General features: G+C 43.0%; 7 protein-coding genes across 7 annotated transcripts in view; 2 read left to right on the forward strand and 5 right to left on the reverse strand.

The window, feature by feature from the left end:
• Positions 1-847, forward strand: part of mcrs1 (microspherule protein 1) — an 11092-nt gene extending 10245 nt beyond the window's left edge. The window contains exon 15 of the mRNA XM_035778014.2: positions 1-847. This exon is cut by the window's left edge and continues 390 nt beyond it. The gene's annotated coding sequence lies outside the window, so the exon portion shown is untranslated.
• A 21736-nt stretch (positions 848-22583) lies between these two features.
• Positions 22584-28147, forward strand: mmp19 (matrix metallopeptidase 19). Its single transcript, XM_035778016.2, has 9 exons — positions 22584-23395; positions 23678-23766; positions 24084-24214; positions 24375-24587; positions 24952-25197; positions 25346-25465; positions 25730-25894; positions 26105-26232; positions 26466-28147. Exons 1-9 carry the CDS (start codon positions 23300-23302, stop codon positions 26694-26696), a joined length of 1419 nt encoding a protein of 472 aa, XP_035633909.1. The 5' UTR covers positions 22584-23299; the 3' UTR covers positions 26697-28147.
• A 679-nt stretch (positions 28148-28826) lies between these two features.
• Positions 28827-55093, reverse strand: LOC118388180 (transmembrane protein 198-like). Its single transcript, XM_052526998.1, has 5 exons — positions 54543-55093; positions 33944-34199; positions 31923-32498; positions 30878-31026; positions 28827-30364 (listed from the first exon to the last, which is right to left on the reverse strand). Exons 2-5 carry the CDS (start codon positions 34083-34085, stop codon positions 30215-30217), a joined length of 1017 nt encoding a protein of 338 aa, XP_052382958.1. The 5' UTR covers positions 34086-34199; positions 54543-55093; the 3' UTR covers positions 28827-30214.
• Positions 55094-59037: 3944 nt separating this feature from the next.
• timeless (timeless circadian clock) lies at positions 59038-82665 on the reverse strand. The gene is made up of 31 exons (XM_035778017.2): positions 82490-82665; positions 76750-76825; positions 76496-76584; positions 76092-76245; positions 75349-75463; positions 72876-72938; positions 72634-72735; positions 72150-72305; positions 71771-71904; positions 71334-71421; positions 70955-71131; positions 68422-68639; positions 68137-68240; positions 67851-68020; positions 67451-67579; positions 66883-67034; positions 66523-66620; positions 65934-66054; positions 65513-65714; positions 64937-65082; positions 64740-64825; positions 62966-63107; positions 62697-62779; positions 62300-62460; positions 61943-62159; positions 61675-61743; positions 61386-61504; positions 60904-61150; positions 60500-60539; positions 60347-60411; positions 59038-60140 (listed from the first exon to the last, which is right to left on the reverse strand). Exons 3-31 carry the CDS (start codon positions 76575-76577, stop codon positions 60016-60018), a joined length of 3765 nt encoding a protein of 1254 aa, XP_035633910.1. The 5' UTR covers positions 76578-76584; positions 76750-76825; positions 82490-82665; the 3' UTR covers positions 59038-60015.
• A 10935-nt stretch (positions 82666-93600) lies between these two features.
• On the reverse strand, positions 93601-100302 carry LOC118388673 (plasticin). The gene is made up of 9 exons (XM_035778018.2): positions 99605-100302; positions 97106-97166; positions 96198-96293; positions 95893-96057; positions 95641-95766; positions 95086-95306; positions 94949-94998; positions 94701-94774; positions 93601-94544 (listed from the first exon to the last, which is right to left on the reverse strand). The coding sequence occupies exons 1-9, from the start codon at positions 100168-100170 to the stop codon at positions 94446-94448; spliced, it is 1458 nt and encodes a 485-aa protein (XP_035633911.1). The 5' UTR covers positions 100171-100302; the 3' UTR covers positions 93601-94445.
• A 7931-nt stretch (positions 100303-108233) lies between these two features.
• LOC118388675 (tubulin alpha-1C chain) lies at positions 108234-111633 on the reverse strand. Its single transcript, XM_035778020.2, has 4 exons — positions 111468-111633; positions 109684-109906; positions 109448-109596; positions 108234-109342 (listed from the first exon to the last, which is right to left on the reverse strand). The coding sequence occupies exons 1-4, from the start codon at positions 111468-111470 to the stop codon at positions 108368-108370; spliced, it is 1350 nt and encodes a 449-aa protein (XP_035633913.2). The 5' UTR covers positions 111471-111633; the 3' UTR covers positions 108234-108367.
• Positions 111634-117796: 6163 nt separating this feature from the next.
• Positions 117797-121202, reverse strand: LOC118388674 (tubulin alpha chain-like). The gene is made up of 4 exons (XM_035778019.2): positions 121085-121202; positions 119738-119960; positions 119318-119466; positions 117797-119215 (listed from the first exon to the last, which is right to left on the reverse strand). The coding sequence occupies exons 1-4, from the start codon at positions 121085-121087 to the stop codon at positions 118235-118237; spliced, it is 1356 nt and encodes a 451-aa protein (XP_035633912.2). The 5' UTR covers positions 121088-121202; the 3' UTR covers positions 117797-118234.
• Between the last annotated feature and the right edge of the window lie 694 nt (positions 121203-121896).

Here is a 121896-nt window from a genome sequence, read left to right on the forward strand (position 1 = left end):
TTGCTCTATTGCGGAAAGACTGAGACATGTTTGATAGTGTCTTGTTGCTGTATTGTTTGTCCTTCATGTTCTAATACTTCAGTTACCCCTTCCTTGTGTTTTTTTGTAATAATACAAATAAAAAAATGTCTTGCCCCCCTCCCCCCCGCCTGTTCTGTTTTTTAGCAACCCAATTCCCAGCAATGCTCATGTGTCAGTGCACCAGCATTGCTAAAAGCAGTTAAGGGTAAGACCCATGCCTGTGTCCACTGCCCAGCCAGCTCCTTCATACAGAGCAACGTACGGTGGCCAATGGACACGACCAGGAGCCTAATGGACACCCCCAGGAGCCTAGTAGACGAGGACCACATGAAGGACCACAGATTTGAAGGAAAGTAACCAGGAACCCCTTTAGTCATGGTTATACAGTGGAGTAAGAGCACGACACACACACACTCTGAGAATGATTGTGGTCTTTGGCTACATCACATATCTTTCCGCTGCTGAACATTTTAGGGTGAATCTCATCTCAAAGAACCTAAATGATACTTTCCTTGTAACTACAGGACCGTAACACCAGTTTAGTCTTGTTTTAAAGTTTAAATTGGGATTCATATCAGGAGGTTCCACAGTGCCTTTTAAGACAATGGATTTGTTTTAAAACTGTGTTTCCTTTTAATTCATACAGATTTAGGTTGAATTGGTACATGCAAAGATACATTTAGGACCAGGATAGGGAATCAGTCATAAAAAGTGATATTGTGTATGTATGTATTAGTGCTACTTAAGCCAAAGCCATGTAAAAGTCAATGTGACAGTTTGTTTGATTTTTGTATGAACGCTTGGATTAAAATGTGTCATTAGTTGAGCCATTTCCTGAGTGTCATAATAATTGCTTGTAGCTGTAGTTTCTTTTTCTACCACAAGGTGGAGCTGTTGGATAAGTAATGTTTTTTTTTTTTTTCAACTCTTCATTCTTACTCTGTAAATGGGTGCTACAGTATTATCTTTGATATGATTCATATCTGAAAGTTGTCAGCAGTCAATGAAAAAAATAACTATTCCACTCCATAATTTGGCCTATAATAAGTGTTGACTTGTGGCATCAACTCCACTTGCTGGAGTCGTGCTTTAGGGATTACATAGAGTACATCACAGCAGCGATATTTTCTTGCAACATTGTAAGAAAGTTGGTTATTAATTGCCAGTATCAGAGACACCAACGTTTCGGTTTAATATGCTGCAAAATCAAAGAAGATCAGATATGCAGATTTTCGGCTCTGTCGTAACCGGCCGCGCCCGGGAGGTCCGTGTGGCGACGCACAATTGGCCAAGCGTCGTCCGGGTTAGTGAGGATGTAGGGATGTCCTTGTCTCATCGCGCACCAGCGACTCCTGTGGTGGGCCGGGCGCACAGTGTTTCCTCTGACACATTGGTGCGGCTGGCTTCGGGGTTGGATGCGCGCTGTGTTAAGAAGCAGTGCGGCTTGGTTGGGTTGTGTATCGGAGGACGCATGACTTTCAACCTTCCTCTCTCCCGAGCCCTACGGGAGTTGTAGCTATGAGACAAGACAGTAACTACTAAAACAATTGGATACCACGAAATTGGGGAGAAAAAGGGGTACAACTAAATATATATATATATATATATATGCAGATTTTCTGGAAGTGTGAAATATGGTCTATTGAATATACTAATCTGTTAAAATGCTCATAACGTCTGAGTTGAATCACTTGTTGCAGTTCATATATCGTTTTATGACTTCCATAAACCCTCTTATCTTATCTCCTTAATGTGGAACTTTCTGTTAAACTTCAATCAAACATGTTCTGTGTTAGCCTGGGTGCCAGTCTGTTTCTGCCTTGACAATTTCTTGTGGAATTTTCATGCCAAACTAAAATTGTTTGCCAATGAGGGAGTTTGATTATGTGCACCTGGCTATGGCCCGTGAAGTGAACGGGCAAAATCGGTGAGGAAGAAGTGCCTATCTCAAATCGAACAGTAATCTGTGCAGCTCGGTCATGTTTTCAACAAGGCGTCATGATGCATCGTTTAGAAACATACATCATCTCGCCCTTAAAATATGTTTGAATGTTCAACCCAGTTTTCATTGTGAAGGCAGATAAAGCATTTTTATCAAAATCAATCATTTTTGCATGTGAAAACACAGAATCCTACGCATTACTCCATGCGCTTAACCAACGTCACATTTGTTTTGAGCCGATTTCGCCGTCGGCCAGAACAGGTCACCCGGTTCCAAATCGAATTAAATCAACGCTAACCCTGTACACTCGGGGCATTCGTCGAATTCCCGGTTATAACAGTAATGGATTAGGCGAAAGCTCAAACCGTTCTGGGACCAGGCTAGTTCTGTGTCTTTTGAGAAAATAATTGGCAGTGTTTTGTATACTTTTATGCCTGTAGGGAAGTGGGCCCCAATTCCTACCCCTATGACATGTTACAAACAAGAATAACATCTAGGCTTTTGTCATTATTTTGCTCATTAGGTTGGTTATTATTGAAACCGAAAGATACCAATTTTACATTTATATGATGATATCTGATCAAATTTAGATATTTGGATATTCACAAGTTGATCAGCATCACAGGATTTGTATTAACAAAATGCATTCAGATTGTTAGGTGTATTTACTGCTTGCTTTGCTTTACCATTTAACCAAGGTATTTCTGGGGATGAGGTACTTGTGCTGAGGTAGTTGACCCTATGTAGCCAATATCTGGAGATGCTGCCAGCCCTGCAGCAGCCTGTGACTAATATTAGCCTGTCACTAAAACCAATGCTATCGCCATCTACTTTCTAAATTAAAAGCTGAAATGTTTTGAGTCAGAATATTCCACCCCTTTGTTATTGCAAGCCTAAATAAGTTCAGGAGTAAACATTTGCTTAACATATCACATAAGTTATATGGACTCACTGTGTGAAATAATAGAGGTTGACATGTTTAAATGACTACCCCCTTCCTCTGTCCCCCCTACATACAACCTCTCTAAGGTCCCTCAGCCAAGTATTGAATTTCACAAAGATTCAACTACAAAGACCAGGGAGCTTTTTGAAAGCCTCAAAGAAAAGCAGTGATTAGTAGATGGGTAACAACAACACATCAGACATTGAACATATCTTTAAGCATGGTCAAATGAGTAATTATGATGTGGATGATGTATTAAACCACACAGACACATCAAAGATGCAGTCACCCTGAACTGAGCTGCAGGACAGGAAGTAAGCTTCTTATGGATGTCAACATGGGGCCATTGGTGAATTTAAAACAGCCACAAAGTGGCTGTGAGAGGAGAAAATGGAGGATGGATCAACAACATTGTAGTGACTCTACAATGACCTAAATGACTACAATGACCTAAGTGAAAAGAATTTTAAAAAATACAGGAAATGCATATGTATGCAACAAGGCACTAAAGTAAGACTGTAAAGGAATATATTTTTGGCCTGGATACAAAGCCTTATGTTTGGGGCAAATCCAACACAACGCGTCACTAAGTAACTGCCTCCTTATTTTCAAGCATAGTGGTGGCTGCATCATGGTACTGTATGGGTGACATCAAACAAAGACGGCAGGTTTTAGGATAAAAAAATCAAACGGGAGGGAGCTAAGCACAGGCAAAATCCTAGAGGAAAACCTGGTTCAGTCTGCTTTACACCAGACACTGGGAGGGGAAATCACCTTTCAGCAGGATAATAACCTACAACACAAAGCCAAATCTACACCGGAGTTGCTGCCAAAAAATGTATTTAAAATATACAAAATCTTCCTCTTTCACAGAGTACTTTGTGTAGATTGTTGACAAAAATGACAAATCAATTTTAATCCCAATTTGTAACAATAAAATGTGAAGAAATCAACAGGGGTGTAGACTTTCTATAGCCACTGTATATTATAGGTTACAGTAGGCTACTAAATCAAGAAAAGATTAGTCTCCTCTTTTCAGCAGTAGGCTGTCTCAAAACTAAGTTTTTCTTGCGGTTGTATTTTGAAGTCAGTGCCATTGTAAAGTTTATTTAGTAGCCAACTATGCACACACACACACACACACACACACACACACACACACACACACACACACACACACACACACACACACACACACACACACACACACACACAAACAATTCAGAAAGTATTCAGACCTCTTGACTTTTGCCACATTTAGTTACATTACAGGCTTATTCTAAAATGGATTAAATTGTTGTTATTCCTCAATCTACACACAATACCCCATAATGACAAAGGAAAAAAAGTAACATTTTTTGCAAATGTATTACAAATATAAAACTGAAATCACCTTAGTATCACAAGTATTCAGACCCTTTACTCAGTACTTTGTTGAAGCACGTTTTGCAGCGATTACAGCCTCAAGTCTTCTTGGGTATGACGCTACAAGCTTGGCACACCTGGGCTCCCGTGTGACGCAGCATCTCAGTGCTTGAGTATCTCACTGTGTTCTTGGGGTCCTTCAATGTGGCTGAATTTTTTTTTGTACCCTTCCCCATATCTGTGCCTCGACACAAATCCTGTCTCAGAGCTCTAAAGACAATTCATTCAACCTCATGGCTTGATTTTTGCTCTGACATGCACTGTCAACTGTGGAACCTTATATAGACAGGTGTGTGCCTTTCCAAATCCAATCAATTGAATTTACCACAGGTACACTCCAATCAACTTGAAGAAACATCAAGGATGATCAATGGGTCATTGTCCTTTTGAAATACAAATGATAGTCCCACTAAGCGCCAACCAGATGGGATGGTGTATCGCTGCAGAATGCTGTGGCAGCCATGCTGGTTAAGTGTGCCTTGAATTAATAAATCACTGACAGTGTCACCAGAAAATCACTGTCAGACCTCCTCCTCCATGCTTCATGGTGGGAAATACACATGCGGAGACCATCCGTTCACCTACTCTGCGTCTTACAAAGACACAGTGGTTGGAACCAAAAATCTCAAATTCAGACCAAAGGACCGATTTACACCAGTCTAATGTTCATTGCTCGTGTTTCTTGGCACAAGCAAGTCTCTTCTTATTATTGGTGTCCTTTAGAAGTGGTTTCTTTGGAGTGATTCGACCATGAAGGCCTGACTCACGCTGTCTCATCTGAACAGTTGAGGTTGAGATGTCTGCTACTGGAACTGTGTGAAGCATTTATTTGGGATGCAATTTCTAAGGCTGGTAACTCTAATGAACATATCATCTGCAGCAGAACTAACTCTCGGTCTTCCTGTGGCGATCCTCATGAGAGCCAGTTTCATCATAGGGCTTGATAGTTTTTGAGACTGCACTTGAAGAAACTTTCAAAGTCCTTGACATGTTCAGGATTGACTGACCTTAGTGTCTTAAAGTAATGATGGACTGTCATTTGTCTTTACTTATTTGAGCTGTTCTTGCCATAATATGGACCTGGTCTTTTACCAAATAGGGCAAAATTCTGTATTCCACCCCTACCTTGTCACAACACAACTGATTGCCACAAATTCATTAAGAAGGACAGAAATTCCACAAATGAACTTTTAACAAGGCCCACCTGTTAATTGAAACGCATTCCAGGTGACTACCTCATGAAGCTGGTTGAGAGAATGCCAAGCTTGTGCAATGCTGTCATCAAGGCAAAGGGTGGCTACTTTTGAAGAATCTCAAATATAAAATATATCTTGATTTGGTTACTACATGATTCCATGGGGTGGCAGGGTAGCTAGTGGTTAGAGCGTTGGACTAGTAACCGGAAGGTAGCAAGTTCAAACCCCCGAGCTGACAACGTACACATCTGTCGTCCTGCCCCTGAACAGGCACTGTTACTAGGCCGTCATTGAAAATAAGAATTTGTTATTAACTTACTTGCCTAGTTAAATAAAGGTGATTTCTTCACTATTATTCTACAATGTAGAAAATAGTAAAATAAAGAAAAATCCTGGAATGAGTAGGTGTGTTCAAACCTTTGACTGGTACTATATATATATTTTTTTTTACAGGGCACATTTGTAAAAGAGACCTAGGTTTCAATATGCCTTCCCTGTTAATATAAAGGTTAAATAAAATCAAATTATTTTTTCTTATGTGGATTGAACAAAACAATTGATAAATGTCCCATGATGGGGGCGACTGCCCGTTACTGCTTATCACTTATTAACCATCATTTATCCACATTACTTTAATAAAATATTTCAGTTGTGTATATTACATTTGTTTTAGACAAATTTGATGACTTATTTCATTCCAAGTCATCAACTCATCTCTATAGAACTGCTGCCTTATACTGTCGGACAAAATCACTATTTTAGTAGTTCTTTAAAGTAAATAAGGCATACTTTTATGACAACTGAATACCAATTACCAATCTTAGATCATGTCTTTTCAGGAAGAGATACCACACGAAGCAATTGTTCTCTATCCCTCTCGATCGCACATTCTTCTGTCTCTTCTCTCCGACATGTCGGTTAATTACTCAGCAATACTTGCCATTGACTATAATGCAATATGCAAATATGCCTGAAGCATAATATAAAACACACCACACCAAATCATATTACATCAGAATCCCATTCTGAATCACACGGAGTATACCAAACATTAGGTACACCTTAGTAATGCTGAATTGCATCCCCCCTTTTGCCTTCAGAACAGCCTCAATTTGTCCACACACAATCTGTCGAAAGCGTTCAACAGGAATATTGGCCCATGTTGACTCCAATGCTTCCCAAAGTTGTGTCAAGTTGGCTGGATGTGGTGGAATATTCTTGATACCCACACACCCAGCATTGTTGCAGTTCTTGACACAAGCCGGAGCGCCTGGCACCTACTACCATATCCCGTTCAAAGACCAAAAAAATTGTTTTGCCCATTCACCCTCTGAATGGCACACATACACAACATACACAATCCATGTCTCAAAATCCTTCTTTAACCCATCTCCTCCCTTTAACCTGCACAAATGAAAGTGGATTTAACAAGTGACATCAATAAGGGATCATAGCTTTCATCTGATTCAAAACCAAATGCACGCTGCACATACAGTCTGAGGAGTCTCCGAAGAGCAGGTGTTCTTAATGTTTTGCACACTCAGTGTATGTCTCTGCGCTCCTTTAATTTTTACGGGACAGAGGCATCATTCAGAATGGGATTCTGATGTAATATTATTTGGTTTGGAGTGTTTTGGAGCATTTTCTAACATGTGTTAGACACATTCATAATGCGTTGTAATCTATGGCAAGTGATGACTCAGCAAAATGTGTCTACCAATTTTTTTCTGTAATGAAACAAAATATATAAAAAATAAACCTGTTTTGGGGATCAACTACAATCACAGATAGAGTGAAAGTAAGTCTACAAAGAAAATTGGTGAACTTACTTTTTCCGTTAAAGGGAGGCAGGTAGCCTAGTGGTTGGGCAAGTAACCAAAAGGTTGCTGGATCGAATCCCTGAGCTGACAATGTCAAAATATGTCGTTCTGCCCCTGAACAAGGCAGTTAACCCACTGTTCCCCAGTAGGCCATCATTGTAAGTAAGAATTTGTTCTTAACTGACTTGCCTAGTTAAAAAAAGTTAAAATTTTTAAAAAGCTGCCATTTCATCCCTAGGCCTTTTGCTGGTTTGTGTATTATTTTTCTGTCGGAAGTCTACATACACTTAAACTCAGTTTTTCACAATTCCTGACATTTAATCGTAGTAAAAATTCCCTGTCTTAGGTCAGTTACGATCACCACTTTATTTTAAGAATGTGAAATGTCAGAATAAGAGAAGAGAGAATGATTTATTTCAGCTTTTATTGCTTTCATCACATTCCCAGTGAGTCAGAAGTTTACATAAACTCAATTAGTATTGGGTAGCGTTGCCTTTAAATTGTTTAACTTGGGTCAAACATTTTGGATAGCCTTCCACAAGCTTCCCACAATAAGTTGGGTGAATTTTGGCCCATTCCTCCTGGAAAAGCTGGTGTAACTGAATCAGGTTTGAAGGCCTCTTTGCTCGCACATGCTTTTCAGTTCTGCCCACACATTTTCTATAGGAGTGAAGTCAGGGCTTTGTGATGGCCACTCCAATACCTCGACTTTGTTGTCCGTAAGCCATATTGCCACAACTTTGGAAGTATGCTTGGGGTCATTGTCCATTTGGAAGAGCCATTTGCGACCAAGCTTTAACTTCTGACTGAGATGTTGAGATGTTGCTTCAATATATCCACATAATTGCCCTCCCTCATGATGCCATCTATTTTGTGAAGTGCACCAGTCCCTCCTGCAGCAAAGCACCCCCACAACATGATGCTGCCACCCCCGTGCTTCACGGTTGGGATGGTGTTCTTCGGCTTGCAAGTATCCCCCTTTTTCCTCCAAACATAACGATGGTCATTATGGACAAACAGTTCTATTTTTGTTTCATCAGACCTGAGGACATTTCTCCAAAAAGTACGATCTTTGTGCCGATGTGAAGTTGGAAATGAGAGTCTGTCTTTTTTATGGCAGTTTTGGAGCAGTGGATTCTTCCTTGTTGAGTGGCCTTTCAGGTTATGTTGATATAGGGCTCGTTTTACTGTGGATATAGATACTTTTGTACCTGTTTCCTCCAGCACTTCACAAGGTCCTTTGCTGTTGTTCTGAGATTGATTTGCACTTTTTGCACCAAAGTACGTTCATCTCTAGGAGACAGAACACGTCTCCTTCCTGAGCAGTATAACGGCTGCGTGGTCCCATGGTGTTTATACTTGCGTACTATTGTTTGTACAGATGAACGTGGTACCTTCAGGCATTTGGAAATTGCTCCCAAGAATGAACCAGACTTGTGGAGGTCTACAATTGTTTTTCTGAGGACTTGGCTGATTTCTTTTGATTTTCCCATGATATCAAGCAAAGAGGCACAGAGTTTGAAGGATGGCCTTGAAATACATCCACAGGTACACCTCCAATTGACTCAATGATGTCAATTAGCCTATCAGAAGCTTCTAAAGCCATGACATCATTTTCTGGAATTTTCCAAGCTGTTTAAGTGCACAGTCAACTTAGTGTATGTAAACTTCTGACCTACTGAAGTTGTGATACAGTGAATTATAAGTGAAATAATCTGACTCTAAACAATTGTTGGAAAAATGACTTGTGTCATGCACAAAGTAGATGTCCTAACAGACTTGCCAAAACTATAGTTTGTTAACAAGAAATTTGTGGAGTGGTTGAAAAACAAGTTGTAATGACTCCAACCTAAGTGTATGTATACTTCCGACTTCATCTGTACTGGTTCATTGACCTTAATGGCATTCACGTCCAGTAAATCCACATGCGGTCACCCTTTGACTGCTCCAATCCTAGTTAAGCCATGTGTCCAACCACACAGGCCTCCGCTCATACTGCCATGACCAGGCAGGCGTTTGATGACTAACAACAATATATAGGTCAAGTCTAAGATCTCAAGTAGACCACTGTCTCGCCAACACTGAGATACAAACACACAAGTGACTAATAGTTAGTAAGTTGGTGATATGCACATCCCAAACTTTAACAACAGTGCTTTGCCAAAAACGCAGTACAGATTTGTGGTGCAGCTTGAATCAAACAACAGCATATGCTGCGGGTGAGCTTCCTTTCATTATGCAAAATGACTAATAGGAAGAAAACAATGCGACAGAATGAATTATGACTTCCTGTATATGTGCGCTAACAGGGATGACCAAAGCACAGTCAGAGGGAGGATGGAGACTGTTGCAAGTTTATACGATGAACAAGAACTTATTAAACCACACTCCCACACTTACTGGTCACAGAGTGCAGGAGGAAACCAAACTTGAACGTCAACAAGTGACGTTTTGTTTGTTTTACAGGTCACTGACTTTTGTAAACTCACCATATTATCAATTTGTAATAACTAGGGTTGCAAAATACCAGGAACCTTCAATAAATTCCCATCATTTATAATCAGGAGGGAATAAGCATGACATTCGGTAGCTTCCATCCAGGATTTCTGAAAAACGACAGAAATGATTGAAAGTTCCCGGGATCTTGCAACCCTACTCTTAACATAATGAGACATATTGTAAGGCTAGTCACTGGCCTCTCACAACAAGCAGTAATGTATCCACATGTTGTGAAACTATTGAATTGATTAGGGACTATTTGAGCAGTTTGGTTTCAATAGCCTCCTCAAGTATAGAATGAACTCAGCATCATCTATTAACAATTGTTTTGACTTGTTTGGTTTAATTTGTGATGTAAAGAGACACCCCAGACGTTTGTTCTGCACGCTGAACTCAATGATGCACAGATGTGGTGACGTTGGTTTTTACAAGGATGTAAATTGGCCTAGACAGTTTCCTGGAAACAAATAGGTTATTCCAGCTGGAAAAGGAGAGAGGGAGGAAGAAGGAGGCCGAGAGAGAAACAGGGTGGAGAGAGCGAAATAGAGAGAGAAAGACACACGTTGTGAGGAATCGAACAAGAATGAAGAAAGATAAACGAAGAGATGAAAAGAAAAACGGAGTGAGAGAGGAGGCAGACAGCAGAGGGAAATAAAGTAGGTTTATGATGTTCAAGACAACAAACTCAGCGTGTGACCAGACCATAAAACCAGGTACTCATTCCAACATAAATGAACATTGGAGAACATCACCTGGGGAATCTGTAGATAATCTCTGAGTCTGCTCTTCTGTTATGAAGTCAGAGCCAAAGTCAACCTCTGTGATAATAAATGGAAACAAAGGATACATCTAGGGAGAGTTGGCTGAGAGGAGAGAGATAGGGCACCCAGTCAGACAGAACCATGCATGTGTCTGAGTGACATGGCGAGATGCCAGACTGACATTTTCTGACAGAGCACATTCTTCCCACCCACCCGACACAAATAAGAGGGTCTTCACACTTACTAGACTTTTCGCAAAATTACCCTCGACTGCACATATACTGCACATGTAAACAGAATTGTTTCGTTGAGCCAACACTCGTACAATAAAATAATGTAATAGCAAAGCAATGTGTTTGAAACAGCAGAAATTTACAAACACTTACCTTATTTTTTAGACTAGTTTTGTTGAGTTTTTACAGCCTGTTACAAAAAAAATGATTGCTGTAGCTTTAAATCTCAAGAGTTTTTTTGCTTGACTGCAATGAGCCACCACTGAGGTACAGGCAAGAAGCAACGTTTTCAGTGGCAATTTGTTTAAACCTCATATAATAACTTTCATGATATAGATCAAATGAAGCCTGGTTTGTTCTAAGTTAACTTTTATACAGTAGCTTGTGTAACTTTAATACCTTTGCTAATCAAGGGCGTAACTTTGTGTCGCATATTGGGCGGTTCCGGGTCAATGGGTTCTGGGGTTGTTTCTGGTCAATTTTTAAGGGAAAATACATCCAAAACTTTCCTGATAATCTGGTCAATGACAGGAGGTTGGTGGCACCTTAATTGGGGAGGACGGGCTTGTGGTAATGGCTGGAGCAGAATAGGTGGAATGGTATCAAATACATCAAACCCGTGGTTTCCATGTATTTGATGACATTCCATTGTCCTCCCCTCACCAGCCTCCACTGTGGTCAAAATATCCCAACCCCAACTGAAATACAATAATTTCAGTATTACTTGAAACTGTCGGTCTAACTCTTTGACTTCAGAAAGTAGCCATGCTTGGTTAGTCAGTTCTGGGGTGCGTTCAGTTCAATTGCACGTTTGCTACGATGCATAATGGGTTGTACAGTGTGCACATATTCACTGTCTTTATCATTGGATCAGTACTACTGGGATTATTGGGGGGAGGAAATAGTTTCCTCCTCCAGGCTCGATAGAGGTTATATTGTACAAATTGTGTCTCCCCTTTTCATAGGCCTAGATTAGATGGTTGTATGCAAGACAAGGTAATTTGTACTGATCTGTTTGTCAGTGTCAGCAGAGTAGGCTACTAATTTGTGTTGTATTAAAAAATATGTTGCTTATGTCTCCAGTCATATAAAGTTTCTTAGAATTGCATGAAATGTGTTTACAAAAGGCCACATTTTTCCCATGCAAAGAAAGGAGAAGAAACATCTCTGATTAGGCCTACTCTATCTCGCTACACACGCAGGCAAGAATTGTTCAGAACTCTCTTTTTTTGCTAACAGTGATTATATTAGTGTTATATTATTACCCTAAATTATGACTATGTGATTTACTCATCACATTAGCCTATCTTACATTAGTCTGTAAATGCCATGATAAATGCATGCAATTTTATGGTGAAAAAATTGCTTCCCCAAACGAATGCACCGCCTATGGATGTCAGCATTTAAAGTCAGCCTTGTTGTGACTTGATAGTGGCTATTATGCATCTTTTTCACGTTTCTCTGTATGCGCCATTCCACATTTAAATGAGTTAATTTACCATATGGTGTGGTTGAGTAGTGGTTGACATAGTATATGCCATTCTACAGACCTTCAAACCTAATATTGTGGCGATAATTAAGGGCTGGGGTCATTTTTGTTTGTTTTTGCTGTTCTCCAAATAGCTTTTTACAGTTTTTTAATTGTGTAGAAATGCAGTAAATGAGCTTCAACTTCCAAAGAATTCCTTGAAGGAACACACCCCACTTTGCCAGGCAGGCAGGCAGGCAGGCAGGCAGGCAGGCAGGCAGGCAGGCAGGCAGGCAGGCAGGCAGGCAGGCAGCCAGGCAGGCAGGCAGGCAGGCAGGCAGGCAGGCAGGCAGGCAGGCAGGCAGGCAGGCAGGCAGGCCAGGCAGGCTTAGGCTGAGGCAGGCAGGCAGGCAGGCAGGCAGGCAGGCAGGCAGGCAGGCAGGCAGGCAGGCAGGCAGGCAGGCAGACAGGCACAGGCACAGACAGAGGCAGAGGCAGGCAGGCAGACAGAGGCAGGCAGGCAGACAGGCACAGGCAGGCAGGCACAGACAGGCAGGCAGAGGCAGGCACAGGCACAGAGGCAGACAGAGGCAGACAGGCACAGACAGACAGGCAGGCAGGCACAGACAGGCACAGAGGCAGGCACAGACAGACAGACAGGCAGGCAGAGGCAGAGGCAGGCAGGCAGGCACAGAGAGACAGGTTATTGGCCAGTCAATCATGTTACAACCTGATCCACATTCCATCTCACCCTCTGCTTCACAAACTGCTTATCATCAGTTAGTAACACTGTTTTGCATGTACTCTATATCAAATAGAGGTCCAACATTTTTTCTGGTTCACTTGGATTTTCATTTGGTAAGTAAGTATCTGTCCTTCTGGAATTCCTTAGAGACTCAAGGAGTATGTTTTGCTGGAAAATCCCATTGGCAGACATCCATATTCCCTTCAAACTGCTATAATATAGGGAAGGGAAGAGAAAGGAGATACCTAGCCAGTTGCACAACTGAATGCATTCAACCAAAATGTGTCTTCCCAACCCCTCTGAATTCTGTTCAATGCAAAATCTGTAGCTGTGACCCTGTGCTCAATCGTTCTCTTCCCCAAAGCTTACTAGACCTGGGATGAGTCAGAGAGAGCAGGCGAATACTACAAACATTGCCTTACTAATCCTTAATTTACAAGCACTGTAAGTAAACAGAACCTTAAGGTTCTGAGAAAAAGTCATTCGATGTAGTTTCTTTTCTCAGGGAGTGTACAGGGATTTCCAGGCTGTGGACGTTTAGGCACACGGCATGATACACTTACATTACCACTGGTATGAATCAGTGAGAGAGAACTTATACTTATAAAGATACAGGACTGGAAGGATCAAACTGAGGACAATATAGCAAAAGAGAGTCTAAGGCACCTGAGGAATACCACTGTGACAATATTGCATCTAATTCAAAGTCAAATATTTACTTCATCCAGTGTCTTAGGCTGAGCCCCAGAAATAATATCTGGAAATTGTCCGTCGCCCATGAACAATAAACACTAGCTCAGGCATATGACAGTACAGACTTAAGAAGGAAACCTTTGCAGTATGTGGTTTGAGGTTTTGGCAGAGTCTGTGGTACAGTCTGTGAAGCACTACCCAGAAATTGTGCTGGCAGAACAAAATCATTATTTTACATTTGATTTATTTCACCTTTATTTAACCAGGTAGGCTAGTTGAGAACAAGTTCTCATTTGCAACTGCGACCTGGCCAAGATAAAGCGTAGCAATTCGACACATACAACAACACAGAGTTACACATGGAATAAACAAAACATACAGTCAATAATACAGTAGAACATAAGAAAACAAAAAGTCTATATACAGTGAGTGCAAATGAGGTAAGTTAAGGAAATAAATAGACCATGGTGGCGAAGTAATTACAATATAGCAATTAAACACTGGAATGGTAGATCGGCAGAAGATGAATGTACAGGTAGAGATACTGGGGTGCAAAGGAGCAAAATAAATAAATAAATACTAGTATGGGGATGAGGTAGGTAGATAGATGGGCTGTTTACAGGTAGGCTGAGAACACGTGCAGTGATCTGTGAGCTGCTCTGACAGCTGGTGCTTAAAGCTAGTGAGGGAGATGTGAGTCTCCAGCTTCAGAGATTTTTGCAATTCGTTCCAGTCATTTATCAGATACAGAACACTTGAACAGAAATCTGCAAATTTTTGCTCATGCTATTTTTTTACATTTTTTATACCTGCATAATTTGGGGCAATCTGGTTGTGGCCCCATTCCTCTAACTCTTACACTTCAATGGCTGTTGCAAACTAAGCTCCAGACAAAACATTCACCATCAAACACCTTCACCATGAATCTAACCTCGTTGTCAGGCTCAATTGCTAGGGAGAGCCAGATGGTGGATGAGATTACTCAAAGTTTTTATGGGAAGGAGTAGCTGTGCTGCTTGCATGACACCACGTATTCACATCACACAAAAACAATTCCCAGTGAAAACTGGACCATGCCAAAACCACACAAAGCCTCCTCTCTGCCCCCAGAGTGTCTATGCTGTCTGCACCTTGTAAAGCTGATGACAGTGATTTAGAAGAGGTATGTGTTAGAGTGGACCTTAATGATGGCTGACAACTGCACAATCCCAGCCAGACCCATTATACCTGTGCCACCCCATAAATCCACTGGCACCATTGGTCTTCTATTACAGCACGGCACATGACAATAAGGCAGACTGGCATGCCACTTCCCATCCCCACAAGCATTGTTTTCACACCTCTGTCTTGTCCTGAGGTTGCATTTATTGTAGCTAGGGATTTTATCAAGGCTAATCTGAAAACAAGAATCCCTACATTTTATCAGCATATCGAATGCGTGACCCGGGCTGGCAAAATTCTGGATCATTGCTACTCTAACTTCCGCAACGCATACAAAGCCCCCCCTCTCCCTCCTTTCGGGAAATCTGACCACAACTACATTTTGTTGCTCCCAGCCTATTGACAGAGCTAAAACAGGAAACGCCCGTGCTCAGGTCCGTTCAACGCTGGTCCGACCAATTTCAAGATTGCTTTGATCACGTGGACTGGGATATGTTCCGGATCGCATCGGACAACAACATTGATGTATGTGCTGATTCGGTGAGCGAGTTTATGAGCAAGTGCATCGGTGATGTTGTACCCATGGTGACTATTAAAATCTTCCCCAACCAGAAACCGTGGATCGATGGCAGCATTCGCGCAAAACTGAAAGTGCCAACCACTGCTTTTAATCATGCAAAGGCAACCCGGAAACATGGCTAAAGGGGGTGGCAGGGTAGCCTAGTGGTTAGAGCGTTGGACTAGTTAACCGGAAGGTTGCAAGTTCAAACCCCTGAGCTGACAAGGCACAAATCTGTCGTTCGGCCCCTGAACAAGGCAGTTAACCTGCTGTTTCTAGGCCGTCATTGAAAATAAGAATTTGTTCTTAATTACCTAGTTAAATAAAGCAGTGTAGCTATTCCCTCCGCAAGGCAATCAAACAAGCTAAGCGTTAGTAAAGAGACAAAGTAGAGTTGCAATTCAATGGCTCAGACACGAGACATATGTGGCAGAGTCTACAAACAATCACGACTACAAAAAGAAAACCAGCCACGTTGAGGACACTGATGTTGTGCTCCCAGACAAACTAAACAACTTCATTGCTCGCTTTGAGGACATTACAGTGCCACTGACACGACACCTCTAACAAACCCTGCGGGCTCTCCTTCACTGCAGCCAATGTGAGTAAAACATTTAAATGTTAACCCTCACAAGGCTGCGGTCCAAGACGGCATCTCTAGCCACCCCCAGGTGGTGAGGGTAGGAAACAACATCTCCACCCCGCTGATCCCCAACACTGGGTGCATTCTCAGCCCGCTCCTGTACTCCCTATTCACCTATGACTGCGTGGCCATGCACACCTCCAACTCAATAATCAAGTTTGCAGACGACACTACAGTGGTAGGCTTGATTACCAACAACAAGGCCTACAGGTGAGGGCCCTCAGAGTGTGGTGGCACGAAAATAACCTCACACTCGACGTCAACAAAACAAAGGAGATGATCGTGGACTTCACGAAACAGCAGAGGGACAGCAGTGGAGAAGGTGGAAAATTTAAACTTCCTCGGCGTACGGGCAAACTGAAATGGTCCACCCACACAGACAGCATGGTGAAGAAGGTGCAACAGCAACAGTGCCTCTTCAACCTCAGAAGGCTGAAGAAATGTTGCTTGTCACCAAAAACACTCACAAACCTTTACAGATGCACAATTGAGAGCATCCTGTCGGGCTGTATTGCCACCTGGTACTGCAACTGCTCTGCCCACAACCGTAAGGCTCTCCAGAGGGTAGTGAGGTCTGCACAACACATCACTGGGGGCAAACTATCTGCCCTCCAGGACACCTATACCCCCCGATGTCACAGGTAGGACAAAAAGATCATCAAGGACAACAACCACACGAGCCACTGCTTGTTCACCCTGTTATCATCCAGAAGGCGAGGTCAGTACAGGTGCATCAAAGCTGGGACCAAGAGACTGAAAAACAGCTTCTATCTCAAGGCCATCAGACTGTTAAACAGCCATCACTAACATTGAGTGGCTGCTGCCAACATACTGACTCAAATCTCTAGCCACTTTAATAATAAAAAATTGGATGTAATAAATGTATCACTAGTCACTTTAAACAATGCAACTTGATACAATGCTTACATACCCTACATTACTAATTTCATATGTATATACTGTACTCTATACCATCGACTGCATCTTACCATCGCTCATCCATATATTTATATGTACATATTCTCATTAATTCCTTTACACTTGTGTGTATAAGGTAGTTGTTGTGAAATTGTTAGATTACTTGTTAGATATTACTGCAAGGTTGGAACTAGAAGCACAAGCGTTTCGCTACACTCGCATTAACAACTGCTAACCATGTCTATGTGACCAATCAAATTGGATTAGATTTGATTAGGCTATTGTCCAACTGCTTGAGATTGTCTTGAGTAAATAGATGTGGGAGTCAGCTACCACTACTCAAACTACCCTACGGCGCTTGGCTGAGGGAACCTGCTGCCAACACCAGCTGCACTATCCAGAAAATGGCTTCTCTTTGTCTTTATCTTCCACACCCTCTCGCTGCCCTGGACTGTGAAAGGACAGAGAACAGCTGTTGTACTATCAGACCCAGTGTGTGCCAGCTCTGACAAACCCTTGTGTTGACATAATAATCACAATATCGCTATAACTACCACACATACACAAGGGGAAGAGAAGCAAGAAGATGCATTTCAGGTACCAAGCCTAGATACATTGTGTGAGTTTCGATGTTGTTTCAACCATTGTGGGGTCGAAGGAAAATAAATGAAATATGTTTATGTCACGTTTATGTCACGTGACCATAGTTCCTTTGTTTTGTCTTTGTTTTAGTATGGTCAGGACGTGAGTTGGGGTGGGCAGTCTATGTTATTTTTTCTATGATTTGGGATTTCTGTGTTTGGCCTGGTATGGTTCTCAATCAGAGGCAGCTGTCCCAGATTGAGAACCATACTTAGGTAGTCTGTTTTCACCCTTGAGTTGTGGGTGATTATTTTCTGTTGTGTGTCTTCACCAGACAGGACTGTTTTGTTGTCGTTTCGTCCTTTCACTTTGTTGTTTTGTATTTCAGTGTTCCGTTTGATTCATGAAATATTTACATCATGAACACTTACCACGCTGCGCTTTGGTCCTCCTCTTCTTCCAACAACGGCCGTTACAGTTTATTTGGTTCCTGAGAAAGCAAACCTTCTTATTCAATCATATTCAAGTCCTGGTTAATAATATGATGGATGGACATCCACACAGAACCCCCAGAAACATCAAACAGATACAATTCTGCAGCATGTGGCTGCGTTCGTTCAAAAGATGAAAGAGTCTTTCAAAAATCACAACCCCAAGACCTCTGGAGGTTATTAAGATATGGGTGAATATTTCTGATGGTACGATTTCATCAGTGACTGGATGATGTTACGGTGTAAAGGAAGGGAGAGGGCTATCGACGGGTTTGCTGACAATGTCACGAAAGCGGTGCGCACGTTTCAATGGGGCAGAAGTTCCTGCGTTGTTGTGATTCTGGATAAGTGCCAACAATGACAAGAAGCTGCCATGTGGGGAATCGTAGATGGCTCATTTCAGCAAGTTCTAGCTTGTTCTTGATACCATGTCTTGTTTTGAGGTGTTTTGACTGTTGTCACTTCTATGCTAATAAGGCAAAACATTTGCTAGCTAGCAAACCAACAACTGTAACAATGTTTTTGAGAGACAACAATTGCTCATTGTGCAAATGCTTTTATGGTTTCAATAAACATTGGAGACTAAATATAGTATATGTTTTCAACAATTGATTCTAAGCCAACCCCGTCTGTTTTTCCCCATAGTTGCGCACAAGTCGGTTTTGTTGCTAAACAACCATATAATCAGAAAATAGGAAGCAAAGACGAAGATATAAACCACTGAGGTTTTCCCAACAAACAGCTGTGGAATGTTATCATGATTTGGTTGCTGAAATTGTACTTACTGTACATGCACACAGCACATACTCAAGAAGAATGAGTTCAAGTTCAAGTTCAGACTCTTTTTCTTGGAAAGCCCGCAGGCGGACCAAACGAATACATTGTGAATGAAACTCTTTGTTAAGCTGCAGAACTGATTTCTGAAATGCCAACCTGAGTACGTCCTTGAAAGGTGTGTGAGGTTTTGAACATTATTGTAGCATGCCCTCATAATGTTGACAAGTTGGAGGAGGATGTAAAGCTACACAACAAAAAAAAGATATCAAAAGCTGTCAATTCAGAATGATAAACTAACGAAGACTACGGTTTTTGCTTTTCCACTTATTGTATATCAGCAGCACGTTAATGGTATTCTCACACTCTGGCTTCAAACCAGGGGCACTGCATTTCTGTCCCTGAGACAGTTCTGTGGTTTGGTCATTAGTATCTATTGGCACCTTGTTGCATGCTGAGGAATCTACAGCTGTGCAGTGAAACTATGGTGTGTACTTCACTTCAGCATTTCTCCAGTGTCTCTTTAAGCCACCAGGACCCCAGGACTGTGTAAAAATCAATGCAGGAAAACATTGACCATGACCATACAAACAAATGTATATATGTAATGCATATACTGTATTTTATACCATCTACTGCATCTTGCATATGCCACTCTGTCATTGCTCATACATTTATATGTATATATTCTTATTCCAATCCTTTACTTAGATGTGTGTGTATTATGAAGTTGTTGAGGAATTGTTAGATTACATGTTAGATATTGCTGCACTGTCAGAACTAGAAGCACAACCATTTCGCTACACTGGCAATAACATCTGCTAACCATGTGTATGTGACCAATACAATTTGATTTGACAAATGTATCAAACCTTAACACAAAATATAAGCAGTTATGATGGCTGATGGAAAACGTACTAACCTTGCAGAGGTCAAATTATTAGACTTGAATACGGTCTTGCTTGCACAGCCACTTGAAAGGAGCACTTAAATGTGGTCTAAAAAGGCCATATTATATTATCCCATATAGGCTACTTCTCTTCAAGACATAATATGACATTGAGCCAAAATAACATTGAGGGTGAATTCGTAATAAGTGGGCACTTTTCGCATTTTCGTCTTCTGTAACCTCTTTCGACATCTATTCAACATACAGTGCATTCGGAACGTATTCAGACCCTTTGACTTTTTCCACATTTTCATTAAAAAAATAATAATAATAATCCCTCACGAATCTACACACAATACTCCATAATGACAAAGCAAAAACAGGTTTTGAGACATTTTTGCAAATGTATTAAAAATAAAAACTTGAAATCACCATTACATAAGTATTCAGACCCTTTACTCAGTACTTTGTTGAAGCACCTTTGGCAGCGATTACAGCCTTGAGTCTTTTTGGCTATGATGCTACAAGCTTGTCACATCTGTATTTGGGGAGTTTCTCCCATTCTTCTCTGCAGATCCTCTCAAGCTCTGTCAGGTTAGATGGGGAGTGTTGCTGCACAGCTATTTTCAGGCCTCTCCAGAGATGTTCGAGCGGGTTCATGTCCGGGCTCTGGCTGGGCCACTCAAGGACATTCAGAGACTTGTCCCGAAGCCATACCTGCATTGTCTTGGCTGTGTGCTTAGGCTCGTTGTCCTGTTGGAAGGTGAAAGGTCCTGAGCACTCTGGACCAGGTTTTCATCAAAGGCCTCTCTGAACTTTGCTCCGTTCATCCTTCCCTCAATCCTGACTCCTCTCCCAGTCCCTGCCACTGAAAAACATCCCCACAGCATGATGCTTCCACCACCATGATTCACCGTAGGGATGGTATTGGCCCGGTGATGAGCGGTGCCTGGTTTCCTCCAGACATGATGCTTGGCATTCAGGCCAAAGAGTGCTTGGTTTAATCAGACAAGAGAATCTTGTTTTCATGATCTGAGAGACAAGATAGTCTCTATAGACCCGATAGGTGTCTTTTGGCAAACTCCAAGAGATTACTCAACTATTACTGCAGATATATAGACGTTAATATATCTGCCATGTGGAGATGGGAGAACAATGTAAAAATTCAACAACAACAAACTGAATGTGTAGCACCTTTAAGTGTTGTAATTGTCTTCTTTTTTGTTGTTGCTTTACCAACCATTTTACCCCTTTTTCTCCCCAATTTCATACTGTCCAATTGTTGTAGTAGCTACTATCTTGTCTCATCGCTACAACTCCCGTACGGGCTCAGGAGAGACGAAGGTTGAAAGTCATGCGTCCTCCGATACACAACCCAACCCAACCTAGCCGCACTGCTTCTTAACACAGCGCGCATCCAACCCGGAAGCCAGCCGCACCAATGTGTCGGAGGAAACACCGTGCACCTGGCAACCTTGGTTAGCGCGCACTGCGCACGGCCCGCCACAGGAGTCGCTGGTGTGCAATGAGACATCCTTACCGACCAAGCCCTCCCTAACCCGAACGACGCTAGGCCAATTGTGCGTCGCCCAACGGACATCCCGGTTACGACAGAGCCTGGGCGCGAACCCAGGGTCTCTGATGGCACCACCCGGGAGGCCGTGTTTCACAGTACTACTTACCCGCCTGTGTTGTGATTGGCTGTGATATTCGCCTATTAATTTCACCCACTGGGCCGGCTTCTTTTGTCAAAATAGGAAAGCTATTTGGCCGTATTATCTAGTGGAAACCAGGGATGTAGAAATCGCTCTTTCATTTCCCGTTGCTAAAATTCTACACTGTTCGATCAATCTCATTTTATGTGAGAAAACAATCACTGTATAGTGTGTAGGGAATCATTGTACGATCTAAATCACTGTGAAATATATTTTTAATAACTAAAAATATAGTTCTTACAGCTGCTTGAAGCTGCTGGACCAAAACTGAAAGTAAAAGGCTCAAGTGTATTTGTTTTGAATGTAGCCTATTGCTGTTGCAATTCACTGAGCTTCCACATAGTGGAGAAATTCTATTTGTACCACCTTTAAACATAATATTACATCACAATTTGGCACAGTGCATTATTTATGACAATTTTATAACCTTTAAATCAAAACAGAAAAAAAGCTATGTCACTGATCTTACTGTGTGCTTTGCGGGGTGAGTTACCTGTTTGAAGCTTGCTTTGCCCCCCTCTATGATGAAGCTTGCTTTGCCCCCTCTATGATGAAGAGTTTTCCCCCTGTTGATGAAGCTTGCTTTGCCCCCCTCTATGATGAAGCTTGCTTTGCCCCCCTCTATGATGAAGATTGCTTTTCCCCCCTCTATGATGAAGCTTGCTTTGCCCCCCTCTATGATGAAGCTTGCTCTGCCCTCCTCTATGATGAAGCTTGCTCTGCCCTCCTCTATGATGAAGCTTGCTCTGCCCTCCTCTATGATGTCACACCAATAAAGTGATGGGATTTTGATCATGTGGTTTCTCTGCACGGGGTAATAATAGGTTAGATGTTCTCTTGTCAGACCAATAAATAAACACGTCAGGATTAAGCTGTCACAGTTTATATAATGTCCCACTCTTTCCCGAATTCACCCTATTCATTATTGTATATTCAAAGTCTTGGATTGTGCTTGATAGGCCTAGGCCACCACCATCACATACGGCAAGGTTATATTTTAACCACCACACACTGACACCTGGCTGACACAGTTGGTTGGGCTTGGGAAACAGTATTATGGAAAAGCTTTGCTTAGCGACCAATTGTGCAGTGTTACAACTTCTTTATGCCAATGACGTGGTAAAATGTGTCTACTTGTGAGCACTGTTGGGAAAAGGTCCAGTGCTAACAGGAACCCTTGCGATTCCCTTACCCCATTTAAGTAGACATTTAAAATGGCTACGGCAAGGGTTAAGGATAGGGTAAGAGTAGGGGTTAAGGTTGGGGTTGTCGGTAGGTACATCCCAATGATTCCGGGTAGCACTGACTGTGTCAGGAATCCATGTGCAACGTTGCGTTTTTCTCTCGCGCATTGACGTTTGAAGCGCGTAGTTACCGTGGGAAATAGCCCAATAGGCTGAAGTCTCCCGCCAATGTGTGTTATTCATGAGACGCAGGAGGCACGTGGTGTGTGGGAGTTGGAGAGCTTCGGAAAATGGTCGACCACTGAATTTTACTGTTTCAAAGTGAAACCATTTCGCCCGTTGCTCCAGGCTCATTCCTCAGAGATGGATCATCACAGTGGGTCAGGGCTGACTCACTCAGCACTTGAGTTATAAGCCTCCAGAACACACGGAAGAAAACCAGTAGAGTAAAGTTTTGGGAGAGTAACAGATAACGATGAACGACAAAAACATTTTTTCCTAACTAATGTTTAATAAGTATATATTTTTTTACAAGTAATTAAGACAAGAGCGTCCTGCAAAGTGTGTTACGGACTTCATATTTGCTTGCTTTTCGTAACGGTTACAGCAGTTTTTCCATCATAGAAGTTTTTGCGAGATGGGTTACCTTCTGCAGCTGACGGTGCTCACGGTGCTGGTGCTGTGCGTAATGACCGGAGTGATGGACAGGAGGATGGAGGCGACTGAAGCAACGGTAGGAATGTTCCAGCTTTTTGAAGTATTATCTATCTTCATTCTTTGAATTACATTGCAACTTCTGAATACTCAGCATTATTGTGGATGTTCACACTCATAAATACAATCTTGATCAGGAAATGCCTATGAACTGGACCATCCCTATAGGCATATGTGTCACCTATCATATTATCATATGGCTTTCGTGTGGCTGTTGTCCTGCACAGTGTAAGAGGTGAATAGGATCACTTTGAAACGTCTAAAGTAACCCTTGTATCCCCACTGCTTATTGTGTTACCAGGCATACCTGAAGAGGTATGGTTATCTGCACACTTCACTGGATCCTCAGAACAAGGGCATCCAGACAGAAGATATCATTGAGGCGCTCAGGTAAAGTAGATCCTCAGCAACACAACCTACAGTCTATGAACACAACAACAATGTACATGTGTGATTCCTCTTCCCCAACAAACCAGAACAAGCAAAACATCTGAACATACTTACTCTAAATGTCCCTTTGTGAATACAGATCCAAACACAGCTCTGTTCTATAGTTTTTTGCAAGTCACATTGACACATGCACCACAATCAATGCAGTTCTTTATAGCATAACATTTCCCATTGGCAGGAAATGTTTCCTTGCCTTACATTTACAGTATGCACATGCTGCATCTGCTATTGGAGATTTCAGTCCTTCCTTTCCACAGGGTCTTCCAGAGAGTGACAGGCCTGCCTGTCAATGGAGTAATTGACAAGGCCACCCTAGAGATGATGAGACAGCCTCGCTGTGGCATAGAGGACACCTTCAACCAGAAAACCCTAAAATACAGAGTGCTGGGTGAGTGTGGAGAGGATATTGTATGTGGGGGTGGGATGAACCAGTGTTTCCCAGATGGTGGGTTGGGACATAAAACTTAATAAGAATAATCTTCACCTACACAATGTGGTTTCTCGTCTAGACCTGTGTTTATGGTAAATGCATGTTTTTTCTTCTTTAGGTTACTGGCGCAAGAGAAACCTGACCTGGCGAATCTACAACTACACTCCAGACATGCCAAAGAGTGAGACAAAGAGGGCGATCCGCTCTGCCTTTAAGTACTGGAGCGACGTGGCTCCCCTGAGCTTCCGCGAGGTTGAGTATGGACGAGCCGACATCAGGATCTCATTCCATGCGAAAGATGCCACTTGTGCCGTGCCTTTTGATGGACGGGGTGAGTGTGCCTATGGGTCGGATACAGTTGGGTTGGAGTTACTGTAGTTTTAGGACCGGGATTAATGCGGATCTTCGCTAGATCCACATTATAGCATGCTTGACATTTTAAAGGTGAATTCTAATTGAGCTGACATCTGCAGTGTTTACCTTAAATGCAATCTCCACGAACGCTGTCACATTGTTGCCTTTAAAAGCTGGGTTGTCTACAAGCGCGATCGGCTTGAATCTCAGCCTAACACACGCACACACACACACACACCAAACATACAGTAGTTAAGTACCCCATGTTTCACTGCTGATACTTATTAATTGCCATTGAAATATAGCGTAATTCAAATAAAAAAAAAACATTTATTTCGTAGGTCACGTGCTGGCCCATGCTGAACCCCCAGAGTCAGGCATTGTTCATTTTGACGAGGATGAGTTTTGGACAGAGGGCAAGTTCTATGGCATTAACCTGCGTATCATCGCTGCCCATGAGATAGGCCACGCCTTGGGCTTGGGCCACTCCCAGTACAGAAGTGCTCTCATGGCCCCTCTCTACACCGGTTACCGTAACAACTTCCGTCTGCATTTTGATGACGTGAAAGGCATCCAGGCTATGTATGGTGAGTAGAGCCTGGGTTGGTCTGGTACCAATGTTTTTGGACTTTTTCACTTGAAAAACAGTACACCCTTCTCAGAAAGCTATATATTACACATCACCGGTAATGCTCTCATCCTCTCTCAAATCCTTTGTCCAATAATCTGTTTTAGGTAAACGTGATACAAGTGTTACAATTGAGCCCACGGTGGCACTCCCCACATACAGCCCCCCTGGTGCTAAGGGAGACATCCCAGACCCCTGCACTGCCAAGCTGGATGCCATCATGCTGGGTAAGATGTCTGCACACAATACTGACCAGCGATATACAGTCAAAAGTGGTGATGCTCACTGTAGTGTACATATCTCCCTTGGAAGCTGTTATTTCTGCCTCACAAATTGTAGCGTTACACTATTCAAGATTGTAGCAATATTTTTTACTCTGATAGATTTAACTAACCACATTTTTGCTCTCTGCAATGGAATTGAGACGACAATGGAATTTGACAGGTTGAGATTGGACCTTCAGTGTTCTATTTCATGCTCCTCCTTATTAGGTCCATGGAGGAAGACATTTGCCTTCAGTGGTGATTATGTGTGGACGGTGTCTGACATGGGACACAATGCACCCATGAAGATCGACCGGCTGTGGACGGGACTGCCTGGGAACCTGAACGCAGCCGTTTACTCTCAGAGAACAAACAAGACATACTTTTTTAAAGGTGTAATATTTTCTCTAACTTTAAAATGTATTGTGTTTTTGACAAACAAATGAGGTAAAGTGAGAGGATTTTAAAGATAGACCGATAGTAAGAACTGTGTAATACTTGACAAGTGATTGATTGACAGTGATCCGGCCCAGAATGTGTGAATGTGTTACTGTTTATCTCTCCTCATTTCAGCCGACTCACCAAAACTGTTTCTGACCACAGGTGATAAAGTGTGGAGATACACCAGTTTTCTCCTGGACTACGGGTACCCCAAAGAGCTCAAACGCATCCCACCTAATATTGATGCCGCTTTGTACTTAGAGAAGAATAAGAAGCTGGTCTTTTTCAAGGTAACCCAACACAAGACAACACAATTCTATCAATACTTTTTAACCAGTAAACTCAAAATTGTTACAAATGACAACTGAGCATTGTGGATTCAGTAAGTTGTTATAGTAGATTAATAACAAAAATTGAAACAGTAGCATTTTTACCCACTTGAATATGATGAATATGCCAAATACCCAGCATGAAATACTCTTTTTTACTAATCATCTTTGTCCTCTGTTGTTCCTCTCCTCAGGGTACAGGGTACTGGCAGTGGGATGAGCTGCGCCACAGTAACCTCAACGTGTACCCTAAACCCCTCTCTAAACTCTTCACTGGGGTGCCCTCCAACCCTGATGCTGCCTTTACCTGGACCAACGGAAACATCTTCTTCTTCAAGGGAGACAAGTACTGGCGTGTGAACGGTCTACTGAGTGTAGACAAAGGCTACCCGCTCAGCATGAGTGAACGCTGGATGCGCTGCTAGGAGCAAGACACTAGAGGGCAGCAGACACCATAAACCTCAATACGTTGCTGGTGAGATGTGTTCACAATTAACGGTTCAGGGAACCACACAACAACAACAACCACAACCACTCTGTGATAACATTGTGTTCACACTGTGAAACCAATATAATAACATATTTCCATGTACCAGTAGATGTCAAGGTACATAAAACTGAAATGTTTACGTCAAACGAATTCTTCGAAACGTGAGATAGAATCTTTATCAACGTAAGTAGTGGGAAAGCCATTTGAAGTAAGACATATGTGCTTATATAAGGTTGAGTATTGAGTGTCATATCGTTATGGCCTACTAGTTCTCTGTCTCCATGTAACGCAGGCAGGACCTCAACCCAAACATGTTAGACTAAGTTCTGAGGGAGTGTGTGGAAAGGCTGTTTGTTATGCTCTCTGGGTGCCTTCCAGGGGGGCCCTTCCTATCCCTCACAACAGATGTGCATGGGATTATTCAGTTGTTGTTTGCCCTCTTTTCAGTATGTGTACTGATTTCAATGGTGTTCACCCAGCACTTTGAAACTTCATTTTCTTTTGACGTTTGGCTTGTGGACGGGTCTGAAAAAGTATTTGTGAGTTTTTTGTCGCCATGTTATGCATTTATAGGGCCTTCCCACATTTTAATTTTTACATTTTTTTATTTTACCTTTATTTTTTTATTTTACTAGGCAAGTCAGTTAAGAACAAATTCTTATTTTCAATGACGTCCTAGGAACAGTGGGTTAACTGCCTGTTCAGTGGCAGAACGACAGATTTTTACCTTGTCAGCTCAGGGATTTGAACTTGCAACCTTCCGGTTACTAGTCCAACGCTCTAACCACTAGGCTACCCTGCCGCCACATAAAGAGAAGCCTAATTATTATTATATGCCATTTAGCAGACGCTTTTATCCAAAGCGACTTACAGTCATGTGTGCATACATTCTACGTATGGGTGGTCCCGGGGATTGAACCCACTACCCTGGCGTTACAAGCGCCATGCTCTACCAACTGAGCTACAGAAGGACCATTGAGTAACAAATAGAGTACTGACTTTTCAGGTACAGCTGCCTTTTCTACTGCCACTTCTGCAGGTGTCTCACTGATTTCCTCCTCTTTAGGATTGTCCTCCAACTCTAATATCATTGGTGTTGCGTCAGACTTCCAAGGTCAACACCAGCTTTCACATCACGATGTCTACATTTTATAACTGGCTTATAATTGTGTACTGATGTTTCTGTTGAACCTCATCATGTTTATTGATGTTTTTATAGTCATGTGACTCCTACAAGCTAAAGGGAATTCACAGTGTGTAGGCCTACAGTACCATTTGGAAATGTTTATATATGTGTGCAGTGATTTTTATTTAGCTGTTAATTCATCCAAGATGTAGTTGTACAAATGAGTAATGACAGTCAACAATAAAACCATTTCAACAGTCCTTGTTTCCTTTATGATGTACACGGAGTATAAAAAGCATTAGGAACACCTGCTCATTCCATGACATAGACTTACCAGGTGAAAGCTATGATCCCTTGATGTCACTTGTTAAATGCCAGACAGCTAAAAGAAGGATTTTTTAGCCTTGAGACAAATGAGACATGGATTTTGTATGTGTGCCATTTAAAGGGTGAATGGGCAAGACGAATGATTAAAGTACCTTTAGAAGGGGTACGGTAGTAGGTGCCAGGCGCACCGGTTTGTGTCAAGAACTGCAACGCTCCTGGATTTCCCGTGTGAATCAAGAATGGTCCACCACCCAAAGGACATCCAGCCAACTTGACACAACTGTGGGAATCATTGGGAGTTAACATGGGCCAGCATCCCTTTGGTACGCTTTCTTGACACCTTGTTGAGTCCATGCCCCGACGAATTGAGGCTGTTCTGAGGGCAAGGGGGGCAGCTTTCATGCATGACACTTGGAGGGTTGATAAAGTTTTGAAGCTGCCACAGCAACACCACTGCTTAAACCACCAGGGAGCAGGACCCCCCTGTTGTTGCCTTTGAGACCCTCTGTGTTTCTGATTCTAAGGGTGAATTTGGCAGCGGATGTTGCTAGGTGACCATGAGGAAAATATACAGAGCCATTTATTATCCTCAGAGGAATCACTCAAACAGCATTTGATTTTAAACTAATTTAATGGTTTATCTTTTACATTTCCTATTGACAATTCTGTACAGATTCAGAATAGTCAGAGTACTATCCCTCTAAAATTCTAAAACAACAGTAAATTACCATTTTCAAAAAACACATCATTCTTTAGTAACCTAGAATTTGGCAAATGTGTACTCTAATTTTACCATAGCATAGTCCTTCAACGTTATTAATCATATAAATTACTGAATACAGGTACTGCACAGGTAAAACTGCCCATAAGTTGTCATGAAACAAGCTACTGCTCCAAAATAAATGACATAACGAGTGTGGTTTGAAACATTGTATATATAGTATTGCAGTATTGCTACCTCTAAAAAAGGCACTGTAATTCCTATGAAGAAAAAAAATGTACATTTCACTTGTAACAGTTGCCCATGTAATAATCTTCAATGTATTGAGGCACAAAATGGCTGCCGTGTATCTCTCTGGACCTGAATCTTCTACACCCAACTATACAGGCATTTACCTACAAAAAGGGACAAGTAAACATCAACACACACCATAACATTACAAACGCACGCACACTCGCACAGACAACAAACACAGATCAGAGAAATGTGTCTTGACTTGTCCTCGTCTTTGTCCAGTCACAGTGCATCCTCAACAACAGCTGCTCTCCTATTCTTTGAGGAAGTCAGGTGACCAGAAGTTACATGCCACTGGTTAATTTCAAGTCATTAAAGCACAGATAACTCCAATTGTAAAAGTTGATATTACTCGAGGAGGTAGCTCTCGTGCTATTCATAGCCATTTCCATCCCCATTATTGATCCCGAACAGCAAAAAGAGTCTGTTTTCATCAGTCAAGTGATTTTTCCCATATATAATCAATCATAATGGCACCAAAAATAGTATATGACCTAAGAAGTCAGATGAGATTATTTCTGCTCTTTCTCCCTCCCTCTTCAGTGGCCTTCCGACTTTTCACATGGACCTCCCACACTCAGAGCAGACAACACAGGGAGAGGCCACACAGGCACAGTCTATTGACACAGAGTGGTTACAGCACACATCAAACAAGAGGCCAAACGTCCCTCCCAACAACTCTTAGGGAACAGCTCACAGACAGAGGAACCATTCCATCACTCTCAAGTCGGCCATTCCAAACGTCCAACAATGATAGGCTGAGAGTTACACTGGAGTTGTGCTAGGAACTATTGGTGTAATGATCTTCACTTGGACAGCATTCAAGGCCCTATTCCAGCTCAATGGAGGGTAGATTCACTATTCAATAGACTCGAACATTGCCTAAATAAGAGCTGAGGCCCTAAAATAACAGTCTGTTGGGGAGGAGGACTGTGGAGGAGGGACAAGAAACAAGTGGTTGGTCTCCTGCTTGTCCCTCGGTGCGTCAGACCCTGATGACTGGTGTAGTGGCGGTGAGGGGCACGGTGGAGCCAGTCTCGTAGTCAAAGTCAATCATGGTGTGGTTGGCAGTGCCCAGGCTGCTGAGGGAGTTGCCTGTGCCCATCTGTCTGTCCCTCAGACTCTGCAGGTAACTCTGAGAGAAGGAATACAGGAGAGAGGGGGAGAGAGAGGAGAGAGGGAACATGATCAGAATCAACCTAGAAATAGATTCTACACATTGGTATTAAAATACAATAGAGAGTGTGTGTGTGTGTGTGTGTGTGTGTTTTACTATCCCACAAGCATAGTAAATCAAGGAACATTCTCCCTCGTGGGGACATTTCCCAGGTCCCCACGAAGACAAAGGCTATTTTAGGCTTAGGAGTTAGGGCTAGAATTAGGGTTAGAATAAGGTTTAGAGTAAGGGTGTGGGGTTAAGGTTAGGGTTAGGCAAAAAAAGGATTTTGAATGGAAATACATTTTAGGTCCCCACAAGGATAGTAAAACATATGATGTGTGTTTCTATGTGTGTGTGTGTGTGTGTGTGTGTGTGTGTGTGTGTGTGTGTGTGTGTGTGTGTGTGTGTGTGTGTGTGTGTGTGTGTGTGTGTGTGTGTGTGTGTGTGTGTGTGTGTGTGTGTGTGTGTGTGTGTGTGAGAGAGACTGACCGGTGCTAGCAGGTCTCCTGCGTAGCGTTTGACGGGGGTAGGCTTGCGACGGTAAGTGCCCTCTTGTCCACCGCTCTGCTGCCGCTTCTTGGCATCTTTCTGCCTGATCCGCATCAACTGGACCCGCTTCTGCCTCCTGCTGATGATGACTGAGAGGAGAAAGAGAGAGGGAAAGGGAGAGGTAGAGAGAGAGAGATAGGAGAGAGAGGTAGAGAGGGAGAAAGAGAGAGGGAAAGGGAGAGGTAGAGAGAGAGATAGGAGAGAGAGGTAGAGAGGGAGAAAGAGAGAGGGAAAGGGAGAGGTAGAGAGAGAGATAGGAGAGAGAGGTAGAGAGGGACAAAGAGAGAGGGAAAGGGAGAGGTAGAGAGAGAGAGATAGGAGAGAGAGGTAGAGAGGGAGAAAGAGAGAGGGAAAGGGAGAGGTAGAGAGAGAGATAGGAGAGAGAGGTAGAGAGGGAGAAAGAGAGAGGGAGAGGGAGAGGTAGAGAGAGAGATAGGAGAGAGAGGTAGAGAGGGAGAAAGAGAGAGGGAAAGGGAGAGGTAGAGAGAGAGATAGGAGAGAGAGGTAGAGAGGGAGAAAGAGAGAGGGAAAGGGAGAGGTAGAGAGAGAGATAGGTGAGAGAGGTAGAGAGGGAGAAAGAGAGAGGGAAAGGGAGAGGTAGAGAGAGAGATAGGAGAGAGAGGTAGAGAGGGAGAAAGAGAGAGGGAAAGGGAGAGGTAGAGAGAGAGATAGGAGAGAGAGGTAGAGTGGGAGAAAGAGAGGGACGTGTTAACTCACTGAGTCATTTCTTAGTAATTCGGCAGAGCACACGATAAATTCTTAATCACTCAAAATCTAATATGAACCCTGTTTAAAAAAAAAATGTCATAAGAATGTTCTCTAAAACCATGAAACCCTTGTAGCAGTTAATAGAACATAATTAGAATCCATACTCCATATTGAGATATACAGATGCATCATACTCTACAAAAGGTGTCCTCTACCTCTCATTCTTTCCACAGAGATCCTATAAATCAGCTTCTATATGGAATTCTATGATGCTTACCCTCAGTGTGTGAGAAGCCTTCAGCCGTCAGCTTCCACTGAACCAGCACCCCCATAAAGCTGAGTGTCGGCCAGATACCCAGGATCACCCAGCTGTACCAGCAGAGCGGCGGCGGCGGCGAAAGTCTGAGGCACTCGTACACGTGGCTGGCAAGCGCCAGCATCTCCACAAAGTAGTCGGCGCACACCGTCATGATGGCTGCCCCGAACACGGACGTAGACAATACGGTGAAGAGCTTCTGCCACTGCAGGGTGAGCACGGCGAACAGCATGCCTGTACCCAGCAGTGCCCCCAGGGGCACCCAGACGGTGGTGGGGGTATAGAACTGGTGGGTGACCAGAAGGGCGGCGAGGGCGAGCAGCAGGCCCAGAAGGAGGCCTGTCATGAAGAGGCCCACTGAGCGCACCAGCATGGTGACCAAGCCACACAGCAGGCCGATGCCCAGGCCAATACCAGCCGAGGCCTCCACGCTCAGCTGGGTGTCCAGCACCCGCTCCTTGTGGCACAGCAGAAAGATGATGACCGAGCCAAACATCAGGCCCGACAGGAACATGACAGCTTTGAAGCAGCGGTAGCCTGTGAGAGGAAAGGAGAGAGTGGAGAGAGGATGGTGAGGGAGATAGGAGAAGGGTAGAGAGGTGAATAGAGGGGGAAGAAAAGAAAATAATACATATGTAGCCATTTCATAATTAATAAACATTATGTAAATAAAAACACTGAAAAACCAGTGTTTCTATGTCAAACAGTTTTCTTTATATTTCAGTCTTCTGTGATGTATATAAAGTGTAATATTGGGATGTAAACTTAAAATTGAATACACTTCAGCTCTATATCTGACATGGTACAGGTTTCTTCTTTTTTTAAGCCCATTTTTTTAACTAGGCATGTCAGTTAAGAACAAATTCTTATTTACAATGACGGCCTACCGGGGAACAGTAGGTTAACTGCCTTGTTCAGGAGCAGAACGACAGATTTTTACCTTATCAGCTCGAGGATTCGAGCCAGCAACCTTTCGGTTTCAAAGTAGATTTGTTTAAGACTACCAAGAAACACTCTGTGTGACCAAGAATTAGCCCACTGCAGTTAAAGGTTTTAATTCACTTCAATGGGGAAGATTAAACAGCTTGAGGAATATAACTAACGGTAAGGAAATATGCAGGTGATAAATTAGGGCATTAGGTTCAAGTTAAATTGCTGAGGCTAGGACACAGCAACTACTACCCAACTGTATAAATGACAGAATATCAACTGTAAGCAATGTAATTCCGTATAAATTACCCTACAATTAAAACTAATAAGAGAGGTGGTGGTGTTGAGGCTAATTGGGGTGATGATGGGGGATTTGGTGAGAAAAATGACGCCCACCCATAGATTGTGGCGGCTGCTTGGCTGAGGGTGGAGCCCTCTCTCTCTGGGTAATGGTTATCATCTGGGTGTGAGGGATTGCTCAGTGTGATTAACACACACTACACCATCACATTAGTCTGGGAAATGCTGTCATTAGGTACCAAATAGCCAGATGTCTTTCATTTCTCTCTAATCAGTTACGTAACAATTTGAAAGACTAAATGGGAGGTTTTGCCTTGAGGAATGATGACATGTCAGTGCGGGACTGTATGAAAGACTTTAGCGAAGCATACAGAACAATAGACACATGACAAAGTATGTCTGGATAGAAAGTACATGTTCCCTGTATCAGGTAGCCCGCATCATGTCATTTTCTAGTGTACCTTGGGGAACATTGGTATAAGGTAACCTGGTTGTACATTTTCTATATAACACATTAACAGACATATGATACGTCTGAATACACATTCCCATGCTCTGTCATTTTGGTTCTGTCCCATATGGCACCCTATTCCCTCCATAGTGCACAACTTTTGATCAGAGTCCTTTGTCAAAAGTTGTGCAATATATAGGGAATAGTGTGCCATGTGGGATGCAGCCCGTGTTATTGAAGTGTAAGTGTACTCGTTGACATGACGTTATTGAGGTATGCCTTGACCCCGTGGTGACCTTACCGAAGAAGCAGTAGATGATGCCGAACAGGCAGCACATGGAGCAGATGACGGCAGGGATGACCTCATACTGCCTCTCGATTTCCAGGCTGCAGGCATCCACCTCGGCCAAGCCCTCTCCCACAGACCCATTAGGGTCTGTCATCCTGGGGCTCCAATAGACCAACCAGACAAGGAGGAGGAGGTGGGGGTTAAAGGTTGGGGCTGGAGGATGAGGAGTGGTGCTGTTATCTGGAGTCCATCAGAACAACTTGTGTGCCTGTAAAATGAAAGAAAATTCGGATTAAATCATACACTATATATACAAAAGTATGTGGGCACCCCTTCAAATGAGTGTATTCGGCTATTTCAGCCACACCCGTTGCTGACAGGTGTATAAAATCAAGCACACAGCCACACAATCTCCATAAACATTAGCAGTAGAATGTGCTTACTAAAGAGCTCAGTGACTTTCAACATGGCACCGTCATAGGATGCCACCTTTCCAACAAGTCAGTTCTTCAAATTTGTGCCCTGATAGAGCTGCCCTGGTCAACTGTACGTGCTGTTATTGTGAAGTGGAAACTTCTAGGAGCAACAACAGCTCAGCTGTGAAGTGGTAGGCCACACAAACTTACAGAAAAGGACCGCCTAGTACTGAAGAACGTAGCGCATAAAAATCTTCTGTCCTCGGTTGCAACACTCACTACTGAGTTCCAAATTGCTCCTGGAAGCAACGTCAGCACAAGAACTGTTTGTCGGGAGCTTCATGAAATGGGTTTCCATGGCCAAGCAGCTACACACAAGCCTAAGATCACGATGTGTCGGCTGGAGTGGTGTAAAGCTTGCCGCCGTTGGACTCTGGAGCATAGAAACGTGTTCTCTGGAGTGATGAATCACGCTTCACCATCTTGCAATCCGACAGATGAATCTGGGTTTGATGGATGCCAGGAGAACGCTACCTGTCCCAATGCATAATGCCAACTGTAAAGTATGGTGGAGGAATAATGGTCTGGGATTGTTTTTCATGGTTCGGGATAGGGCCCTTAGTTCCAGTGAAGGGAAATCTTAAAGCTACAGCATACAAGGATATTCAAGATGATTCCGTGCTTCCAAATTTGTGGCAACAGTTTGGAGAAGGCCCTTTCCTGTTTCAGAATGACAATGCCCCTGCGCACAAGGTGATGTCCACACAGATATGGTTTGTCAAGATCAGTGCGGAAGAACACCTGTGCTTTTACACCTGCATTGTTTGCTGTTTGGGGTTTTAGGCTGGGTTTCTGTACAGCACTTTGAGATATCAGCTGATGTACGAAGGGCTATATAAATAAATTTGATTTGATTTGATTTGAACACCTTTGGGATGAAATGGAATGCCGGCTGTAAGCCAGGCCTAATCGTCCAACATCAGTGCCCAACCTCACTAATGCCCTTGTGGCTGAGTGGAAGAAAGCCCCCGCAGCAATGTTCCAATATCTAGTGGAAATCCTTCCCAGAAGAGTGGAGGCTGTTATAGCAGCAAAGGGGGGACCAACTCCATACAAATGGCCATGATTTTGGAATGAGATGTTTGACAAGCAGGTGTCCACATACTTTTGGTTATGTAGTGTAGATCATCACAGAGCATCACAATGCGTTAAAGTGACCGTTACTCTCTGTTAGAACTCGAGAAAGAGAACCGGCAAAGAGAACAGAGCAGACCTCTCAACGTAACTTCAGTTCACAATTGGCTCATTCATCCCCCTCCTCTCCCCTGTAACTATTCCCCAGGTCGTTGCTGCAAATGAGAATGTGTTCTCAGTCAACTTACCTGGTAAAATAACGGATAAATACATTTTTAAAAATAAAAAAAACTTTGTACAAACACTGCCTTAGATGACCTTACCCACAAAACAGAGATTATATAGTGGTTAGTTGCAGCGGGACTCCATTCATGCTGAATGACTCAAAAGTTTAACATGTTACACGTGGAGCACTCCAGAACCCCCCTCCTCCTCATCCCCACCACCCCTGCTTCAGACCGCTGTTCTTCGAGGCTTCAGGAGAAGTGTGAAATCTGCCGGCCAACTGTGACTTCTCCCTGGTGACTATGCATTTGGGGCCTGCCAGACACTCTGCTAGCCTCCCATGATAACACACAGTACTGTATACCACCACACATACACCCTGTTGCCATGACTACAGTCTGGTTGAATCACATAAACATGAACAGCCAAATACTCCAGGGACTTCCTGTAGTACCTTGCTGATTTAAAAAAAACGACCAAAATAAATACATCAGTACTGACTATCGGCACATCTTATAGAATAGCTTTTTGCAGAGTACCGGCATTGCTGTGTGTTTGTCTGATCTACTGCATGTAATTATGACAATTCTAATCTACATAGCAGCAGATGTCCAGTGTCCACTCAAGTTTGGCATCTATTTAACACCATCCAATTTAACATACACTTGACCCATTTTCTGTGAGCATATTCAGCACTGATATCATATCAGCACCAAATACCCACTCAAGTTTAATGGGGTCGACGTTGTTTTCATTGTTTATCTACAACTCTCCTAAATTGGGCTTGAGGTGTCAGAGTCATACATTTAAACTAGGCTATGTAGTAAAAATGTGAAAGTAAATTACTTAATTAAAAGTGGGGCTACGGACATCGAGTGGTGCTAGTGAGGGGTTAATCAGGCAGCCCCAACCCCCCTCTCAGTCTGCCTGTTGCAGGGGATTGGGGAGGAGGTGTAGGGTCTCATGGCTCAGGGTGGGCCGCTCTCTCTGGGGCTGCTGCCTGGCCTTCTTTATGATCTCACCCCAGTTCCGATCCGATTACAGCAAACTCACGTTCTCAGGCTCAGGACAAAAAACAGTCACGCAGCTGGCTGCCTGTTCTCCTCATCTGCTCTCTCTCTCTCTTCTCAGTTTCCCCCCTCTTTCCCCTCATCTATCTTCTGTGTCACTATCTTCCTCCCTCCATTCTCCCAAATGTTCCTTCTACTTTTAAACTCCTCCTTCCTTCTCCCTCTGTCTCCGAGACACATGGCTATACATTATGACCTGGCCATGACTTGACATGGAAAGAATGAGGTCCCAGCTCTCTTGTCCCTTCTCTTTTTCCAGAGCTGGAGGGAGAGTTCTTGCTTGCATTCACGTGTCTGCCTCTCGGTCTCTGCCAGATAGTCCTATCTGTTCTGTCTCACTTGTTTTCTAAAGGCCAGAGGAAAAGGAAAGACAAATGATCTGGCCAGCTGAGAGTTCCACAGTCCTACTGGTCTGCTGTGTCTGTGGCACTCCTGAGAGGGTGTGGACAGTATTGTGAACACTTTAGAGTGAGACAGAAATATGATACAGAGAATATGTTCAGCAAATAATGTGCTGTGCAGTATCGCCCATATTGTGAAGCATGAGGGCATTTCACCTTGAGGTTATTATGGACTTCTCTTTCATCGTGTTCAGTTATGGCGATACGTATAGATTTCGTGGCATTACCTTACACCTGCCCTAGTCAAGGTTTAAATGCTATACCATGAAATGGTACTATTACAATGTCAAATATAAAGCCAAAACAAACAACCACTGATTGTGCACAAGTCAAAAGATAGTTTACAAAAGTTCTATGAAAGATTTTCATCTCCATATCGGAGTATGGTCCAAAATGGTCAAAACACACTCAGAGAGTGGGGTCACGGCAAGTGACCAGCCATTATTGACTGCGACCCTGGAGCAATTAGGGTTAAGTGCCTTGTTCAAGGGCAGATTGACAGATGTTTCACCTAGTCAAGGTCGTGGATTCAAACTAGCAACCTTTAGGTTACCGGCCCAATGCTCTAACCACTAGACTCCACTCAACTCAAATCAAACATTTGGAAAGCTGTTCTCAGCTAGATCAAAACAAGGACTACAGTAAGGAGACGGTTCTAAACACAAGGGGAGACTGAGATAACTGGTCACAAAAAGTGATTGTTGTGGGTAATCCATCAAGACAAACGACTTGTGCATCCGACCATACACACTCACACACACAAATTCCCTCACACGTTTGTATTCACACACACACCAACTCTTTCCCACGTCCGTGTGTCTGTCCCCAAATTGTCCCTGTGTGAGTCACAATGGTGGTCAGTGTGAGAGGCCTGGAGTCCATGCCTCTCAGGGATAATAGAGCCATTATGGGGCGGCACAAAGGCTCTGAGACCCCAGCCGTGACCTCTACTGGCACACACAGCAAAGCATGCTGGGAGAGAGGGGCATACAACATAGAGATGGAGGCAACCAAGGGAAAGGAGGTGGTGTGTGTGTGTGTGTGTGTGTGTGTGTGTGTGTGTGTGTGTGTGTGTGTGTGTGTGTGTGTGTGTGTGTGTGTGTGTGTGTGTGTGTGTGTGTGTGTGTGTGTGTGTGTGTGTGTGTGTGTGTGTGTGTGTGTGTGTGTGTGTTTGCCATTGAGCATGTGGGTGGTTGAAGGATGAAGGGAGTAGATGGGGTCTAGCTGGTAACTGTCCGGAATGCTGATATTATCACCCATTCTCACAAAATAAGGATAAGTGACGTGGCTCCATGTCTAGTCTTGGAGCTTTTGGAGGCCAAGGCGCAGAAGTAGAAGTTGAGAAATATTCTCTTCGATACATTTTGATGAAGTATATATTGAATGACCTCATTATAATTAGAGGTCGACCGATTAATCGGAATTGCCGATTAATTAGGGACGATTTCAAGTTTTCATAACAATCGGAAATCGGTATTTTTGGACACCGATTACATTTTTTTATTTTTTATTATACCTTTATTTAACTAGGCAAGTCAGTTAAGAACACATTCTTATTTTCAATGACGGCCTAGGAACGGTGGGTTAACTGCCTTGTTCAGGGGCAGAACGGGGGGATCCAATCTTGCAACCTTACAGTTAACTAGTCCAACGCATTAACGACCTGCCTCTCTCTCATTGCACTCCACAAGGAGACTGCCTGTTACGCGAATGCAGTAAGCCAAGGTAAGTTGCTAGCTAACATTAAACTTATCTTATAAAAAAACAATCAATCATAAACACTAATCAACACATGGTTGATGATATTACTAGATATTATCTAGCGTGTCCTGCGTTGCATATAATCTGACTGAGCATACAAGTATCTAAGTATCTGACTGAGCAGTGGTGGGCAGAAGCAGGCGCGTAAACATTCATTCAAACAGCACTTTCATGCGTTTTGCCAGCAGCTCTTCGTTGTGCGTCAAGCATTGCACTGTTTATGACTTCAAGCCTATCAACTCCCGAGATGAGGCTGGTGTAACCGAAGTGAAATGGCTAGCTAGTTAGCGTGCGCTAATAGCGTTTCAAATGTCACTCGCTCTGAGCCTTCTAGTAGTTGTTCCACTTGCTCTGCATGGGTAACGCTGCTTCGAGGGTGGCTGTTGTCGTTGTGTTGCTGGTTCGAGCCCAGGGAGGAGCGAGGAGAGGGACGGAAGCTATACTGTTACACTGGCAATACTAAAGTGCCTATAAGAACATTCAATAGTCAAAGGTTAATGAAATACAAATGGTATAGAGGGAAATAGTCCTATAATTCCTATAATAACTACAACCTAAAACTTCTTACCTGGGAATATTGAAGACTCATGTTAAAAGGAACCACTGTGATTTGGAGTCCCATAGGGCGGTGCACAATTGGCCCTGCGTCGTTAGGGGTGGGCCGGGGTAGGCCGTCATTGTAAATAAGAATTTGTTCTTAACTGACTTGCCTAGTTTTTTAAAAAGTATACAGAGATAAACAAAAAGCAAATGTTTTAGTGGTAAACCTCACAGTCACACTTAGATGACTGAGCATGTTGGTATGAAATACTTTAGAATGTTGTCTGACAAACACCAGGGAGGGACAGAGGGTGGGATGGGGTTAGCTCAAGCCACAACAGCTGAGAAACAGACAAGAACATGCCTGGGTTCCCCACATAGCTAATTGGGTGTGTTTAATTAACAACTCAGAGGGTTGCTGGGGTGTGAGAAAGGTCAGGGATTCCAAGGTGCTCTAGCTTTAAGGCAGGTGGCAGCTGAGAATTCAACATTAGAGCCCAGCTGTTTGGAGGCACAGTTTGGCACAGGGGGGTATGTGTGACTGTGCCATGGTCTCCCCCTGACTGGGCATGATGCCCATGGGTCTACAGCTACCCCCCTTTACAGCTGCAGCTATAAACGTAATCCTCCATGACCGCCAAAAACCGTACCCACCATGTCCTGCCCAAAGACTGGCAGTGGAGACTGGAGAACAGTCTGGACATGATGGCAGCAACACACTTCATGGCGTCCATCTTGTACCAACAGTGATTGCCTTAGAGAAACATGCGTGGATTCATGCATACCTGTTGACATGGTTGGAATATTGTCCTGACCATGTCTGCCTCCTAAAGCGAACCATAAGAACAAATAACATAGATACATGCATATGTTTTCCACACTAGATTATTGGGTTTCCTGACCCTCCATCCACAAGGCCGGAAACTTTAACCTCAAACCTCTGACCCCTAACCCCACTCCCCCCTCTGCTCTCTCATTGGCAGGAAGCTGTGGCCCAGAAGAGGAAGTGGAGATCAGTGGCAGGGCTGTTTTGGAGGTGAACCTTCCCTGAGGGCAGGAAGCAGAGCAGGAAGAGCAGAGTTGGATTTGGAGGCTGGAGTGTCAACACCAACACTGATTATCTGACTAGTTAAATCTAGTTTCAAGTTTCAAAGTTTATTCGCCGTAAAACAGTACAGTGAAATAATTACCTTGAGAGCTCTTTGCCAACAATGCAGTGATAATAATGATAATATAGATAACAATAGAAAATAGAATAAAACATTACAATTAAAATAAAAACCACACAAGGACTACAATGTGAGTTAAAGAAACACGAGAATGCAAGTATATACAGGTCAGTGCCAGTACCTTATTCAATGTGCAGGGTTACTGGAGTGGTTGAGGTGGGTTTATACATAAAAAGTGACTGATAGTAGGGCCAAAGACATCCAGTGTCAAGACTTTTAAATGTACAATGTTTTGACTGAAGCGCACTTATTTTAGTCTTACCTCAATTTTTTTTCTAATTTATGGCCAATTACCGATGTATAGAGTACCTAGATTTTTGATAATTTTTTCTCTAAATACATTTTGTTGTACAATTAAAGGTCAAATTCACTGTATTTCAAACAGTCAGCAATAATCTCATGAATTCAGGGCTTGTGAAATTATACATAGGCCACAACCAATAATCCCTGATCTGGCTTTCAAGTCCGTCTATGAAAATGTCCTTTTTGTTACAAATGTAACCAGACCCACGCACAATGCACATCCACTAATAATGACTAACTTCTTGTAGCAGACACTATAGAAAAATAACACAGGTCTCATAAACAATCCCTCAAACACAAGCCCCCTGCTAGTGAGTAGCCAGCTAATCTTTATATTACAATCTTTATGTTTCACCCTTCTGTGTGTCTCCATCTGTTTGAACAGCATGCCTGTCCATTTTCAGATGCTGAAATCAAGTGGCCTACCTTAATTCTCAGAAGGAGAACGAGTTGACAATTACTTAGATAATTGTGTTTTATGCTTATTGCACATGTATAAAACACAGACTAGAAAGCTAGCATAGCAGTCTTTGGCTAAAATGTATATATGTATGTATATATACATACATACACACACACAGTGGGGAGAACAAGTATTTGATACACTGCCGATTTTGCAGGTTTTCCTACTTACAAAGCATGGAGAGGTCTGTAATTTTTATCATAGGTACACTTCAACTGTGAGAGACGGAATCAAAAAAAAAATCCAGAAAATCACATTGTTTGATTTTTAAGTAATTAATTTGCATTTTACTGTATGACATTAGTATTTGATACATCAGAAAAGCAGAACTTAATATTTGGTACAGAAACCTTTGTTTGCAATTACAGTGAGTATACGTTTCCTGTAGTTCTTGACCAGGTTTGCACACACTGCAGCAGGGATTTTGGCCCACTCCTCCATACAGACCATCTCCAGATTCTTCAGGTTTCGGGGCTGTCGCTGGGCAATACGGACTTTCAGCTCCCTCCAAAGATTTTCTATTGGGTTCAGGTCTGGAGACTGGCTAGAACACTCAAGGACCTTGAGATTCTTCTTACGGAGCCACTCATTAGTTGCCCTGGTTGTGTGTTTTGGGTCGTTGTCATGCTGGAAGACCCAGCCACGACCCATCTTCAATGCTCTTACTGAGGGAAGGACGTTGTTGGCCAAGATCTCGCGATACATGGCCCCATCCATCCTCCCCTCAATACGGTGCAGTCCTCCTGTCCCCTTTGCAGAAAAGCATCCCCAAAGAATGATGTTTCCACCTCCATGCTTCACGTTTAGGATGGTGTTCTTGAGGTTGTACTCATCCTTAGTCTTCCTCCAAACACGGCGAGTGGAGTTTAGACCAAAAAGCTCTCTATTTTTGTCTCATCAGACCACATGACCTTCTCCCATTCCTCCTCTGGATCATCCAGATGGTCATTGGCAAACTTTAGACGGGCCTGGACATATGCTGGAGGGCTTCTTAAAGAAAAACTAATAGGTCTGTGAGAGCCGGAATTCTTACTGTTTGTTAGGTGATCAAATACTTATGTCATGTAATAAAATGCAAAATAATTACTTTTTAAAAAATCATACAATGTGATTTTCTGGATTTTTGTTTTAGATTCCGTCTCTCACAGTTGAAGTGTACCTATGATAAAAATTACAGACCTCTCCATGCTTTGTAAGTCGGAAAACCTGCAAAATCGGCAGTGTATCAAATACTTGTTCTCCCCACTGTATATATATATATATATATATATATATATATATATATATATATATATATATATATATATATATATATACACACACACACACACACACACACACACACACACACACACACACACACACACACACACACACACACACACACACACACACACACACACACACACAAAAAAATCTTTTTAAAATGTTGTAAAAAAACAACAACCCCTCTTTCTTCCCATTTTTGTGGTATCCAATTGTTTTTAGTAGCTACTATCTTGTCTCATCGCTACAACTCCTGTACGGGCTCGGGAGAGACGAAGATTGAAAGTCATGTGTCCTCCGATAAACAACCCAACCAAGCCGCACTGCTTCTTAACACAGCGCGCATCCAACCCGGAAGCCAGCCGCACCAATGTGTCGGAGGAAACACCGTGCACCTGGCAACCTTGGTTAGCGCGCACTGCGCCCGGCCCGCCACAGGAGTCGCTGGTGCGCGATGAGACAAGGACATCCCACCAGCCAAGCTCTCCCTAACCCGGACGACACTAGAATGGCTGATTAATTAGGGCTGAGTTTTCATAACAATCGGAAATCTGTATTTTTGGACGCCGATTTGCCCGATTTGTTTTTTTTACAACTTTATTTCATCTTTATTTAACTAGGCAAGTCAGTTAAGAACACATTCTTATTTTCAATGACGACCTAGGAACGGTGGGTTAACAGTCTTGTTCAGGGGCAGAACGACAGACTTTTACCTTGTCAGCTCGGGGGGTTCTAATCTTGCAACCTTACAGTTAACTAGTCCAACGCTCTAACCACCTGCCTCTCATTGCACGCCACGAGGAGACTGCCTGTTACGCGAATGCAGTAAGCCAAGGTAAGTTGCTAGCTAGCATTAAACTTATCTTATAAAAAACAATCAATCAATCATAATCACAAGTTAACTACACATGGTTGATGATATTACTAGTTTATCTAGCATGTCCTGTGTTGCATATAATCGATGCGGTGCCTTTCTTAAAATCAATACACAAAAGTATATATTTTTAAACCTGCATATTTAGCTAAAGGAAATCCAGGTTAGCAGGCAATATTAACCAGGTGAAATTGTGTCACTTCTCTTGCGTTCATTGCACGCAGAGTCAGTGTATATGCAACAGTTTGGGCCGCCTAATTTGCCAGAACTTTACATAATTATGACTTAACATTGAAGGTTGTGCAATGTAACAGGAATATTTAGACTTATGGATGCCACCCATTAGATAAAATATGGAACGGTTCCGTATTTCACTGAAAGAATAAACGTCTTGTATTCGAGATGATAGTTTCCGGATTTGACCATTTTAATGACCTAAGGCTCGTATTTCTGTGTGTTATAACATGATAACTAAGTCTATGATTTGATAGAGCAGTCTGACTGAGCGATGGTAGGCACCAGCAGGCTCGTAAGCATTCATTCAAACAGCACTTTCGTGCATTTGCCAGCAGCTGTTTATGACTTCAAGCCTATCAACTCCCGAGATTAGGCTGGTGTAACCAATGTGAAATGACTAGCTAGTTAGCGGGGTGCGCGCTAATAGCGTTTCAAACGTCACTCGCTCTGAGACTTGGAGTGGTTGTTCCCCTTGCTCTGCATGGGTAACGCTGCTTCGAGGGTGGCTGTTGTCGTTGTGTTCCTGGTTCGAGCCCAGGTAAGAGCGAGGAGAGGGACGGAAGCTATACTGTTACACTGGCTAAACTGTTACACTAAAGTGCCTATAAGAACATCCAATAGCCAAAGGTTAATGAAATACAAATGGTATAGAGAAATTGTCCTATTATTCCTATAATAACTACAACTTAAAACTTCTTACCTGGGAATATTGAAGACTCCTGTTAAAAGGAACCACTAGCTTTCATATGTTCTCATGTTCTGAGCAAGGAACTTAAACGTTAGCTTTCTTACATGGCACATATTGCACTTTTACTTTCTTCTCCAACACTTTGTTTTTGCATTATTTAAACCAAATTGAACATGTTTCATTATTTATTTGAGACTAAATTGATTTTATTGATGTATTATATTACGTTAAAATAAGTGTTCATTCAGTATTGTTGTAATTGTCATTATTACAAATAAATAAAATCAGCTTTTTTGTTCCTCCAATAAGCGGTATCAGTATCGGCGTTGAAAAATCATAATCGGCCGACCTCTATCACTGACCTGTCTGAACCTTTACTTTCATGTTGAAACCTGGTCACTAATTATTTATAATCAAATCAAATCCAGTAATGAAAGACATGTTGATCTATAATGCACCAAGACCTCTTCCATTTTGTTCTTATAAAGTCAAATTGCTGCACAAAATAGACCTTGTCGTTGCTAAATTGATCTTGTCGTTCTTGAGGAATGCTAGAGGCAGTCCTGACAAGTGAATGGCTGTTTTGGGCAGAGAATGAAAACATGAAAATACCGCTTTTTAATCAGGCTGTTCCATTTGGGAGCTCATTTGACAGGAAATTAAGGGACAACTCGTTCATCATTCCATCTCCAAAACAAGAAGAAAATGAGATGCACTCCACATGAGATCAAACAGTGTTTGACAGTGGTCTACTGAGAGACAGCCACAGACTGCTTCGCTTTTATCTCTTATAAGGGAAAGAATGGATACTATGTTGTATTGAGGAGGAACATAAATACCAAAGTTACAAGTTAAGTGAATTTTCTCCCCAAAAAATGTATCATGAGTTGACCCCTATGGTAAACCACAGATCTATGATAACCTTTACTCATCCACGCTGACTAAGGAAGGACATGATTAATCTGAACATGAAACGAGAATGGAATGACCTACGAGTCCTAAAGACCTCCTTTCACATCCTCGCATTCAGACTTTTTTTCCCTGAAGTAAAAGCCAGAGCTCGCCATCGTTCTCTCTCTCAGACTGTCTCTATCTCTCTTCTCCCTAAATCTCTGACCAGTGCCTCTCAAACAACACTTTGTTCCTCAAAAGTAAATGAGGCAGAGGGGGGGGCTTGCAGTGATTTTGGCACCGTGGCAGCCCTTCCTACATGTCTCCAGCCTTCATTCAGCCAGGCTTGGCCGAGAGCTCTCCCCATGAATGTCCCCACTGTTTTCTGGACCCTACAGTGCTCTCCAAAGAGTGAGAGAGAGAGAGAGAGAGAGAGAGAGAGAGAGAGAGAGAGAGAGAGAGAGAGAGAGAGAGAGAGAGAGAGAGAGAGAGAGAGAGAGAGAGAGAGAGTAAGAGAGAGCGAGAGAATGTAGGCTGTAAACCCTTCAGAAAGTAGTAATTACAGAGTGAGAATGTATAGAAAGTGATTTGAGGGGCAGTAAGTTTACAACTAGGCCTAACACTGACATGCACTCTAAGACCATACACACTGACCTTTCAAACATGTGCAGATGTTCCAAAATAACAAACCTCTGTAAAGTCATCATAAAAGATCATACATCACTATACAACCCTCCAAACCATTTGGTATTTTATTAGGATCCCCATTAGCTGTTGTGAAAGCAGCAGCTACTCTTCCTGGGGTCCAAACAAAAACATCAAACATGCCCTAATACAGAACATGAATAAACAAGAACAGAACTACATCAATTAAAATGTATCTACTTTCCAACTCCTATGTAGCCTATACATTTCTTCACTTGCCAGACAAGTCAGTACCTGTGAAAACTGTCTCCGATGGTGTACACATCTTTTATATTATGTCTGAATGAGTTTCCAGGAAACCCACTGTTTAACACATGGTCTAACACAGTCTAACATACTGTATATCCCTTTAAATATTCAAATAGTTTAACAGTCTCAGAGAGAGTTCCTATTCTCCATCAAGCCCTTCCACTCCAAGCTTGTCTTTGAGAAAAGCCCAGACAATGAAGGCCTTTCAACTCTGAGGGTAGAGAGCTCCTTATAAAAAAGGGAAAAATCGTACAGTAAGTGGAGTAACAGAGAAACAATGAGAGGCCTTTTCGAGAGGCAGAGTCACGTGTGTATGACACAAGAGGACACACAAGTAGACACACCCCTACTTCCACGCATGTTCCAACACAACTCCCACTAACACCCAGACAGACTTGGAGATTCAAGGCACAGGCACACACACATACACACACACCCACAAAATATGCATCAACAGACCCACACGTCACGCACCCACACACTCACGCAAATATACAAGCTCCAATCCACACATTCTAATTATCCCCACCCATGCGCATCAAGAATTCCATGTTTATACAAACTGGGAAGCCTTTTTCTACAGACTGGCAATATGAATGTAGTTCAGAGCCAGATATTCCCTCCATCTCCATTATATTTCCAATCAGTCGTTAAATAGCCTACAAGTGAAATAGGCTATAATAACAATATCTGATTATTTGGATAGTAAATGTAGTGTACTTATCATTAAATTGAAAGAGTGATGTGGGGTCTTTGTGAGAGCAAACATCCAACATAAGAATTAGGTCTACACGTCACACAGTTTATAGCTACGAGACTAGAAAGGATTTAAGATATAAATGATATAGAGAGTCATTACAAGGCCATATTAGACGGAGTACGAGGGAGTCACTATGAACACAAAAACCACTGAGTGGATGTCTAGCCACAGCAAGTGGGAAAAAATCCACCTAAGTGTTGAGGTCAGTCAGGTTTGAATGTTTTTACATACCTTTTACATTACATTTTTACCCCTTTTTCATGGTATCCAATTGGTAGTTACAGTCTTGTCTCATCGCTGTAACTCCCGTACGGACTTGGGAGAGGCGAAGGTCGAGAGGCGTTCGTCCTCCAAAACACAACCCAACCAAGTCGCACTGCTTCTTGACACCATGCCTACTTAACCCGGAAGCCAGCCGTACCAATGCGTCGGAGGAAACACGTGCACCTGGCGACCGTGTACTGCTCGGGATACCCAGGTTTGAATGTTCAACTGTAATAGTTTATCTCAAATATTGCATAAATTCGTGGAACTCATCTCTTTAGCTGTCAAGGGTCTGGACAAGTCCACAACATTCTGCTGAGGTAATATTCAAATCTAACGGCACTGTTAGCCTGCTAAGATAGTAGCTTATCTGTAAGTAACAGTTGAATGGTCCTTGTATAAATGTATCTGAGTTGAGAGTTTAATCAAAATGATACTGAGTTGCAACTCCTTTTGCTCTCAGAACAGACTCAATTTGTTGGGGCATGGACACTACAAGGTGTTGAAAGTGTTGACTCCAATACCTCCCACAGTTGTGTCAAATTGGCTGGATGTCTATTGGGTGGGGGACCATTCTTGATTCACATGGGAAACTGTTGCGCATGAAAAAACCAGCAGCGTTGCAGTTCTTGACACACTCAAACCAGTGTGCCTGGCACATACAACCATACCCCACTCAAAGGCACTTAAATATTTTGTCTTGCCCATTCACCCTCTGAATGGCACACATACACAATCCATATCTCAATTGTCTCAAGGCTTAAAAATCCTTCTTTAACCTGTTTCCTCCCCTTCATTTACACTGATTGGAGTGGATTTGACAGGCAACATCAATAACATCATAGTTTTCCCCTTGATTCACATGGACAGTCTATCTCATGAAAAGAGGAGGTGTTCCTTATGTTTTGTACACTCAGTGTACATATTACTTGCGGTAACAGCTAGACTCTATCTACTGTAGCGTGGAGTGGGGGGGAGTGATGGGCCTTGAAGTGTTCACTATCCCACACAGCGTCTCTCTAGCTCTGGTCTCTGCCACTTCCAGGTCAGCTCTGTCATTTACAGCAGCACAGAACTGCTCTTCTATTCCACCCAACGTCTGTTTGTCTGGTGCCAGGGTATAATTGTACCTCCTTATGGTCTCTCCCGTCCTAAAATATCTCCCATAACCCCTCCTTTGTGTACACTACAAAGGTTCTCTGGCATCCTCTTAGCCAAAAGAAAACAACATCACCCAATACTTTGAGTCTATGAATGGGTGTGAGTGGAACTCCAAGACCCCAAAAACCAGCGCTACCCCTCTTTTAGGTACTCGGCTCGGTTAATGAGACAACAGGTCTCTTCCAAACCCAAATACTTCTCCACCGCCCCCCTCCTAGGCTAACGCTACAGGACAAGACTCTGTCCATCTCCTGGCCTAACCCACAACAAGCATCTCCTCCTGCCAACAAGGTTCAACATAGACTCTATTTCCAGGCTTTCTTAACTGTAGAGGCTAATTTGTGGGAGATCCTAGTGTGGTCAGTGTATAAATACACTCTGCCAGTGCAGGACCAACACAGTCCAGTAGAGTATAGGCTACTGTCCAGGGCAGTATATTGCCTAAACCAGGCTTTGGCTTGCCTTGGCTGGGGAGGCAGGTAGCCTAGTGGTTATAGCGTTGGACTAGTAACCAGAAGGTTGCAAGATCAAATCAACGAGCTGACAAGGTAAATATCTGTCATTCTGCCCCTGAACAAGGCAGTTAACCCACTGTTTCTAGGCCATCATTGAAAATAAGAATGTGTTCTTAACTGACTTTCCTAGTTAAATAAAGGTAAAATAAAAAGTTATTGCCTTGGCTTGTAGAGCAATGCTTCACAGCTATGGGATATGATGAAAATCAGGACTGTAACTCATTCACTATTTGATGACTATGTTGTATTAGATGATTATGCTGCTGCTTAAAAACAAATGATTTAGGGCCTCCCGGGTGGCACAGTGGTTAAGGGCGCTGTACTGCAGCGCCAGCTGTGCCATCAGAGTCCCTGGGTTCGCGCCCAGGCTCTGTCGTAACCGGCCGCGACCGGGAGGTCCGTGGGGCGATGCACAATTGGCCTAGCGTCGCCCGGGTTAGGGAGGGCTTGGTCGGTAGGGGTGTCCTTGTCTCATCGTGCACCAGCGACTCCTGTGGCGGGCTGGGCGCAGTGTGCGCCCAGCCCGCCAGTCCTCCGGCGCATTGGTGCGGCTGGCTTCCGGGTTGGATGCGCACTGTGTTAAGAAGCAGTGCGGCTTGGTTGGGTTGTGTATCGGAGGACGCATGACTTTCAACCTTCGTCTCTCCCGAGCCCGTACGGGAGTTGTAGCGATGAGACAAGATAGTAGCTACTACAACAATTGGATACCACGAAATTGGGGAGAAAAAGGGGTAAAATAAATAAAAATAAAAATATTAAAAAATAAAAAATAAAAAATAAAAAAAAACAAATGATTTGGACAAACACATTGTAGGGGAGAGTTGAGCCGCCCTTGTTTCTAGGAAATCAGACACAAAATTCATAATTTGACCAATTTTTAGGAAGAGGTGATCATTTCGTGGAGTCTTTGAAGGGGGGAAAAAAAACATGAAAAAAGTGGAGCAAGTTAGGTCCAAAAAATTATTTTCACCAACTCAAATGAATTTATAGAGGTTTCATGATGCTTGTATCTAAACCAAAGTAAATCATTTAAAGATTGTTCTATACATCTGTTGGGGTCTCGATAAGCTTCAATATGAGATCCTTAACCTAGCATGAAAAGGCATCCTTGTAGCTGTGTGGGCTAATATAGTAAAAATGGTTGACTTGGGGTAAGTTGAGCCAATGGTTGAGCTAATGGCAAGTTGAGCAAACTGAAGTATTTTCTTCCCAGGCATAAGGCAAGTATGGTATGATGTAACAACAGGGCCTGGGCCTACGTTAAAAGTGTTTTAAAAAGTACTAAGTGTTTGTTAGGTGTTAAGCCTGTGTTAAAAGATGCTTTAAATTATTCAAAGATAAAAAAGCAATTGTGATTTTGTTGAATTGTGTTTGGGAAATAAAGATAGACATTGTTTCAAAAAAGGTAGCAGTAATATTTCATTCGGTAAAGAAATGTGTAGGTGGCTTAACTTACCCCGTTCCCGGAGTGAGTTGTGCCAAGAGACAAGCTGTTTTCAAAACTGTTACGTTTACATGAATTGTGATTATTTCCAGGGATACACAACATCCTGTAATATATGTAGATATCTTTGTTAGAAAGAATACTGGTAACACTTAATTTGTCTGTAGAGTATCTACAGATGAACTATCTACTAAGCCTAAACCTAGCCGTAACCTGACCCTAAACTTAACCCTTCCCCTAACCCTCATTCTAAACCTAACCCTAACCATATCCTTAGCAAGCAGTTTCTTATCAACAGAGAGTTTGTTGATAGAATGACCGTCTACAGAAAGACAACCCAGACTCTCCAAATAAAGTGTGACCAGAACACTATATTTCCATTGATTACTATATATTTCCATTTATGTTGAATGTAAAAATTGCTTAAAAAACCCCACTCTCCCCTACTGTGACTGGGAGTCAACACTTCATATACAGTGTGATAGAATACAAGAATACTGTATCACTGCGGCTTTTCTCTATCAGAACCCAAGCCGATAAAGTAGCTGAAATCCACATTAAAGTACTACTGTGTCCCCTCTCTGAATTGCAAGGGGTTAAAGTGAAAGGAATTAGGGGTAATCCCAGACACTTCTGATGTACTGAGGTAGAACAGCAGGAGACAGAGACGTGTGGCCAGCCAGAGTAGGAATGCTAATCTGGGTTTTAGTTAAGGGTTCAGAGGATGGAGACATGGATCAAGTCATTGCACAGTGACAGGATATTACTGTACTATGAAGGCCTGCGCTTTTAAACAGAGCTAGCCTTGTTTTTCTGAGCTCTTGTCCAGTGACCTAGCTACTTGAAGGTCTGTGACACAAAGAAACTAGACAGTGAGACTGATTTATTTTTTTACCTTTATTTTACAAGGCAAGTCAGTTAAGAACAAATTCTTATTTTCAATGACGACCTAGGAACAGTGGGTTAACTGCCTTGTTCAGGGGCAGAACAACAGACTTTGTACCTTGTCAGCTTGGGGATTTGAACTTGCAACCTTTCGGTTACTAGTCCAATGCGCAAAGCACTAGGCTACCCTGCTGCCCCAGGGAGAAGAGAGTGTTGGGATTCTTGAGACACAGTTTAGAATGTTACTTGGCATTATAATCAATTAAATGCATCTGGTGATAAACATTATCACATGAGAGACTGCCCTTGTCTGCATATTCAAGGATGTCTGTTCTGTGCAGTCATTACTTCCAGTTTTACCTTAACCAATTTTACAATGCGGATATAGATATGGCAATAACATTACAGGGGACAAAACACTGGGATATCCAGACCCAGAACACGTCTATGAAGAGAGGTCCCTGTACATGATAAGAAACAAAAAATGTAGAGGATCTATCAATCACAGGCTTGAAATAGCCTGATGCTGAGAACACCAAGCAGGCTTGTCAGACCATGGAAAGTTCAACTTCAACAAACTTTCAGTTCTACATTATCTCAAAACTGCCAACTCAGCAGGTCCTCCTGAGTGGAGTAGTGGATCGCAGTGGCTTCACTACAGACCCGGTTTCGATCCCAGGCTATGTCACAGCCAGCCGTGACCAGGAGAACCATGAGCCGGCACACAATTGGTCCAGCGTCGTCCTGATTAGGGGAGGGTTTAGCAAGCTGACTTTGGTCGCCAGCTGGATGGTGTTTCCTCCGACATATCGGTGTGGCTGGCTTCCTGGTTAAGCGAGCAGTGTGTCAAGACGCAGTGCGGCTTGGTTGGGTTGTGTTTCTGAGGACGCATGGCTCTCGACCTTCGCCTCTCCCGAGTCCGTAGGGGAGTTGCAGTGATAAAACAAGACTGTAACTACCAATTGGATATTGCGGCAAAAAAGGGGTAAAAGTACCATATAAAAACTGCCAACCACGCAAAAAGGGCCAGGATGGCCTCCCAGGTGGTGCAGTGGTTAAGGGAGCTGTACTGCAGCGCCATCAGAGACTCTGGGTTCTCGCCCAGGCTCTGTCGTAACCGGCCACGACCGGGAGGTCCATGGGGCAACGCACAACTGGCCTAGCGTCTTCCGGGTTAGTGCGTGCTAACCAAGGTTGCCAGGTGCACGGTGTTTCCTCTGACACATTGGTGCGGCTGGCTTCCGGGTTGGATGCGCGCTGTGTTAAGAAGCAGTGTGGCTTGGTTGGGTTGTGTATCGGAGGACGCATTGACTTTCAACCTTCGTCTCTCCCGAGCCCGTACGGAAGTTGTAGCGATGAGACAAGATAGTAGCTACTAAAAAACAATTGGATACAATGAAACTGGGGAGAAAAAGGGGTGTAAAAAAAAATATTTAAAAAAGCCAGGATATCCAACTGCGTTACAGATCAACAGGACAGGGAGCGTGCCTCGGATGCTGCACTCTCCACCCCCCTCACTGATGGTATACCACTTTCCCTGGCTTTGCAACAGCGGTCTTATTTAAACATGACCTCTCCCCGCCCCCCTCAATTCTCCTACAGATGAAGAGATGCTAAGCTAACGTTGAGACCTTTCAACTCTCTGACGGTTCATGTTGTTGGCCGGAACAAAACGAGCCTCGGCGGGGTTGACCTTTGCTACCACAGCTGATGGTCTATTATGGGGATGTGGAGTGGACAGTAGAGTAAAGGACTTTTTTACTTCACTTGGACACCACCAGTAGAAGAGTTTCCACAATAAGGCCTGACTGACCAATGACTATTATGAATAACCTAGCCTTCAGAGTCAGGGCTACAATAAGGCCAGACAAGTGTGTCTCTCCTCTTACCTCTCCTTTCCATTCTGACCCTGTTACAAACCTCGTCCTAAAGCAGGGCTGACGCCATGCAGGTTGAAAATATTGTCAACCTGTTCGCCCTGGAAATACCCTGGGATAAAAATGCCAGTGTGAAAATGGCTATTGGAGAAAACCATGGATGGATTTCCAGTCACTATACATCTCACCTATGTACTCTCAAATCAGTGGTGGTGAGTGAAATTAGACAATCACGAAATTAAAGTAGTTTCTAGCCAGACAGAATTAGGACATCCCTGGTGGCTGAGGCTGAGACGGGCCCTTCCTGAGGTCAAGCCCAAGGCTGCTGGTTGGGGGACCCAGAGAGTGATGATGAGTGATTCAGCGCAAATTAAAAGGTAAGAGTGGAAAAACAGCTCATCCACAGTACACTACAGGCCTTCAAGGACTAGGAGTTAAGTAACACACCCCAACATTTGCTCTTTCCTTCTCTCTTTGATCTGCCTCTCTCTCTCCGGAGCTGGGAAGGGCCCCATCTCTGCATTTTCCCAGAGTGGTTGAGGCAAAGCCATCTGGCCCTAGCTAGTCAACTGGATTTTTTTTGTAGATGGCTGGGGGATGTGGGAGAGAGCATTGAGGGGGGTGTAGCTAGAGATGCTGTGTGACTCCTCTGCCACAGAGGGACTCCCCCCCCATCCCCCCAAAAAAGCAAGGTGTAACTATAGCTCACAAGGAGAAAATACATAACAATGCTTATCTGGTCAATAAGATCAGGAGTCATGATAACAGTTGTTAAGATAACAAGCAAGCAATTTCAGGCTTTTCTCCATACAAAGGCTAACTGCCCAAGTTGTTTACATTGTTATCTTGTCTGATAGCCCAATAGGTTCTACTGAAATTATCTTGAGACAGAGCCCAGACATTAATTTACTGGAGAGTGACATCAAAAGAATATGATAAATTACTGAATGAATAAAACAAAAATGCAAGTTTAGCCTATACTTACTCCATGGAATTAATTATTAAAATCATGTTAAGAAGGGTGTACAGTCACTAAAACAAGTTTATGAGCATCTCACAGCAGACTTCTTCAAACAGCAGGGAAAATATACAATGTAACAGAAGAAGCTCTTCTACAGTAGAATTCAGTTACATTGGTCTTCCTCCTGCTGTTTGAAGGAGCCTAAAATGTGATACATTGTATTGTCTGCGGTGGAAGGATAATGGGCTGTAATTTACAATAATTAATTTATGCTGTACAAAAGAACACTTACCTACTGCGAGCGGCTATGTGGGTCTGTTTCCGTGGGAATTGTCAGGCATGAACACAACGGAAAACAACAGAACATCGAAGCAGCGGTGGAAAAACAGGTTCCTGTACACAGAGTGAGCACAAAAAAAAGTCCTTCACTGTTTTTACAACAAAAGTCGGCTATTCAAAAGGAATCAGCCACGTTCTCGTCTTCTTCAAAAACGGTGTCCAAAATTAAATCGGTCGGGCGTTATTTACACTCTCAACGGACGAGCTTGCGTGAACTTGAGCTCTTGGTTGATCATGTTTATTCATAATCCCATGGCATTGTATTAACAGGCTGTTTGTCAGTTGGTGAGCTAGTCACGTCTGTAAAAAGTTGGCTACAGCGAGCCAAATGTCTCTCCCTTTACACACCTCCTCTTTCCCTCTCTCTGACGTGGACTGTATATCGATACCCAAGGGGGTCTAGTTCTCTAGAGCTCTAAACTACTTTATTTTAAAATAGTATTTTTCTCCACGAGAGTCTCTCTCTCCCCTCCAACGTCCAGCCAACGCCAACAGACCATCTGGTATTGCCTGTTGCATTCAAATTTGGGACTCGAAGGGGGAGGTGGAGGCAGGCTAGGCTTAGATGGGATTGAGTTTGTCTTCTACAATAAAAACAATAATAATAATACTAATTGAGAATAGATTATAGAAAATATAGAAACGATTATAGATAATAGATAGGCTATAATATATAATAAATGTGTAATAATTTACAGTAGGCCTACTGCACTTGTGTGTGTGTAAGAGAGACGTTTGCAATAGAGCCGATTTTCTAATTGGGTGATTTGAACACAAACAATGTAAGCGACAAGACAATAAATTAGGAACAGACAGGGGATCCTGCTTGCACATGGGGGGATGGAAGGAGATATTGGCAAAATACCCCACCTCCCAACCATCCAAAATCAACAGATAATGTATCACTTTTCATGACAAACCTCAACCCTGTTGCAAACTATACCACCACCACCCTCCTACTACACCTGGCCATAGCAGCATTATCACCAGTACCTTTATTACATTGAGGACTCTAACCCTTAACCCCTTTCTCGTGACCTGGGGTTAATCTGTCTGAAAACCAACTGATTATAAATCAGTCACCCACTGAAACAAAGCCTTTACAACTTTTTTTGCTTTCCAAAATGTCCTCTGTTTGTATATATGTATCTTGTTTTTAGGGGAGCAGTGTTCAAGGACGCAATCTAATTTAAACTGAATTGTCTTTATACACAACCAATTTTAAGACAAATATAAGTGAACCTAGAACGTCGCATTTCCTTGTGTCATTTCTACATTTTCCTAAATAAAACAAACTCAAGAGGACATCTGCACACAATGACGCACTGTATTGCTCAAGAAGCTGAAGTACAGTATCATTCGGTGAACAGTATTTGATTGTAGTGTAGGTGTGGTCATTATAATATTAAACCCTCATTGCTCTGTTCTGCAAAGTTTATGAAAGATCTGTGGCTGGATTTACTTCACCTGGGTTTGACTTGAAGCAATGTCATTCTGCATTCTTCTCTAAGCTCTGTACAGTCCTGGGGTTCCAGTGCCATTACAGACAGGCAGCATGGCCAGACGTAGAGTCTATAGTGGGTCGACACGTTGGAGCAGTAAGTTGGTGTTCTGTACTGTAGCCTATACACATGGCACACATATGGGTACACAAGAAGAAGGGGGATTTGATGTTCATATTTACAAGGCATTTTGTTTGACTGGAGTTGCAAAGGCTTTGCACGGCCTATAAAACAACAGCTTTTCTGTACTGCACGGGGAGGTGGGAAGTTCAGTCAACTTGAAGAGTAAATGAGTTCATGAGGGAACAGAACACTTCTAGAAAGAAAACAGCTATGGAGTTCTTGAAAATATCCTCTTTTATACCTTTACACATTCTTATAGACACCGGTTGACATTCACACTTTTTAATAAACCTTTATTTAACTAGGCAAGTCAATTAAGAACACATTTTTATTTACAATGACAGCCTGCCAAGAGGCAAAAGGCCTCCTGCGGGGACGGGGGCTGGGATTAAAAATAAAAATGTATGACAAAACACACATCACGACAAGAGAGACACCGCAACACTACATGTAGAGAGACCTAAGACACCACCACCGCATGGGAGCAACACATAACACTACATGGTGGCAGCAACACATGACAACACAGCATGGTAGCAACACAACATGACAACCACACAGTAGAAACAACATGGTAGCAGCACAAACATGGTACAAATATTGTTGTCTGTGCCTAACAACGTGCAAATAGATAGAGACAACACATCACGCAAATCAGCCACAAGTGTAATTAAGAGTGTCCATGATTGAGTCCGAATGTAGAGATGGAGATAAAACTGTTCAGTTTGAGTGGTTTTTTTTGCAGCTCGCCCCAGTCGCTAGCTGTAGCGAACTGAAGAGGAGCGGTCCAGGAATGTATGTGCTTTAGGGATCTTTAACAGAACGTAACTGGCAGAACGGGTGTTGTATGTGGAGGATGAAGGTTGCTTGCAGTAGGTATTTCAGATATTGGGGAGTGAAGCTTAAGACGGTTTTATAAAGAAGTAGTAACTAGAGGGTCTTGCGTCAGGTATAGAGATGGACAGTTTACAGAGATGTGTCCTATAAGGATCATTGGTGGTAAATCTGACGGCCGAATGGTAAAGAACATCTAGCCGCTCGAGAGCACTCTTACCTGCCGATCTATAAATTACGTCTCTGTAATCTAGCATGGTCATCAGAATCAGGGTTAGTTTGGCAGCTAGGGTGAAAGAGCGAGCACATTTTTAAGATGCATTATTTAACTAGGCAAGTCAGTTAAGAATGAATTCTTATTTACCCCGACCAAACCCAGACGACGCTGGGCTAATTGTGTGCCGCTTTATGGGACTCCCAATCACAGCCGGATGTGATACAGCCTGGATTCGAACCAGGGACTGTAGTGACACCTCTTGCACGGAGATGCAGTGCCTTAGACGGCTGCACAACTTGGGAGCGTTAGAGGAAACCAAGTCTAGGTTTAACTTTAGCCTGCAGCTTGGATATGTGCGGAGAGAAGGACAGTGCACCATCTTGCCATGCTCCCAAGTACTTGTATGAGGTGACTACCTCAAGCTCTAAACCCTAAGAGGTAGTTAATCACACTGATGGGAGGGGGGTCATTCTTCTTACTGAACCACATCACCTTTGTTTTGGAGGTGTTCAGAACAAGGTTAAGGGCAGAGAAAGCTTGTTGGACAAAAACAAAGCTTTATTGTAGATTGTTTAACACAAAATCCGGAGAGGGACCAGCTGAGTATAAGACTATCTACATATACATGGATGAGAGAGCTTCCTACTGCCTGAGCTATGTTGTTAATGTAAATTGAGAAGAGTGTGGGGCCTAGGCTCAAGCCTTGGGGTACTCCCTTGGTGACAGGTAGTGGCTGAGAAAGCAGATGTCCTGACTTTACACAATGCACTCAGAGGTAGTTCGCAAACCAGGCCAATGACCCCTCAGACACAAATTCTCCTTAGCTGACCCACAAGAATGGTCTACAGTATCAAACCTTCGGCCAAGTCAATAAAAATAGCGGCACAACATTGTTTAGAATCAAAGGCAATGGTGACATCATTTAGGACCTTTAAGGTCGCAGTGACACATCCATAACCTGAGCAGAAACCCAATTGCATACCAGAGAGAATACTATAGACATCCCTAAAGTGTAACAAAATAAACAATTAATTTGATCTAGTATACTACTCTATTGGTTATTTACATCCCTCATTGCCCCCCAAAAAAGTCAATATTATTTAATATCTGGGTCCTCATTCTTATAACAGGACACACAACCGTAGTGTTTGTACAGGCCCAGACCACTCCTCTGCCTCTCCCATCCCGGCTCTGGATCTGTGGGATAGGGGCTTGACCGGATGCTAGCGACAGGAAGTGGCTAACATGCTCCAGATGTAAGGACCAGAGGGACAACCCCCACCGCAGCTGGGAAAGGTGGGAGACCACAGACCCTGACGGTAAAGACTGGGATCTCTGAACCCACCCACTTTCTTCCCTTCCTAACAGCAACATGGTCTAGGGAAATAGAGATAGGCAAGTACAGGTAGAACCAGTAAAAAGACAGACAAATTAAGCCAACAGTACAGAATAGTTATTTTGCTCATTTAAGATAATGAACAAGGGGGTAGTCAGTAAAGATTAGGGAGGTTGAAATGTTGAAGGATTATGAATAAAAATGCACAAAATCTATTCAGTAGGAGAGAAATATTTTTAACATGGGTTCTTTCATCCACTGAAATATTTCCTGCTTTGCCCGATTAAATCCACCAGGAAATTGAGTTGGTGGTTGACAGAATCTACTCTACGCAGTAAAACAATTAAATGTGCCTCCTAGTGGTGAAAAGGGCACAGTGCTGGTGTGTGAAATCAGCATGAGTGGATGAGCTGACGCAACAAACGTTTCACTCACATTTCATTACTTTTTTTGTTTGTTTAATCATCAACTTATGCAGGTTTTACCCTGAACTCTAACATGAGAAACTACTTTCTGAAAACAGCTTTTTAAAAACAGCAGATATATTTCCCAGGTGTTTAGTAATCTGCTGATTACTGAACACCTGCAGTTGAAACAATCTTGAGTTTATATAATTTGCTTCCCAAATGGAATAGGGTGCCATTTGGGACACATACATGGATAGAACAACCTAGTTTGAGGTAACACATTCTAAAACCTGGGCATTGACCGTACAATCCCTATATTGGCTTGGCAGGTCCTTTGAAATGAATACAAAACATTGAAGGATACTCAAAAAAGAGATTGAAGTGTATAAACGACAAAAACATTTGAAAAAAAACATCCTTGAACGAACATCCTACACTTCCTCATACTGCAAGACATCATTACTGCCAAAAACAAAATAAACACCATGGTGTGTTCTTATAAAGGATGTGAAAACAGTGGATACAATAAGCGACCAGACCACACAACCAACCAGTCGTTTTAACCACCTTAATTATACAATAGCCTTACCATCCGCTCCTTACAACAACGATTAAACAAACAAACAAAACATTTAGAATGAATTAACAGTGAGCTGTCAATCAGGACTAGAATCTTTTCCAAATTGGTTAGTACAGGCAAAGGGGGAGGAGTCATCAACGCACCATGTTACCTAAAAACCTGGGGTTCTCTCCCTCTCTGGTCTTTTGTCTGAGAAGACTTGTATACCACCTTCTCTGAGAAATATTTGGTAAGTGAGGGTCCATGTTCCCCATCCTCCTACACACAACCCCATAGAGGCATGGTGTATGATGATGCTTCAATCAAATTGGGTCCAAATGGATGCCTCACATTGTTGGTGGATGAGGTGAGCTTTTCCCTTTCTGAGTAAAGCACATACGTGGAAAAGCGCTATACAGAATGAATCAAAATCAAACGGAAGACTTCTCTAATCATCTTCATCTTCGTCAATCAGGACCCTCTGTCGTTTGCGCTTGGCAGGGGCGGAGTGCGCCTCCCTGTCTGAGTCAGCGCCCCCGTCTGCCCCCAGGTCCATAGTGAGAGGAGAGTCCTCTGTCAGGAGAGGAGACGGCAGTGTTAGCAATACAGCCCCATGTTTAAATGTCGTAGTAAATAATCTTTAAGCCTGGATGCCAGTCTGTTTCTTCTTTAACAAACAGCAGTCATTGCCTAAACAGACTGGCACCCAGGCTATCATTTCTAGTTTATGGGTAAAAAAACGAATATGACTAGATTATGATTAGACGACAGCACAGTACCTTCATCCTCATCACTGTCCAACACCACTCGGCTTCTCTTGGTGGAGGTCTTCTTCTCTGAAGATCTGTGATGGTAAAGGAGAAGAGAAAAGTCAGAACAGAACATGCAGAGAGAGATATGCTATTACATAATAGAATGGAGAAGTGTCTCACCTATGAGGTGCACTGTCTGAATCCTCAACAGGTGTGAAATCTGGGAAAAGACCAAATGTCATGGTAGATATAAGTGGGTGTTTCCGAATATAAAGTAGTTATTCATTTTCCCATTTTTAGTAAGACAAAATAGCAGCCGTATGAAACTTAGAAATGTGTAAAGAGTTTGATGGAAATATTACCTTGTCTCTTAATAAAGTCACGGTTAACAAAGCAACAACGTCGGATCAATCCTACGAGACCTCCACCGTTAATCAGTTACAAGAGGTATAAACTGAGTAGGAGATAACAGCTAATTTATAGCGCACTTCTTTGAACCAGGGCACATAGGGTTCTGGTCAAAACTAGTGCACTATATAGTGAATAGGGTGCCATTTCAGACAACCAATGTCTAATCTGCTGACCTGTGTGTTCTGCTGAGGCAGAGGGCGGTTTCATCTTGCGGGCCAGTAGCAGGGCTCGGAGGGCCTGGGCTCTCTGCTCGTGAGAGTCTGCCTCCCCCTGCTGCTGTTCCTGGATGGGGCTCCCTGGGGTTGGCTGTTCCGACTCCTCTGCCCCCGCTGCTAGGGCATCCTGACTGGGGCTAAGGACCTCTGCTGCTCCCCTCAGCTGGGATGGTCTCATCTGGGCTGGGATCCTCCAGAATGACTCCTAATCGATCACCAGACACACAGAGGAAATGTATTACCTATACAGTAGTCTATGGGAAAGCATGTTGAAAAACATCACTTCACTGCCTTTTATAAATGCAACTTTCTCAAAGTTTCAGTGCCTCATATCAGCCAAATCTTGCATATAAGTAATTAAATTGAGGATTATTCCTATAATTTTAATCATGTGGGTAGGACAAAAAATATAGAAATAACAGTTCTCTCCTAAAGCCAACCTGTTCATCAGCTGGTGCTCGGACCCCTATTTTCCGTAGTAACCTCTGAAAGCTCTTTTTCTCCATGGCATCCTCGTTCTCCTCAGTCAGAGGGACAATTGGCACGGGCTGAAACAAGCCTGATGGCGAAAATAGAACGTTAACTACCACAATAAATCACACATTTCCTCAACCACACTTCAAGAATGCAACAATTCACATTGATAAAGAAATGCAAAATGCCCAATGCTGCGTTGTTTCCCCTCAATATTTTTTAGGTCACATTTTTTAAAAGTGGATTATCACTCACCTTCTTCCTCGCGGTGATCTGCCGTTCTGTTCAGGCAGTTCTGTAGCCACAACAGGGGTCCTGACATACCTGTTACGAAATACAGCTTTAGGGACCATTTATCAACTGTTGACCAACACCAACTGTTATGTGGTCTTCTTTCCCATATTAAATCTTCTTTGACTAGCTTGTGTGATGTTAAAATGAAAAGAACATACTACTATACTGACACACAGAAGGGGTAGTCTGTATTGAAAACGTACTGTAAACATGAATGCTCTGCTCTCACCTTCCTGCCGTAGAGTGTACACCATGGTCCTCAGACTGGCATTCTTCTCAACCATGCTCTCCCTCTCTGCCATCCAGCTTTTCCTTCCTCTGGCTGCCGGAGCTTGTCTCTCCCTCTCCTCCCCCTCGCTCTCCTCTTCGTCTTCTTCCTCCTCCTCATCGTCCATGGGCTCTTCGGTTAGACCTCCAGGAAGATGAGCCAGGAACTCTTCTTCAGTCTAACAGATTACACACAAATACTTTAATAATAGTGGTGTTAGTTATGACATTTCTAGATCGCCAACCTATTCTAGAATACTGAACACCCAGTAAAACAATGAGACAAAAAAAAAAAAAAGGTTAAATAAATTCATGTCACCATTCCCATCGCGGCGCTCTTCCCCGGAGCGTTAGGGTTGCGCCGTCTCTTCTTGTGGAGTTCCCGTCGGTCGGAGACCAGGCCCATGCTGAGCAACTTATCCACCATGCGGGCCCGGGAACGTTTAGCCGTCACCTTTTTCAGGATGTTCCCCAGCACATCTACGGAAATGTAACAACCACTCAGAACTGGGTTCAAAAGATATCTGAATTCAAAATACTTCAGCTGGGCGTTATTGAGCTTGTCTGGCACAAAGGAATCAATCGAACGGTCATTCTGAAAGCTTTCCAACACAAGTCTGCAACCATTATCACCATGGAGACAAACAAATATGGCAACCTTTATCGCCATGGTAACATGGTATAGCATGGGAATCAAGGGCGCCTTCAGAACGTACCATCGGAGTCTCTGAACTCCTCAAACAGCATCTGTAGCTCTTCTTCCTGCTCCTCTGTCCACAGAACAATACGAGTGCCTTTCCTTCAGGGATGTCAAATCAGAAGCTATAGGTCAGGCTGTGTCCTTTCCATAATCTAACTAGCACTGACAAGTAAACAGTATGTTACATCTACGGACATTAATATGGAATAGGTTCTCTATGGTAAAAGCTATCAGGTGACAGGATGTAGCCTAGACATGAAGTCCCCTTGAATGACACTGACTAACCTCTGTTTCTTCAGTTCTTTTACACTGTCCACCAGTCCCATCGCCACCAACTGGGCCACCACCTGCCGACGCGTACGGGTGGTGTTGCTAAGCAACGGCAGCAGAGTCTCAACAATGTCAGGCACTGTGATTGACTCTCGCTCTAAGGTTCAGAGACAATATGGGACAAGCATTCATGAACATACATTACCAGTCAAAAGTTTAGACACAATCATTCCAGGGTTTTTCTTTATTTTTTTACATCGTAGAATAATAGTGAAAACATCAAAACTATTAAATAACACATGGAATCATGTAGTAAACAAAAATAGTGTTAAAACAAATCAAAATATATAATATATTTGAGATTCTTCAAAGTAGCCACCATTTAACTTGATGACAGCTTTGCACACTCTTGGCATTCTCTCAACCAGCTTCAATTAACAGGTGTGCCTTGTTAACATTTATGGAATTTCTTTTAATGCATTTGAGCCAATCAGTTGGGTTGTGACATGGTAGGGGTGGTATACAGAAGATAGCCCTATTTAGTAAGAGACCAAGTCCATATTATGGCAAGAACAGCTCAAATAAGCAAAGAGAAATGACAGTCCATTACTTTAGGACGTAAAGGTCAGACAAAGTGGAAAATATCAAGAACTTTGAACGTTTCTTCAAGTGCAGTCGCAAAAACCATCAAGCACTATGATGAAACTGGCTCTCATGAGGACCGCCACAGGAAAAGAAGACCCAGAGTTACCTCTGCTGCAGAGGATAAGTTCATTAGAGTTACCAGACTCAGAAATTGCAGCCCAAATAAAATCTTCAGAGTTCAAGTAACAGACATCTCAACATCAACTGTTCAGAGGGGACTGCATGAATCAGGCCTTCATGGTCAAATTGCTGCAAAAAAACACTGCCAGCCATTAATAAGAAGAAGAGACTTGCTTGGGCCAAGAAACATGAGCAATGGACCTTAAACCGGTGGAAATCTGTCCTTTAGTCTGATGAGTCCAAATTTGAGATGTTTGGTTCCAACCGTCATGTCTTTTTGAAAGGCAGAGTAGGTGAACGGATGATCTCCGCATGTGTGGTTCCCACCGTGAAGCATGGAGGAGGTGGTGTGATGGTGCTTTGCTGGTGACACTGATTTATTTAGAATTCAAAAACACACTTAACCAGCATGGCTACCACAGCATTCTGCAGCGATACGACATCTGGTTTGCGCTTAGTGGGACTATCATTTGTTTTTAAACAGGACAATGACCCAACACACCTCCAGGCTGTGTAATGGCTATTTGACCAAGAAGGAGAGGGATGGAGTGCTGCATCAGATGACCTGGCCTCCACAAATCACCCGACCTCAACCCAATTGAGATGGTTTGGGATAAGTTGGTCCACAGAGTGAAGAAAAAGCAGCCAACAAGTGCTCAGTTTAATTGGGAACACCAACACGGTTGAAAAAGCATTCCAGGTGACTACCTCATGAAGCTGGTTGAGAGAATGCAAAGTGTGTTCAAAGCTGTCACAAAGGCAAAGTACTTTGAATCTCAAATACATTTTGGTTTGATTAACTTTTTTGGTGACTACATGATTCCATATGCGTTATTTCATTGTAGAATCAAAACTACGTAGAAAATAGTAAAAAATAAAGAAAAACCCTTGAATGTGTAAGTGTGTCCAAACCTTTGACTGGTACTGTATGTATGGGATGGCTATGCCATAAAACACCAGATAGATGAAAGGATTGGTGATAAAAGTACAGGAAATTCAGAGGGGAGTGATGTCCTTTGTTTACCTTCAGAGTTGCGGTGCTCCTCGTAGAGTGTTCGCAGCTCATCCTCTTCCTCTGGCGTCCATTTTGCTTTCTTATTAGACCCCTCTCTGAGACGAGCATGAGAACAATAAATGACTTAAAAATGGAAACCTTGAAAAGCATTAAGTGTAGGAGAACATAGACACTTATTTAATTGACACCCAGGCGCGCACACACACCCTTCTCCAGGCTTGCTGTAGCCCTCTGTCATCTCGCGGACAGCTCCCACACTCTTCCAGAAGAGCAGCTCTACAAAAGCCTTGTTGTTTTTAGCCGCCAGGGCAAAGAAACGGTTCAGCACAAACTTAGCAAAGGTCACCAGCTCCTGTAGGAGGAAGAGAAAAATATTGAAACATGTAAGTGTATTAGATTCCATATGCCTTGGTTACAGGATTTTAAATCCGAAGGGACTTGATATGTAATTTGAGTTACATGTGAGTATCTCCGGTAAAGATTCAGACCATCATTAGCCTGAAGCTAGTCCGCTCGCTTACAAATGCACTCGTCTTTTCAGTTCATTGGTTCATTAATCAATTTCAAAACGGCATCATTCCTCCCCTACGTGAGATTACACTAGAGAGCTCCCAGGGTAGCACCCATCTAACCCAGTGTTTTGGTGGTTCAGGTTAATTTATCAGGCACAAAATAGACCGAAACAGAGAGGGACTAGCTGAACTTGTCTAATAAACACTATTTTAATTTTCCGTTGCAACATTTTGCTACGGTGTTCCCTAAAGAACGGGACCCTGGTTAACCTTATAGGCAGTGGCAGCAGGGTCTCCTAGGATCTTGTTGAAGAGGCAGAAGACAGAAAGCTGGAAGAGCAGGGCATCCATCTTAAGGTCGACGGCCAGGCGGTGCAGCATGCGTGCGATGCAGTGGTTGGTGTGGGGGGAGTTCTGGGAGTAAGACCGAAGCAGGAGCAGGTAGGGACGTACGATGTTGGGGTTGGCAAACCTGGTATGCAGGGCACATTGGGCAGTGAAGATTTAAAACGGTCAGTGTTATCACAGGGCAAATGGGAGTGTCTGGGGCTTATTCTTTACAGTTTTAACATGTTCTGTTTTATAAATGTTTTTATCACTAGTTCTTCGTATTCAGGAGACTGACACGGAGGCCCCGGTGATGCAAATCTGAGATCACATGTACTGTAGACACTGAATTTGTGTCCCTCACCTCTTGATGAAGTCCAGGAAGTTGAACTCAGTCTCAGACACTCGTACAGACTCCAGCTCTTCCTCCTCCTCCTCCAACTCTCCATCCTCCTCCTCCATCCCAGGTTCAGGGGGAGTTGGCCCTCAAAACAAAACAGTGTTTCTTAATCTACTTTATTTTTGTAGATATTAATGCATCTGCTAATATACACGTCAGATTAAATCATATCGATCCCATATTTGATAAATTACCAGACCAGTGATGTAGTCAAGTCACCAAACCTCGAATCCAAGTCGAGTCCCAAGTATCTAGTGTTTCGAGTCCAAGACCTTTATACTTGAGTCACTTGGTAGTACTAAAAGCTGCAGTCCAACCATTTTTAAAGGTAGACTTTGTTACATTGTTGCACATTTGTAAGGCTAACTACATAATACAGCTAGCTATATAACATTTGCTGTTGTAGCTAGTATGTTTAATTATACAAAAGAGATTTTCTGACAAAGTCACCACTGGTCGAGTCCTAGTCGAGTTACTTGTCATGAAAATTGTGAATCAAGTCAGAGTCGAGTCCTGGACTCGAGTACTACAACAGTGCCACAGAGACACTCACTGGGCAGGTTGGCAATGAGGATCTGTTTGAGGAGCTCTAGTTCCTCCTCTGGCTCCACATCAGCTGAACCAAACACATCTCCCTCTGGCCACACCTCCCTATGATAGAAATATAGAAAGAGAATTATGACAACCACCATGTTTGTTATTGTAAAGTGAATGGCCCAAAAAGTAGCCTCAGATCAAAATGCTGTTTTGACTATTGGTGGATCGACCCACGTGGATGTAGGGCACTTTGAGTTTAAGAAAAGCACTACCAAAATAAATAATAATATTGTAGTGTTCAATGGCGGATGCATCTATAAACGATTTTCCCAAAAGAAGTCTATGAGAGCAGAGTCAGATTGAGTGTGTGACTGACCTCGCGGCTCGTAGCAGGCCCAGAGCCTCAGGGCCCCGTCTGTTGAGCAGGGTATCCTGGACACGCACCATGGCCTCAGTCCTCTGCTCCTCCAGGGGAGTCTCAGACGCAGCGTCAAATGGCACAGCACCCTCTGTCAAAGCCTCGGACAACTGCAGCCATACAGACAGACCCAGATTTAGCACTCATACACATACCGGTACTGACAGCAACACACTAGGGCTGCATCGCAATATATTAAACAATCTTCCTCTACTTGTCTCCTGTCCTCCATCTGCACTGATCTACACATACAATAGGGGAAAGCCATATGGCATTTGCTTTCACCAGTGAATATTATTAAGGAAACGAGACAGGGAGAGGAAGCCACTTTAGACAACAGATGCACCCATGAACTCCTCCCCTAGCTGTCTGTTAACAGTGTAATGCTACAACATGAAAGCCATGAAAGCACCAAGCAACAATCTGCCTCAGTAAATGGAATGGAGTCTGGTAGACAAGACAAGCTAGCTGCTCCAGGTGTTAACTGTCCCCTGGCTGATCCCCAAGGCTGATCCCCAACAGTGACCTGAAAGTTAGTGGCCCTCAGCTCCTCTGCCACGGCCCCCCACGTCTCCTCCAGTGCCTCGGGGGTGGTCTCTGCTGCAGTCGGATTCTTCCGGCCCTTAGACTTATTACGCTTCACACGCTTCTTCCTCTGCAGAAGGAGGGAAGCAGAGTTGGATAACAGAAAATAAATCATATGAAGTGGAACTGAATCGACATATAGCCAGATAGCCTTTTTGTAAATAACGAACTGTAGGGCTGTCATTTGATGCATGTTCAAGTCAACAATAATCCATTTTCAGAAACATATTTGACAAATGAAAGTTAAGCAACTTCCCTATTTGACAAACTATCACCTTGCATTTATTCCTTTCACCCCTCTAGTGGCCCCTATCTGTCTGTGAGTAGAGAGTGAGGCTCACCTGCACCACCAGGTTGTTGCGTCCCTTGCAGAAGCGCTCCAGCATGCGCAGGAAGAGGTGGGTGGACTCCACCAGGTCCCTGAGGAATGTGCGCGGCTGCTTTGTCTCATCAAACTTCCTCAGCAGGGTCAAGAAGATCTCTCTGTACTCCATCAGGTAGAAAATGTTACCTGGAAGGGAGGATTTAGATGTTTCGTTTAGAAAAATAATGAAAGAGGAAACAAAGAAGAGAAGAGGAAACGACAAGAGGTGGAGAGAAGAGCGGAAGACCGGAGAAGAGTCTCACTCTTGATGACGTTCGCGCTCTGTCTGATGTCCTCGTCTCGGGAGCGGTCCATCTCATTCACCGTCAGCAGCAGCTCCTGATACGCCTTCAGAGCCAGGTGCATCCTGGAAAAAACATGCAGAAATGTATTTCTTACACGTTCAAAGCCAGAGATACACAGAAATGTACAAGCCATCCTCCATGTGGGCTCCATACGGTCCACGATAACATTCGAATTAGACTTCAAAACTTTTAGTGCCAACATGGTTCCCTTAAAAAAAAAATAACCCTGTTTTCCACACCCACCTACGGGACCAGGACGAGGCCTCCTTGCGGTCGGTGAGCATCATCTCGTAGTAATTGGTGATGTTGCGCTCAATGAAGTGGAAGGCACGGATGGACATTGTCTCGGAGACCAGGTCAGCACGGAAACCGTTGCCGCGGTTAAAGGCCATGAAGAAGCTGAGAGCCCATAGGTAGTAGGTCTCGTCGTGCTGCTGCGCCTGTTCCCTGATCAGTCCCTCCTGTGGAAGCAGACAGAGAGACCAGCTGTGAGTGATGTAGCAAACTGCACTGAGCTCAGATCTGTTTGCATAGATAGGACTGAGAGTCTGTAATGTAACCGCTGTGTCTAAACAGGCCTCAAACCACAAGTGTGAAGAATGTTATATTGTGCAACATAGGGCTTTATTCAATCAAAATGTGGTAACTGAGTTTCTGGGATAAAGTTTTTTATTATTTTTTAACTCCACTATTTCACCATCCAAATACACCTTCTCGCTGTGCAGAAAGAATGTTGCTTTTGACTGGGCCAGGAACCCAGTAACTCAACTTGGATTTAACTGGATTCACAATGTTTACACAGCAACTTCCAGGAAAATATGGTTACTTTCAAAATTACAGTCAGAGTCCCTGTCTACCAATAATCTCTCCTTCCCAAAGTATGCACTTGTTCACTTCCTTTCAAGGGTAAAAAAAAAAAGACAGACAGACTGGTATATGGGAACTCCCTCTACGACAGTCTTATTCAAACTTCTTAAGGGGGAACGGAATTGAACAAGAATTTAATGTTATTTGTCAATGGAAAAATGTATTTACATTTTTATATACAATGGAAAAATGTATTTACATTTATATACACTGCTCAAAAAAATAAAGGGAACACTAAAATAACACATCCTACATCTGAATGAATTAAATATTCTTATTAAATACTTTTTTCTTTAAATAGTTGAATGTGCTGACAACAAAATCACACAAAAATTATCAATGGAAATCAAATTTATCAACCCATGGAGGTCTGGATTTGGAGTCACACTCAAAATTAAAGTGGAAAACCACACTACAGGCTGATCCAACTTTGATGTAATGTCCTTAAAACAAGTCAAAATGAGGCTCAGTAGCATACGTTCCTGTATGACCTCCCTACAACGCCTGGGCATGCTCCTGATGAGGTGGCGGATGGTCTCCTGAGCGATCTCCTCCCAGACCTGGACTACAGCATCCGCCAACTCCTGGACAGTCTGTGGTGCAACGTGGCGTTGGTGGATGGAGCGAGACATGATGTCCCAGATGTGCTCAATTGGATTCAGGTCTGGGGAACGGGCGGGCCAGTCCATAGCATCAATGCCTTCCTCTTGCAGGAACTGCTGACACACTCCAGCCACATGAGGTCAAGCATTGTCTTGCATTAGGAGGAACCCAGGGCCAACCGCACCAGCATATGGTCTCACAAGGGGTCTGAGGATCTCATCTCGGTACCGAATGGCAGTCAGGCTACCTCTGGCGAGCACATGGAGGGCTGTGCGGCCCCACAAAGAAATGCCACCCCACACCATGACTCACCCACCGCCAAACCGGTCATGCTGGAAGATGTTGCAGGCAGCAGAACGTTCTCCATGGCGTCTCCAGACTCTGTCATGTCTGTCACGTGCTCAGTGTGAACCTGCTTTCATCTGTGAAGAGCACAGGGCGCCAGTGGCGAATTTGCCAATCTTGGTGTTCTCTGGCAAATGCCAAACGTCCTGCACGGTGTTGGGCTGTAAGCACAACCCCCACCTGTGGATGTCGGGCCCTCATACCACCATGATGGAGTCTGTTTCTGACCGTTTGAGCAGACACATGCACATTTGTGGCCTGCTGGAGGTCATTTTGCAGGGCTCTGGCAGTGCTCCTCCTGCTCCTCCTTGCACAAAGGCAGAGGTAGCGGTCCTGCTGCTGGGTTGTTGCCCTCCTCCACGTCTCTTGATGTACTGGCCTGTCTCCTGGTAGCGCCTCCATGCTCTGGACACTATGCTGACAGACACAGCAAACCTTCTTGCCACAGCTCGCATTGATGTGCCATCCTGGATGAGCTGCACTACCTGAGCCACTTGTGTGGGTTGTAGACTCCGTCTCATGCTACCACTAGAGTGAAAGCACCGCCAGCATTCAAAAGTGACCAAAACATCAGCCAGGAAGCATAGGAACTGAGAAGTGGTCTGTGGTCCCCACCTGCAAAACCACTCCTTTTTTTGGGGGTGTCTTGCTAATTGCCTATAATTTCAACCTGTTGTCTATTTGCACAACAACATGTGAAATGTTGTCAATCAGTGTTGCTTCCTAAGTGGACAGTTTGATTTCACAGAAGTGTGATTGACTTGGAGTTACATTGTGTTATTTAAGTGTTCCCTTTATTTTTTTGAGGTGTGTGTATATATATATATATATATATATATATATATATATATATATATATATATATATAAAAATGTAAATACACTTTATATTGGGCAGTACACCCCTTCCAGTGTGATAGTCATTTCTTTGGGCATCATGCCGTGTTGTGACCCCTTCTCACCTTGACCAGGTACATGAGGCGATTATAGCAGTTCTCCAGGAAGTCCATGCAGAACTCGCGCAGGAAGAGGCGCACGTTGAGGGCCGAGCGGCGTTTGCCCTCCGAGTCTCGAGCGTGCAGCTTCCGCTTGGGCACACGTCTCACCGCCTTGCCTTCATCGTGGGTGTAGTTCTTGAACTAGGACCAAAGACATGTAAGAAGGGACCGGTAGGATAACGAGAAAGGACAGATTTAACTACTTGACATTTCAGCTTGGAAATGCAAATGTTGGTTTTTCCATTCGTTATAATAGCTTTGACCTTTATCTAGGAAACCTGCTTCAAATGCCAACTCCCCGGTAATACAATTTTGGGGCACTGCTCTAGGATTTCGCACTCACGTTGTGAAGGCCTCGGTGGTAGATCACATCTTTCTCGCCAATGGACTTGAGTCCCTGAACCACATACGAGCCTCCAAAGCGAGAGTGTCTGAAAGAGAGGGAAAGGCATCAGACAATTATGAAAGTATTTTTTTTTTTTTACCTGGCATCTCTCCAGAGCAGTGGAGGCTGCTGAGGGGAGGAAGGCTCATAATATTGGCTGGAATGGAGGAAATGGAATGGCTTCAAACACATAGAAACCATGTATTTTGATTCCATTTCACTTACCCCGCTCCAGCCATTATCACAAGCCTGTCCGCCCCTATTAAGGTACCACCAACCTCCTGTGCTCTAGAGCATATCACACTCTCTTCAACTGCTCTGAGGTCAGATGGTATCTAATCTACCTCTAAAGAGCATGTCTCGCTGAGAAAAACTGCCGAGATCAGTGTGGTTACCGGGTTCCTCTCTGGAGGGTGCGGCTGCGTTTCTCCGCTTGCTCTTTTTGCCGTAGTGCCTCCAGCTCCTGGGCATCTCTCTGTTTCTCCTGAGCTGAACGAGCCTGACCCGCACTCACCAAGAGTTCCGGCGTCTGCAGGGAGGGAGAACATAGAATCAGAATCAATAGAATGGACCCTTTCATTAAAAGTAATATTCTGTGGGCTGTGTATCGGCAGGCATATTGGGTGTAGCAGAAGCTGGAATGTTTGATTAATTCTAAGCCTTTTAGATCATAATGCATACGATTACACAGACAGGTACCTAGTCCTAGATCAGCAACCCTACTCTGCGATACACCTGGGCCCATATCCATAATGTCTCCCTCTCTGGTCTCACCTGGTCTCTGAACATGAGGGAGATGACCTCCAGCACATGCATGCTCCACTGCTGCTCGCTCTGTGCAGAGGCCAGGAACTTGATCAGGTCGTCTAGACCACTCATGTGGATGGCCCACAGCAGCTTGTCATGCACACTGGCATCATCATCCACGTTCTACAGCCATACCAGAGGAGAAAGGAGGGAGGAAGCAGAAAAGGATAGGACATGGGGAGGAGATAGGGAGAGGAAAAAGAGAAGAGGTAAGAGAGAGAGAAGAGATGCAAGAGAAAGAAATAAAGGATGGGGAGTAGTGAAAGGTAGGAAAACAGAAAAGACAGTGAGAAAAAGAGAGTTCAATACGATGAGAGATTGACAGATGAACCAAGGCAAAAAACAACAACAACAACAAAATATATATATATATTTTTAAACTCAGCAGGGTCTGCTGCTTGGGAATGTACCGAATGGGGTCACAGCAAGACCTGACACAGTGAACTCTGACCTTCTCCTCGTAGGGGTCAGCGGGGACATGCAGTACATTCCTGACCAGCAGCAGAATCCTCTCAATCAGCAGGTTGTCTTCCTCCTGCCTCTGCTCCCAGTCCTGACCGACAGAGACAGATAAAGGGAGAGAGAATAATTTAACACAGAGCCACTGTTTCTCACTCTTATTTTTTGGAAAAGACCAGGATTATTTGGAGGACTCCATTCTGTGGTTTTGTAGTATGAAAGTATAACACTCACCAGTTGCAGCAGGGTGTACAGGGTCTCACTCAGAACTCCAAACACCTTTTCATTGGCAAAAGCCTGAGGAAAGGGAGAGACACAAGGAGATGAATCAACCATACACATCATACTGCTACATACAATCATTCCGTATTACTCCCTCTACCCCTTAGAATGGGCTCAAATAGATAACCACAGAGGATGTGTTCCAAATGGCCCCAATAGAGCTCTGGTAAAAGGTAGTGCACTATAAAAGGGAATATGGTGTAGGTCTGGGAGATTACACACACACACACACACACACACACACACATTTACTGAGTTACAGTTCATATAAGGAAATCAATCAATTGAAATAAATTGAGCAGGCTAATCTATGGATTTCACATGACGGGACAGGGGTGCAGCACCTTGGCAGCCAGGCCTATCCACTGGGGAGCCAGGCCCAGCCAACCACAAAAGGGCTTTATTACAGACATAATCCTCAGCAGCATTGACATAAGCATTTCTCCTTTGCCAAGATAATCCATCTACATGACAGGTGTGGCATATCAAAACGCTGATTAAACAGCATGATCATTACACCGGTGCACCTTGTGCTGGGGACAATGAAAGGCCACTTTAAAATGTGCAGTTTTGTCACACAATACAATGCCAAAGATGTCTCAAGTTTTGAGGGAGCAAGCAATTGGTATGCTCACCTCAGGAATGTCCAGCAGAGCTGTTGCCAAGGATTTTAATGTTAATTTCCCAACCAATAAGCCACCCCGAACTTCGTTTTAGAGAATTTGTCCAACGTCCAACCGGCCCCACAACCACAAGCCACGTGTATGGCGTTGTGTGGGCGAGCAGTTTGCTGATGTCAACGTTGTGAACACTCCATGGTGGTGGGGTTATGGTATGGGCAGGCATAAACTACAGACAATGAACACAATTGCATTTTATCGATGGCAATTTGAATGCATTGTTGTGCATTAATCCACCGCCATGACCTCATGTTTCAGCATGATAATGCACGACCCCATGTCACAAAGATCTGTACACAATTCCTGAAAGCTGAAAATGTCCCTGTTCTTTCATGGCCTGCACACTCACCAGACATGTCACCCATTGAGCATGTTTTGGATGCTCTGGATTGACGTGTACACAACAGTGGGTTCTAGTTCCAGCCAATCTTTTATTTTACCTTAATTTAACTAGGTAAGTCAGTTAAGAACAAATCCTTATTTACAAAGATGGCCTAGGAACATTGGGTTAACTTGTTCAGGGGCAGGACAGATTTTTACCTTGTCAGCTCGGGGATTTGATCTAGCAACCTTTCGGTTACTGGCCCAACGCCCTAACCACTAGGCTAACTGCCAACCCGATCTCCAGCAACTTCGTACAGCCATTGAAGAGGAGTGGGAGCACAGGCCACAATCAACAGCCTGATCAGCTCTATGCGAAGGAGATGTCGCATTGCATGATGCAAATGGTGGTCAGCAGATACTGACTGGTTTTCTGATCCACGCCCCTACTTAAAAAAATATGTATATCTGTGACCAACAAATGCATATCTGTATTCCCAGCCATGTGAAATCCATAGAATAGGGCCTAATGAATTTATTTCAATGGACTGATTTCCTTATATTAAAACTGTAACACAGTAAAATCTTTGAATATTGTTGCATGTTACGTTTGTATTTAAATTCAGTATAGCCGTCCAATCTTTATTTTATAAAATGTGCAAGGAGCATAGAAATACGTATTTTTTTAAAGGAACTCGCTTCGACATTCTCATTCTGAAAAATAAACATTTTCTTATCCAGGTAGGCCATTTCAACACGTAAACAAAGTCAACAGGCTGTATTCTAAAACAGTTGGGTGTATTCATAACAGTTCAACTGTTCTACCTACCTTGTTAGCAAGCAAACAGATTCAAAAAGGCTAGACTTTAAATCTAAAGATTAGCTGGCTACTCACTGGCAGGGGGCTTGTGTTTGAGAGTCGTGTTATTTTTCTATAGTGTCTGCTACCAGAAATTAGTCAGTATTAGTGGATGTGCATTGTGCGTGGGTCTGGTTACATTTGTAACAAAAAGGACATTTTCATAGATTTGAAAACCAGATCAGTAACTATTGCATAAAATGTTTTTCTAAAATAATTAAATTATTAGTGGTCTTATGGTTGAAGGCTTATATTTAGGCTAAAATATATATATAAATGGGTTAGGGTTAAAAATAGAGATGATTTTTGGGCCATATCACCCCCTTATAGGGTGCCATTTGGGACACAACCATTGGGGCATCAGGTAGTCTAGTGGTTAGTGCATTGGGCCAGTAACCGAAAGGTTTCTGGATCAAATCCCCGAGCTGACATGGTAAAAATCTGTCGTTCTGCCCCTGAACAAGGCACTGTTCCCTGGTAGGCCGTCATTGTAAATAATAATTAGTTCTTAACTGACTTGCCTAGTTAAATAAAGGTGAAATGTAAAAAATAAAAACATGCCTACCTCCTTATAGGCCTGTAAATAGGATACCACTTCCAGGAAGTGATGTCTGACAGTGGGGTCATCTGGGACTTTTCCGAAGCAGAGCAGTGCAGGTTGGGTAAGGTTGACCATAAGCCTGTGAGGGAACAGAGACAGCATCAGAACCACACTCCAACCAAAACACAACATGATCCAGTATCCAACATTCATCCAGGCTTCTAACAACCTGTTCAGGGACGAACTACATTACATATTTTCTAGCTATTTAACTTCATGCACCCGATACAGGCCTGTACTGAGGGTGTGTGTAGTGTACCCGATGCAGTATTGAGGGTGTGTGTAGTGTACCCGATGCAGTATTGAGGGTGTGTGTAGTGTACCCGATGCAGTATTGAGGGTGTGTGTAATGTACCCGATGCAGTATTGAGGGTGTGTGTAATGTACCCGATGCAGTATTGAGGGTGTGTGTAATGTACCCGATGCAGTATTGAGGGTGTGTGTAATGTACCCGATGCAGTATTGAGGGTGTGTGTAATGTACCCGATGCAGTATTGAGGGCGTGTGTAGTGTACCCGATGCAGTATTGAGGGCGTGTGTAGTGTACCTGATGCAGTATTGAGGGTGTGTGTAGTGTACCTGATGCAGTATTGAGGGTGTGTGTAGTGTACCTGATGCAGTATTGGGGGTGTGTGTAGTGTACCTGATGCAGTATTGAGGGTGTGTGTAGTGTACCTGATGCAGTATTGGGGGTGTGTGTAGTGTACCTGATGCAGGCGTCAAACAGGGACTTGTCCTGGCTGTGCTGGGTGATAATGGGCAGCAGGTCGTTCTGGAGGATTTGGCCCGCACCCAGCTGCTGACGGGTGTCCCGCGTGTCATCCTCATGCCGCAGGTACCGGATCAGGTCCTTCACACTCTCTACAGGGGACACACACCGGGTCAGAGTGCATATAACAGCCCTATACACAAATTACATTACTTATTGAGTGCAGTCCAACCTAGGTCAGATTATCACAAGTAATTTAAGTTGCTTTGACAGTAAATATACTGTAAATCCTCCCTAAACACAGTAATTAATGTCAAGACTGGGTCCTAGTACACAGTACTACCTTAGGCACTGTGTTTATAGCCCAGCAAGTGTTGTTAGCCAGTGTGTGTAGCAGTTCACCTAGACAGTCAGGTTCTTTGTGGTAGGTGTCTCCTTCCAGGTACCCGAGGGCACTGCACGTTGCTAAAAGCTCACAGTTCATGCTCAACCTGACACACAGCAATCAGGAAATAGAGAGATTTATAATGAGGTGGGGAAGGAATAAGTCATATAATATATAGTTCTGGGAAGACTAAAAAGGTGGATACAACACGAAACAAAAATAACTATAGTGAATATATTATGCCCCCAAAAAATTAGACTGAATAATTCACCTGTAGGCTAAAAGATCACCTGGATTTCAACGGCAGAACCGAGGTGTTTAGACGTCAGTTCATAGGTCGATCAAACCTGTAGGAGACAGAGGCAGTCAGACATTGTTATATGGCCTTTACCAGTCTACGCACTAGAAACAATTCAGTTCAAACGGTATTAGAAAGTCACAGCCGCAAGGAATAATCAACATAACTACTAGTGCTTTTCTTGGTATATTATTAACTAATAATTGAGCGACAACAAGTCTGGAATTGCAATCTGCATGTTTTTCAGTGTGAGAAACAAAGAGCAGATTGAATGTCAAGAGGACATCTTTGCTGCTTGGCCGTGTGTCTCAATTGCTCCCTCTCAAAACACACACTTTTACTGTGACAAGATCCAAGCGGACAGTCTTTGAGTTGAAAGGCATACTGTCAAATCACACTTACGGACAATTCCAGCAAAGCGACCTGATCCAGGATTAGCCCAGAGTACATGACCTAGTGACATTAACCATCTGACCTCATCCGGTCAGCGACTTCAAGTAAACAGAACAGTAACATCCTTAGGAAATGGGAGTGGATGAGAAGCAGCCTTTTGTTTTGTACAAGGAACAGCTCATGCATCCCTGCTCTCCTCTGAATTGTGAGATGGGCTATGGCCATTTTAAACAGAGATTCTCTTTCAGCTTCTGGCTAACCTGGTTATGTAGGCAAACTGAAAATGGAAATGAACCATGAACAGGACTACAAGTTCTCACAGTTCCACCTTTTTACCGCTTTTATTCGCACACAGAAGTAGTTAAGGATCATTTAGTTGCTAATGGCAGTCAGAAGTGGCCTTCACCTTCAGTTACTCAATGAGAGGGGGCAGCACTGAGCTAGCCTGCAACGTCACTTACTGGGCATGTCATGTCTCCGTGAGACGCCATCTTAACATACTTAATTTGGCTTCGATGCGCAATTGAGTCTTTACATAGGAATGAATGGTGTCACGTGATCGGTGGCTTTGTCCATTCATACAGCACACAGAGTATACAAAACATTAAGAACAACTACTTTTACCATGGCATAGACTGACCAGGTTAAACCAGGTGAACGCTTAGATCCCTTATTGATGTCACTTGTTAAATCCACTTTAAAAAAAATCAGTGTAGATGAAGGGGAGGAGACCAGTTAAAGAACGATTGTGAAGCCTTGAGACATGGATTGTGTATGTGTGCCATTCAGAGGGTGAATGGGCAAGACAACATTTACGTGCCTTTGAACGGGGTATGGTAGTAGGCGCACACCGGTTTGTCACACTCAACAGTTTCCTGTGTGTATCAAGAATGTTCCACTACCCAAAGGACATCCAGCCTACTTGACACTGTGGGAAGTATTGGAGTCAATATGGGCCAGCATCCTGGGGGGTTCCATGCAATAATAGGAAGGTATTATGTTTGGTATACTCAGTGTATACAATCATTGGGGCAACACCATCTACGATGTAACAACTAATAACTGCAATGTTATAACCCAGTAATAGGCTATTTTGGCTCACAATTTCCATATAAATCAATATGGGAAAATGAATCTGGGTCTAACTCAAATCTGTAAACAAAGGCCATCATCTCCAAGAAGCAGTAACAGTTTACTTCAAATAGCCTAAATGTTCTCAGGTGTGAGTGAACCTATAATTCCACACTTCAAGTAATTCTAGCAAACCAAGAACCTTCTTTCATACATTGAGTACCAATGTATATTTAAACGTTTCCATTTGCCTACAATCTCACTTCTTGGAACATAAACAGTGTGGACATAAGATAAATTGTTTCGGTTTAATGTAGAATACATGTCCATGCGAGCTGTCTAAAGTTGTAATAACGTATCCCAAAAAGTGAACTTAGGATTTTAAAAACACAACATTACCGAAATGTACACTGCATTCGGAAAGTATTACGTTACAGCCTTGTTCTAAAAATTGATTAAATTACCTTTTTTCCTCATCAAGGCAAAGATCTTGGGAAGGGTACCAAAAAAATGTCAGCAGCATTGAAGGTCCCCAAGAACATAGTGGTCTCCATAATCCTTAAATGGAATAAGTTTGGAACCACCAAGACACTTCCAAGAGCTGGCCGCCCAGGCCAAACTGAGCAATCGGGGGAGAAGGGCCTTGGTCAGGGTGGTGAACAAAAACACGATGGTCACTCTGACAGAGCTCCAGTGGAGATGAGAGAACCTTCCAGAAGGACAACCATCTTTGCAGCACTCCACCAATCAGGCCTTTATGGTAGGGTGGCCAGAAGGAAGCCACTCCTCAGTAAAAGGCACATGACAGCCCGCTTGGAGTTTGCCAAAAGGCACCTAAAGGACTCTCAGACCATGAGAAACAAGATTCTCTGGTCTGATGAACCCAATATTTAACTCTTTGGCCTGAATGCCAAGTGTCACGTTTGCAGGAAACCTGGCACCATCCCTACTGTGAAGCATGGTGGTGGCATCATCATGCTGTGGGATGTATTCAGCAGCAGGGACTGGAGGACCAGTCAGGATTGAGGGAAAGATGAACGGAGCAAAGTACTGAGAGATCCTTGATGAAAACCTGCTCCAGAGTACTCAGGACCTCAGACTGGGGCAAAGGTTAACCTTCCAGCAGGACAACATCCCTAAGAATACAGCCAAGACAACGCAGGAGTGGCTTCGAGACAAGTCTTTGAATGTCCTTGAGGGGCCCTGCCAGAGCCCAGACTTGAACCTGATCAAACATCTCTGGAGACACCTGAAAATAGCTGTTCAGCAACACTCCCCATCCAACCTGACAAAGCTTGAGAGGATCTGCAGAGAAGAATGGGAGAAACTCCCCAAATACAGGTGCACCAAGCTTGTAGCATTATACCCAAGAAGATTCAAGGCTGTAATTGCTGCCAAAGAGGTTTCAACAAAGTACTGAGTAAAGGGTTTGAATATCTATGTAAATGTGATTTCAATTTTGTATTTTTAATAAATTTGGGGGAAGAAAAAAAAACGTTTTTTTCTTTGTCATTGTAGGGTATTGTGTGTAGAATTATGAGGGAAAATAACAATTTAATCAATTTTAGAATGAGGCTGTAAGATAAAATGTGGAAAAAGTCAAGGGGTCTGAAAACCTTCCAAATGCACTGTATACTACTAACAAAATGTAAACTCTTTCCCCTTTTACAGACAGTGCATTACTTTTTCAGAAGTTGCGTAAAGGCTCACAACCAAATTTGACACAAAAACCACACCTGGTTACTGATGAACAAAACATGACAAATACATAGTATCATGAGGACTATAAAGCAGGTTTAAACAAACAGAACGTTAGCTCATCTTATCTATCACATCCTCTCATCATATCAGAACATGAAAAGAAACTCTCTGACAGACAGGTTGAACAGGCTAGTAATAGGGGTTGCAACAGTCTGAGGATAATTTTAGAAAGAGAGGGTCCAGATTGTCTAGCCCAGCTGATTTGTTGGGGTCCAAGTTTTGCAGCTCTTTCAGAACATCAGCTATCTGGATTTGGGTGAAGGAGAAATGGGGAGGCTTGGGCAAATTGCTGTAGGGGTTGCGGAGTAGGGTAGCCAGGTGGAAAGCATGAACAGCCGTAAAAAGAATTTGTACTTAAACTGACTTGTCTAGTAAAATAGTAATAAAATAAATAAGAACTACAGCAGCCCCTCCACACAGATCAGAAAGCACTCACACGTTTTTCTCAATGAGCAGCAAGACATTTAAGCAGCCTATGAAAGCCCCGGATTATTGGAGGACCCCCCCAAAAAAAGCTGATACCGATTAATCGGACAATTTATTTATTTGTAATAATGACAATTACAACAATACTGAATGAACACTTATTTTAACTTAATATAATACATCAATAAAAATCTATTTAGCCTCAAATAAATAATGAAACATGTTCAATTTGGTTTAAACAATGCAAAAACAAAGTTTCGACTGTGGAAACTAACGTTTGAAGGGCGTAACAGAACATATCAACTTGGGCCTTTTAACATGAGACAGGCAATTTATAAAGTGCATGTTTTACGGTTTGAAAACACAGTGACAATTTAAAGAGTTTTCTCAATACCATTTGGCCCAAGAATATTCTCTCAGGCACAATAAATGAAGTCATTAATTTTAAAATGGAGATGACTGGCTATGTTAACAGCCAGCAAAGTGATTTTTTTAGCAAATGGCTTTGATGTATCCCCACACCATTTTGCATCTGATGGGACCTAACACTTGAGGCAAATGACTAACTAGCCTATTATGATTGATTTGTTTTTATAATTTGTGTATTTAATGCTAGACTAGCATTATTCAGTCAAGTCATATAAGGGCTCCAAACGCAAAAATCAGGTGGTTAGAGCATTGGATATTTTAAGCCAACCAGCTGACAATGTGTCAGTCTGTTTTCCAAACAACATATTTACTTTTGGGAAGGTGATTATCATCTCAGAGGTGTAAAATATTATAAATAAAATCTGCAATGTATTGTTAAGTAATATCGCTGACACCAGTTCCATTAATCGTACCTATGTTAAGACAGCCACAAAGAATTTAACCCTTATTTCACCTTTATTTATGAGAACCCAGATTACCTACTTATTTTGAACTCTGATTTTACTTTCTGAACCAGACACTTCATTTGACCAAGGCTGTTGACATTTATACAACTCGAAGGCCTAGTCCAGGTATTAAATGGCAACTAATTGTGTATTAATCAGACTGACCAGTCAGCAGATTGCAATGCTGTCAAAAAATGTGATTAGTAAAAACTGGCAAAAACAGGGACAGCATTTTAGTCATCTCAGACGATACAATTGAACAGGCAAATAGGGGGGCAACAATATAATCGACAACTGTCATTGTCAGAAATCAAGTTTTGCAGCTATGAACATCAGCTACATTTGGGTGAAGGGAAATGGGAGGCTTGCAAATTGCTGTACTGCGGAGTTGGGGTCAGCCAGGTTCAAATCAACGTTTCAGCGATAGAAATTCGAGACCCTGGTCATTAAATGGCTGGCCAGAAACAAGTTGTGCGACAGGCTATTATTCCCAAGCTGTGAGGTCAAAGGGAGACTTTTGGACTGAGCAAGGGGTAAAAACTCAACTTAAAAGGCATTCCATTACGTAACGGTTTGAAAACACAGGACAAAAGAGACATCAGATATGGTTTAGTTTCAGCACTAAATCAATTTAAATTAACTAATTACAGACTGACTCGGAAATTACGTATTTACGACGGCTTGATGTGAACCCATGATGGGACTGAACTTGTGGGTCAAATGACTAGGCAGCTGTCCCCACTGTCTGATTCATTACGCGTCGATTATATCGACTGATTAGTTCTATATGGGGTGATTTCGCTTCTGAATGTAGGATGATCACAGAATAGCAGTTGTACTTGTAACTGGATGCAACACACATTCAGTGCTTAGTAAACGACTCCTGGCGGGAAGATACAAGCACACACGTTTGTATAAGCTGGACAGGTATGACTTGACCAGCGTGGTTGGCCAGGGAACATTAGCTATATGAAGCAAACGTTATCAACGCATTTCACTCCACTGTTATGGAAGATTAAACAGGTATGACACGCACACATTATAACATGATATATAAGTGATTTTGTTTAAACAAGCAATTCCATCGTTTGCCGATGCGGTGTTTGCTCAGTTAGCTAAGCTAGCAAAAAATACTAATATTCGTTTACACAATCATTCAATCACACAAAGTTGGCAACTATACATACCAGACCGCGGTGATGGTAAAATGGACCTTTGTGTTCTGACTACAGTTATAAATATGTTTCTATAGATATTAGCTAAGTAATGAAAATGCCATTTTCACAAGAAGAGAAGTCCATATGCACTGTCCAGTTTAGCGCCTAAACTATTCGTGACGATTCTAGACGGATGTTCTTCTTCTTCTTCTATGACGTTTAACGTCGGTTGGCATCCCATATGCTGCATTACCGCCACCTACTACACTGGAGTACAACTCCCTTATTCTTTGATTGAAAATAAAAAATGTAATCAATAAATACCCTACCATTTAACAATTTCAAAATTATATAAAAATTAAATGAATACCACCCTACTCCACTAATTAAATGTATTTATTCCTACATCATGCCATCATCCTGAAAGGATGGGACATCACCACTTAACACACCCTGTAACTCTTCTAATGTCAAGTCTCGCACACCAAAATACCTCTCTGCTGCCACCACAACCTACATTTTCTGCGACTTCCGTTCCATCCCTGCAGTACAGTTGATAACCTTTGCTATAAATGCCAAAAATCCAATCTTACTGAAACGTATAACTTTTTGGCCTATCCCCTGTACTGGTACTATCTCTACCACCCCCCAACCCATCTTCCTCTACTTTCTTCACTACCTATGACAACTGCTGCACTACTTAAACCCTGGAAACCTCAATCTGCCTCTTTCGCACAGGACATTTCTGATCCCCATTTCCTGACCCTTGGTGCATACCTCTGTCTCTGATAACTTCACACCTACCACCTCCAATATTTCACCCTCATTCATGTCCATTTCTCCTCCTGTCTTCAGCTCACTCTGCCTACACTTTCTAACATTCTTCTTTAACAAACCATCTCACTTTTTCCCACAATTTTTATCTGACTCAAGTTCACCCTCTTCTTCCCTCCCTCCCTCTCTTTTTTCCTTCCATTCCTCCTCCATTTCCCAAGTATACGTCTCATGATAGTACAACACTTCTCCTGACAACCATCTTGTTCTTGCTTTCTGTGGGACTCCATTTCCGGTGAGCAAAGACCCTCTCAAAACCGTTCTCCTAAGAACAAACAATGACTTCCTGTCCCATTTCGCATTCACGAAAAACTGGATTCCTATTTCATCAGAACTGTCTAGACGGATGTTCACAGTATTGGTTAGTACTTAAAGGGACCAACACACACAATGATCAAAACCTGGTAGCTGCTACATTGTATAACTACTGCCTACTCAGGCTGTCCACACTTGACACTTACATGCAACTTCTGCTATCAGAATACGAAGATTCAGCCTCTTCTCATAGACTAGACATAACATAGTAAACGTAAATGGGATACTCAAACTCAGTGGCGATTTTAGCATGTCGATCTCAGTGGCCGTCAGTGCCGTTTAAGATGAGAGGACGATTTTGAGCATGGCCTTAATTCTATTACAGAATATTGGAGGACTCTCATTCATATTCAATTTACCCAGTTCAATGTAACAGCGATAGGTTTAGGCTCTACATGATCCTCAAATTTTCCAAACCCATCATGAGGTTGCTACAACCTAGCCTATGAAACCACAACTTTGTCACGCCCTGATCTGTTTCACCTGTCCATGTGCTTGTCTCCACCCCTCCAGGTGTGGCCCATCTTCCCCCTTAACCTTTGGGTATTTATACCTGTGTTTTCTGTCTGTCTGTCTGTACCAGTTCAAGTTTGTTTCTGTGCCCCCCAGTTGTGGTTTTTCCTGGGCGCCTGGTTTTTGACCCGTGCCTGTCCTGACCCTGTACCCGCCTGCACCTTTGCTCCACCTCTGCATTACCAAACCTGACCTTGCCTGCTGTCCTGTTTGGCCTCTCAATTTTTATCTGAACCCTGCTGCCTTGACCTGTCATTTGCCTGCCCATGTTACAATAAACATTGTTACTTCACAGTCTGTCCTTACCTGATGAACTTAGGTGCACACACAGGTCGAGAGACACATTTGAGGTGACAGACCGTGATATTCAATACCGCCTTGCACACTCTTGCCTGCATCTAGCTGATATAGGGTGTAATCATTAGTCCAACAGTTGCAAAACGAGGAGTTTCTATTGGACACATAAAGGTCTGTTTATCCCTGTTTTGTTCCGTTTAAGAAATGTATTAACAGAATAGGTGGAATGAATACACCCCTGATTGAGTAAATACCGTTCACTCTCATAACAGCCACATTGTATTCTTTCTGTTCCCTTCGTTTGTGGACTTCAATGCACAACACATCAGATGCATGCGAACAGGCAAAAAAAACTTTCCACACACAGCCTACATCATTGTCACCATATTAGCTAAATAAAAGTCACTGCTACAATCATGCAGTAAAGGTAGTGTACACTCAGTAAGTGGTTACACCGGTGGGCCCCGTGACAATAAAGACCAGTACAACACTTGACAAAACTTGGAAGAGTTGTGTTGGCAAGTCATAGCCAGCTAGATAACATAGCATCCCTCTGTTTGAGCAGGGTGTTTCAGTAGGCTACTAGCTGTATTTGCTAGCTAAGTAAGTGAAACTGTAAAACAATTACTCAGCTCTATTTCTTTCATTCGACTTCATTTTGGAAGAAACAATTTGTTCAAAACTGTTCAAATATTGTCTTTCTCTTTGAGTCAACTACTCATCACATTTTATACACTGTAGTGCTAGCTAGCTGTAGCTTGTGCTTTCAGTACTAGATTATTTCTCTTATCCCTAGATTGGGTTCTACATGTCAGCTCAATGTAAGAGCTTTGATAGGTTGGAGGACATCCTCCGGAAGTTTATTTTAATTTTTAATTTAACCTTTATTTAACCAAGTCAGTAAAGAACTAATTTTTTACAATGACGCCCATCACGACGCTGGGCCAGGTGTGCTACAATTACTGTGAAAGTCTATGGAGCCTTTGTCACGTTGATGTCAATGTACCCAGTCCAAGATTGTCTCCACCTATACCATGGTGTTACCCTACAGAGTGCTGTTGATGCTAATCAGTTATTTGGTGACGTGATTATATTTAGTATAGTTTTATCTAAAAATAATAACTTTTTAATGTACCATATGCATTTGTTTCGGAGGATGTACCCCTCCCAGTTGTGGTTTTCCTCGGGCGCCTGGTTTTGACCCGTGCCTGTCCTGACCCTGTACCCGCATGCCTTTGCAATGCCTCTGCATTACCTGACCTTGCCTGCTGGGAACCTTGGCCTCTCCTCTGGATTATCGAACCCTGCCTGCCTTGAAAGGTGAGAAGAGACTGTCATTGCCTGCCCATGTTACAATAAACATTGTTACTTCACAGTCTGTACCTGGTCAAGGTCTCGAAAGAAACAAGGTCGTCCGTTTGTGGGAGTGGTGCTTTCAAGACATCTGGGAACTCAAGGTCAGAATAGAGGTCGGAGCTCTAGAAAGAGGCCGAGTCCCTGTTTGTAATTCATTTGATGACCGTTCAAAATGTATTTTCCCAGTCGGAGCTCGTTCCCAGTTGTCTTGAACTGAAGTCTGGATTTCCCATCCAAGTTTCCAGTTGTTTTAAGGTGGCAGAAGTCATGCTGGACACGTGTCCAAGTTTAACAAAACATAATAACATACAGCTGGCGGGTTATGCACTCTATCCGCAGATAACACTGCTACTCCTACCAGCCCTTTCAAGTAAATCCTTATCATTTATCACCCTCAGGTCCCCTCGGACAGTTCATCAATTTGTATTCTTTCTGTTCCCTTCGTTTGTGGACTTCAATCCCCAACTACACTCATTCCTCTCTGCCTCCTTCTTTCCATCCTCTCCTCTTTTGACCTCACCCTCTCACCTTCCCCCCTACTCACAAGGCAGGCAATACGCTCGACCTCATCTTTACTAGATGCTGTTCTTCCACAACCTCAGCCTCCATCATTGTCACCATATTAGCTAAATAAAAGTCACTGCTACAATCATACAGTAAAGGTAGTGTACACTCAGTAACCTGGTTCTCTGGGCCCCGTGACAATAAAGTAGTCCAACCTAAAATCTTTCCTTGACTTGGAAGAGTCCTGTTCTGCCTCCTCAACCCAGCTAGATAACTTTCTGCATCCTTCTGTTTGTCCCCTATCAGGGTGTTTCCCTTCCGCTCCTGGCTGTATCATTGCTAGCTAAGAAAGTGAAACTGGAAAACAAAACTCTCCTAGCTCTATTTCTTTCTTCCTTTTCCTTCTTTTGCTGCTAAAGTAACTTTCTAATTTGTTCAAAACATCTGTTCAAAACTCTTTGCCACCTTCTCCTCCCTCCTGAATCCTCCTCCCCCTCTTTCTCTTTGAGATGACTACTCATCACATTTTATACACTGTAGTGCTAAGCAAAACGCTGCTAGCTTGTGCTTTCAGTACCCTAGATTATTTTCTCCCCTCCCTCCAGATTGGGTTGGACTACATGTCAGCTCATGCTGCAAGAGCTTTGATAGGCTGGAGGACATCCTCCTCACCTCGCTCATTTTAATTTTTAATTTATCCTTTATTTAAGAGAGCGAGGCACCCCTTCTGTAAAAACAAATTATTATTTACAACTGACCAGTATCCCTACCCTCTCCAAAACTCTTGAACGACGGGCCTTGGCCAGCTATGGACTCCCGCTATCTCCTAGGACCTGTTCTTGATCCAAATCAGTCAGGTTTCAAGACTAGTCATTCAACTGAGACTGCTCTTCTCTGTATCACGGAGGCGCTCCGCACTGCCTAACTCTCTCTCCTCTGCTCTCATCCATGGTGACCTACCCTTCGATGCTGTGAACTATCAGTTATTTGGTGACCCTCTCCGATGGGCATTTAGTACGCTTGTTTTATCTAAAAGGTCGCTAACTTTTAATGTTTTACAATATGCATTTTCTGTCTCCTCACCACGCGCTTCACCACTGGTGTCCCCAGATCTGTACTCCCTCTCCTATTCTCGCTATACACTCACTTGGCTCTGTCATAACCTCACATGGTCAATCTTGCAGACGACAAACTAAACTATTTTCCTTTCCCCCTTCTGATGACCAGGTGGCCACTAACAACATCAATAAACAATGCATGTCTGGCAGACATATCAGTGTTGATGACAACCACCTCAATATGAACTGGAATTACATGGGTCTATTACTGAACTTTTGTTGAAAACTCCATTGTGTCAATCCCCAGAGCGCTAAGAACCTTGACTGTCACTGGACAACACCCTAGTTACAGACCCAACATCATACAGTATAGTATCCTCCTGGTTCAAGAAAATCCGCAAATTAGCTCATTTATGCAGCAGCAAACCAGGCATACATTTTTTGGACTGCAGTGTTGGCTGGGCTGCTGTGCCATTAAACCCCTACAACTCAGGAAGGCAGCCCGCGTGTCCCTTCTTGTGGGAACATTTTGGCATCCAGTTGAAGCTGCTTTCAAGACATCTGCCTACGGAGCTGTGAGGGGAACGGCACCTCAGTGGTACCTCCAGGCTCTGATCAGGCCCTACACCCAAACAAGGGCACTGCGTTCATCCACCCTGGCCTTGCCTTACCACTGAGGAAGTTTGATCAGCCCAGTCAAAATGTATTTTCCTGGCCCCCAATGGTGGAACAAACTCACTCACGTTCAGGACCAGTTGTCTTGAACACCTGAAACCCCAGTCTTTAAGAATACCTAGGATAGGATAAGTTTCCAGTTGATTTAGATGGCACTATTGTAAGTGGCTGTTCCACTGGATGTCATAAGGGCTGAATGCACAACATAATAACATACAGCTCTGGATAAGGGTTAAATGCAAATGTAAATGTAAATGTAGAAAGCAGCCTCTGGTAAGACACAGGGTGACGGCCTATGTATATTTGTAAACAACAACTAGTGCACAATATATCAAATCAAATCAAATGTTGTTAGTCACATGCGCCGAATAAAAGAGTGAAATGCTTACTTACGAGCCCTTAACCAACAATGCAGTTTTTAAAAAATATGAGTAAAGAATAAGAAATAAAAGTAACAAGTAATTAAAGAGCAGCAGTAAAATAACAATAGCGAGACTATATACAGGGGGGTACCAGTACAAAGTCAATGTGCGGGCTCACCGGTTAGTTGAGGTAATATGTACATGTAGGTAGAGTTAGTAAGGTGACTATGCATAGATGATAACAACAGAGAGTAGCAGCGGTGGAGAAGAGGGGAGGGGGCAATGCAAATAGTCTGGGTAGCCATTTGACTAGATGTTCAGGAGTCTTATGGCTTGGGGTAGAAGCTGTTACTGCTGCTCTTTAATTATTTGTTACCTTTATCTCTTACTTTTTTAAGGTATTTTCTTAAAACTGCATTGTTGGTTAAGGGCTTGTAAGTAAGCATTTCACTGTAAGGTCTACTACACGTGTTGTATTCGGTGCATGTGACAAATAACATTTTATTTTATTTACAGCATGGCCAATGGATTCAAACTTTTCATGCCCATGCAGTTGCGAGTCAATGTTTACAGTGCATTCGGAAAGTATTCAGACCCCTTGACTTTTTCCACATTTTATTACGTTACAGCCTTATTCTAAAATGGATTAAATTGTTATTTCCCCTCATCAATCTACACACCATACCCCATAATGACAAAGCAAAAACAGGTTTGTTGAAATGTTTGCAAATGTATAAAAATAAATAAACTGAAATATAACATTTTCATAAGACTTCAGACCCTTTTCTCAGTACTTTGTTGAAGCCTCTTTGGCAGCAATTACAGCCTCAAGTCTTCTTGGCTATAACGCTACAAGCTTGGCACAACTGTATTTGGGGAGTTTCTCCCATTCTTCTCTGCAGATCCACTCAAGCTCTGTCAGGTTGGATCAGGAGCATCGCTGCACAACTATTTGCAGGTCTCTCCAGAGATGTTTGATCGAGTTCAAGTCCGGGCTCTGGCTGGGCCACTCATGGACATTCAGAGACTTGTTCCGAAACCACTCCTGCATTGTCTTGGCTGTGTGCTTAGGGACGTTGTCCTGTTGGAAGGTGAACCTTCGCCCCAGTCTGAGGTCCTGAGCACTCTGGAGCAGGTTTTCATCAAGGATCTCTCTGTATTTTGCGCCGTTCATCTTTCCCTTGATCCTGACTAGTCTCCCAGTCCCTGTCGCTGAAAAACATCCCCACAACATGATGTTGCCACCACCATGCTTCACCGTAGGAATGGTGCCAGGTTTCCTCCAGACGTAACGCTTGGCATTCTGGCCAAATAGTTCAATCTTGGTTTCATCAGACCAGATAATCTTGTTTCTCATGGTCTGAGAGTCCTTTAGGTGCCTTTTGGCAAACTCCAAGCGGGCTGTCATGTGCCTTTTACTGAGAAGTGTCTTCTGTCTAGCCACTCTACCATGAAGAACTGATTGGTGGAATTCTGCAGAGATGGTTGTCCTTATGGAAGGTTCCCCCATCTCCACACAGAGGAACGCTGGAGCTCTGTCAGAGTGACCATTTGGTTCTTGGTCACCTCCCTGACCAAGGTCCTTCTTCACCGATTGCTCAGTTTGGCCAGGCGGCCAGCTCTAGCAAGAGTCTTGGTCGTTTCAATCTTCTTCCATTTAAGAATGATGGAGGCCACTGTGTTCTTGGGGACCTCGACACAATCCTGTCACGGAGCTCTACGGACAATTCCTTTGGCATCATGGCTTGGTTTTTGCTCTGACATGCGCTGTCAACTGTGGGACCCTATATAGACAGGTATGTGCCTTTCCAAATCATGTCCAATCAATTGAACTTACCACAATTGGATAAAGTTGTAGAAACATCTCAACGATGATCAATGGAATCAGGATATATCTGAGCTCAATTTCGAGTCTCATAGCATGTGATCTGAATACTTATGTAAATAAGGTATTTCTGTTTTTAATTTTTAATACATTTGCAAAAATTCTGAAAACCTGTTTTTGCTTTGTCATCATGGGGTATTCTGTGTAGATTGATGAGGATTTTAGAATAAGGCTGCAACGTAACAAAATGTGGAAAAAGTCAAGTGGGCTGAATACTTTCCGAATCAACTGTATCCTTTTGAGCTTGGAAAAGAGGCCATTTCAGACTGATGCTTTATATCCTTAAACCCAGACTTGGACCACACCCTCTCCACCAAATAGCAGGCAGGCGAAGCAAAATAGTGATTACTTTGCAACGCTTGCAGTTAGCCACTGATTACTTCCAAACCACTCATTGTTGAATATGCGATTTTTGACTTGTTGTGTAATGTTTATGTCCAATGGCCGATGAGCACCGATACCTTTTATCTATAATTTATTTTCATATGACAAGGCTTGAAAAGGATTTGCCAGTAGATTGTTGACGTGGTTCATGACGATGACTGCTTGTCTAGCTTGCTAGCTAAGATTTTGAAAGTTACATGATCAGTCCAATCAAAGCTACGTTAGATATAATGTGATTTGACGTCATTTTATCTGTGGCCAATGACGTTGAGCCTTCTTGGATGGACACTTCTAATGTAAATCTATGGCAGTACCCAAGGGGACGTGAACTGTCTAGCTCTCACTGTAGATTCTGCAGTGATCTAGTGTCCCCATGAGTGACAGAACACTGAACCAATCACGGCGCAACTAAAGATGATTACCAACGCCTACGCTCGGTATATTCCACTGGCTGCCCCTCTAACCACAGAAAGCACAGAGCTGAAACACCTGCATTTTGGAGCTGCCTTACTCAAGAAAGAGACTATGTTTGTATGCGGCATTAGTAAGCCATTTTTTTAAATATTGGGTGCAAACTGGTATGTGACATGAATGAATGCCAAAATAACATGCAAAACAGGCAACAACAAAAATATACAGTACCAGTCAAATGCTTGGACACACCTACTCATTCAAGGGTTTTTCTTTATTTGACTATTTTCCACAATGTATAATAATTGTGAAGACATCAAAATGATAAAATATCACATATGGAATCATGTAGTAACCAAAAAAAGTGTTAAACAAACCAAAATATATTTTATATTTTACATTCTTCAAAGTAGCCACCCTTTGCCTTGATGACAGATTTGCACACTCTTGGCATGAATTATTTTCCAACCGTTTTTAAGGAGTTCCCACATATGCTGAGCACTTGTTGGCTGCTTTTCCTTCACTGTGTGATCCAACTCATCCCAAACCATCTCAATTGGGTTGAGGTTCGGGTAATTGTGGAGGCCCGGTCATGTGATGCAGCACTCCATCACTCTCCTTAGTCAAATAGCCCTTACACGGAGGTGTATTGGTTCATTGTCCTGTTGAAAAACAAATGATAGTCCCACTAAGGCGGATCGCTGCAGAATGCTGTGGTAGCCATGCTGGTTAAGTGTGCCTTGAACTCGAAATAAATCACTGACAGTGTCAGAGCAAAGCACCCCACACCATCACACCTCCTCCTCCGTGCTTAACGGTGGGAGATCATCCGTTCACCTACTCTGCATCTCACGAAGACACGGCAGTTGGAACCAAAAATGTCAAATTTCGACTTGAGTAATACTTGAGTAAAAGTAAAGATACCGTAATAAAAAATTACTCCAGTAAAAGTATGTCACCCAGTAAAATACTGCTTGAGTAAAAGTCTAAAAGTATTTGGTTTTAACTATACTTAAGTATCAAAAGTATATGTAATTGCTAAAAATATACTTAAGTAGCAATTCCTTATATATGAAATTATTTGGCACTATTTTTAGTTGTTTTTTTATTTACGGATAGCCAGGGGCACACTCCAACATAATTTACAAACAAAGCTTTATGTTTAGTTAGTGAGTCCGCCAGATCAGAGCCAGTAAGGATGACCAGGGATGTTCTTTTGATAAGTGTGTGAATTGGACCATTTTCCTGTCCTGCTATGCGTTAAAAATATTCCATTCACTCTAAACATGCTAAATTCTCAGAGTATATTGTTGGTAACCTTTGAACCATATATGGTAGAGACATGGGGTTTGGACTGTTGTTTTTCTGTCGGAATGTTCTATTGTATAAACCTTGAATGAATTAATAATTTTATGGGTGAATACCCTACATTCTTTCATAGCAAAAACAGAACCAATAAACCCCTTCATCTTAAATAACATTTTTAATGCTGTTTTATTCATGGCCAAGTCTATATATATATATTTTTAAATCTCTCTTAGTTTATGAAAAGCAGCAAACAAGTTAGTCACTGTAGCTGGCCATAGGGGAGTAGCCCTAATGTGGCCAGTTTCTACATATCGAGCAATAACTGGCCATATGCCGGATTATCAATAGCCTACATTATCATTATCATCAACATACCTGTCAAAAAACAGGTGTAGCCTAATTGAAATGTTGTGATCACCACTTGTCCCAGCTAAACATTTTCTTCCTGTAAAATCATATGGACAGTAAGATTTTTTTTGTGTAAAATAGGTCTACATAATACTGTACTGCACAGCTGTTGGTTTCTTCCAATAATCACATTCAAGTTCAGCGTGACCACCGCCGATGCAGCGCTCGTGAATCGTAGCCTTCACTGCTGTTAAACGGTAGGTCATGCACTTTAGTGTCATCAGTGGCTGCTAAGGTATAATACAGCATGTTCTTGTTTTGCAGAAAATAATGTATATTGTCAACGTGTGAGATTAGATTTTTCAAATAATGTGCATAAACATGATATCAGATTACATATGTCAAGCCTTAAAAGTGACAACAACCAGGTGCACCTGTTTAGAGTATGTAATGAATGGAACAGTGACTATTTCAGTCTCTAGTTGTATTTTGGTCTCAGTTGCCCTGTTTAAAAGATAAGTACATTAAGAGATTTCCATTGGGACCAATGACCAGCCTCTGCATTACTCACCGGAAGTTGCTTGGCTGCATTTTGTCCCACAAGGTGCCAGTCTCCATGTTGATTAACTAGTAACTGATCTATATTTTCTATTTTAAAATAGTACACTTCACACAAAAGAGCACTGGAAATCAGATTTCTTAGTTATTATGAAGTAATACTGCGTAATAAATCAAATGAACTAATTTCTGCTGTATAATAGTTGTTGATTGACATGTTTCACTTATGCAAATACACATTCATTGCAATTGTCAACCTTATCTCCATTTTATACAGGATTTTGTAGTAGTATGAGAGTATACAATACAAATGAATAAAGATAAACTCCATAGCTCTGTCCCAGATTATTTTATTAGCATTTTCTTTCTCTTTTTTATTCTCTATTTCTGTCAGAAACACACATTCTCATATAATCGCATAGCACATTTCCCTTCTATTTTGAGGTGAGTGGAATGTGAGCAGAGTGTGTGGTGCTGCTACTGTGGCCTTTGATTGTTCTGTATGTGTCTATAATCAATCCCATTGGTGGTCCCTCTCTGGCAGAATATTTTACATCAAGAGTTCCATGACACTATACAAAGACCCTCTCCTTTTTAAATTGTATTGATTGTTGTCCACTGTCTCTCAAAGCTAAATCAAATCATGTCCTTCGACTGGAGAAAGTACCATGTCGGAGATGTTTTTTTTTTTGTGGAGGGATCACAAAAAAAACTTTTGCTTTGTTTTTGCCACTTTCCATTTACCCATTTTATTGAATGATAAGTTCAGCTACAAAAAAAAGTATATAATTTAACTGTAAATCAAGGCCTCAAGTGGTGTATCGATAAAAAGGTTCAATTTGCCTATCGTGGAAAAATAGGACTATCGTGTCTGGGTATGCTCATGTATGGCTGTCTTTGTTTTGTATTTTATCTTCAATGAGGAATGATCGTTTATTGAAACTAGCACCACGATCACATCCTGTGACTAAGTTTGCTATCTAAATGAGATTTCGTCAACTTTTAACATTGCACAAATATATACTACAGGCTCTCTGCTCTACAGAAAAATGTGATCTTAAAGGGTGAAATGTGAACAGCAATTATGGAGTATGTAGCTTTTAACTATTTTTTTTGTTGTTCTTTTGTGTTGTATTGCTACATCTGAATCTGGAACAGGTGATTGGTACCTAACTATTCTAGTCATCGTGGTCATCCCTGCCATGATCCCCGACATTAGTATCATGTTTGCCATCCCTCTCACTCCTCTCATTCTCCTTCTTTGATTCCTTCACCACCTGGAGGAAGAGAAGAAGAGAAACAAACCTCAGTCAAATTCCACCACTTCCTGCAAATGCTTTCTCGTGAAACTACACTGTATAATGAATATCAACGTGGAGATAGAAAGTATGGAACACATTTTCTTGATACCAGGAAATATTTGGAATGTTTACCTCTCCATCACGAGTCTCCACTGTCTTAATCACCACAGGCTTCCTGCTAGGGGTGTCTGGGGTATGGTCATAGCCTATGAGGGGATAAGCCCGTTTTAGATACTGTGCATGATCATTTATATACATCTAATAGATTATGGATATGTTAAATATAAAGATAATACTGGCAAGTATATAGGTATTTGCATGGAGAGGGAAATACATTGAGAGATAAAGACTAGTATTATTGGTAATGTGATGGAACTCACCCCTATCACCACTACGGCCATACTGGGAGGGATGCATGGGAACAGTAATCCTAAAGAGAAATGAAGCAATAGGTTAGCTCAGGAATGTGTTCATAATCAGATGCGAGTAAGGAGGTCCTAACCCTTATCCTCCTCACCTGCTCTCCTCTCCCTCCAGCAGCTTGCGGTAAGTGGCGATTTCTATGTCCAGGGCCATCTTGACGTTGAGCAGGTCCTGGTACTCCCTCAGGTGTCGGGCCATCTCGTCCTTCAGGTGGTGGATCTCGTCCTCGTGGCGGACCACGTTGTCCTGGTAGTTATTGGCCTCCACGCCAAACTGGTCCTCCATCTCACGCATCTGCCTCAGCAGAGCCTCGTTCTGAAAAATACACATACATACAGTGAGGGCAGGAGGAAATGGGGGATTTTATTAATAGAGTATCTTGCATCTTCAGGATGCCCAGCCCATATGGGCTTATAAAACACTGTATTCCATCACTAGGGGAAGATTGGGGGAGATTATTGGGGGATGAAATTATAAGGGATTTTGCTCACTCGCATCATCCTCTACTTACATGCCTGACACACTTGGGTGATTCATGGCTGGCAGTCATTTTGGGTTAAGACTGAGATCATTGTACCGTTGTTGCCCACTCAGCCAGTGTAAATTGGGGTTGATTACAGACAAATAGGCAAGTTCTGTGAGGCCTCACCGTGCTCTTCAGTGCATCAATCTCACAGCTGAGGGACTGCATCTGCCTCCTGTGCTCGTTTTGCTCTTGCTTGGACTGCCTCATAGCATCAGTGTTACGCTTGGCAGAGTCTGTCAGGTCAGCAAACTGCAGGAGCATAGAACAAACACACAAATAAGAACAGGTGTTACTCTCTGTGTGTGCATGTGTGTGTGTGTGCGCGTGTGTGTGTGTGATTAGGTCGTGTGTGTGTGTCCATTGTTCTCCCCTCACCTTGGACTTGTACCACTCCTCAGACTCATACATGTTCTTGGAGGCGATGTTCTCGTACTGGGCCCTGATGTCCTTGAGGGCAGCGGTCAGGTCAGGCCTGGCAGTCTGGTCCACCTCCATCTTCATTTGCTGTGTCTGGAAACTCACCTGCACCTCCTCGATCTCCTGAGAAGACAAGAGCAAGTGAGGGGTCAATTGGAAAAAAAGGCCTCTAAATAGCAGGTTGAATCCAAAAAGGTATGATTATGCATGGATCATCATGAAGACCATGATTTGTGGTCGACCATTTCAGCAGCTGCATCTACCTCATCATGTAGCTTCTTGAGGAACTCAATCTCATCCATCAGAGACTCGATCTTCCTCTCCAGCTCCAGGCGAGACAGAGTGGCATCATCCACATCCTGGTTCCAGATCAAACTGTTATTAGTAAGTATTTCATCGACCCCCAAACAGGTTAAACAAATATTTTTGTCTTGATCAGATAACTCTAACAGTGAGTGGGATGCAGTATTATATCAACAATGCAATGCCATCAATATTGTGTTTTGTCATACGTATCTTAGTTTGTATTCATTAGTGCACACTGTTAAAACCGTACATTTAAAAAAAAACAAGCTTTTCTTTTTAGAGTAGTTCAGATTAGTCCCTCGCCATTTCGGTCTGTTTGTTTCCATTTGGTTCCTACAGATGTAGGATCTTAATTTGACCACCCTGTTGCAGGGGAACTTGCCTGCAAAGCAGGACATTTAAAACTTGTAGTGTATTTTAGATTTAAAAGGCTTCTGAAGTTTGCAATTTCCACTTTGAAATTTTAGACTTGAAAAATGCATGGACCCCTACAAAAATATCCATTAATTAGAATTCACATAATAATTCATATTTCCTGTTTCCGCAGGATTATTTTTCTGCTGTAGCAAGTTGGCTCAAATTAAGATCCTACATCTGTAGTGAAAACCCATGATTGCACGATTCTCAGAGTTGTAATGTAATCATAATAATCAGCTCTATCTCAGCCAAACAGAAGATGTCACTGTTATGCAGGGCTATGAGGTAAGGGACGCTTTGGGTTGGGCTCTGACATCACAACCGGCGAGCCAAATGTGATTATCCAGGCTGAGAATTTCAATCAGACTTTTACCGTCAACTATTGAATCGCTGCCCAATATATTGATTTGGTGTACATTGTGATGGTTTGAGTCTAGGGTATGTTAACCTTGCGGAAGACAAGCAGGTTGCTCTCAGCCTCAGATCTCTTCTGATTCTCCTCATCCAGTCTGTAAGAAGAAAATACATACAAGGAGAAAATATTTATTACAATCATGCATAGGCCTATGGAAATTCCTGTTGTAGATTCATATTATCTATTTATGGAACCTCAGACCTCCATCTTAGAATACATCAATTAATGGAAATTCCCTATGTAACTCTTTATGGCACTTTAGAACTAATTTGATATCGTTCACAATACTTGGGTTATAGTCTAGGTTTCGTCCAGCTCTGGATAAAGGAAGCTGAAGCCTTGGGACAGGATGGAACACAGTGCTAATTGCATAGGGGCTATCTGAGGGTTTGTCCCAAATTGTAAGCTATTCCCTACATAGGGCTCTGGTCAAAAGGTGTGCACTTTATAGGGAATAGGGTGCCATTTGGGATGCAGATCTAGTATGTCTGGCTGGGTGTCATAGGTCTCCTCCTCAGAAAGAAGCATCAGCTGGCAAAAAGCCTCTGGATCAATTTGGTAATTCACTGTCCTGTAAAAGGATTTGGGAGCGTATCCAATGGGGTCAGCAGCTGCTACATCAAACAAATTTGGCTAATTACCACTTCTTGGAGGTCATCTGGACACACCCTGTCTTAAGCCTGACAGCTCTGGGCATTCTGCCACCAAAGTCTATACTACGTAAGCCTAATAGTATACTGACTGGTCTGACTAAGCCTTCCCTTTCCTAAATGTCAAATATACTTAACGTTTTATAAGCAGATTTAAAGCGTAAAAATATCAAGCCTGGTTGAATAGATATTCGAATAGGTTAAAACAGTTTGATAAATCTTTTGGTTTTTTATTAGTCATCATAGGACAGGGTCATAGAACACGGAGTGTCTCTTCCACTGTTGTGATGAGTCATCAAAAAATGATATCATAAGTCCAATGATATCATTCAGTTCACACCATATCCACTCTGTATCTAACATGGAATCACAGCAGGCTCGCTGGGGATTGGCTGTCCCTGTGGTCAGTCACTTGATTGCTTGACGTGTGCGTGTGTGTGGGGGAGGGTTACTGCATGTGTGGGGCTTGCTGCCTCACCTCATCTTTAATTCATGCCATGTCACAGGGGTCCTTTTTTCCTAATGGGGTCCCAGGCACCGTCCCATCATCACAGGGGGACATTGAACATCCCCTAATGGAGCCACTCTCATTGAGTCACATTGATTTTTCCAGATGCTATTTTTCTCCCCACCTACACCTCCCCCTCTTCCTCCTCTTCTGCCTCTTCCCTCTCTCATTCCCCTCCCTCTTCTGTCATCCTCTTTCTACCCCTCGCTGGGGCAGGGAAAGGACATGGGGAGTGTTTGTGCGTTTACATGTAGTTAGTGGGTGTCTACAGAAATTGTAACTCAAATGGGGAAAAATACTGTTTCCCATAACTGGTTGTCTGGCTCTTCTCAAGTTTGAGTTTGAAAGAAAAATCTTGTGGTTCGGTTTGAAAGGGCTGATGGAACTGCAGTGTAATTTAAAATGAAATGTGTTATTGTCTATATTTACATTCCATGGATGCAGGAAGTTTAATCTTCCGTTTAATGGCATTTGTTTGATTTAATAAAACATATTTGATTAAATAATCTGCCTCAACAGTTGCTGAGATGTCCATTGAAAGTTTGTAAATACTATATAAATGGTCAAGTAGAAATGTTATAATACTGTAGTGCCTTATTTTCCTTGGTGTCCCATTCATTGCTTGGTTATGATATGCTGAAGCATTTAATCTTTTTTATGTTGGATCCTTCCTGCCCAATGCCATGACATTTAGCGTGTTTGCACACACACACGCACGCACGCACACACACACACACACACACACACACACACACACACACACACACACACACACACACACACACACACACACACACACACTGCAGTAAAGCACAGAGTGCGGTAGTATGCTGCGGTGCTTTTGTGTTCATCCTTCCAAAGTGCCACACCCCAGCCAGCCTACCACTGCTGGTATGGAGTTTTTGGTTGGAGCCCAAAGACCCCTGGTCCTGTATCAGTGTTTAAAATACAGCCTATAAATATTGTGGTGTAAGGGTCTGTTTAAAGATTAGTGGGGGTGATGGGAGGGTGGTGGTGGTGTGAAAGTCACAGACTGTACACAGACACACACCCTGTTCCCTCACTGCCCAGAATGTATCTATTAACATCAGAGTATAAAAAACTGCTAGTCTGCCAACTTCCTGAAATACACTCTCAATCGTTACACCCCCCTTTTCAAATACCACTACCTCCCAAAATCTCTCTACATCCCTCATGAACTTCCCAAACAACCGCCCCCCTACTTCTTGCTCCTAAAATCTTTCTACAGTACGTCACCCATGCACCCATGCACTACCCAAGCATCCTTACAACCCTCCCTTACCTTAACCCTCACTCTCCAAACATCCTTCACACCCCACCCCTCCCTCCCACTCTCTCATCCATGTCACCCACCTCTGTTTGATAAGGTTCATGTCTTCTGCCAGGTTGTCCCTCTCCACCTGGTACTGGTCCCTCTCCTTTCCCACGTGGTCCAGCTGGCGCCTCAGCTCCCTCAGCTCCTCCTGGAAGAGCTCGGTGGCCCGGTTGGGCTGTCCCTCCTGCTGCTGACCCTTGAACTGGCTCAGCTCCTGCTGCAACCCGCTGTTCTGCTGCTCCAGGTAGTGCACCTTGTCGATGAAGCTGGCGAAGCGGTCGTTGAGGTCCTGCAGCTCCACCTTCTCGTTGCTGCGGGTGGCCAGGAACTCGGCGTTGACCGCGTCGGCCAGCTGGAAGTCCACCTTTTCGTAGGTGAGACGGGGTGGCTGGGTGCTGGAGCGCTGGCGCTGCTGGTGGTGGTAGTTGGAGGAGCGAGTGGGCACCACAGGTGATATAGAGCGCATGTAGTGCCCGCTGGATATTGGCATGCGGGAGTAGGAAGGCGAATAGGAGGACATCGAGATGGGGTTGGGGCCCCCGAATGTGCGACGGTAGGAGGTGGAGGCGCGTCCTGAAGGGTGGTTCATTGAAGGGTGGCTCATGGTTGATATTTGGTGGCCTGTAATTTTGCTAACTATTTATTTCAAACTATCTATCTCTCCTTACTGTCTCTGTCTGGTGGAGCCGAAGGTGCCTGGGAGCAGGGAGTGAAGCAACAGGATGTCTGACTGAGGAGTGCTGTGGCTTTTATATACACGAGCTGGACATCCCATCTGCCTCACCCCCATCCCCCGCTGCCTCCCTGCAAACACCCTCAGCCACACCCTACTTCCCTCCCTCCTAGTCTCCAGAGCCCCTGCCTCCTTCCTCTATCCATCACTCCTCAACATACATGAGTCTTAGGCCACTCCCTGGACCACAGTAGCAGGCCCTCTTCCCCCTTTGTTATCTCTCTCTCTCTCTCTTCCATCTGCCCCTCCCTTTTGTCCATAGCAGGAGGCCAAACTGTTTCCCACATTAATGCCTTCATCTCTAAAGATGTCCCCATCGCCAAGCCCACCTCCCCCTCCTCACCTTGACAGCTGATATATCCTTTGTAGGATGCTGTGTCTGCTCCCTGCTTTTTATTTCTTCAAATCATCTCCTCCTCTTGCTTTGTCCCACTCCTTGTCACTCTATCGTCTGTCTTCTCTTTCACTGTTAATATCCTTCATTTATCTGTAATGGTACAGTAGATGTACATAAGTGACATCATCAGCATCAATTATGTAAGACATTGGAAAGTTGTTCAACAAAGTACTTTGTGCAAATAAATACAGAAACAGACATTTGTTTTATTAATCAGGATTTTATATCACAACGCTCATTTGGTTAAGATTGCAGAGCTGAATTCATTTCCTCTTTCTCTCTCTTTCCTTTTTATTTCCACGGTAATGGAATACTTTATTGATATTCTGGCAGGCAAGGGCTATGACTGTGCAATTTAATCCTGCATGACCGACTGGTTTAGAGTGATCTCTGTTTGAATCCTGCTCAGCAGCTTTCAGATCAACACTTTGTTGTTCTTATATTCAAGATCTGGTCATGTCCTCTGAGCTCAGACACAATGACAATGTAAATGTAGTATTTTCATCTTTTTGTGGGTATTGTAGTGAGGTGCGTACTGGCGGAAGAGAAGTCAGGAGCAGGAGAGCGAAAACTGATTTACAACGGTTTCGTTTAATATCCATAAACCACGTCAACAGAACAATACAATAAATGGGTCAAACAAAACCCGGTAAACACCAGCATACCGTTGCACAAGCACTACAAGAAAACAATTACCCACAAGGACATGGGGGGAACAGAGGGTTAAATACACAACATGTAATTGATGGAATAGGAACCAGGTGTGACAAGACAAAACCAATGGAAAATGAAAAGTGGATCAGCGATGACTAGAAGGTCGGTGAATTCGACCGCCGAACGCCGCCCGAACAAGGAGAGGGACCAACTTCGGCGGAAGTCGTGACAGGTATTTTTCAAACTGAGACAAAGGGTTTTTAGAAAAAATTTATATTGGTTGATCAGTCTAACTTTTATTGTAACAAAATTAATTAAATACATAACGCTTACTTTGCAGTACATGGGTAGGCTCTGGACTGAGTAAGCCTTGAGAATCTGAGGGAGAAGCAGCAGGTTTCCAAGGCAATAGACTTCTTCATGTGTTTCTCATGAGTCCAGGGTGTGCTGCTGCAGGACAGAGAATGAGTGGTCTGGTAACAAAGAATTTGGAAAGTGACTAGGAGGAATGCTAGGAGTCCAGTAAGGTGTCATTAGCAAAAACCACCCCCCCACTAGTGACAAGGAATCTAAGAAAATAAGTCAAAATTGACATTCCAAACAATTTAGTCATATTCAAAATATACAGAAGCATAATATGTTGATAACGAGTGAAAGAATAACTTCTTACTGTATTGAAAATGGTATACTACAGTGCCTATTGCTCAGTTGTTGCTCAGTGTTATTGTACTGCAGTGCATAGCCTCAAAGCAACTTGTAAAAAAGTACACTGTGAAGTTCCAGGAAGCCTAAATGCATTCTACTGCAGAGGCAAATTAGTTGCCAGCTCTGTATGTTGGGTTGTGTGGGTTCGTGTGCATGTACACGGAAGACCTGTACTAATTAGCGATTTGTGTCTCTGAACACCTGTGTGTAAAGGGAACACGGATGCCACAAATGGTGTACTGAAGAATACTGTCAGGTGCAACTGTGGTAAAGCCGGTTAAAACAGTGTACAGTAAGGGTGTATTTTTCATTTGTGAAATTATTTTAATGTGGTATGAAAATAGAAGGCTTTATGTTTCTAGAACCGTACCGCAATTGAGAGTCGATTCAAGTTTAGATGGAGTATTTGGCTGTTTTGACTGCCAGAGCCAATTTGCCTCAGGTCCTGGTCTATAAGAACTAAGGTTAGGCTCCTTTAGTCCATAGGTGTCACGTTCGTCATAAGGATCGGACCAAGGTGCAGCGTGGTATGCGCACATTCTCTTTTTAATGAATGAACAAAAACAACAAACAACTAAACGAAACGTGAAGCTATATAAACTAGTGCTGACAGGCAACTAAACATAGACAAGATCCCACAACTAACAATGAGGAAAATGGCTACCTAAATATGATCCCCAATCAGAGACAACGATAAACAGCTGGCCAACATAGACATACAAAAACCCTAGATGACAAAAACCATAGACATATAAAATATATATATAACCAAAATATTTAAAAAAACCCCAGAGAATCTAAGGTCAGGGCGTGACAGTACTCCCCCCCAAAGGTGCGGACTCCCGGCCACAAAACCGAACCTATAGGGGGGCATCTACCCTGGGTGGCGGCTCCGGTTCTGGACGCAGCCCCCCCTCCTTACACTGATCCCTCCGCTTTTGTGGAACCGGACCGTGGATCGTCGCCGGAGGCTCTGGACTGCAGCTCGTCGCTAGAGGCCCCGGACTGGGGACCATCGCTGGAGACCCCGGACTGGGGACCGTCGCCAGAAGCTCTGGACTGGGAACCGTCGCCGGAAGCTCTGGACTGGGAACCGTCGCCGGAAGCTCTGGACTGTGGTGGCGCACTGGAGGTCTGATGTGTGGGACCGGTACAGGTGGCACTGGGCTGATGACACGCACCTCAAGGCGAGTGCAGGGAAGAGGCACAGGACGTACTGAACTGTGGATGCGCACTGGAGACCTGATGCGTAGACATACAACAACTAGAGTACCCACCCTAGTCACACCCTGACCTAAACAAAATATATAGAAAAACTGAGAATCTAAGGTCAGGGCGTGACAATAGGGTCAGGGCGTGACAATAGGTGGGCAAGTGAAAGACATTCTAGCAATCCATTTTAATGTTGAAGCAATGCAGAGCATGCACCTTGTCTACTGTGGGGATGTGGGGATGTTTTCCCTTTCTTTACAGTACATCCCTACCTCCAGGTATATCTCTCCCTCCCTCCCCCTCTCCTTCTCCCTCCTGCTCTGTGATTTGCTCCCTCCCATTCCTCTTCTATTCATTTTGAGATCCAAAGACACAACTACATTTTTTCTCCCAATTATTCAACAATCTCTTTAAAACATTTCATCCATCAAAGTCTCTCTGCCTCTCTCTCTCTCTCTATGTATGGCTGCATGAGTGCAGCAGTACAGCACTTGGCCAGCTGCTACCCATGTCTGGCTTTCTTGGTAATTCATTTCCTGTGTGATGGACCTTGCACCATAATCTAATCAACCTGCGTTATAGTAAAGAACCTTGTCTTTCGCTCCCTCTCTCTTTCTCCCTGCTTCTGTCTTTCCTTGATGGAAGATTACACACTGCAATTCTTCACTGTTCCTTTTTCCCCGATAAAGACCAATATTCTCAAATGGCAACTGATCAGGTTCCCCATGACCTGAGTCTCTATCCCCTCCCTTCACACACACACACATGCACGCACACACCTCAAAGCTAACTTATCTCACTGTAAAATCTAGGACCCAATCACCTTCTGATGTACAGATATCATGTTTCCTGTATTAGTGCTTCCTCCCAGCAGACATACCAAGCAGCATCCATTTCAAAGACATGAGTGAGTCTAGCAGCTTGTAATTAAAGCAACCATGACATGCTTAATTGTTCACTTGGCTAAAGCTGCAGTTAACCATCTATCAACACCGACTACACAGGTCAGACCAGGTAGGTAATGTCCGTGTGAAATGTGCATGAAACACATTGCGCAGACAGAGAGGGTCACCTCGCTTGTAGTCCTAAGGAAAGTCCTAAGTCCTAAGGAAGCCTTATTTCTTACATTGTCAACCCAGAAAATATTAAGTATTATAACATACAGCTGGGAAGAACTATAGGATATCAGAGCGATGTCAACTTACCAGCACTACGACCAGGAATACGACTTTCCCGAAGCGGATCCTTTGTTCGAACCACCCAAGGCATTCCAACTGATTCCAGAGGCTGACCCAACAAAATGTCGCCACAGAAGAGGTAGACGGAGCAGCCTTCTAGTCAGACTTCGGAGGCGCGCACACCACCCACTTCTTCCGAGTATATTACTCACTAATGTCCAGATTCTAGACAATAAGGTAGAAGAAATTAGGGCAAGTGTTGCTTTCCAGAGAGAAAGTAGGGATTGTAACATACTCTGTTTCACGGAAACATGGCTCTCTGGGGTCATGCTGTTGGAGTCGGTACAGCCACCGGGATTATTTGCGTGTCACGCCAACAGGAATAAACATCTCTCAGGAAAGAAGAAGGGTGGAGGTCTATGTTTCATAATTAACAACTCATGGTGAAATTGTAAAAATATACAGGAACTCAAGTCCTATTGTTCACCTGACCTAGAATTCCTCACAATTAAATGCGGACCATATTATGTCCCAAGAGAATTCTCTGTGGTTATTGTCACAGTCGTCTATATCCAAATTTCTTCAGCCTTCTTCACCACACTGTCTGTGTGGGTGGACTACTTCAGTTTGTCTGTGATGTGTATGCAGAGGAACTAAAAACTTTCCACCTTCTCCACTGCTATCCCATCGATGTGGATAGGGGGGTGCTCCCTCTGCTGTTTCCTGAAGTCCACGATCATCTCCTTTGTTTTGTTGACGTTGAGTCAGAGGTTGTTTTTCTGACACCACACTCCGATTGCCCTCACCTCCTCCCTATAGGCTGTCTCGTCGTTGTTGGTGATCAAGCCTACTACTGTTGAGTCATCTGCAAACTTGATGATCGAGTTGGAGGCGTGCATGGCCCTGCAGTCATGGGTGAACAGGGAGTACAGGAGGGGGCTGAGCATGCACCCTTGTGGGGTCCCAGTGTTGAGGATCAGCGAAGTGGAGATGTTGTTTCCTTCCTTCACCACCTGGGGTCGGCCCGTCAGGAAGTCCTGGACCCAATCGCACAGTGCGGGGCTGAGACCCAGGGCCTCAAAACTAATGATGAGCTTGGAGGGTACTATGGTGTTGAACACTGAGCTGTAGTCAATGAACAGCATTCTTACATGGGTATTCCTCTTGTCCAGATGTGATGGCGATTTCATCGTCTGTGGACCTATTGGGGCAGTATGCAAAATGCAGTGGGTCTAGGTGATATGATCCTTGACTAGTCTTTCAAAGCACTGGAAACTGGTAACCACATATCATTAGGGGATTTTAACAAAGCAAATTTGAGAAAAAGGCTACTGAAATGGGGCGGCAGGGTAGCCTAGTGGTTAGAGCGTTGGACTAGTAACCGGAAGATTGATTTGGCAAGGTACAAATCTGTCGTTCTGCCCCTGAACAGGCAGTAAACCCACTGTTCCTAGGCCGTCATTGAAAATAAGAATTTGTTCTTAACTGACTTGCCTAGTTAAATAAAGGTAAAAAAAAAAAAAAAAAACTGAACTGAATGACTATCGCCCCCACTTCTGTCATTATGAAGTGCTTTGAGAGACTAGTTAAGAATCATATCACCTGTCACCTAGACAAGAGGAATAATGTACCTATGTAAAAATGCTGTTCATTGACTAAAGCTCAGTATTCAACACCATAATACCCTCCAAGCTCATCATTAAGTTTGAGGCCCCACCCTGTGTGATTGGGTCCTGGACTTCCTGACGGGCCGCCCCTAGGTGGTGAAGGAAGGAGACATCTCCATTTCGCTTATCCTCAACACTGGGGCCCCACAAGGGTGTGTGCTCATCCCCCTCCTGTATTCCCTGTTCACCCATGACTGCAAGGCCAATGATCGTGGACTTCAGGAAACAGCAGAGGGAGCACCCCCCTATCCACATCGATGGGACAAACTTTTACAGATGTACAATTGAGAGCATCCTGTCTGGCTGTATCACTGCATGGTACGGCATCTGCAACACCCACAACCGCACTTCTCTCTAGATGGTGGTGCAGTCTGCACAACGCATCACCGGTGGCAAACTACCTGCCCTCCAGGACACCAACAGCACCCGATGTCACAAGAAGGCCAAAAACATCAAGGACAACAAACACCTGAGCCACTGCCTGTTCACCCTGCTACCATCCAGAAGGCGAGGTCAGTGTCGGTGCATCTAAGCTGGGATCGAGGACTGAAAAATAGCTTCTATCTTAAGGCCATCAGACTGTTAACAGCCATCACTAACACAGAGGCTGCTGCCGACATAGACTCAAATCATTGACCACTTTAATAAATGGAACACTAGTCACTTTTTTAATGCTACTTTAATAATGATGTTTACCTATCTTGCATTACTCATCCTATATGTATATACTGCATTTTATACCATCTATTGCCTATGCTGCTCGGTCATTGCTCATCCATATACTTATATGTAATATTCTTATTCCATCCCTTTACTTAGATTTGTGTGTATTAGGTAGTTGTTGTGGAATTGTTCGATTACTTGTTGATATTGCTGCAGTCAGAACTAGAAGCACAAGCATTTCGCTACACTCGCCATAACATCTGCTAACCATGTGTATGTGACCAATACCATTTGATTTGGCATGAGGCAACATGCTCTGTACGTTATCATTCTCCTCCTGCTTATCTAACCTCAGTCAAGCTCTAAGTTAATGATCTGCAAGTAAGAACAAAAATTATAAATTCAATTCATAAAGTATTTGTTTTATAACAGTACCGTAAACCATCCATAAGAAAATGCCATGCTAGGGAGACGCCATTGTATTCTATTATTTTGTCATACATAGATTACTCAATATTTATACATAATGGTACTGCTGTCTGGAATGTTAAAATAATGTGGTCTCAGACTTTGGGCGCATAGCCGCAGGAAGTTGCTTTGGGGGTAGGTGTACACTCTGTCCTCATCTCTGGCATTATAGCAGAGCCAAACAAAGGCCAGGGAAATATCAGCCCATACCTCATGTCAATGCATGATACTTAAGAGGATTATTTAATCAGACCCAGACCACTTCCACAAAATACAATTAAAATATTCCAAATCTCAAGAGGTTTCCAAAATAATTTTGCATACAGTAGACACTGCAACCTTCACTCTCCACTGAAGACCTTATATTCAAAGTTCAGGCCTTTCACCTCAGCAGTCAATTGCCCGTAAAGGAAGAGAATAGGAAATGCTGTTGTAGCTTGTTTTTTGAACATGTTCACTTTCACAGGGAGTTGATGACACCGGTATGAATGTAATAAGATGCTACATAGCTCTGAAGTACAGGTCAGAGGTCTTTAATATTAACACCGCTAACAATAATTCAGAGGACAACTATTTGTAATTGAAGGGTATGTGGATAACATCCAAAGTGCCCCTTACTGACATCAAATTACTGAGGAAAGGTAGCTAATATAGATATATACACACATACAGCCTAAGCGCACAATTATCGATGACATACACAAACTTCCTCTATATCAAACCAGAATGTGTCAATTGCTCAATCAAGAACAAATGAGTAATTTTGCTGAAGAGGGACCAAAAGACTGTTGTCCCACATTGGTTCTCCTATTCCAACTATATTTGCATAGATTTTATGAAACAGTCCCAATGTTCAGCCTCATTCAGAGCAAGCTGTGATATCCAACACAGCAGAGCAATCATAGTGAGTGCTGTACACTTCATTTTATGTGGATGCCAAGTTATCATTTGATTTTGTATGCAGGGTAATGAACCACAAACAAGTTTACAAACATTGAAATAGACTTTTATTGCAAGAAAAATAGAGCAATATTTAAAAGTCAAGGTTACAAAGGGACAGAAAAACATTGTTCCATGAGGAATGGTTGAATGTGTTGAGACAGGCTGAAGTTTCCTGACACTTCTTAGTACTCTTCTCCCTCATCCTCTCCTTCCACGCTATCTGCACCCACCTCCTCATAATCTTTCTCCAGGGCAGCCATGTCTTCCCTGGCCTCAGAGAACTCTCCCTCCTCCATGCCCTCACCTACGTACCAGTGCACGAATGCACGCTTGGCATACATCAGGTCAAACTTGTGATCAAGGCGGGCCCAAGCCTCAGCCACTGCAGTGGTGTTGCTAAGCATGCACACTGCCCTCTGGACCTTGGCCAGATCTCCACCAGGTACCACAGTTGGGGGCTGGTAGTTGATACCAACCTTGAAACCAGTTGGGCACCAGTCTACAAACTGGATGGAGCGTTTTGTTTTGATGGTGGCAATGGCAGCGTTAACATCTTTGGGCACAACGTCACCACGGTACAGCAGACAGCAGGCCATGTACTTGCCGTGACGTGGGTCACATTTCACCATCTGATTACATGGCTCAAAACAGGCATTTGTGATCTCTGAAACAGTCAGCTGCTCATGGTAAGCCTTCTCTGCTGAGATCACTGGGGCATAGGTGGCAAGGGGGAAGTGGATACGGGGATAGGGCACCAAGTTGGTCTGGAACTCTGTCAGATCAACATTGAGGGCACCATCGAATCGGAGGGAAGCAGTGATGGAGGACACAATCTGGCTGATCAACCTGTTCAGGTTGGTGTAGGAAGGACGCTCGATATCGAGGTTCCTACGGCAGATGTCATAGATGGCCTCATTGTCTACCATGAAAGCACAGTCAGAATGCTCCAGGGTGGTGTGGGTGGTCAGGATTGAGTTGTAGGGCTCAACAACAGCTGTGGATACCTGGGGAGCTGGGTAGATGGAGAACTCAAGCTTGGACTTCTTGCCATAGTCAACAGACAGGCGTTCCATCAACAGGGAAGTGAAACCAGAACCGGTGCCACCTCCAAAGCTGTGGAAGACCAGGAAGCCCTGGAGGCCAGTGCACTGGTCAGCCTTGAGAGAAGGAGGAGATGTTTCAAATGTATTGTTAATTGAGTAAAGTAGGCAGGTTGTACCATGTACAATAAGACATCACTAAAGGTTCTTTGAGATTCTCACCAGTTTGCGGATCCTGTCCAGAACCAAGTCGATGATCTCTTTGCCGATGGTGTAATGCCCACGGGCGTAGTTGTTGGCTGCATCCTCCTTCCCAGTGATCAGCTGCTCAGGGTGGAAGAGCTGGCGGTAAATTCCAGATCGCACCTCATCTGGAGAAAGATCAGTTAGCTTTTCTCAAGACTAAGGAGATATACCAATGTTGGCAGAACCTCATTGCTTCAAGATAGTGATCTTACCAATGACAGTGGGCTCCAGATCCACAAACACAGCCCTGGGGACATGCTTGCCAGCTCCAGTCTCACTGAAGAAGGTGTTAAAGGAGTCATCACCTCCTCCAATGGTCTTGTCACTGGGCATCTTGCCATCTGGTTGGATCCCATGCTCAAGACAGTACAGCTCCCAGCATGCATTGCCGATCTGGACTCCAGCCTGGCCCACATGGACCGAGATACACTCACGCTGTGGGAAAATGAACAATCATGTAAAATTGAGTGCTCAGATATTAGTAGTCTTTCCTAAAGAGGAGTTCCAGTTATTTAAAAAAGCCTTTTCACGACAAAGACATTTTGGCTGTATGGGCTTGTGTACCTGTATGTTTTCAAGTTATGTATAGCTTTGGATCTAAATCAAGCACACCCTGGTCACCTGACTCAGTGTGTAAGTGATTATATGCAGCTATGAGGGAGACAGACCTGCTCTGTGTTGGTGCTGCAGAGAAGCACATGACTACAGGCAGCAGATTTTGGAGTATAGTAAGTCTATTCATGGCTCTAAATTATTGAGGGGTTTAGCCTCTTCTAAATTTAATACGATTTAGACAGAAATTAAAGGATACACTTCCAGACCATTATTAAAATATGTTTTGGTTATTATTAGTGTATAATTTAGGCTACTACATGTCAATGACTCATTTTAAAGATTTATATTTAAATCAATGTGGCCTAATCAAAGCATGAGAAATAATTGACAGGATTTACGTGCTACATCTGTGTTATTGGCTATGGCACTGTCATTCGGTGCTCATGACAATGGGAGTGATTATAGCTGTTGACTGTGGTAATCCTCGATGTAACGTTACTGAAAATCAGCATGGCAAGGATTAGCTATGTATGGGTCGGCAGAAAAATCCCTGATATGGCACAATTGACACTAGCCTACTCTGAAGAGTGGAGTTGTTTTTTTTAAGCGACCTTGATATTTTTTTGTTTATCTAAATTGATTCAGATTGAGCCAAATAGGCTATGACATTGAATGGGCAACTCCCCTTTCCAACGAAACGAAATGGCGTCGTCTAAAATAAAAGTATACAGGTCTATATGCCTCTGGAGTATAAAGGACTACAATATAATCGGGTTATCATGATTGATATAGGCTGGAGCAGCCCGTCTAGCTTCCTCTATTTGCACAAGATGAGAAAGGACTACGTGGTCTGACTCTCGGTTTATTCAGGTATCGACAAGAATGTAACGACATCTGCCTACCCAGACATTTGATTATTAGTCTATACAAGGTCCTGCCCCTCGAACTTCCACCGGCAACAGACTATAAAAAAATATCTGCAATAAATCACGATTAAGTCATCTCGATGGTGTGTCAGATCATTTTCTATTTTACTGCTTTTGCATTGTAGACTAGTTATGAATATGACCACGACACATGTTCACTACAAAGGCATGCCACTTTCCGCAATGCAACAAAGCAAGAATAGCCTACTATGTATGGTCAATGAGCGGGGAGAGGAGGAAAGGGCTAAATGCCGCCCTACATAAGGAATCAAAGACCTCAATCTGTGGCGCAGTCCTAACTATTTGTGTCGAATAATGTCTGTCACTGTGGGAAAAAAAAAAAAAAAATCATACAAAATATAAAAGTGTTAGACAATAGAAGATCTAGGCAACAGGTATTAATTATGGTGTCATGTTTTGTTGATAACCCATAATCTAATTTTATTACACGATCATGACACCACATTTAAAGATGTCTATATTACAATTCTCGTCATTTTCATATTCAAACTTACCATGTCTAAGATGAGGAGTTTTATAAGAGCAGTAAAGATAAAATAAGGACCAGTAGATTAAAGACCAACTCTCACAGACGGACGTTTAGGAGTCTAATGTGAGAAGTTTCAATAATGTGTAAGGGTGGGGCTTTATATAGGCTACTGATTATGACGGTCCGCCACATTTGGGCGGGCTTTAGACTGAAATTTACCGCCCACCTGGGGAAAAGAATAGGCGTTTTTGCTCGTTCTATTGGACCATTTGAAGGAGGACCATTTAAGGACCACGAAAGAAGCAAATGGCGTGAAAGTGTTACCTACGACCAACCGTATCATGCCTAAATGGATCCATCTTTTGTCAAATTTACTTCAAAAGTTTTTCTGCTTTTTTTGCATTTTAGCTAACCCTAACCTTTTTCCTAAACTTAACCTAATTGTCCTAACATGCCATGTTAATTCACCTAACCTGCTGCTTAAGCTCTTCTAAAACCTGCTACGAAAAGTAAACTCTGACAAAAGCTGGATATTCTCCAGCCATGATCCTACAACCAATGTACAATGCCGTGAAGATAAGCAAATTCCCACAGCAAGGTTTTACAACTATTCTGACCCTAGTTCGTGTGTTATTTGTTTGTTTTAGTTGGTCAGGACGTGAGTTGGGTGGGCATTCTATGTTTTGTGTTTCTAGGTTGGTTTTCTGTGTTCGGCCTAGTATGGTTCTCAATCAGAGGCAGGTGTCGTTAGTTGTCTCTGATTGAGAATCATATTTAGGTAGCCTGGGTTTCACTGTTGTTTTGTGGGTGATTGTTTCCGTGTTTGTTTGCCACACGGTACTGTTTTGGTTTTGTTCACTTGTTGTATTTGTGTTCATGTTGAGTTTTTCATATGAAAAACCATGGACACTTACCATGCCACATCTTGGTCCGATCCTTGCTATACACCTCTGCAGAGGAAGAGGAGGAAAACCTTTACACTGATTTGCTACTTTTTATTTAGTTTCAGTTATATACAAATATTTATATTTCTTTTTTGTATTATTTAGTTTTAGTGTTATGGACAGAAAGCATGCATGGGCCAGGCTAGGAGCGATTTGTGTTATATAGTTTTTTGGGATGTCACTTCTTGCAGCCTGGGGGCAGTAATACATAGCGTGAAGGGTTATAGGTTTTGTTAGGTTTAAAGGTACAATCAGCAATTGCTTCATACATTTTTGGACTTATAAATGAATGATATGTACCCATTGATTCTTGAAGAATATAACTTGTAAATGCCTCATGAGCTTAGTTCAACTGTCGATACCCATCACAACCCAACATATAAGCTTTTTTACTCCAATGTTTATAAACAAAGTAAATATAAACAAATATTGTAAAGCCTCAAAACATGGGTGAAACTATAATTTTGGATATCATGGATGGTCAGTCTTTGAATCCATAGCTCTCTATGAATTTTAGAACGGTTACATTTCCCCAGCTCCATCCCTCAGCTTTTTACCAAAAATGCTGATTGGGCCTTTACATTATAAAGTCAATCTCAATATGACTTGGATTTAAAAGGAATAGCGCTGAAACTGGTAAAAAAAAAAAAATTGGTGAAAGGTAACTCACCCATGTTTACACCAATTCAATGCTGCCCGTTCCTGCCCGTTCCATGATCTCGCCATCACGGTTGACAACTCCATTGTGTCCTCCTCCCAGAGCGCTAAGAACCTTGGCGTGATCCTGGACAACACCCTGTCGTTCTCAACTAACATCAAGGCGGTGGCCCGTTCCTGTAGGTTCATGCTCTACAACATCCGCAGAGTACGACCCTGCCTCACACAGGAAGCGGCGCAGGTCCTAATCCAGGCACTTGTCATCTCCCGTCTGGATTACTGCAACTCGCTGTTGGCTGGGCTCCCTGCCTGTGCCATTAAACCCCTACAACTCATCCAGAACGCCGCAGCCCGTCTGGTGTTCAACCTTCCCAAGTTCTCTCACGTCACCCCGCTCCTCCGCTCTCTCCACTGGCTTCCAGTTGAAGCTCGCATCCGCTACAAGACCATGGTGCTTGCCTACGGAGCTGTGAGGGGAACGGCACCTCAGTACCTCCAGGCTCTGATCAGGCCCTACACCCAAACAAGGGCACTGCGTTCATCCACCTCTGGCCTGCTCGCCTCCCTACCACTGAGGAAGTACAGTTCCCGCTCAGCCCAGTCAAAACTGTTCGCTGCTCTGGCCCCCCAATGGTGGAACAAACTCCCTCACGACGCCAGGACAGCGGAGTCAATCACCACCTTCCGGAGACACCTGAAACCCCACCTCTTTAAGGAATACCTAGGATAGGATAAGTAATCCTTCTCACCCCCCCCCCCCTTTAAGATTTAGATGCACTATTGTAAAGTGACTGTTCTACTGGATAAGAGCGTCTGCTAAATGACTTAAATGTAAATGTATGTAAATGTTTTTCACCTCAGTAGGACATGTAAGAATAATCAAGTTATCTACTAGCCGATTCTTTCACTGTTCGCTAGTGATGGCTGATAGTGATGTAGTCTCGGATATCCCAGACCTTGGAGCATCGTAAACTAGGCAAGCAACCCGTCTGTCTAGACAGCATAGACTGTAAAAAGAATAGACGGAGCCATCGATGACATCACCTCATATTTTCCTATGTGAAGTCTTAGTAGCGCATTTGAAGATCAGTGTCGCCGTTTTGCTTCATGGAGGCATTTTCGGAAACATTGCATGCACAGTTTGAGCTACTCTAGGACGTGACGTTGCAGGCTAGCTTATTGCTGCTGCCTCTCATTGGGTATCTCAAGTTGAAGGCCGACCGGGGTACTGCAGGCTGCAAATGATCCTTATAACTTCAAGGACATACTTCTGGTGAAATAGAAGCAAGTATTGATACCATGATTGTGTTCAGATAAAAATGTTATACCCATTAATATTGACCACGATCTTGCTTTTGGAAAACATTGCCTGCAGTCCCCCAGTAGGCCTTGAACTTGAAGTCCTCACTTAGAGGGGGAAGTTGTTCTCCCATATTCAAGAGAGACTAATAGTGATGCACAAACTAAGCCTATTTCAAACATCACCATCTCCTGGCAGCATTTACCCACCCATTCATTAGCTTGAAAACCCCAATTTGAAAACCCCATTCGAATTCTGAACATAATTCATGATGTTTTACATTGTATTAGAGTTAGTTTTAAAGTCTAGGATAATAGTTTCAGTATAGTTTTAGTTTTTCAAACGGGTTTGTGAATTATTGTATTTCAGTTTATGAAATATATTTTTTCATTTCAGTTTACTATAATAACCTTGCTATTGCATGGACAGTGATCTGTCAGTGGAGTATTTCTGGTACAGTGCAGGCTTACTCAGGAAACAGCAGACACTAGACACATACCAAACCACAGGATGGAGCCAGAGTTTTTGAATATGAATCTCATCATAGATAATTTTTATAAAGTCTTGCAGCAGCCCATAGAGAATGATAGAGGCCTCTAGTGGCCAAATATTAGCATGGGCAGTGCCATTGAGGGCTTCCAACATTTGAATGTAGTCAACTGGGTGGGACTTCCAACTTCATTGGCTAATCCCACCTGGTGACCATTGGCTGATCCCACCATGACATGTTGGAGTCATGGGGCAGCAGGTAGCCTAGTCTTTTTTATCTTTATTTAACAAGGCAAGTCTGTTTTCAATGACAGCCTAGGGACAGTGGGTTAACTGCTTGTTCAGGGGAAGAACAACAGCTTTTTTACCTTGTCAGCTCAGGGATTTGATCTTGCAACCTTTCGGGTTACTAGTCCAACGCTCTTAACCACTAGGCTACCTTCCGCCCCTTAAGAGTGTAAGAGGTTAAGAGTGTTGGCCCAGTAACCCAAAGATTGATGTGCCCTTGAGTAAGGCACTTAACCCTAATTGCTCCTGTAAGTCGCTCTGGGTAAGAGCATCTGCTAAATGACAAAACAAATGTTGTTGTCCTGTTGGAAGGTTAACCTTCGCCCCAGTCTGAGGTCCTGAGTGCTCTGGAGCAGGTTTTCATCAAGGATCTCTGTACTTTGCTCCGTTCGTCTTTGCCTTGATCCTGACTAGTCTCCCAGTCCCTGCCACTGAAAAATATTCCCACAGCATAATTCTGCCACCACCATGCTTCACCATAGGGATGGTGCCAGGTTTCCTCCAGACGTGACGCTTGGCATTCAGGACAAAGAGTTCAATCTTGGTTTCATCAGACCAGAGAATCTTGTTTGTCATGGTATAAGAGTCTTTAGGTGCCTTTTGGCAAACTCCAAGCAGGGTGTCAGGTGCTTTTTACTGAGGAGTGGCTTCCGTCTGGCCACTACCATAAAGGCCTGATTGGTGGAGTGCTGCAGAGATGGTTGTCCTTCTGGAATGTTCTCCCATCTCCACAGAGGAACTCAAGAGCTCTGTCAGAGTGATCATCGAGTTCTTGGTCACCTCCCTGACCAAGGCCCTTCTCTCCCAAATGCTCAGTTTGACTGGGTGGCCAGCTCTAGGAAGAGCCTTGGTGGTTCCAAACTTCTTCCATTTAAGAATGATGGAGGCCACTATGTTTTTGGGGACTTTCAATGCTGCAAAAATGCTGCAGAAAACCACTTTATTTTAAGAATGTGAAATGTCAGAATAATAGTAGAGAGAATGATTTATTTCAGCTTTTATTTCCTTCATCACATTCCCAGTGGGTCAGAAGTTTTACATACACTCAATTAGTATTTGGTAGCATTGCCTTTAAATTGTTTAACTTGGGTCAAACGTTACGGGTAGCCTTCCACAAGCTTCCCACAATAAATTGGGTGAATGTTAGCCCGTTCCTCCTGACAGAGCTGGTGTCACTGAGTCAGGTTTGTAGGCCTCCCTGCTCGCACATGCTTTTTCAGTTCTGCCCACACATTTTCTACAAGATTGAGGTCAGGGCTTTGTTGTACCTTGACTTTGTTGCCCTTAAGCCATTTTCCCACAACTTTGGAAGTATGCTTGGGGTCAATGTCCATATGGAAGACCCATTTGTGACCAAGCTTTAACTTCCTGACTGATGTCTTGAGATGTTGCTTCAATATAGCCACATAATTGTCCCTACTCATGATGCCATCTATTTTGTGAAGTGCACCAATCCCTCCTGCAGCAAAGCACCCCCACAACATGATGCTGCCACCCCCGTGCTTCATGGTTGGGATGGTGTTCTTCGACTTGCAAGCCTCCACCTTTTTCCTCCAAACATAACAATTGTCATCATGGACAAACAGTTTCATTTTGGTTTCATCAGACCAGAGGACATTTCTCCAAAAAACGGCTGTGTGATCCCATGGTGTTTATACTTGCGTACTATTGTTTGTACAGATGAACGTGGTACCTTCAGGCATTTGGAAATTGCTCCCAAGGATGAACCAGACCTGTGGAGGTCTACAATTTTCTTTCTGAGGTCTTGGCTGATTTTCTTTGATTTTCCCATGATGTCAAGCAAAGAGGCACTGAGTTTGAAGGTAGGCATTGAAATACATCCACAGGTACACCTCCAATTGACTCAAATTATGTCAATTAGCCTATCAGGAGCTTCTAAAGCCATGACATAATTTTCTGGAATTTTCCAAGCTGTTTAAAGGCACAGTCAACTTAGTCTATGTAAACTTATGACCCACTGGAATTGTGATACAGTGAATTATAAGTGAAATAATCTGTCTGTAAACAATTGTTGGACAAATTACTTGTGTCATGCACAAAGTAGATGTCCTAACACACTTGCCAAACTATAGTTTGGTAACAAGAAATTTGTGGAGTGGTTGACAAACAAGTTTTAATGACTCCAACCTAAGCGTATGTAAACCTCCAACTTCAACTGTATGTAAATAAGGTATGTCTGTTTTACATTTGTAATACATTTGCAACAAATCTAAAAACCAGTTTTCGATTTGTCATTATGGGGTATTGTGTGTAGATTACTGAGATTTTTTATTTATTTAATCCATTTTAGAACAAGGCTGTAACGTAAAAAAATGTGGAAAAATTAAAGCAGTTTGAATACTTTCTGAAGGCACTGTACAAATATTAGTGGTCTATCAATCTCTATCTACCAGCCCAACTACATTAGCAAACTGCTGAGGATAACAATATGTCAAATTGCCTGCTGAAAAATATAACATTACAAATGTTTCATCAGTATGAAAACTGAGCTTAGACAGAGACAGACATGCTTAGTCTAGATAAAAGTAATGTTTGCAAAATAAGTATTTTACTTGGGTATATAAACCTACTGATATCAATTTACTCTGTGGTCACTGATCTGTATGTGACTTATAACATTGTTACATGATGTCATAACAGAGACAGAGAACAAACTTCTTTATTGATGATCATTTTATTAGGATCTCGCTACAAAAGCACAGATTAAGCAAGGACATCAGCCTTTGTGAGTGAGCATATTTTAAGACTTGTAGACTACACCTTACCATCCTGCTACTTCATTATATTGGTTGTTCAAGACAGAATCATACACTCTTAGAAAAAAAGGTTATATCTAGAACCTAAAAGGGTTCTTTGGCTGTCCCTGTTAGAGAACCCTTTGAAGAACTCTTTTTGGTTCACGGTTGAACCCTTTTGGAACTCAAACATTTTTTTTACCTGGAACCAAAAATGATTCACCTGGAAGCAAAAAGGGTTATCCTATGGGGACGGTCGAAGAACCCTTTTTGAACCCTTTTTCAAAAAGTGTAGTGGAAACAATTCAGTAATTCTCAGCTCTGGGTCACATAGGAATGTATGAATTTGGCAGGGTATTTAATACTCCTCTCCCTCCTCCTCTCCCTCTCCCTCAATGGAGTCGACACCCACTTCCTCATAATCTTTCTCCAGGGCAGCCATGTCTTCCCTGGCCTCAGAGAACTCTCCCTCCTCCATACCCTCACCTACGTACCAATGCACGAAAGCACGCTTGGCATACATCAGGTCAAACTTGTGGTCAAGGCGGGCCCAGGCCTCTGCAATAGCAGTGGTGTTGCTAAGCATGCACACTGCCCTCTGGACCTTGGCCAGATCTCCACCAGGTACCACAGTGGGGGGCTGGTAGTTGATACCAACCTTGAAACCAGTTGGGCACCAGTCTACAAACTGGATGGAGCGTTTTGTTTTGATGGTGGCAATGGCAGCGTTAACGTCTTTGGGTACAACGTCACCACGATACAGCAGACAGCAGGCCATGTACTTGCCGTGACGTGGGTCACATTTTACCATCTGATTACATGGCTCAAAGCAAGCATTGGTGATCTCAGACACAGAGAGTTGCTCATGGTAAGCCCTCTCTGCTGAGATCACTGGGGCATAGGTGGCCAAGGGGAAGTGGATACGGGGATAGGGCACCAAGTTGGTCTGGAACTCTGTCAGATCAACATTGAGGGCACCATCGAATCGGAGGGAAGCAGTGATGGAGGACACAATCTGGCCAATCAACCTGTTAAGATTAGTGTAGGACGGACGCTCAATATCAAGGTTCCTACGGCAGATGTCATAGATAGCCTCATTGTCTACCATGAAAGCACAGTCTGAATGTTCCAGGGTGGTGTGGGTGGTCAGGATGGCGTTGTAGGGCTCAACAACAGCTGTGGATACCTGGGGAGCTGGGTAGATGGAGAACTCAAGCTTGGACTTCTTGCCATAGTCAACAGACAGGCGTTCCATTAACAGGGAGGTGAAACCGGAACCGGTGCCACCTCCAAAGCTGTGGAAGACCAGGAAGCCCTGGAGGCCAGTGCACTGGTCAGCCTGGAGAGAAGGAGAGATGTTCAGATCATTATGGTTGGACAACAACAAGAAATTTAAAGGATGTACAATAAGGCATCACCAGAGGTTGTTGGAGATTCTCACCAGTTTGCGAGTCCTGTCCAGAACCATGTCTATGATCTCTTTGCCGATGGTGTAATGACCACGGGCGTAGTTGTTGGCTGCATCCTCCTTCCCAGTGATCAACTGCTCAGGATGGAAGAGTTGGCGGTAAGTTCCTGTGCGCACCTCATCTGGAACAAAAAAAGCGCTTTTATCTGAAGAAGTCAAGAATGATACACACAAAAAAATGAAGGTTCTTTGGGAAGGGTGATGGTTCTATGTGATAATTAAAATGTAGAGGTGGCGGCTGATTATAAAATGAATTATTTTTGTGCAGCCGTGAGTGAGTGTTGTTCCAGTTTATCTAATCTGTTGTGTTATGCTATTATGTATTTGGCACTCATTTGTTTTTAGTGTGTTGCACAGTGTCATCATTATTGTTTCAAGACAAAGTGATCTTACCAATGACAGTGGGCTCCAGATCCACAAACACAGCCCTGGGGACATGCTTGCCAGCTCCAGTCTCACTGAAGAAGGTGTTGAAGGAGTCGTCTCCTCCTCCAATGGTCTTGTCACTGGGCATCTGACCATCAGGCTGGATCCCGTGCTCCAGACAGTAGAGTTCCCAGCATGCATTGCCCATCTGGACTCCAGCCTGACCCACGTGTACTGAGATACATTCACGCTGGTTCAAAAAATTCAAACGTGTATAATTCATTTAAAAAATAAATGTAATTGAGGCAAGTGTCCTAACTTCTTATAATCACATTCCAAGAAATGTATAGTAAATTACAACCAGACCATTTAAAAAAAAGTCATAATGAGACCTTTAGAGTCTGGATGTGTGCTTTTGCGCCGGTTTCCCGGACACAGCTTCATCTTTAGTCATGGACTAAAAAGTTATTTCAATGGAGATTCTCCATTGACCATGCTTTGTAATCCAGCACTAGGTTTAACTGAGTCAGGGAAACCTGTCCTTGATGTCTGCATGAGTCACTTTTAATATGCTAGCCTAACACCTGTTACAAGGGTCATAACTGCTGATATCATTAAAAAATAACATTTTGAAATACCAAGTCAGATTTGGTCCCATTCTGCACAGACAAAAACATGCTGAAAGACTAAAAATAAATGTACAATGTGCTAAATGTTGTGGCAGATGCTAGCCTACCTCACTGAGTGCAATATGAATAATTAATGTGGACATTCTGAATTTCAGTAAAGGCTACACTATAAAACATTTACCTTACATGTATTTTATTTTTCAATAACAGAATATTTATCTGATAAATTACACATAACAGTCTATTATAATTATATTGCACATAGGCTTAATCAAACTGTTTGGATTTGGCCAACACATGCGTTGGGCTTTTGTATGACTGAATTCACACCATTCCCAAATTTCCTTAGGGAGTGGCTTGCTTTGTGTGGCAGAGCAGTCTATTACATTTTGCGTGTCTGTTTCTAAATTAGCCTACACTTGTTTTAAAATAGATGCCATTTAGGATGTTCCTATAAAAACGTGGGTTTGAACAAACAATTTTTCAACTAAACTGAACATCAACACCAACTCTGTAGGCTGCTACTAAACGCGCGTTTAAGAATAATAGAACATTCTCGACCTACAAGACCCGTGCATCCTTTCTAGCCACCCACCCATAATCAAAATGTAATTGCAAATGTACCCTAATCACTGTCTCAAAATGGAACATCTCAGAAATTGTATACCCAATTGTAAAAAAAAATATTTTTAAAATAATGATACAATACAAATGTTTTTTTTTTTTTATGAAATGAACGGCTCACCATTTTGATTGCTTTATGAGGAAAGGTATGATGCTGGGATAGAGGCGCCGGAAAGACGAACAGTGCACACTTCTCTAGACAGCTTCAGAGTGCGCTGGCCACTGCGGGAGGAGGCGGAGGCGGTGCTTTCTCATTCAATGAACCAGACAGCGACACACAGCCACAGCCCAGATTCGATGACAAAAGACAAAGCATGTTTGCAGATAATTACGTTGTTTTTAGTTTTATTACTATATTATTATAATTTTGAAGTCGAAATGAAACATGTAGGCCTAATAAACATTGTAGATGGAATTTAGCTCAATGAGAGTGATTAAGTGACAATTGGCGTTGACCAGTCTATGGTGACTGAAAATGATTTGTTTATGTGAATATTATTATTTTTGCTTTCATGAAAAACATTATGAGGGTTATAAAATGTTATGTAAAATATGCTTTGTAGTCTCTTAAGCCATTACAAAGGTCTAAATAGCAGTAATGGACACACCGTTTATAGAGTGCCTTTTGCTGGATGACATTGCACATAGGGTCTACATGAGATACTGTATATCCCATGTAAAAAAATAAAGAAATGAAGACAGGCTTCTTCTGTAAGGTGCTGAATGGTCAAATCTAACCCGTTCAAAACAAAGACACACACACACACACACATTGCGCCACATGCACTCTATTTTGTAAGTCAATTAATCATTTAGTCCCAAATCTCTTTAAGCTTCGGGTGCTGAACTAAATTCTGTGCCAACAATACAGCCCTGTTATAAAATGTGGAGCAGAATATCTAGCACCACATTAGACATATCGCCTCTGTCATT

Source organism: Oncorhynchus keta, chromosome 10 (assembly GCF_023373465.1).
Source record: "Oncorhynchus keta strain PuntledgeMale-10-30-2019 chromosome 10, Oket_V2, whole genome shotgun sequence".
Classification (NCBI taxonomy): Eukaryota; Metazoa; Chordata; class Actinopteri; order Salmoniformes; family Salmonidae; genus Oncorhynchus; species Oncorhynchus keta.

Bases quoted from the DNA above. Each gene is read 5' to 3' on its own strand.
- mmp19 (XM_035778016.2), top strand. From the start codon at position 23,300: ATGGGTTACCTTCTGCAGCTGACGGTGCTCACGGTGCTGGTGCTGTGC. The intron at 25,466-25,729 runs GTAAGATGTCTG...CCTCCTTATTAG, and splicing joins GCTGGATGCCATCATGCTGG to GTCCATGGAGGAAGACATTT. The intron at 25,895-26,104 runs GTGTAATATTTT...TTCTGACCACAG, and splicing joins CAAGACATACTTTTTTAAAG to GTGATAAAGTGTGGAGATAC.
- LOC118388180 (XM_052526998.1), bottom strand. From the start codon at position 34,085: ATGACAGACCCTAATGGGTCTGTGGGAGAGGGCTTGGCCGAGGTGGAT. The intron at 31,027-31,922 runs GTAAGCATCATA...TTCTCCTCTCAG, and splicing joins AGGCTTCTCACACACTGAGG to TCATCATCAGCAGGAGGCAG. The intron at 30,365-30,877 runs GTCAGTCTCTCT...TCCTTCTCTCAG, and splicing joins CAGGAGACCTGCTAGCACCG to AGTTACCTGCAGAGTCTGAG.
- timeless (XM_035778017.2), bottom strand. From the start codon at position 76,577: ATGAACTGTGAGCTTTTAGCAACGTGCAGTGCCCTCGGGTACCTGGAA. The intron at 76,246-76,495 runs GTGAACTGCTAC...TGTCCCCTGTAG, and splicing joins CAAAGAACCTGACTGTCTAG to AGAGTGTGAAGGACCTGATC. The intron at 66,055-66,522 runs GTGAGTGTCTCT...TTTTGTTTTGAG, and splicing joins CCTCATTGCCAACCTGCCCA to GGCCAACTCCCCCTGAACCT.
- LOC118388673 (XM_035778018.2), bottom strand. From the start codon at position 100,170: ATGAGCCACCCTTCAATGAACCACCCTTCAGGACGCGCCTCCACCTCC. The intron at 96,058-96,197 runs GTAGATGCAGCT...TTGTCTTCTCAG, and splicing joins TCAAGAAGCTACATGATGAG to GAGATCGAGGAGGTGCAGGT. The intron at 94,775-94,948 runs GTGAGTTCCATC...ATCCCCTCATAG, and splicing joins TGGCCGTAGTGGTGATAGGG to GCTATGACCATACCCCAGAC.
- LOC118388675 (XM_035778020.2), bottom strand. The intron at 109,597-109,683 runs GTAAGATCACTA...ATCTTTCTCCAG, and splicing joins TCTGGAGCCCACTGTCATTG to ATGAGGTGCGATCTGGAATT. The intron at 109,343-109,447 runs GTGAGAATCTCA...CCTTCTCTCAAG, and splicing joins TGGACAGGATCCGCAAACTG to GCTGACCAGTGCACTGGCCT.
- LOC118388674 (XM_035778019.2), bottom strand. The intron at 119,467-119,737 runs GTAAGATCACTT...TTTTTGTTCCAG, and splicing joins TCTGGAGCCCACTGTCATTG to ATGAGGTGCGCACAGGAACT. The intron at 119,216-119,317 runs GTGAGAATCTCC...CCTTCTCTCCAG, and splicing joins TGGACAGGACTCGCAAACTG to GCTGACCAGTGCACTGGCCT.